This window comes from Numenius arquata, chromosome 7, assembly GCF_964106895.1.
Source record: "Numenius arquata chromosome 7, bNumArq3.hap1.1, whole genome shotgun sequence".
NCBI classification, from domain to species: Eukaryota; Metazoa; Chordata; class Aves; order Charadriiformes; family Scolopacidae; genus Numenius; species Numenius arquata.
The window spans coordinates 29,760,202-29,892,267 of NC_133582.1; the positions used below are offsets into that span (position 1 = coordinate 29,760,202).

Below are 132,066 nucleotides of genomic sequence, written 5' to 3' on the forward strand. Positions count from 1 at the left end.
TCCTTACTCAAAGAGGAAAGTAAAGGTATTACATATAACAGACTTAAAAGGAGTAAAGCAGTAATGCATTACAAATACAACCCAACCATGCTAGGCCTGGTCTCTTCTTATTCACAGGAATTACATATATATATATGTAAGTATGCACACATATATACATATATACACACTCACAAATTGAAAAGGGATGTTTGTATATTCCTTTAACTACAAACTTACCATAGCGGCTTCCACAGCTGCAAACACCTGTGTATCCTTAAACACCTGGAGAACTACTTTCAACAGACTTGTGAAACAGGAGTGAGCACAAACCAACCAACTCCTTCAACATTGGTAAGAGAGAAAAGTGCAATTAGATGAATTCTAAAGATTTTTCAGGTGTTTGGACCTGTTAACTGTAAAGCTATAATTGGCAATTTCTCATGATCTAAATGAAACTTTTTTCAGAGAACACTGGTATTATCCTTTCATATCACAGGTGGGAAAGCAAGGAAGTGTGCAAGTTAACCACAGCTACATACTAAGCCAATAACCAAGTCAAGAATAAAACTTCCTCCTTAACTTCCAGTTCCAAACTTTACATGTGAAAAATCAGAGATTACAATTTGGATGGAGCCTCCATCATTTTCTATTACCTTTAAATTCCAATACTAACAACAAAACTAACAGCATGGGCATCTGAGCCCCTGTTCCCTGCCCTTGGCCAGCTACTTGAATCATAGACCAAGACGTATAGTGGCATATTTTTATAAGCTTTCTCTCTTTGTTGGGCAGACTTTTGAACTGATTTGCAATTTTTGCCTCACAGCAAAATTACATGCCAGATTACAATTACATCAAGTAAGTGTGCTTTACTGAGTTTCCTTTAAGATTTAATAGAGTTTTTTTCTCATATCTATCTCAAAAATAACTATTATTTTTCAATTCTTCTATATGAATGTTTTGTTACCTGTCTATTCTAATACCATTCCTAAATCAAGCACATATATGTGACTTCACATTTGCTTATACACTGCATACATCAAACCACAGAGGATACGAAACTGCTTTGAAACTAAGAAATACCTGAATCCTTCCTTCTTAAGCCTGCAGACAACAGAACCAAAATAAAATTCACATTTCCAAAGCACACTTCTCAAAGCAAATGTTTCAGCAAAAGCAGTTTTCCAGACAAAAATTCAAGGTCCACCCAGAGCAAGAAGAGACAAATCCTAAAGCAAGGACTGCAACATAAATCTAAGATCCATCCAGCATACAGGGCCAGCTACAGTGTGCCTGGTGCAGGGGGTGGGCACATACCCAGGGCTGACCTCAAATTGGGCTCCTGGCTCCCTGGGCAGGGGTGTGGATGGAGGCTCCAGGTGAGGCTACTCAGCATCATTAAGAGCTATTAGTGCCTACAGAGCCCTGATACTGAGTTTGTGGAACCAACATCTGCAAGAATTCAGACTTCTCATTGTCTCTTTTTTAGGAGCTCAATGTAAAGATTTTATTATGTTTTTTCCAGAGAAGACAGATTTACGCCTAGAGCAGTGCAGGGACCCTACAAAGTATGTCTCTTTGCCTGCCTTAAAGCTCAAAGTGATCAACAGCCCTATCTGCTCTGAGAAATCCTAGCCTAGTAATTTACCCCAACAAAGAGAGGAATGAGAAATACAAAGTTCATACCATCATTCATCATTTGTACCCACCAAACAAATGAGAAAAAAAGATAACCTTTAAAAGTTATTCATACCTGAATGCTGAATTTGGTACTGTGGGAAATTCATACTTGATGTATGCCGGATGGTGGAGGGTTGGAATTTTCCAGCCATTTGTATACAATCCCATAGCCTCTATTAACCCCAATTCCATCCGATTCATGGAAATGATCTATCAGGAGCTAAGAGACATCAACACATTAAAAGTAAAATTTGACCTTTCAGGACATAAATAGAAATGTTTGATCCAGTATTGACAGCTTGCAGAAACTTACAGGAGATTCAAGGGTTTGGATGTTTTTTTCCCTTTGAGGGCTTCAGTGTGGTTCCAGATATCTCACTTCATAATACAAAGTTAACTAACTACAGCAGACTTATGGTGCCAGAGCTTCCACAGAGCACTTATAGTGGAAAAGTGCTTTTTATCTCCCTTTACCCCCCACCCAGCTTAGCAGTAACCTACTGGTCTGACTGCGTGACTTCTGGAGAGGTTTATCACCTCTGAGCAATCCCAGGCAACCCAATTAATGTGATTAATTTTTAGTCTTTTCCGGATTAGAACTCTTTCAATAATTCACCTTTATGAAGCAGAAAAGCATTGTTTTTAATGACCGGCAATTCGTGTTGCCTGCCATTTTAATTGCAGAATTTGTTTAAGACTCTTGCCTGTCAGCATCAAAGCTCAAGCCTTAGACCACCCCACCAGTATCAGGAGACTTACTTTAAAAAAACAGCAGAAAGGCTGCCTCAGGCAAGAGGACCTGTGTACCACTGCTCACCAGCAGTCCGCTATTTCTCTTCACATTAGTAATGTTTCAGGAAAAAAACAGTGCTGGAGCAATGCAAAGCAATGTAAGTAGAGCAAGGAGTTCTAAAGCACTGTTGCAACAACCCTTAAAATGATCAAAATTATCTCGGGGTGTGTGTGTGTGTGTGTGTTTAGAATAGCCCCAACGTATAAAAAGTGGCACTGGCTTTAGGGCCTGTTATTGGTATAGCTGAAGGTTCCCAATATTTATTCTTGTGTATCTCCTGCTGACTTGTCAGCCCTATCTACAGATTTTCCTATGGCTGGTACAAATGCAGCTGAGGAGGAGTTTCCATTGATAGGAGCAGATGGGCACACCTCCATCTGACTGAGGTTAAGACTTCCTGACTTAATCTCTTTAGGCAGATCTACACTAGAAGGGGCTGGAGGATGCCAAAGTCTCACTATTAAAAAATGCACGCCCTGAAGACAACAGGCAGTTGAAGTACTCTGGGGAGCACCGGTCTTTTTGACTTTCAAAGTGTACTTTGAAATTGCTCTTCCTTAGCAGGGGACAGAAGCAGGCTCCTTGCCTCCAAAAGGACTCCTTCACGCAATGTTTCACATCATCATGCCTGTGCTGTTCTCACTAAGTGGGCTGAAATAAATTTATACATGGTCTAGTTTTCTGTGGGCTTTAGCAAATGACCTCTTAAATCATCGGCCAAACAGAATAAAAACAAAAGCAAAAAATGTTCCTCTGCCCAGGAAACCAATGCAGAAAGCTCAGGAAAATCCACTTGCCCTGGCAGAGAATGTCCCTGTATAGTTGGAAGGGGGCAACTTTTCATCGTCTTCATTGTATTTGTCTTTGGCTAAAGGTTGTGTCATGTTCGACAGGGAGCTACAGACCTGGAATATGCAGCTAGTTCTAAAAGCAGCAAAAGGTAGATAATAGTAAGGTAGAAACCTCCAGTGGTAAGGTAATGTTTCAGGTACCGGGTAGAAAAGAATCTGATAATGATTTGAGAGAGGATTAGTGAGTCTGAAAGATACATGAGCCTTAAAATAACCTTCAAATATCCAAACCCCTCAAATATCCAATCTGTCATCCTTTTCTCTTCAAAATGAACTCCCTGCAGCAAAATTATGTAAATTAGGATACTGGGAATCTGTGAATTTTTTATATAGTTAAAAGTGTCTTTACAGGTGTGCTTCCTGGTGGCTAATGACAAAAAACTGGTTAATAAACAATTTCATTTGAAAAGGCCAGCTGGGCTTATATTAAATATTTCTTCTGGGAAAACTTTGAGTGTAAAATTTCAAGCTCATTTAAATAAAAGTTTGCTCAGAAGAACATTGTGGGAAAGGGCAGGCTGTCCATCAGGAGACCATCCTGCTACAGCCCCCAGCCCAGGAGTTAACGTACCAGTCTTGAAGGGCTTATCTCCTCTGCCTCCCTCTACAGTCACACGGACAGGAACTCCTCCAAAGGGTATCTCACAGCAGCTAAATTATGCTCTGGTTCACAAACAGCATTAAATCCACCATGCTGGCCTTTGTGCATTATATCACAGAATCACCTAGGTTGGAAGGGACCTTTTAAGATCATCTAGTCCAACCGATTAAACAAACAAACAAACAAAAACAAACAAACAAAAAAAAACCACACAAAACAAACAAACAAAAAAACCCCACCAACCATCAAACCCAACAAAAAAACCAAACAAAAAAACACACACAAAACACCACCCAACACTAATCCATATCCCTGAGCACCATGTCAACTCCTCTCTTGAATACCTCCAGGGATGGTGCCTCAACCACTTTCCTGGGCAGCCCATTCCAATGTCTGACAACCCTTTCAGTAAAGAAATATTTCCTAATATCTAACCTGAACCTCCCCTGGCGTAACTTGAAGCCATTGCCCCTTGTCCTATCATCTGTAACTTGGGAGAAGAGACCGACCCCCGCCTCTCTACAGCCTCCTTTCAGGTACTTGTAGAGAGCGATAAGGTCTCCCCTCAGTCTCCTCTTCCCCAGACTGAACAACCCCAGCTCCCTCAGCCTCTCTTCGTAAGACTTATTATATGCCATAGGATGATATTTTTCACAGTGAGCTCCTAGCAATTTACTTTGGTATCAGTAGTCAATAGCTCAAACGACCTCTGAGCACCCAAATCTTTTCCTAAAAATCTTCTGGAGATTGCATTCTAGCTGATTAATCCATGAAACCAAGAGATGCCAGTTTTGGCCGAACAGCCCATTCTGCCAGAGATAGTTCTGTGGCATTGTGCCTGTGTCATAGGCCCTGTTCAGTAGGGCTTTTAAGATTCTTACTGTTAACAGGGTTTAATTTCAAAAGGGGAATACCATTCCCTGTAAATTTTGTTCTCTACTAAGTATAAGCAATAACAGCCTTACAAAAGGTTGGGACTTAGCTTACATTTTATTCCTCAAGGGCTTGTAATTTTGGAACTGAGGGCTGCCCCTTCCCATACAGTTGTAGCCATGCCACAGTCTCCTATTGCCTCTAATTTATAGACATGGTTTCTAAATGCTCCATGAAATGCAGACCACCACTGTTTTGAACCGGGAGCTGCTAATTTGTTGTGATCCCAGTAAGCAAGGCACTCAGACTTTGTAAATTATCACCTAAAATGCCATTTGTTAGAGCTAACACTACAAAGAGGATAATACAGATAATCTTACCTCCCTTCAGACAGTGGGACTCCTGAGCTGTGCAGTATTGAACGGGTCACCAACCATGGCGCAGCACACCATGCAGATCCCATCCATAGAAAGGTTACCCCACTTCGGTCTTTTGAGCTAATCAGGATTTTCTGAAAAGAAAACAACTCTGTTCATCATTCCTATTATCAAAGAAAAAGGATGTTTACATGAGAAATTGTTGCTGCACTTAGTTAACGACAAGGACACACAGGTGGTATAACTGCCAGTACTGAGGGGAAGATGCCTGCAGGCTCCTTCATTACAATCAGCCAACTAAGATTATCTTGCAGCAGGGGATATGCACAGCACAACACCGGCATGAAAGTCAAGCTATACATGAGGCACAGGGCAGCACAGCACAGGTTTACACTTACACAGGTTAACTGGTTTGTGGGTCACTAACAGCTCCATGGGCAATGGTCTTCCCATCAGGATCACTGTGACTACCATCACCAGACCACTATTTGCCAGCACCAAATAGTAGGAGGTTCTATCTCACTGTGGGGCTTTTGTCACCCAGTGCCAAGGTATTTAACTCCATTTACACATTGCACCATGAAGGGAGATGCTCTGACGGCCCTTAGCTCTGGCAGACAAACCAGCATCTGTCCCCTTTTGACCCTAATCCAAATCACCTGTGCTCCCACAGAGCCCATGGGCAGGCTCGTGTGTTCCACCACACTCCCAGCCGCACACACAGCAGGCAGCCCTCGGGTCCCTGGGGGGCACAGCCATCATCCCAAAACACAGAAATGCACCTTCTGGGATGGATTTGCCTCATCTCCAACTAGTTTGGGGAGCATGGACATACCTTTCATCTTCTGTTAGAGCAGTCACTTCTACAGTGCTACTCTCAGACTTCAAAAATATTATGAGAAGGCAGCTGATTTGGCCCTGCAGTTTCAGCACCACATTGGAAGACCCACAAAACCTTTTTTAAAGTCAGAAATAAGGTGTGATAACAGCTTTTCATGACTCATCCTGACACCAGGATTGTGGCTTCATGCTCTCAGTAGCTTCAAATGAAACTGCCATTAGGCATTATTCTGTCAGGTTAGAATTCATTTCAAGTGTGTGCAGAAATAACCAGCAATATATATATAATACCTGCAATAAGGCTTTCACAGTATATTAATCCCTTTCTCAGATTGATACCGAACTCTGAGAGCCCTTTAAATCTCAAATAACTTGTGAGAATAAAAGAACTATTAACTTTTAATGAAGCACAAAAAAATGTCTCAGGCAGTAGAACGGGGCATGAGCTTTAAATACTTCATGTCTTGCTACAGAGAGAAGCTTGGAGTAGATGGGACCCATCTCTGCACGTGCCTAAGCAAGCCAGACCTCCGCAATTCACACCGCTTGTCGTAAAAGTGCTTCATAGTGACACGCTCTGGTCTGTATCTGCTTACGCTGAGATGGTAAAAATAAGGGAAAGGAGGTTGTCTTTTAGGTAAAAGTGGGATTACGGGGACTGCAGAGGGAAATTCTCAGAACCACTCTGCCTGCCACAGAAATACAGGGTAAAATGCCAAATGGCCAGTGACAAATGGCAATGGCAAAACCACCACAATATTCAAAAGGGGAAACATGAAGAAGCAGGATTCTGCCTGTGGCAAATGAAGAGAAACTAATCACAGAATCACGGAATTGTCAGAGTTGGAAGGGACCTCTAGAGATCATCTAGTCCAACCATTAACCTAACTCTGATAAAAACAAAAAAAAACCAAACAAAAACCAAACAAAAAAACCCACACACCCCACCACCCCACCCCCCATTACTAAACTATGTCTCTAAGCACTATGTCAACCTGTCTTTTGAAAACCTCCAGGGATGGTGCCTCAACCACTTCCCTGGGCAGCCCATTCCAGTGCTTAATAACCCTTTCAGTGTAAAAATGTTTCCTAATATCCAATCTGAACCTCCCCTGGCGCAACTTGAGGCCATTTCCTCTTGTCCTATTGCCTGTGACTTGGGAGATGAGACCTTTCAGGCAGTTGTAGAGAGTGATAAGGTCTCCCCTCAGCCTCCTTTTTCTCCAGGCTGAACAACCCCATCTCCCTCAGCCTCTCCTCATAAGACTTATCCTCCAGACCCCTCACCAGCTTCGTTGCCCTTCTCTGGACCCGCTTCAGCACCTCAATGTCTTTTTTGTGGTAAGGGGCCCAAAAGTGGACACAGCACTCAAGGTGGGGCCTCACCAGTGCTGAGTACAGGGGGACAATCACCTCCCGAGTCCTACTCACCACACTGTTCCTGATACAGGCCAGGATGCTGTTGGCCTTCTTGGCCACCTGGGCACACTGCTGGCTCATGTTCAGCCAACTGTTGACCAACACCCCCAAGTCCTTTTCTGCCAGGCAGCTCTCCAGCCACTCTGCCCCAAGCCTGTAGCGCTGCAGGGGGTTGTTTTGACCCAAGTACAGGACCTGCCACTTGGATTTCTTTCTAGTCAACCTAGCCAGCCTGCCTGCTCTCCCCTTCTTCCTCCCCTCACACTCACCCATCACACACCACCCTCCGCAATGGCCACCCCAACGACCGACTGTGGGTTTGCTCTTACCACCTTTAAATCCCCGCATGGCTCCTGGCCACACCCCCTCCCCGTCTGGTTCCCGCTGGGGCTCAGGCTGTGAGTGGGGGGGTCCCTGAGCTCAGAAACCCCCCTGTGCAGCGCGAAGAAGATGCTGAAGAGATGATAATACAAATCAAAGGGTTCTGTCAACAGAGAATAGAAATGGCAAAGGAAAGTGCTGACAATTTAGCTTAAATTTTTAGCCTGTAGCTGTAATGGCTGAGGGTTAAATTTTTTAAGAAATGCAGCATCCAACTTCTACTTAGACCTCCAAAGAAGCCAGCAGGTTTTCAGAAGGATATCTCTCCTACTGAGACACTTCAATTAAAAAGCTGCTTCATTTCCAAAAGCGTTCTGCAGCTCATAGCACCCACTGAAACGGAAGATGCACTAAGTGTGTCTTTGAGTAAGATCCAAAACAAACAAGACTGCCTCTGAAAAATCCAAAAGAGCAACAAGCCTGACTGAGATACAGGACATATTAAGCTCTTTTTAGATGTTTCTAAATTGAAAGGCTTTTGAATATGGGGTATGAGTAAATCAGTTCTTGAGGAAAAGGCCAAATGCAGACTTCAAATCTGGATCAGAGATATTAAAATGTGGAATTTAAGGCAGGACCACTAAAGTTCTATCTGGTGCAACTAAGAAACATTTAATAGTCTCATCCAGAAGACATTGGGCTCTTCATTACAAAAACTCTTCACCAACAAGCCAGGAAAGTATTTGTCATGAATTATTTGGGTATATGTAATGCAGCCCAGGAACAGCAGGATAGATCAGATGATAACCTTGAAATGTCTTTCCAAAATGTTGTTCTATATGAGCTATATATTATTTCATGTTAATTCTCTTAGAAAAGTGTTCGGAAATAAAGAAAAACCGTCTGCCTTCTGCAATTGTAAACCTTGCCTAGTAAGTATTCTTTTGTACAATGGGCACAATGGCAGAAGCAGAGAAAGATTTCCAGGTAAGATCTCCAGGTTTTGATTTTGAAAAGGCATTCCTAGAAATTCCAAGTAATTGCAGTAACATCTGTTAGAGGCCAATATCAAACCAGAACATTTCAAATGGCTAAACTGATCTTGATCTCCAACAGGCAAAAAGTTTCCAAGCACTGATCTTTGCTATTCCATATCTGGCATAGAATAGACAGAATTGCCAAAAAACCACATCACTGTAAATCTCTGGAAATGTGTCTTAGTCTAAAATTAAGCAGTCCCTAAGAGCTGACTGCGACTATTGTGACAGGGAAGAGTCTTAGCAGAGAAGAAAGGTGGTAAGTGAGTGGGGCAAAGGAGGCTGTCTCAGCGATCTTCTGCCCTGCTGCCATAGCGAGGATATACATTGCTGCCACTGCCCACAGCTGGCACATTAGCATCCACCGAGCTATAAGTGTGCCCAGGCAGGATTTGGGGAGAAAAGCACTTGACATTTGCCTTTCAGAGGTCTTCTGTGCAAGAGAAGGGTTTGTGGTAACAGGCATTTGCTCTAAGGAAGGCTGAGTTAAAAAAAAATCACAAAGCCTAACAAACACATCCAAAAGAAAAGGAAAAAAAAAAAAGTAATATTTAATAATTAAACAAAACATTGAATGTTTAAAGACTGAAATGCTTATTTTTTTGTGGTCATTCATGTCATTCTACTGTGGCATCAAAACTTGTGTACAGTCCCTGGGCTGGTCCCTGCTTCATGCACTGCCAGAAATACTGTCACTTTTGCATTAGGTAAGACAGGCTTCTCTAGTAAGGGTGATAAGTGCCAGTTGGGAACATAAGCTTCTTATCGCTATTTCTACATATTTCAGAGACTACCATTGATGGCAGGGGTGTGCTGCTCACAGAGAATTGCTATGCTAAGCTGAGCTGAGCAAAATAAACAGTTTTCTTGCACAATCGTGAAATGATGAACAAAGGTAAAGAAAACAGGAAATACACACTGGAAGAGAATTAAAAAGTAAAAATAAAGAGCCAAGTAAAAAGAAAGGAGATTCTATTCAGAAGAAAGTTGCTGATTGCCCCTGGGTCACCTTGCACATTGAGATCTGTGCAGTGCCTCTAAACCTTGTGTCATTTGGCTGTGAGATTTGCCTGAATGCCATTGCCCACAGAAACCTGTGCAGCTCTGAAAGGAAAAGACCTTTTGGATGAAAACACCACGTCTTCTGTTCCAACAGTGCCGACAACCATCTCTGCAGTGTCACTGTGGTTGCTGGCATCCTGCTCTGTTGCTCCTTCAGCTGCTTTGCCCTTTTTCCCAAGCCAAGAAGGGACACACTCAGTAAGGAAGCAGAAAAAGGTGGTAAGAGGAAAGTAACATGATGACATTAACATGATGACATTAACATGACGACATTATCCATTAATAAAATCAAACACCTCTCTGCTCCCTTCTTCCCAAGACCTTTCCACAGCCCAAGTCACCACCAGAACACCTGAGTATGGTGGGATTACTCCTGTGTGCACATTTTTGCCAAACTCCATCAAAAAGTAACTTTCCTCTAGTACCACAAGGCACGTTTTCATGCATTAGGAAAATATACCTAACTCTTTATGTAAGCAAGCCTAGTGTCCTCTCAAACATTAATGTCAGTGACAAACTCTTAGATTTAGTAAAGCCCCTGAGCTGAATGTCTGGTTGGAATCCTGAGCAGAAATACACATGGTTGTAACTCATGTGTGCTGTTACCTTTTGTTTGTTTTTCCAGAAAATCACAGGACATCTGATGTTTTTGTCACATTTCATCAACTGATTTGTATTAGCAACCTTTTTAAAACCCTAGCCATACTTTCCGCAAAGCTTATGTAAGTCCCCTAGGATTAATTACCTCGCTTAGAGTCCAATTTATTTAGCAATTAGGAAAAATTAGACAGTAACTAGTGAGTTTGCTGTTTTGAAATGAAAGGCCAGAGTACTTAGGTATGCTCCCAGTCTAAATGCTAGTTTTAGAAATTCATTATCTGAAAGTCTCTGAACAAGTACTTTACATTGCAATCTTTTTTGCATCATTTAGCCTCCAAATAATTTCTCTGTTCAAACTGTGAGCGTAGTAATGAAAAAAACAAGCCAACAGGAGGAATGTAAATTGTTTACATAATAGTTTTCATAATCAACTTTTCTTTCTCAGCCTGAACTCATCAAACTGGTACCAGGAAATGCACTGTGACACTGTGTAAAATGTTGTGACACCATTGGGGAAGTCACTGGAACCACCAATAAAAGCTATCAAGGAGAAACCTTGTCTTAAGCAGAAATCCGACACCAGAACCATGTGATAAAAAACATTCTAAAAAAAAAGAACAGGGACTTTGGCTCTACAAGCCTCCCAGAGCCCTGTTCCCATGAAGAGGAGACCTGTAGGCTGCAAAGCCCCTGGACTGGGCAGAGCTGGGACAACACAAGCCCCAGCTGTGCACAGACATATGTCTGCCTGTGCCATAGGGCAGCCTGGCTGGCCCAGGAAGCTGCTCTTTCAGCACATTTACACCAGAAGTCACAAGAAACTATGTTTTTTGAAGGCAGCCTTTTGGACTTCTTACACAGCGTCTGCAGCTGGGAAATCCTCCTGCATATACCCCATGGCTTTAGAGTCGCTATCACCACAGCCCGTTTGGCTCTAGACCCACCTTTTAACTTTCTCTCTGCCCATTTGGCTGTAAGGGTAGCTCTCGGGACCAGTGGTTTCACTGTCTATTCAACAATTTCTATTCAACAATTACAAAGCACTGCCTCGCACAGCACGTGCAAATCACATCATTTCACAATATTATGAGTATTTTCTGAGCAACAGCTCAACACAATACTTGGAGCACTGTACTTGGAACAACGGCTGTACAGAAACATGTACGTACCGAGCATGAACTGCAGATCTGGAGAGGCTGTAGCTATCAAAGCTCCAATGCCAACTTGCCTTGAGTCAATGGGGATAGACGGTTCTGCAGCAGCTGAGGTTTTGGCCTAAAGGAATATAAATATTTGGATATCATGTTGCTTGATTAACTCACTAGATAACGTGGGACAGCTGAACAGCCTTAAAGAGATCTTACATATTACTAATGTAAAGTTTGAAAGAGCTCCCTTTAGTGTACTTATTAGCTTTTCTTAAGGGACATTTAAGGTTTATGTGACCCATTTTAGGGATCTTTTAGATGTGATTCTGATGTACACTCTTAAGTTCACTTGCTTCTCCCTATACTTACCATATTTACATTTTTTTGTGACAGAATTCAACAAGTGGATTGTATCTGATTTTCCCTTAATGGCTTTTCACATATTACACTGACTTAAAAATAAAGCCAAGCAAAGTATGTGCTGTGAAATTCTTAATGTTGTCTGCTGGCTCCAGATTGTGGGGAGTCTCTGGCCTTCCATAGGTTTTCTGGAAGAAATGTCACATTAGTGGTTCTTTTACCGCAGACATATTTCACATTAACAGCTTTCTTTTCTTATCTCCTTCTTCTAAAGATAGACGTCCACTAACCCATGAAAGCCAAGTCTTGTGAGTGTGCATTGTAGACCACATATTTTAGGTTTTCTGCAAACCTTCTACACTCTTCATGACCTTCTATAGCCTCCTACAGTCTCATCTGCTGGGGACTAAGTAATGTGTCCCAACTACACATCTTGGAAAATGTTAGCTAACATGAATAAGACTGGAGATACAGAAGAGGACACAGGATCTGGTGTGCATTCCATTTCCTTCTGGAAAACTGGGAATCAGGAGAACTACTCCCTGGGGTGCGAGTGCTTCAGAGCAACAGGAAGGCAGCAACAGCAAAGGACGTCAAGCCCCTAAGGATTCACTGCCACTTTTCCACTCTGTGTAATTCCCTGAGAGAGCAAGGAAAGCTGTCAGGGTCCTCTGATTTACAGCTATTCAACATTTGACCCTCCTTCTGCCACAGCAGCAGTCATAAAGAAAATAGCTGGGGAGATCTCCACAGAGAAAGGTCCCTGGGAAAGCAGTTCACCCTCCTTCCTCCCCTCCTCTCCACTGAGAGGTTTTTATTTTCCTTCTGTGTCACATCAGGTCTAGGTAGCTGCTGCCCAGCACAGACAAAATTCAAAGAGCAAGTGCAGACCGGGTCTTTACACCTTCCATGCTCAGACTTGGTAACAAAGCCACCGCACTGATTCAATGCGTTCAGGGGGTTTACAGCAGGGCTGTGCTCTATTGTCTCCGTATTGCACTGCCTCTTTAAAATCAGAAATGCATGGACAGCTTCAAGGTGCCTCCCACTGAGAAAAGGCTTTAGATGCATGCATAGAGACAGCGGAGCCATCCTCCCCTGAGCTGCAGGGCAAACCTGCTTGGGAGAGAAATGATCATTCAGCGAAGTCCTCTGGCTGCTTTCAGTGATCCTTTCTCTGTTCCAGTGATAGCGGCGCATTTGCCAGGGAGAAACCTGGAGGCTATCCCCAGGGTGCCCGAGACCTCCAAGAAGACAAGAGCAACTGCAGGTACAGTTAGCTGATGGTGTTATGTCAGTTTGGGGATGGTTGGGTTGTCTTTATTTATTTTAAAGCTCTCTCTTGGCATTTTGCAGGAAAACCTGCCTGAAACAGATACCACACCTTGATCTGACCAACATACAGATTTTGCATCCAAGTATTTATTTAGTACTTCTCTTAAATGAATGTTCGCATTTCCATGCAGCTGTGGGGATCTCTTGTAAAGCAGTCAATTGTTTCAATTGTAATTTCATTTCAGGATTTAGCTTTCTGTTATTCTGTTGTTCTGCAACTCTCACTTTGAAAAGCAATATGCAGGCAGAAGTTTACAAGAGAGTTTCTCTCAGAAATTTATTAAGCGTTGGTACATCAGGGGCTGAGGCTGGTTCCAGGGAAAGAAGGGGACAACAGCTCCACTATGCAGACTGTTCTTTGTAGCCATAAGAGACATTTTTTAATAGCATTTGACACCCTGAAGCCCTACCGTCTCAAAGCAGAAAAACCAGTAATGCCCCCTCAGTCTCTTCTGGGCTGGGGTGGGACTGTCCTGACAGCTGGGAGTCTGTGGCAGATGTGGCATGGGAAGATGCAAGAAGGCAGCCCTATCAGCATTTTGATACAGACTAGAGACAAAATTAGGGAGTGGATTAGATTTGTTTCCTCAATGTGAAAAATAGATCAATTTTTAACATTTGGTAGAATTGGCAGTACAAAGAGGGGTGCCTGCTCCTCCCCGCCTTCAAAAATTCAAGGCACTTTGTCTTGCTTAAGGAAGGTTTCCCCTTTCACCTCAAGAGCCTGTTTGTGGAAGCACTCTCCCTGTGAACGGCAGGTTTGCCTTCACAGCAACGCCCTACAAGCTGGTTCATGGGACAAAATTTTATCTATGCAAATTGGCAGAGCTCCACTGGTTTGAGAGAAGCAATAATGGATTATGCTGGCTGAAAATTTGGTCCCCCTACTCAATTAATGGCTGCCAAAAAGGAAAGTGCTGGCTTCACTATTTTCTTGGGTCTTGGCAACTCTCAGTTAATTAAGAAATGTATTTCAAAGACAGGACCTCAGTTCTCCTTTCATTCTCACCTACCACATCGCTCTGACTGAGACATCTAGTATAAAGCAAAAACTTTGTCCAAAAGGCACATCAGATACTTTTCAGCAAATTGAGGTGTCATCTCATTTTAGTCTTTTTACCTTGCACGGGGACTGCAGCACCATGGGCTTGAAGGCTGGCAGAGGTTTAAACTGGACTTTACACTTCTCCTATATTGTCATTTCACTGTGTGCTGAAAACAAAATTTCGTCATTGGTAGATAAAATTTCTGGGTGTAACAACCAGTGTATTGTGCAACTCAAGGGATTTTATGATAACAGAAGCATCCTTTCACAGGGTATTTCTTCCCACTGTGCACAGCCAGCAATAAAGCTGTGGGGCAATAAGGTGGCTATTGCTTTCCCTCGAGCACAGAAAATTGCTGTAATTTCCTCTCAGGAAATGTTTTCCTCTTTTTGTTGTCACAGAAGGAGATAAATGAGGCTGTTGCTCGATAATCTCATGGGGACAAAGACAAGGTGACTATCTGCTCAGGAACTTTGGATGAGGTCTCTCACCTGCCACCGCCGTGCCCTGCCACCCTGGGTAATTCTACCACGAAACCAAGGGCCAGCCAAGCCACGCGTGTCAAAAGAAGACAGAGATGGCCACGGAGCAAGCTGAACATAACCCAAATGCTACCGTCAACCTCAACTTTGCTGCAATCTACAATCTCCACGATGGGGATTTAACCTCCTTGCGAAACTTCTCCTTCCCTTTCAATTTCAGTTACAGCGATTATGACCTGCCACTGGACAGTGAAGATGACATGACCAAAACCCGCACCTTCTTTGCAGCCAAGATTGTGATTGGGGTGGCCCTGGTTGGCATCATGCTGGTCTGTGGCATCGGCAACTTCATCTTCATTGCTGCTCTCGCCCGCTACAAGAAGCTGCGAAACCTCACCAACCTGCTGATCGCAAACCTGGCCATTTCAGACTTCATTGTGGCCATTGTGTGCTGCCCCTTCGAGATGGACTACTATGTGGTGCGGCAGCTGTCCTGGGAGCACGGCCATGTCCTCTGTGCCTCAGTCAACTACTTAAGGACTGTCTCCCTCTATGTTTCTACCAACGCTCTCCTGGCTATAGCTGTTGACAGGTAAGTGGGGTGCTATCACTGTACAAGGAGATGGCCAGAGCCTCTGGGGTTGGCTGTCCAGATTTCTACGTTTTTAACATGCTCAGCTGCTCTGTAGGAACTGATGTCAAGGTAGGTACTATGCAGACCTGGGTATCTTGTTTCATAGAAATCTAATCACATGAGGTCATGGCATTACCCGGGAGAAAACTCAGTGGGAATTTCTTGATTGAACATTTCAGGTGAAAAGAATTTTGATTTATTAAAATTGTTTCTTCTTTCATAAAAATATGCCCGATTCAAGCATAGAAGAGGATTTATGAAATAAGGGAAAGAAGAGAAAGAGAGAGACAAATCAGAAGACACCCAAAGATGAGGGTGTTCATCAGCACTATATAATCCTGATCCAAACCATACATCTCTAAGGAACCATCACTACTGGCCTACACAGATTTTCTGAGTCTAACCTTTCCTATAAACAGTGAAGTAAATACTCTTCAGCAATAGAAATAGTTGACTGGCGATACAGAATTTGACAGGATTTATGGCACTGTCCAGAAAGTGATATAATGCTAGATAAAAACCCAGTTTAGCAGAGATTTTCCTACAGCTTTTATGATGGGGTAAGCAGAACATAATGATATCCACCTGCAACACTACCTGCTTTATGCTGCAATCCTGAGGTATTTCTATGCCTGCTTCTCACTCCAGGAATTTTAACAATATCATTTAATTGTGTTCTTTCTTATGACTCCTGTTTTCTTAGCCTCGTGCACCTCGGACTCTGATGGACGCAAACGCTGAGGATCAGCTTCACGCTGACATAAGTCTGACACAACTGACTCACAGAAAGCCAGAAACCTGTTTCTGTAAACTCTTTACAGAAAGGCGATCACAAGTCATCTTTTATGTACAAACACATTGTACACCTCTGTCTACCCTCTGCATATACACACTGTATGATTCCCACACCCCCCTCCCTTTTTTTTTCCAATTTCTCTCTTGTGCCATTTTATATTCTAGTCTAATGTTGCATAGTTTTTGGTACCTGATGCAAAAGACAGCTCAGGAGCAGTTAACCCTTCTGATGGTTGTATAGATACAGCTTGTTCACAGCTGATTCAGCTGTTATTGACGTCAACAGAAGTCTGTGGAAAGACTCTGGGGAAGTTCAGAGATGTTTTGCCTGGTGTGGGAGAAAGGACAATCAGCTCCTATGCAACAAATCCTTAACAAGTGTCTAACAAAATAACCTTTGAACAGCAGCTGAGGACTCAGCGTTAAGCTTCTGAAAACTATCATGTATGCATTACCATTTTCTACTTATCTTTTTCAACATCTAAAAAATTTTCTTGGAAAGCTCTGCTAGTGCATCCCAGGATGATGAAGTAACATGGGTCATTGAGCCCTTATGCCTGCTAAGAAATCAGAAGATTTCTAGCATATCTTCCCATGCATCTTTAAAAACAATCCTAGAAATGATTAATCACTGAAGTTTGTTGTAAGAACACACTGTTTTGGTTTCACTGCATTTATTTTTTTTAAACGAGCTTTTGACGTGGTAAAGAGAGAGAAACCTCATTCATTTAACAATCAACCATTCCATATTGGTTATGTCATGTGGGTCATTGACTTTCATCTCTAAAAAGAACAGGCTCCTAAAAAAAGTCTTTCCATGCTTAGATCATTCAAAAGGGCTCACCTGTTTAGAGAGGGTAAGCCTGTCCCACAGGATTTCCCTCGGGTAGGGGTCGCTTTCATCTTCCTTGATGTCTATTCACATGAAATATAGGAATTTCAGATATTTAAGGCCATATTTACACTAGAAAATAATACAATGTGAAAGGAGAGGATCTTAAAAGCAAGAGTTTGTGCTAGGGTCCAATGTCCATGCTGTAAATATTTTGTGGGGTTTAGCTTTAGCTGGGTCCCCTGGACTGAATGACCATGGGCACTTGGTGTGTTTTAGGTACGCTTTTGGAGCACATCTTCCAGGGCATTTTCATCTGAACTCAGTTCATGTGCTCCAGGACCACTCCGCAGTAACAGCCCAAGTGCGGCAAGCAATGACAATCAGGAAATCTGCCACAAAAGCTCCCTCCTGACTCTCTTGTAGAGATTTACCCCATCCAGCCAAATGTTCTGCTGAGTAGATACGCATACTTATGAACGCATACACATACGTTTTCCCACAACCTTGTCTCCACAGAACCCAAGCTAAAAATACTCATTTATCAGCTCCACAATGAGGCTGAGTAATTCTGCTGTCCCTTGACATCTAGCCTGCACTATTAAGAGCGATGAACAATTCATCTGCTTCCAAGATCTGGCTGATGAAAAGCACCACTGACTTTCCATTTTATTTTAGAATGCATATATCCTGTGGATGCTATCTGTGGATAGAATATATACAGACAGAAAAGCCTCCGAATGAATGACAAATTCCACTTTTTGAAACAGTCCTTTCTGTTAAATACAATTGTACTGGGAGGTCTGAAGTGTTTCTGATAAAAATCTCCTTTTGGAAGAAATATCTTAATCTTTGTGGAACAGTGTACTCTAATGTAAGCTCTTCTTACATCTAGAGTGTCTTAAACCACACCCACACCCCCCCCCCCAAACTCCAACCAAACAAAAAATCCCGGATTGAATGCCATTTGGTCCTAGCCCCTTTGTAACTGAATCAAGGGTAATTGATGGATATTTTAAGTAATGTACTACCATTTCTCCACACTTCTTTGTGAAACACTGCAGTACACCTTGCAGCTTTACAGTCATAAGGAGTGCAAATATCTAACTCAAGTTTTATGGTTTGGCAAATTACTTAACACAGCACATTTAAGATTAATTAGCAATAGTCACTGCCAGCAGACGAAATAAAAATTTACATGGGCAGAAAATGGATACACAGTCCTTTGCTGGTGGCTTGAAAACATGCTCACCTGTAACCATTCACTAGCTTCAGCTCTTTGCACCCCATGGAATAACCAAGAAAATAACAAAACCAGTTATGTATATTTGAGAGATATATATACATACAATAATAATACCAGTTAAGTATATTTAAATAGTTCTCTGCCTAAAGAAAACATTTTTGTGTTTCTACATGTTTGGTTTTTTAACTGCACCTGACTGGGTGTATAGCACCGCATGTTTCAAACTCTCACCTGAACATGTGCTGTCCATCAAAGAATTTCCAGATGCTGTAGCATGGCACGTCCTGGATATGACATCACCTGTGCATTGTGCTAGGTCCTGCAAATGTATTTCTCAGTAATAGGAATATTACCTCTCTTTTTTCTCTTCCAGTCTTTCTATAACTCCCAGACACATGATCCGTGTTAAAAACTTTGTGATACAAATTACAACTTTTTCAGTTTGATCTTGTTAACAGGTGGGAGTTTAAGACTGAGGTCTTAAAACCACCTCCAGACCCCCTAACGTACGCTCAGATTTTCAGATTGCCATGTACCCACTGTCTTAACAAGCCCTTCAGCCACTCGCTCCAGAGTTTCTGCCTAGATTTAGGAACTCGGCTCTAGGCTGCTACTTCGGAAAATTTTCTGAGCTCTCCTCATAGACAAATTTGTCAGGCTCCCTTTTAAGAATGACAGCAATTTCCTTCTGCCTAATTCTGTCCACTTGTATTTTGAAGTGTGTTCTGACTCATAGTGTTTTCAGACTTCAATTTGAATGTATTTGTCTGTTCCAGGTATCTGGCCATTGTCCACCCACTGAAACCACGCATGAATTATCAAACTGCAACCTTCCTAATCGCCTTGGTCTGGATCGTCTCCATACTCGTAGCTATCCCATCTGCATACTTTGCTACTGAAACGGTGCTATTTATAGTGAAAAACCAGGAGAAAATTTTCTGTGGTCAAATTTGGCCCGTTGACCAGCAGATGTACTACAAATCATACTTCCTCTTCATCTTTGGCATTGAATTTGTTGCACCTGTGATTACAATGACCTTGTGTTATGCCAGGATCTCTCGGGAGCTCTGGTTTAAAACCGTACCAGGATTTCAGACAGAACAGATCAGAAAGAGGCTTCGATGCCGAAGAAAAACTGTTATGGTATTGATGTGCATCCTGACTGCCTATGTTCTCTGCTGGGCACCTTTGTATGGCTTCACAATTGTCCGTGACTTTTTCCCCACCATCTTTGTGAAAGAGAAGCATTATCTTACTGCTTTTTACATAGTTGAATGCATTGCTATGAGTAACAGCATGATAAACACCATGTGTTTTGTAACTGTAAAGAATAACACCATGAAGTATTTCAAGAAGATCATGTTGCTCAGATGGAGATCAACATACAATGGAAGCAAATCGAGCACAGATTTAGACCTGAGAACAAGTGCAATGCCAGTTACAGAGGAGGTAGACTGCATAAAACTGAAATGAATTTTCTGCAGTTCTAATCTCACATATTTTGGAGGGAGGCTAAAAAGGAAATAATGCCTCCTCAGAAGCTTTTCCCTTGTCTGTGGGAATTCCCACCACTGGTGAGAGTCCTTGAAAAGCAGCCTACTGTGCATTTCCACCAGAACTCTTTTCACTGGACTGATGTATAACCCCACAACTCAGACAGATGCTGTGCTCAGTTCACCCATCTGTAAATATGGGATGTAGACACTCATTTTTGAGTTGTTTAAAATTTAAGGTGAACAAAAAGGTCTATGAATGCATTAAAGCATATTACAATGATGGAAGAGTTGGTTGCTGATCCTAGCAATGATGTCGCTTTGTTTCTTCTTAAGATAACTCTCTTAACCCCTTTGAGCTTATCATTTGTACCTTCAAGCTACTTTGAGCTTATCATTTGTACCTTCAAGCTACTTGGTGTCCTTTTCCTTCTGCTTACAAGAGGAAGGATGACAAAAACGCCCATGTTGCTTCATGTCACTCTTTATCCTCTCAGTTTACCCCTCATAACGAAGCTCCTTGGAGTCTACAGACCACCAGCTTTCTATTGTCCAATGCGCAGCATGCTCTTATGAAAGGCACAGTCTCTACTGCCTCACAGTCTAGTGAAAACCTCAAGTCTTTTCCTGTGACACCTCATTTAAGAATATTTTATCAGCATTCCACTCTGTAGTTTTATGCAGTGTTACTCTGTTTATTATGTATTTGGAAATGGCACAGTTACATATTGAAGGGACCTGTTCCCTTCTCTCATCTCCTGGCACCCTATGGCCAGCTTCTGCTGCCTTGAGTCACTGAGCTCTTCATAGAATGAATCACGAAATCATAGAGGTGGGGAACAAGATCTCCAGACTGTCTAGTCCAACCCTCTGCTCAAGCAGGGTGAGCTAGAACAGGTTCCCCGGGACTGCGTCCAGTTGGGCTTTGACTGACTCCGGGGATGGAGACTCTACAGCCCCCCTGGACAACCTGTGCCAGTGTTCAACAGCCCTCAGAGTAAAAAAGTGTTTTCTTCTGTTCAGATGGAATTTCATGTGTTTCAATGTGTTTTTCGGTGGGACCCATATAAAAGAATAGCGTGTTAGTGAGAAAAAAAATCCACCTTGCTGAACCAGGCCTAGATATCAAATCTGTGCACATCTTCAAAATAATGTACAAGTAGGGCCAAAATAGCACAGACATCTTAAGACAACCTGTCCTTCTGCAAGCAATGGAGACGGACTCTAGGCTTCAGCAAGCCAGTCACTGCTTGACTTGAGTAGCTCATTGTCTGGTCAAACATGAAGCAACAACTTCAGATGAATTCTGCATTGCCTCCTCCAGTGCTGATTTTACTATTCTGATTTTGTGCAACATCAGGGCGGGTGGTTCTTAACTGATAATCGTGATAAAGCAGGTGACAGTAACAGTAATACCTACTCATTTAAACTACACATAAGATATCATAGACTTTTGTGTATTGAAATAGTCTTTTCTATTGTGATGACAAATGCTTCCTGTTTTAAAGTATGTAGTACTGCCTACTTTTGGAGTAAATGGCTTTTGTAAATAATTTGTCTATTCGTGAATTTAAAGTGAGCAGCAAATCTTGCCAATAAAACAATAAACATGGAGTCAATATCAGCATTGTGAATTATTTTTTATATTTTTCCGTTAGCCAGAATTTTCCTACCCAAGTGACTAATGTGAATTATCCCATTTCTGCTAAAGAAAACTACCAGGCTGATTAATTATATTTAATGGCAAAAGGATACTCAGATCCATTAAAGTGCTCAAAACCTCTCCTCATTAGCTGCTCTTAAAAAATAACATGTTGGAGAGGATCTCATAATTTGCTCTGTTAGGCAAAACAATTTCTGAAGTCATTCTTCAAAATTACGGTTTTGAATAGGGTAAGTACTAAATCCATTTGCTTCCCAGACTGCCAAAGAAATTTAAAGGACCAGAAAGTTGCAGTATTTCCTCATCACGAGGCTTAATCTTGTAATTTCTCCTTGGTTTCTCCATGGTTTCTTCTAAAACTAGGCACCCATATTTATCTCCTGAAACCTGTACTAGTTATTGGGGATTAGCCAGCAATACTACCTCATATTAGTGCCCTGGTACTCCTTCCATCTGTTTTTCCTAGACTTTTCTTGGTGCAACAAAGCCAAACAACTGACAGTTTTCCACACCTGGAAATCCACCTTAGGCTGTTATTTTAAAAAAAGCTCAACCGCCACCACGCAATACGGTACCAAGCAAAAACCGGGGAAAAAAACTGCTTTAAAATTCTGGAAATTACCTTGAGAACTACAAGAGAGCTCTTCTGGTCCGGCCTGCCCAGTGTTCTCAGCCACCACTGCATCCCTCTCCTGGTGGTAAAGCTCCTGTTGTGGATTTAGGGTTTGGGATCTGCAATGTTGCTATATTTTGACATTTTGAGGTCTTCCCAGCAGCAAAGCAGCGTTTCAGCCTCAACCAGTGGATAGGATAGGAGATAAAGCTGTGCTTCACCCTCAACTGCATTTGTTGTCAGCAGTATCCCCAGAAAGCGGGTGATTGCCACTGAGGAAGGGCGAGTGGTCCCCTGTTCACTGATCAGGGCAGCCAAGAGTCACACTGCCTTTAGCTTGTGTCTGCACCAACTCCAAACACCCCAAAGCTGGTCACAGGCTTCACTTTCAGGGACCAATGCCTGCTCCTAAACTGAGCTCCAGCAACCAGGGGCCCAGGGCAGCACAAGCCAAAGGGCCTTGCATGGGGACAGAAACCCCACGGAGCTTTTTTGTCCCCAGAGAATTCATTTCATCAAGGGAGTGACAGGGTATGGCCCCCTGCATCGACCAGGACCTGCCTGCCATCCATGACTGCACTTACAAGGAGAATTTAAAAGACTCTTAAAAAAGCTCCCTTTAAGTGCAGAAGTGTGCAGCAGGGACAGGCCCTGACCTGACTGGCTCCCTCAGGCAAGGGGAAGAAGGTACGCCACAGTCCAACCAGAGCAGCTGAGGGAGGGGTCCAGACCTCACAAGCCTCACACCTTACGTGAGTTGTGCAGGAAAAAAATAACAGGAAGGCTTTTTTTTTGTACCCATACAACTCGGGCTAGGGAGCATGGGTGCCAATAGGTGCTCCAGAGATGGGTGCTCCCTTGGCTCCCTGTCAGGTGAGGGTACCCTGCTGCCTTCTGCCCAGCCCCTCCTGCAGGAACACCTTCTCACTTACATTGAACGGCAACATTTAGTGAGGTAATTGAATATGGACTACACCTACCTGGAGCTCTGCAAGAGCCATGCTTCAACGGAGAAAGAAAAGCACAAGCTGGAAGAAAGGCAGCATCAGCCATGGAGGAGAAGCAGCCCCTTCCGGCACAAGCCTTACCCACTGGGAGGCAGGAAAAACTGCAGCAAGACCTCTGCAGCTGCCAGCTGCCCACCATTAGCTCCAGTGGCACAGCAGTGATAAGGACTTCACCATGCAGGAGCCGTGAGATGTGTCAAGGATGAGGAGGGGGTGTGAGTGTGGCATTCTCCTGAGAGCTGCTAGCAGGGTTTATATAACCATGCAGTGAATAAACCAGATGCCACCATGTCTCAGATGTGTCCTGCTCCAGTTTTTATTGCTGAAAGCAAAAATGTGGTGCTATCATGACAGATTCTTGCTCAGCTGTCCTCCTGTGGACCAGCTCCTAAAACCATAGGCTTGCTTCCTTCTGCAGCAGCTCCTCCAGGGATAACTGAAGGTAAAATCCAGTCTCTGCTCCTTCACATTGCCTCTCTGAAAAACATAAAAACAGGTGTAACTGGAAACTAAAATGGTGGCCCAAATGGATTAGAGAGGCTTAAGAGAAGAAAAAGCAGTTATTCCCAGCATGGACACTGGGAAAACAAAGTATGTGTTTTAATAAAGCAATAGCAGGAAAAGAAATTCCAATCATTGTCCCTCTACCAAACGAGGATCACCTGTAAGAACCAAGGCCAGAGTGGGTCACAACAGCCAGGACATGAATTTTCCCCGAGGACTGACTCAGACCTAAATGTGCTCCTTCCTCTTTCAGTCTGGCAGCCTTTCCTGTGCCAACAGCACCCTCCAGCTGCTGCCTCTGCACCACAGTATCACATGCCTACTGCACAGCCCTGAAAACTCTGCCAGGTCAGCCACCTTGGTGACAGGGCCATGCAGATATTCCCAGGATTCCCATGCCTCCCACAAGCAAAAACAGATGCTTCAGATTTCAGCACTCAGGCAGCTAGGCACCTACTCAACACTCTAGTGTCTGCATTCTCCCTCACTCCCTGTGTCAGCAGGGCTGTGACCCTCGCTGGGTGCTTGGGCTACCCCTTTCCAAACACTCAATATCATCTGTGCTGAAAAAAACCCACACCTTGAGCAGAAGGAAGCAGAACTGAGACAAGATAGACACTACCCCCTCAGACTTACCAGAGATCCTGTTCTCTCTTACACTGCTCTGTTAGGATTCTGTTCTACAGACTCTACCCTAACACATTGTCAGGAAAAGCCCCAAACCACTGCTGAGACAGGGAACACTGCAGCTTCCAAAGGGACCTTCCTAATACCATCCAGAACAAGAGAACAAGGGAAAAAATCTGATATAAAACCACCAAATCCTGAACAGTAAGTACCAACACCAAGCACAACGTTGCTCAAAGCACAAAGTCATCGCCCTCAAAACCAGGACTGGGTAAAAATGACAGAAAAGAAGACACAAAGATGGTAACGTACCCCAGAAAAAGACATCCCCGAGCTCAAAAGACCATCGAGGAATATAAAACCCCATGGGAGTTCATTCATCTGCTCATCTGCTGGTTCTAGGAGAAAAAATGTGGAAGGAAACATAAGGAAAGCATGCATCACAGGAAGTGCATTGAGGCATAGCAATAATATCTGGGCGTGTAGCACTCTGAAAAATCACAGAATCACAGAATCACAAAATCTTCTTGGTTGGAAGGGTCCTTTGAGATCATCGAGTCCAACCACAAAAAAACCCAAACAAACAAACAAAAAAACACCCACCAAACACCAAAAACAAAACAAAAACCACACAAAACACACCCACAACCACACACCACACCCACCCACAAACAGACACAAACTAACAATCTCGGGCACTAGAGCATGCCCTGAAGTGCCATGTCTACACGTTTCTTAAATACCTCCAGGGATGGCGACTCCACCACCTCCCTGGGCAGGCTGTTCCAGTGCCTGACCACTCTCTCAGTAAAGTCATTCTTCCTAATATCTAATCTAAACCTCCCCTGCTGAAACTTTACACCATTTCCTCTGGTCCTGTCATTATTCAGGAGAAGAAGCCAACACCCACCTCTCTACACCCTCCTTTCAGGTAGTTGTAGAGGGCAATGAGGTCCCCCCTCAGCCTCCTCTTCTCCAAACTAAACATGCCCAGATGCCAAATGCTAATGCACTCCAAAAAAGCAAGGAGGTGGAAAGCTCCAAAAATTACATGTGTTAAAGTGCTCCAGCCAGCAGGGCACTGAAGGGCTACTGCCGGGCCATGCGTTGAAGCACTCCAATAAAAGCCAGGTGAAGCGGTCCAAAACAGCCAGGCGGTGAAGCACTGCTCCAGGACAGCGCCATTAAGCACTCCAATACACGAGGCATTGTACAATCAAGAAAAAAGCCATGGGGTACAACACCCCAAAAGAGGTATAGGGCTCCAAAAAAGTCAAGCAATGAGGTGCTACCAAAAACACATGTGCTGAAAAACTCCTCCAGGAACATGTGGTTATGCAAACAAAAAAAATGCCAGGAGAGGAAGAAACGAAAAGACTAAGAGAGTGAATAAAGCCCTAAAAAAGGGCAGGGAAGGATTTCTTCGGGGGGGGCATGATGAATGCCTCCAAGAAGAGCTGAGCAACAAGGACGATGACATCCTCCAGGGTGGTGCAGAGAAGGACGCTTTATTGCGCTGGGTATATTACCATAAGTACAAGAAAGACCATACCGTACCATATGCAAGACATACAATACTAGAAACACCACACCATACAAGCCATACCACACCTCAGAAGGCAGACAAGGCCAATACTACACTAAGGCCTCCTCCGGGGCACTCCAGTGAGGGCTCCTCCAGGGCCAACACCATGAAGGGCTCCTCCAGGATGCCACACAGCCCATGGGCTCCTCACACCGATGGGCTCCTCCAGCACGGCACCAGGACAGGCTCCTCCAGGGCACTGCAGCCAAGGGATCCTTGGGGGAGACGCAGCAAAGGGCCTCCAGGGCAGCAATACAAAGGGCTCCTCCGGGGCAACGCAAGCAGTGGCTCCTCCGGCACCGTGCCGTGAAGGCCTCCTCCGGGACGCCACCGCAAAAGGCTCCTCGGAAGCGCCGCCGGCAAAAGGGACGTCACCGCAACAGGCTCCTCTGGGCTGGCCCCACCGGGGGATCCTCCGCAACGCTGCAACCATGGGCTCGGCCGGGGCAGCACAAGGAAGAAAAGAGACAGTATAAGCCACACAAGGAAGACACACCAGGCAACACAAGCAACAGGCTATGATACAAGCAAGACCGTACATACCATACAAAGCAAAAAGAAACACCACACCATAGACTACCAAAACTACATACAATTGAACTAGCGCAACATAGACAATACATACAGTAAATACCAGACCGTGTCACACAAGACACGCAACGCAATATAAAAAAGACCACACAATACTACAGAATACACAGAAGACCTACCGGAGAGAAAACACATACAACCCAAGGAATACAATACGTACCATACGTACCATTCACAGCGCACATCCTCCAGGGCGATGCCATCATGGGCTCCTCCAGGACGCCATGATGATGACAGGCACCTCTGCTGCAGAGCAGTGATGGGCTCCTGCGGCATGCTGCATCCATCAGCTCCTAGCGGGCAGCACTATGATGGGCTGCTCCGGCGTGGCACGGGGATGGACTCCTCCCAGAAGGCACGGAGATGGGCTCCTCCAGGGCAGCGCGCTGACGGGCTCATTGGGCTTGGCACTGTGAAGCACTCCTCTGCAGCGCCGCAGCAAAGGCCTCCTCTGGGGCGCCGTGCTGAAAGGCTCCTCCATGGCGCAGCGATGAAGGGCTCCTCCAGCGCAGCGTGACCACGGCTCCTCTAGCGGAGAGGCACAAAGGGGTCCTCCGGCGTGGCGTGCTGATGGGCTGCTCCAACGAAACACGACAGTGGGATCCTCCGCGGCGCTACGGTGAAGGCGAAGGGCTCCACCACGGCACAGCAAGGATGGGCTCCCCTCCAGGGAATCACAGAGAAGGGCTCCTCTGGGGCATGGTGGTCAAGGGCTCCTCTGGCGCAGCCCAGCAAAGGGCCTCCAGGGCTGCAAAACACTGGGCTCCTCTGGGGCAGCACAACTAGTGGATCCTCCGGCACGGCGCCATGAAGGGCTCCTCTGGGACGTCACTGCAGAGGACTCCTCGCAGGCGGCACTGGCAAACGGATGGCACAGCAAAGGCCTCCTCTGGGGCGCTGCAGCTAAAGGCTCCTCGGGGATGGCCCCACCGGGGGCTCCTCCGCCCCGCAGCAGCCATCGGCTCCACTGGGGCAGCACAACAAAGAAAAGAGATGGCAGAAGCCACACAAGGAAGACACACCACACAATACAGGCAGTAGACTACAACACAAGCAAGACCGTACAAACTAGACTATACAGACCAGGCACAGGAAAAATAAACGCCGTAACAGAGGTGACATACGCTACATACAATTGAACTAGTAGGACATATAAGATACCTACAATAAATATGGTACCACGTCACGCAACACATATAAAACAATATACAAAATACCATCCAAGACTATAGATTACACACAAGACCTACACGAGACAAAACACAAACAACACAGCCGATACAATACAGGCCATGCCTACAATTCACAGTACAACACAAGCTCCAGGCAATACAAAACACAAGACGTATAAACGATACATACAACACAAGAAAGACCAGACCACACAATAAAACAGAACACAGGCAAGGCAATACAAAATACAAGACATACAAAACGATACAGAGAATACAACACAGACCTTACGCGCGATACACGCCACGCTGCAGAGGGCAATACCTACAAGAGAACAAAGAACACACTAGAACATACAATAAAACACCACACAGAGAATACGGACAATACTGGGCCGTCCAAAATACAGTCCCTGCCATGCATACCAAACAACACAGACAATACCCAAATACAATACCAAATACAGTACATTACAAAACACAGTCAAGACTTACAATAAAATACACCACCATCAAATACAGACAGTACAATACATAAGATACAAAATACATTACAAGACATACAACAGAATACAACACACTACCAAATACACTGCAACACCAAGTAGACTACAAGAGAGACCACACAAGAATACAACACAGACAATACCATACAACACAGACAACATCATGCAATAGGAGACGTACAAGACCTACAAGACAAAAAGAAACACAAGACAGAACGGGCCACACGTAACATGCAATACAGCAAGGACGAGACATAAAATGCACTACAAAATACACTGCAATTCACATCCTACTTAACAAGACAGAACACATGTAAAACAAGACCTACAAGAAATACAGCACAGACAAGGCAATGCGGGGCAAAATACCACACAAAATACAGTCCAAGCCACACAAGACAACACAAGACAGGTCAGACAATAGTACACAAGACAGACGATACAATCTAGAAAACAAACTCCATACCATACACCATAGTCGCTGCACATAGTACACAAACACAGTACATCACAATACAACAGATACATCGGAGTAAATACAATACATACAATGTAAGACATGCAAAAAATACAAGACCATACATTGCGGAAAACAGAATACATACAAGACAAAACAGAATACAGACAAACAACGTGACGCATATGATAAAAACAATACGATAGATACAACAGAATACGAACCAGAAGGGAAGACATACCATATCACACAACAACTACCATACCCTTCAATAAAATACATAAAAGACTATCACGACCATACAATACATACCTTATCCTCATATACATACCGTAAATAAAGCACAATACGTACAAGGCAAGACATAAAAGACAATAAATACCACCCTGTACTACCTAACACATCTGATACGATACAAATAACAGATTAAATACCCTACCATACAGCAAAAAACAACAGAAACTATGCACACAAAAAATACAAGACAAAACACAAGATAGACAACACAATAGATACCCCACAACACATAACAAATTATACAACACAAAGTATCGTAGAAGCAAGAACTCCTCCCAGGAGGCACCACAATGGGCTCCTACTCTTGATCCACCGCCATGAAGGGCTCCTCTGGCCTTGGATGGCGATGGGCTCCTCCGGAGTTGGACGGCGATGGGCTCCTCCGGCGAGGCGTGCTGAGGGGCTTCTCCAGCCAGGCGCGATGATGGCGTCCTCAAGCGTGGCCTGAAGAGGGGCTCCAAGAAGACCTGGGCGGCGCCATCAACAGCTCCTCCGGAGCGGCACCACGAGGGATCCTCCAGGGCGGCACAAGGAATAACAAATACAAGAGAAATAACACAAGCAAGACAGACCATACAATACATACCATCTAGACAATAAGAGAAACACCATAGCATCAACTACATACAACTGAACTAAAAGAATACACAGAATACAGACATAGTACCCTAAGTACAAGAAAGACCATACCGTACCATATGCAAGACATACAATACTAGAAACACCACACCATACAAGCCATACCACACCTCAGAAGGCAGACAAGGCCAATACTACACTAAGGCCTCCTCCGGGGCGCTCCAGTGAGGGCTCCTCCAGGGCCAACACCATGAAGGGCTCCTCCTGGGCTTTGTAGTGAAGCTCTCCTTCATGTCGCTGTTACAACGGGCTCCTCTTGTCTGGCACTGTGAAAGGTGCGATGAATGACTCCAAGGAAACCTGGGTGGTGTGATGAAGAACTCTGCTGGGGCAGCATTATGATGGGCTCCTTCGGTTTCGCAATTTGAAGGGCTCCTATCGGGGCAACATGACCATGGGCACCTCTGGGGTGGCGCAATGAAGGACTCCTTTGGCCTGGTGTGGTGAAGGGCTCCTCCAGTGTAGTGCGGTGAAGGCCTCCTCCAAGGTGGCAAGACGAGGGGCTCCTCTGTGATATGGGCTGCTCTGCAGCAGTGCCACCATGGGTTCCCCCAGGGTCGTGCAACCATGGAGTCCTGCAGGATGGTGCAACAGTGGGCTCCTCTGGTGCAGCAAATGGTCCTCCAGGGCATCACAGTGAAGGGCACCTTTGGTGTGGAATGGTGAAGGGCTTCACTGCGGTAGAGCAATGTATATCTCTTGGTCTCTTTCTACAGAAGACAGAGATCCACACAGCAGGGCACAGAAATGATCCAATCTACAAAATACAGACAGCGCTGAAAACAGGATTTTGCTTACCTCTGTGCACAGCACATACACAGGAGGCCGTTCTCCCCAGAGACACCCTCCTCCTCCCCCACCTTAGGGCCGTGCCACCCTGGCATTTCCACAGCCCGCACCTCATGCCCCGGACGTTGCCTCCAACGAAACCCGCATTGGCCTGGACTGCTGAGAGCTGACCGGCAGAGCTCCCTGCAAAAGTTAAGCTTTCACCTTTCCAACAACAAATCTGAGTCATCAGACACTGACACAGGCAACAAAATTACTCAAAAATCCCACTAATCTGCAGGTTTTCCCTCAGCTCCTTGCAGATCTGGATCTTCACAGTTTCAACAGCTCTGGAAAGCTCCCACATCCTGCTATTTCCAGATTTTGATATTTCTCACCACAGGTATATCCCTTGGCAGCGCCCGGTGTAGAAGAGCCCTGAAGAAAACCTCTGAGCAAACCCTGGCTGTGCGAGGGGCTGCACAAAGGGCATGGCCCTTCCATGGGGCTGAATTGCAGGGGGTGAGTTTACCTCAGTTTGGCCAGTGGTTACTACAGCCACAGGGAAGTGTGGCCAGCCGGGCTTCAGCCAAACTGGGAAAGAATGGACAACAAAGGGGAAATCGTGGATATTCTTTTGAGGGCACAACCATCACTTCTGTTGAATCTTGCTAAAACCAAGGCTATTGTACCTGGAAGAGCTGGGAGGGGGGACTTAAAACTTCCAGCCTCCTGAGAGAGAGGCAGGTCTCGCTCCATGGCAGAGGCATTTAGGGCATCAGCATCCCTGCGGGGACACGTGAATGAGAAAAAACACAAGAAATGCTGCAGGAACCATGAAAACAAATGCCCCTGCATAACACCATGAGGCTGGGGTCTGAGAAGGAAAGTATGTCTGTGGTCTGAGAAGGTGCACCAGCCTCACTGACCCTGCACTGTTCCACCATGTCCCCAGAGCAACCAGGTTTGTCACGACAGGACCATGAGGAATTAAAAGAAAGAGCAAAGGAAAATTAAATTAAATGGAAAATTCATTTTCCACTGACTCCAGTGCTCAGCCTCACACCTATTGGAACCTCAGGCTCCAAACACCCACTGGGACAACCACGCTCCACAGCCTGAGCCACACTTCCGGCCTGGGGCCGCCCTCACGCCAGGGCGGGGCCGGGGCGGAGGCCCCGCACCCCTGGGCCGCCGGACCGCCGCCGCTGCTCCCCGGCGGAAAGCGGCTCTCTCCCCTCGCCACTACCTGGCGACGAGGTGTCCGCTTCCTCGGGAACACCCTTCTCCTCCTCCTCCTCCTCCTTCTCCTCAGGGCGGCGCCGCTCCCGGCAGCTCCCCAGCCCGCGCCTCGCGCCCCGACCGTTGCCTCCAACGGTCACCGCGCCGGCCTGGACTGCCGAGAGCTGACCGACAGAGCTCCCCGCCGGGCAGGGCCCGCCCGCCCTGAAGCTACGGCGGAAGCCGGGAGTCAAAGCGGCGCCCGATGTAGAGCCCGCCCCAGGGGAAAAGCCGGGCCGGGCAGGGCTGGGAGGGCGAGCTCAGGGCAGACCAGCCCTGCCCAGCCCCGGCGGCCCCTCATCTCAGCCCCGGCCTCACCTCATTTGAAGCCCCACCTGTGGAAAGCCCCAGCCCCGCACTACAGACCTGCTCCGGCCTCCCCAAACCGGGGCAGGGCAGGCGGAGGCTCCCCTGCTACCCACCCAACCTCTCCCTGCCACAGCACAGTGCTGTCCCCCTGGCCAGTGCCTTGGCACCCGTCGCTAGGCGACAGCAGCCCCAGCTGGGCGCCGGGCCTCCTGCACCTCCTGGCCCATCCCAGCACTGCAGCACCGCCGCGCCAGGCCCGTTCCCACACAGACCCAACATGGGGGGAGTTGAGTGGGCTTGGGGCTGCAAGGAGGGCTGTGGCTGTGCACAGCTGCGTGCAGGAGTGGCAAGGCCCAGTCACCGCCTGCTCCCAACAACAAGAAAGGAATACAAGCCAGTCAAAAACACGGCGGGGGGGGTCGTACAGGCCACCGCTGGCCTCCTCACCAGTGGAGACAGACACAAAGAGGGCAGCACTGCAGAGAAAGGGCATTTGGCCGAGCCCTGCAACGCCCTCCCATGTCAGTAGCAACAACGTTCATGTTGACTCCCCTCAGCAAAAACATCAGGGAATAAACCTGGTAAAACACCATAGCTGAGCATACAGAAATCTCCCATTCCCTTGTCCCGGCACAACTTTGGTTCAGCACAGGCAAAATACCTCTTGTGGGAACCACAAGGACAGCATCTCGGGGATGCATTACTTATTAGACCATTACTTATTATTAACCAGTTAAAGTGTGAGAGGTAAAAAACCCCACATTCAGAATCCATCTGTTAATCTCTAAAACACCCCAGTTATGTAAATTATCTTTCTTGAGCTCTTTGAGACCTGCTGATTACAAATGCAATGCAAAAGTTAAGCTTTCAACTTTCTAACAAAAAGTCCGAGTCATCAAACACTGACACAGGCAAAAAAATTACTCAAAAATCCCACTAATCTGCAGGTTTTCCCTCAGCTTCTTGCAGATCTGGATCTTCACAGTTTCAACAGCTCTGGTAAGCTCCCACATTCTGCTATTTCCAGATTTTGATCTTTCTCACCACAGGTATATCCCATGGCAGCGCCCGGTGTAGAAGAGCCCTGAAGAAAACCTCTGAGCAAACCCTGGCTGTGCGAGGGGCTGCACAAAGAGCATGACCTTTCCACAGGGCTGAATTGAAGGGGGTGACTTTACCTCAGTTTGGCCATGGAAAATTCATTTTCCACTGACTCCAGTGCTCAGCCTCACACCTATTGGAACCTCAGGCTCCAAACACCCACTGGGACAACCACGCTCCACAGCAGCCTGGGGCCGCCCTCACGGCACGGCCGGGCGGAAGCTCCGCACCCCTGGGCCGCCCGACCGCCGCCGCCGCTCCCCGGAGGACAGCGGCTCTCTCCCTTCGCCACTACCTGGCGACGAGGTGTCCGCTTCCCCGGGAACACCCTCCTCCTCCTCCTTCATCTCCTCAGGGCGGCGCCTTCCTCATCTCCCGTCAGCTCCCCAGCCGGCGCCTCGCGCCCCGACCGTTACCTCCAACGGTCACCGCGCCTCGCGCTGCGGAGTGCGTGCACCACCGGCGGGGCGGGCGCGGGGCGGGCGCGGGAGGAGGAGCCCTAGGGGAAAACAGGAATGAGGGAAAACACACCAAAACCTGCAGGAACCACGAAAAGGAATGCTCCTACGGAACGCCCCCAAATGCTTCGGCTTGAGGAAGGTTACAGTCACAGGAATCATCAGACGCTGTAGAAAAACATGGGAGATTCTTTCCCTATGAAATACCTTCAGCAAACAGTAAGCCAACGGCCAGCAGAAGCCCACGTTCTCCACATTCAGAACAGTTGCCCACTGTGAACATCGGTATTTTTGATATCTACAACTTTTGAGAGAAGCAGCGAACCACAGTTGACAAGAGATGACCCTGTGTCCAAAAGCAGCCCCACTGCCCCTTTGCAGTGACGGCCATTTTATTTTAAGCAGAGAACACTTTGCCACCCAACCGAAAAGCTCGAGTGTAGTTGGATGTCTGTTTTCAACCATGATCGGGCAACATTCACAGGGCAGCCCGAGGCACACCGTGCTCCCCCTGATGAATTTCAGCATCGTGTCCATAAAAGCACGCAATTGACACGGCTCCAATCACCTGTCCTGAAACACTGGAACTTTTTACCTTTCTTTCCGGGAAGCTCAGGGAAGCTGTGAAACACAGCGAAGGCAAGATCTTCCAACGAAGTCTTCAGAAATGAGAGACGCAGTTACACCATTTTCCCACAGTATGTTACAAGTTTTATTGTGCAAAAATACAGTCATCAAGACTTCAGCTTTATTGTGAACTTAACACAATTCCAGTGATGTACAGGCGTGGAAAGAACTACTACTGTAATTATAAAAAATACACCATAATTTTCGAGGCAAGCAAGTGGTTAACTACATTGAGATACTCCTCTCAAGTGATTTAGGCAACCTGTAACTACTGTACATCAAAAAAATCAAAGAAATGACACCTAAAAGGAAAGCCAGTATCCGACTAATGAAGTTTAAGACTGCACTAACTCAAAAGAAAATTAAAAATTGGTTTAGACAGATTCCCCAGCGATGTCCAAGAATTAGTCTGCGATACTGCAAGTGTGAAGTGTAACTCTTCTGCTGTCAACACAGTATTTATTGTGTTTCAGCAAAACAAAAGGCTTTCCTAATGCCAGTATTTCTTTCAAGGAATAGGAATGCCTTTCAAGCATAGGAAGATGAAACACTAACAACCTTTAAAATTGTATTTCAAACTATGAGACACCAATCGTGTTGCAAAAGAAATACATGACAAAACAAAACAAAACAAAAAACATCCAGAGCTCAGTCCTCTGGCTCCATCACTTAACAAAAAAACCCCACCAAAATAACACATATGGACAAGAGAGGCATTGCTGAATCCCCTTGCCCCCATTAAAATCTTCCTGTAGTGCCTACATGACTGAGGAAAACAGGTTTCCAAGCAATTCCTGTCCTTGCGCATCCATGTTTTAACACAATCAGATTGGATGTTCATAATGTTGTTCCATGCAGCTACTTTTTGGTCTTAACAAATCTACGTGCTTCTTGCAAAAGAGTTTCAACATCTTCGCTATCCTTCTCTTCTGAACTTGGTTCCCAGTCAGAGTCTTCATCAGTAGGTTCGCACTCCTCTTCCTCATCATCTATAAAGCTGTCGTTAAGGTCATATTCATTTGGTTCATCATTGTTGGCACTACCTTTCTCCACAGCCCTTTTTCCTGTAGGGACAAAATGTCATATATTCATGAATCATAAATACAGAACTAGAGAGACCTTTCAGAGACCATCTAGTTAGTCCCTTCCCTCAAGAGGGGAAAGAATCACTTAAAGCACTCTACCCAATGCTGACAATTTGGGTTTGATTTTCAAGATTCACGAGAAGCTGTGCCATCTCTCTCTGACCCCTACTGCAGCACTTACCAGCCTGACCGCTTACAAAGTTTTCCTTACTGGCTTTTCTTCCAGCACTTGGAAGACAGAGTGTGTCCTCAGCAAGTTTGCTGATGATACCAAACTGGGAGGGCTGGCCGACACTCCAGAGGGCTGTGCCGCCATCCAGCATGACCTGGACAGGCTGGAACTGGGCAGAGAAGAACCTAATGAGGTTCAACAAGGGCAAATGTAGGGTCCTGCACCTGGGGAGGAAGAACCCCAGGCACCAATAGAGGTTAGGGATGGATCTTCTGGAAAGCACTTCTGAGGAGAAGGATCTGGGAGTCCTGGTGGATAGCAAACTTTCCATGAGCCAGCAATGTGCCCTTGTCGCCAAGGGGGCCAATGGGATCCTGGGCTGCATAGGGAAGAGTGTGGCCAGTAGGTCCAGGGGGGTCATTCTCCCCCTCTACTCTGCACTGGTGAGGCCACCACTGGAATACTGCATCCACTTCTGGGCTCCCCAGCTCAAGAGAGACAGGGAACTACTGGAGAGAGTCCAACGCAGGGCAACTAAGATGATTAAGGGATTAGAGCACCTCCCTTACGAGGAAAGGCTCAAAGAGCTGGGGCTCTTCAGCCTGGAGAAGAGAAGGCTGAGGGGAGACCTTATCTATGTTTACAAGTACCTAAAGGGTGGGTTGAAGGATGATGGAGCTGGACTCTTTTCAGTGGTTTCCAGCGATAGGACAAGGGGCAACGGGGCACAAGCTGGAACATGGGAAGTTCCATTTAAATATGAGGAGAAACTTCTTTCCGGTGAGGGTGCCAGAGCCCTGGAACAGGCTGCCCAGGGAGGTGGTGGAGTCCCCTTCTCTGGAGATTTTCAAGACCCACCCTGATGCAGTCCCGAGTGATGTGCTCTGGGCAATCCTGCTTTAGCAGAGGAATTGGACTAGATGATCTCTAGAGGTCCCTTCCAACTCTGGCAATTCTGTGATTCCGTGACAGTATCAGCCCTCTTCTGAGAATGTCTTCTGATATCAGAAGAAAACAGTTTCAGGTAATGTCTCCTGATAACTCTCCTTTCCCTAAGGGGGCACACACAATTTTCCTTGTCATCTTCCTGCTACTTCCGTACCTAAACAATGTATCTATCTTGCCATTTAGCCTCTAGCTACTGCCAGGTGGCTATTGTGACCCTCGATTTTCTGCCTTCATCCACAGATACTTACTTCAGACTATTTCATACTCATACCCTTGGGAATCTGACACTGCTTTTAATTTCCATTCACTTCTTTCCCAAGCTTCAGGTGAAGCCTCCACTCACCTCCTACATTCTCAACTTGGACTGTCCCGGTTTGAAGTAAAACCGAACCAATTTTCTGTTCTGTAACTTTACATCCTAGCTAGGCCTCCTCTAACTCTCTGAAATTAATGGCATATTGTGGAGAAAACTGCTCGTTCTCAGAGTGATAAGACCAATGTTTGTGCTCCATGCCAAGGAATGGTATGCAGGGAGGCCCTTGCTTATACTTATTGCTATAACAACCAAGGTCAGGCAATTTCGTTATTTGCCCCCTTAGAGGGTCGGAAACGGAAAAAACGTAGAGGGGTCACGTCGGTGGGGAGGAGTGGACAGGACAGGTGACCCAAACCTGACCAACTAGGGTATTCCATCCCATCTGCCCCATGCTCAGTATAAAGGCTGAGGGATCAAAGGGTCAGCCCTTCCTGCGATGGCCGACGTCCAGAGAGGACTCTGTCTGTTCATCTGCCTTTGATCCCGATCCGTGTGTTCCTGACTCCAGAGCTGGAATCCAGTTCCCATTCGTCACTGAGTCCAGTCTGGGACTTCCCCAGTGCCTGCCGGTGATGTAACTGACATCCTGGGAGCTTGATACGGTTTTGTATATATTGTATCTATTTCATTATTTTCTTCTTTATTTTTATTTTAATATTAATTTTTCATTAAAGTAGTTTAGTTCATTCTAAACTTCTGAATCTCCTTCTCTCTTTCTCCTCCTCTCTCCTCTTTTAGGGGGGGGGAAGGGGGGGGAAGGGCCATCTGCCGGTCCGGTTTTGGTAAATTCAGCCAAAACCACGACAGATTCTATTGGCGCCCAACGTGGGGCACGACGGCTGTGGTCTGTTAAGATTGCCTGAATAGTTTGAATTCCAGTTTGCTTTCACCATGTTGTACCTACAGGATATGGTATATGATATTTTTAGAGACTTTTGTATGAAGTTGATTGATTTAGTGGTGCTTAACTGGTTGGACATATTGACTTGTTGTATTGAGGTAGGTTTATATTTGTTCTGTGTTTGGATGCGATGGTATAGGCGTGCTATGTTGGTGTGGGCTGGTGCTCAGGTGTATAATCTGAGATTTGCATTTGGTAGGGTATCTTCATGTTTCGGGCATCGCATAATAGATTCTGCCGCTAATTACACTTTTGATTTTGCCTGGGGAAAGTTTACTTTGCCTGTTCATGATTATTTAAAAATGTTACCAATTGAACTAAGGGGTGGAAAACCTACGGGCTGGACAGAGAATGATTGTTATGATTGTCTCTGTCATGTGGGCCTGATTTTGATACTTATGACACTGAATGTGCTGCAGGCGTTAGATCTTATTAGACTTGAGGAGTATCAGAATGAGCATTGTGTGACAGGCAACCTTGCTACTCAAACAACAGAGACACAAACAGTTGCTTCCCCAGCCCCCGCGACAATGGTAGCAGGAACACAAACAGTTGCCCCTCCAGCCCCAGCGAGAGTCACAGCAGGGACGCAAACAGTTACTTCCCCAGCCCCGGTGACAGTCACAGCAGGGACGCAAACAGTTACTTCTCCAGCCCCAGCGACAGTCACAGCAGGGACGCAGACAGTTGCTGCCCCAGCGAGAGTCTCAGTGCAGACACAAACAGAACCAGCCCAAGCCCCAGCCCCGGCCCCGGCCCAAGCCAAGCCAGCGGCACCGGCCAAGGCCACGCCGACACCGGCCCCAGCGGCAGCGGTCGCCCCCCCACCGGCTCCGGCACCGGCTTCGGCACAAGCCGCGCCCCGGCCCGTCCCGGCCCCGGTCACTCCGCAGCCGGCGGTAAAAGTGGCTCCGCCGCCCGCACCCCCCGCATCTCCATCGCCAGCCCCTCCCCCGCCCGCAGCTGCACCGGCCGCTCCGGCCCCGACAGCCAGCGCTGCCACTGCTCCAGCTCCCAAACCGAGCACTGCCGCTCCCCCAGCGCCAGCAGAACCGGCACAAGTTGCTCCGGTGACCAGGAAGCAGAAAAAGAGGTCGGCTCCGTCCCCTGCCCCTTACGACAAGGACATGCCCAAGCTAGAGAGCTCGGGAGAGGGTTCTTCTGATGAAGATGCAGGACAGGGTCCGTCTGGTGTAGATAAAGGAAAGCACCCTCTTACAACACAGTCAACAGCCCCTTCTCAGGCAGATAGGGGAGAGGGTCCTTCTCAGCCAGCCTCAATACAGGATGATGCCTCAGATGTAGATGTAATTATTAACTCTTTGTCCTTAAAGGATTTGCGAAATCTAAGGAAGGATTTTACTCGTCATGATGGGGAGCCCCTTCTCTCTTGGTTGCTCCGATGCTGGGACAGTGGAGCTAATTCCATAGACTTAGATGGTAGAGAAGCCAGCCAGCTGGGAAATCTGGCCAAAGAGGGAGGTATTGATAAAGCGATTGGGAATAAGGCAGAGGTTCTCAGTCTCTGGAGGCGACTGTTATCAGCTGTAAAGAGCAGATATCCCTTTAAGGATGATATCCAAAGCCGTCCAAGGCAATGGACCAGCATGGAGAAAGGTATTACATACCTGAGAGAACTGGCTATTCGAGAAGTGATTTATGGTGATTGGCAAGTGACTATAAATCCTGATGAAATGCCATGTCAACGACCTTTGTTGAAAAAGTTTGTGCAGAGTGCACCATCAGTGTATTCCCACACTTTGTCAACAATGGTCTGGGGAGCATCTGATACTGATACACCAACTGTAAATGAGGTTGCTGATAGGGTGCGACAGTATGAAGATAGTCTCTCTCGTCCCATCGGTGTTGCAGCAATAGAAAACCTGACTAAGAAAGTAGCTGAACAAACTGAGAAGATGGCTGAACAAAATAAAACACAGACTGAGGCCATAGAGAATATGAATAAGACACAAACTGAAACAATGGAGAATATAGCTAAGACACAGAATGAGACAATAGAGAAAATGACCAAGGCAATAGTTGAGCAAAACGACACAATTTTTCACAAACTGCTTGAAAAACTTGCTGAGATTGGGAGAGAATCTTACTCTTCTCCAGCTCAGGCTCAAGTTGCAGCTCAGGCTCAAGCTCCTGCTCAGATCCAAGTTGCAGCTCAGACTGAGGTGCCTGCTCAGACCCAAGCTGCAGTTAAGAGCAGAGTTGCAGCCATTAAGAAAAAACGCCCTCCTATGAGACCAACCAAAGGGAAACAGGACTCATTCCGAGGTTTCCTGTGGCTTTGCCTCTGCAATAATGGAGAGGACATGAGGAGACGGGATAAAAAACCTACTTCAGCCCTGCAGGCACAAGTGCTTGAGTTGCAAGGTAAAGCAAACAGAAGAAAGGATGGTTACATGAATATGGCTGCTCCAGTTCAGAATATGCACTGCCCCTGTCCAGACAGGAACTCACCTTGCAATTGGAGATGCTGTCCTCAGCATTAGGGTTGCCCTGCCTCCAGCCAGGAGGAGGAGAGGGATAACCGAGTTTATTGGACTGTGTGGATTCGATGGCCTGGCACATTAGAGCCACGAAAGTATAGAGCCCTGGTGGACACTGGTGCACAGTGTACCCTAATGCCATCGAATCATAGAGGGACAGAATCAGTCACTATTGCAGGAGTGACAGGAGGATCTCAAGAACTGACTGTACTGGAGGCCGAAGTGAGCTTGAATAAGAATAAATGGGAAAAGCATCCTATTGTGACTGGCCCAGATGCTCCGTGCATCCTTGGCATAGACTACCTCAAGAGAGGGTATTTCAAAGACCCGAAAGGGTATCGGTGGGCTTTTGGTATAGCAGCTGTAGAGACTGAGGGTGTTACACAGCTGTCTACCTTACCTGGCCTTTCAGATGACCCTTCTGTGGTAGGATTGCTGAAGGTTGAAGAACAGCAGGTACCACTTGCTACTTCCACGGTGCATCGACGACAGTATCGCACTAACCGTGATTCTTTGATTCCCATTCAGAACCTGATTCGTCGGCTGGAGACTCAAGGAGTGATCAGCAAGACTCGCTCACCCTTTAACAGCCCGATATGGCCAGTGCGCAAGTCTGATGGTGACTGGCGTCTAACAGTAGACTATCGTGGCCTGAATGAAGTCACACCACCACTGAGTGCTGCTGTGCCAGACATGCTAGAACTGCAATATGAACTAGAGTCGAAGGCAGCCAAGTGGTATGCTACAATTGACATTGCTAATGCCTTTTTCTCTATACCTTTAGCAGCAGAGTGCAGGCCACAGTTTGCTTTCACCTGGAGGGGTGTCCAGTATACCTGGAATCGACTGCCCCAGGGGTGGAAACACAGCCCTACTATTTGCCATGGACTGATCCAGACTGCACTGGAGAAGGGTGGAGCTCCAGAACACCTGCAATACATTGATGACATCATTGTGTGGGGTAATACAGCAAAAGAAGTTTTCAAGAAAGGTAAGAAAGTAATTGAGATTCTTCTGAAAGCAGGTTTTGCTGTGAAAAGAGGTAAGGTCAAGGGACCTGCACGAAACATCCAGTTCTTGGGAATTAAATGGCAAGATGGTCGTCGCCAGATCCCAATGGAGGTGACTAACAAAATAACAGCTATGTCCCCACCTACTAACAAAAAGGAAACACAAGCCTTCTTAGGCGTTGTGGGTTTCTGGAGAATGCATATTCCAGGTTATAGTCAGATTGTGAAACCTCTCTATGAAGTGACTCGAAAGAAAAATGAGTTTGTGTGGGGTCCTGAGCAACGGCAAGCCTTCGAACAAATTAAACAGGAGATTGTGCATGCAGTAGCACTTGGACCAGTCCGAAGAGGACAGGACATTAAAAATGTGCTGTATACTGCAGCTGGAGATAATGGCCCTACCTGGAGCCTATGGCAGAAAGGACCAGGGGAGACTCGAGGTCGACCCCTGGGATTTTGGAGTCGAGGCTATAAAGGCTCTGAGGCCAACTATACTCCAACTGAGAAAGAAATCTTGGCAGCGTATGAAGGAGTTAGAGCTGCTTCAGAAGTAATTGGTACTGAAGTACAGCTCCTCCTGGCGCCTCGATTGCCAGTGTTAGGTTGGATGTTCAAAGGTAAAGTTCCTTCTACTCATCACGCCACCGATGCTACCTGGAGTAAGTGGATTGCCTTAATCACACAGCGAGCTCGAATAGGAAATCCAAATCGTCCAGGAATTCTAGAAGTGATCACAAACTGGCCCGAAGGCGGAGATTTCACAATGCCACCAGAGGAGGTGGTAACACGTGCTGAGGAAGCCCCGCCATATAATGAACTCTCAGATAATGAGAAACAGTATGTTTTGTTCACTGATGGATCTTGTCGTATTGTAGGAAAGCATCGAAGATGGAAAGCTGCTGTATGGAGTCCTACACGACGAGTTGCAGAAGCTACTGAAGGAGAAGGTGAATCAAGTCAATTTGCAGAGGTAAAAGCTATCCAGCTGGCCCTAGACATTGCTGAGCGAGAAAAGTGGCCAATACTCTATCTTTATACAGACTCATGGATGGTGGCAAATGCTCTGTGGGGATGGTTAAAACAATGGAAGCAGAGCAACTGGCAGCGCAAGGGTAAACCCGTTTGGGCTGCTGAATTATGGCAAGATATTGCTGACCGGCTAGAGAAACTAGTCGTGAAAGTACGCCATGTAGATACCCACGTACCTATGAGTCGAGCCACTGAGGAACATCGAAACAATCAGCAAGTGGACAGAGCAGCTAAGATTTTCCAGACAGATTTAGACTGGGAACATAAAGGTGAATTGTTCTTAGCTCGATGGGCCCATGACACTTCAGATCATCAAGGAAGAGATGCAACGTACAAATGGGCTCGTGACCGAGGGGTGAATTTAACCATGGACGCTATTGCGCAGGTTATCCACGACTGTGAAACATGCGCCGAAATCAAGCAAGCTAAAAGGTTAAAACCTTTGTGGCATGGAGGTCGGTGGTTGAAATACAAGTATGGGGAGGCTTGGCAAATCGACTATATCACACTCCCTCAAACCCGCCAGGGTAAGCGTTACGTGCTTACAATGGTGGAAGGAAGCACCGGATGGTTGGAAACCTATGCTGTGCCCCATGCCACTGCCCGGAATACCATCCTGGGCCTTGAAAAGCAAGTCTTGTGGCGACATGGTACTCCAGAAAGAATTGAATCTGACAATGGAACTCATTTCAAAAACAATCTTATAAGTAGCTGGGCAAAAGAACATGGTATTGAGTGGATATATCATATTCCCTATCATGCACCCGCTTCTGGAAAAATTGAACGATACAATGGATTGTTAAAAACTACCCTAAAAGCGATGGGTGGTGGATCCTTTAAAAATTGGGACAAGCATTTAGCTCAAGCTACTTGGTTAGTTAATACCAGGGGATCCATCAATCGAGGTGGTCCTCCTCAATCAGACCTTTTACATATTGTAGAAGGGGATAAAGTCCCTGTGGTGCATGAAAGGAATATACTAGGGAAAACTGTATGGGTTTTTCCTGCCTCGGGCAAAGGCAAACCCATTCGTGGGACTGTTTTTGCTCAAGGACCTGGATGTACTTGGTGGGTGATGCTGAAGAATGGAGAAGTTCAATGTGTACCTCAAGGGAATTTGACCCTGGGTGAGAATACTTAATTCCGAGTATGATGTTAGTTGTTTACAATACTAACAGTGTTCTGTAAGTGTTTTTCAGGATGAAACCTAGCCGGATTGATCAAGTGGCGTCTAGTAAAACTTCTCTGAGATGGACATGTTACCCATGGGCACGAACCACAATGAATTTCACACTGTCTTTCCTACCCCGAGAACCTGATCTGCTGTGAAATGGACTTAAGCTTTTGTATATAGAGATAAATTATAACTGAGTGATTTACATATATCTATCTATATATGTATGTATGTATAGATTTTAGAGATGATAGTAGTTGTAATTTAAGCATGATGCAAATGGTATGGAATAAGGGGTGGAACCTAATGCTGAGGACAAGCAAAATGTCTTTTATATATCCAATTGGAAAATTCAACACCTAGAAGCTAAGAATGTCCTTATGGAAAGGATGGTGGGCTTTGCCCTGGGAAGTAGTGACTCTGCAAAGGATTTGGGGGTATCACTGGTAGATAAAATCTACCCCTATTAAATATCACTTCCATTCACTTCTTTCCCAAGCTTCAGGTGAAGCCTCCACTCACCTCCTACATTCTCAACTTGGACCCACGCTGGACAGTCTGTGCTTCCTTTCTGAACGTGACTTAAGGAAACAACAAAGGCCGAACACGTCTTTCCTGAGCTTAGGGCAGCCTACCTGTTTCCCCAGTTCAGTCTATTCTAATAATCGCGCTGCTTTCCTATCTGTTCTCCATCCATCGTCTTCACAACTTACATTTTGTGATCAAACTGCCTTCTGCCTTCATGGTATTTCACAATACTCTGTATCATCAGGAATCAAAGACTCAGAAATCTCTGTTTACAAGAAATGGATGCTGTTCACAGCATGTTCCTAAACTTTTGTAGACAGCTTGTTTTGCAGTATTAATTGTTTGACTATGTTGGCACATTTAAACCAAGTCCCAGGGGAAGGATAAATCTGCTATTTGAAAAAGGCTTATCTATCTGACTTGGTAGAGTCTACAAAAAGCTGCTGCAATGGCAGCATTGTCTGCTCCTTTTCTTTATTGGTAGCTGTGAACCTTTAAAAACTTTATTTCCACTGCTTCATGATTTCAGCAGATGTGCTACAAGCCTGCACTACCTCCCTTTTTCTTACATGTCCACAATTCCTAGCTAGCCACAGTCTGTTAATATTCCCATCAAGTGTTCTGCCCTTAAGTCATACCTCTGAGTAAAACCATACTCGTCCCTCTTCTTCAAAGCCTCCAATTTCTGCATTCTTATTTCATCTAGAGATAACCTGCCAATGATCTCATACAGACCATTTATCTGTTGAGCACTTCTTACCATCTTTCATATGAAACTATCAACATGTATTTTTTTTCTCAGCTACAGATCCCAGTCCAAATCATCGTTTATATTAACCAGAAGCACTTCTTAGCAAATTTTTGCAGCCTCAGGTCAGAGCTCCAGGCACTCAAGCTATGCGTGTGGTGAACTAACGAGAACACCCAATACCTTATGTAGTCAGATCACATCTTCTATCAGTTACATTCTTCTACCAGAGGGAACGTTACTATTCCAGAATTATCTTATGGTCTGATTAAGATTTTGCACTCTATAGCAACTCTCTGCCAAGGTTTTCAAAAGCATTACAGCATTAGGCAAGTTATTCAACAATACATAATTTTATGGGTGAATTGTGCTACAGAAGCACTGAATGACCTCCTCAGCCACATGTGACACAGCCAATAATATAACTGAGAAATATCCTATGGCCAGCAATCTGTATTCTCTGAAGGATCGACTGTGCACCCCCTAGCAAAAAAACCTGAAAATGCCAACAGTGAATTTCAGCTGTAATCCACTATTCTGAAGCTTGCTAGTTTATTGTTTACCAGACTTCAGAGGAAATCGATCACGCCCATGTTTACCCATACCAGCAGAATCTCTTGTAAGAATCACAGACTATGGTCCTGCACAATGAATTATGTCTTGGAGGGGAGAATTCAAAACAAAAAGGCTAAATACAAGAATAAAATCCCTCTTCTCTGAATAAGCTTATTAGAGTAACAAGCCCAAGACCTCCTTAGCAAAGAAAAGCTCTTCTCCACTTTCACAGCTCTGTGGGTGGTATTTTACAACCGAAGTAGGAATTCTGGCAAAATACCGATTACTTCCATATTTTTCCTACAAATGTACAAGGAGCATACTATGGTTTTCCTCCCCGTACATCAACGCTTTTAGATTTCAGCACTGAAGGATGCACTTCCTTCCACGTCTTCCCACTCCACCACTTTCTGCTACAGTTTAACTCAGCCCCGCAGCCCCTAAAGCTGCTCATTAAGCACAATCCTGCCTTTTCCCTAGTAATGTATTTATAAAGATGACCTTGAAACTTTCTCTGAAAGCATCTGCTCCACATGGGGAGAAAAAGATTGCTGTCCAGGCTGATCACCTTTTTCAAAGAGTTATATTTGGAAGTGAGCTGATTAGCTGCCCAGAAAACCTACAAAGAAGCATGTAGGAGAATCCTGCATAGTCCATAGCCACAGCAGGTAGCATCTTGGGTAGCAACAACATAGTGAGGTTGTTCAGTAGTGACAATTTAATGACAGCATAACTCTAACTTTTTTTTTTTTTTTTTTTTTTTTATAATCTTCCTCCCTTACAAATATTCCCCCAGCAATTAGCCTTAGATTATTTCTGAGAACATAGACCTCATTCTCTACAAGCAATCTGCAATCCCTCCGGTAGCAATTAGACTACAAATGTGAAAAACTAAACACATCAAATGTCGTGTAGATAGCACCCATCTTGTCTTGGCTGGTGGAGTTTAAATACACTTGTCTGGAAATTAATCCTGCCGTGCTTAACAGTACAGTTGTGCCAAACGGCAGGAAATAAAGGTTAATGGAGCCCTGATGGACTGTGTGACTGACCCTGCACGGCTCAGTACCGCTGCCTCAGACCTGAGCTTGCTGAGCCCAACCTTTTACAAGCTTTGCCCTCAAGAGAGCTAAGCAAGCCTGTCAACAAGACATTGGGAAAAAAAACAACAAAAAAAAAAACCCAAAAACCCCCAAAAAACAAACAAAAAAGAAATAAAACAAATCAGCAAATATGAACAGCACCTTAATTAATGAATTCCCTTCTTTTTCCTGTGCACGGAATATCAATTCTTCCCTGGTTCTTTCTTAGTAAGAGGAGTTGAAATTGATACGCTGAATTTCACTTCTGTGTTAAAGTTATATGTTTACAAGAAAAGCACTTTTCCACCCGTAGTCAGGCTTGGCTGACCTCATGCCATGAGCTGTACACACAGGATCTACCACTCGGGTAAGGAAGGTATTCTTATGACAGCACAGCTATGGTTTAAAATCTTCAAGATTTAGACGTAGAGTAAGGAGGACTTCAGATAGGCACACAATTCAGCTTGCTTCATGATAAAATCTTAACGCCTCACTGTTCTTACAATGCTGCTAACAACTCTCACCACACTGTAATACTCATTTCGACAAGGGAGCAGTGACCAGGATGGGGCTGGTACTTGCATCGTGGGATGCGGCAAAACAAGAGAGGTAAGAAATATGCCTCAGAACACGCTAGTGCACAGATACAACCATATCCAGCATTCAGTGATAGCCAAAGTGCACACATACATGACAAGGAAATGGGATGGGAAAGACATTTCTCAGCAGAAAGTATAAAAGCAACCTCTTGCATCCACCCACAACAGAAATGGAGGCCAAAACACTTTGCCTAGAACACCAACTATACCTATTTGCACTTTTTACTTCTTTTCTCTAGAAAGTAGACCTCTCTATTTTGAGGATTTCTGTAGGAGATCATCTTGGTGATCTCAAGAAAGACAAGCCAGTTCCCGCTTTCACTTGAGATGCAGCAGTTCCACATCCTCATGCTTTGCTCAGGCCAGTGAAAGTGAAGACAGCATATCATCAGATTTTCAGACGTCTCTTTAAAGGTCACTTTTAAATTATTTTAGAAATAATAGGCAGCTTCACACATGGAAGCTGAGACGCAAAAGAAGCCTGGAAACAGACCTAAAGGATATTTAAAACTGGAGCCTATGCACCTGCAACGTGTAAGATAACATTGTTGGCAGCAGCAAAGCAAGCTGGGTGTAACACTGGTAAATGGAGGGTATTCATAGAGACTATTACAATTTCTACTATCAAGAGAGACTACAGCTTCCCTGTGCTACTACGTAATCCTCACTGACGACTAGAAATTAAACTAAGAAGGATAAATATGTGGCTTAAAGTGAAAGCTGCCCCCAACTCAAAGGCATTAACCTTTCTCTACACTGTAGTCCTAATAAGCTAGTATCTTACCTGAAACATCAATACCTCATAGAAAGTATTAGAAAAACTCATCAGCACACGCACAGATAGCACTTGAAAGTTATTTAAAGGTCAATGCAATGCAGAAGGAATACATCAGTGTTTCAAGAGCAATCAATCTTTACAGGGCAACCTCAACTAGCTGTGGATGAAATATTGGATTCCTTTCATTCTACTATGACCCCTGTGCAAGGAAGGATGAATCGATTTAGCCACATGTGTCCCTCCTTAAAATATATGCTTGCTTTCTTGTCTGCTTCCAGGGAAGTACAGGTATGCCAGCCCAGGAAAGCCTTACACAAATCCAATCTCAGCACTATTACTTGTGATAAAGCAAACAGGGTTTTACTAAAATAGCGACTACTTTCTCCTCAGGTAAGTATTATCAAGCATCTCCAACATTATTAAATGCCCCAAAACCAAAGCAGATCAGTTGCATCCCATGCTGATGTGCCCATTCATAACAGTAGAACATGCTCACCGTTTTTGGAAGTTCGTTGTCGGGTTCCTCTTTGAGTTACTAAAGAAAGGAACGTTGTTAGTCAGGACAGAGTACAACATAGCAGAAGGGTAATTCATAGAGGTTGCTACAATAGGAGACCTATTAAAATAAATGGTGCAATGGTTCTGCTGTAGTTACAAGTACAAAACCAAATCTGCTCCCCCCAAAAAACCCTCTTTTTTTTCGTATTGAACAATTCTTGAGAGAACACCCAGATGAACTGTTCTTACTATTATGAACCATGCCATCTGCAGACAAACGTCACCAATACTGGTTGGATGTTTTAGGTAGGAAATTAGAGTACTTCAAAACAGTTAAATATTTTATACTATTGTTGCCATAAATGCTATTTCTCCTTAATAATGTCATAATCCTGATTCTTTAAAGTAAAATACATTATAATTACATTTCCATAACTGTTGTGCTCTGAAGTATTGTTTATTGCATTGGGATTTCAAGTCGAAAAAATCTCCAAGTCCAATAATCAAGAAAAAAGCACAAGAAATGCAAAGTATCTCTTTGAATTCTTTAAGAACAGACAAAATGTAAACAGTACATTCCCATGTGTTCTTCAACAAGTCTAGTTACTGGAATATAAAAGACTAGAAAATTTTAGAATAGAAACTCAGATTCAGTTTTAATTATATTCCCCCCAAACCTCAAGAGAACATACACACAAAATTTTGTTCTCTCAGTATTAAAATCACTGGTCCAAAGCCAAATTTAAAATAAAATTAAAAAAAAATAAAAAAAGGTGACATATGCTTGCAGTGTTTGTTTTAGAGCATCACAAGACTTTAAAATCATATGTTACCTGAGGATTTCCTAGCAAAAGAAAAATAAGAATGAAAAGTAAGTATGAAATCTTAAGATATAAATCTATACAGTTAAAACATAAAATATTTCTGTGTACATATTTTGCTATGGGGATGGGAGAAAAGCTACAGAAATAATTTACTGCAGTACCCATTCAATGTGTTGAGAAACACTTCAGTAACACCTAAATGTATTCCCTGTTTTCATTGTAATGCTCGAGCTCTGAATGGAAGAAGTAGAATACAGAGATCCAGTAATATCACACTATACCATGCTTCATTTTCAATAAAACACGTTAAACCCATTAAAATAGCCACTGGCCACACAGCAGTTTTGTCAGCATGTGAGATACAAAGCATACAAACTATGTCGATTGTGTCTGACCCAGGTCATCTCACTTTAGTTGAAAAACATAAGAAAAAGGGAGCGGAAGTTTGCAGTGGCCAAGCACAGTAGCCTTCCTTGTCACAGACAAGGGCAAGACCTCAAGCTTAGGAAACCCAAGGGTGCAGGGCAATACAAAGTAAGCTGCAAACGTGTTTTTCACTTACAGCAGTTGAAAGCATTTTAGTCCAAATTTTTGGTATCTATTACTGGGTTTGGGAGCTTCACCCTCACAAAGTTTGAGCTACATCGAACAACTTGGCTTACCTGGAGGCGCACTGTGCTTATATTCTAGCTTATGCTGTGGATTCTTCCTGCAAAGAAGAAAACAGTAAAAGCTTGATTTGCCACCTTGTCCCACACTTAACAAGCCCAGAACTCCTTGGCATTTTATGGATAATTTCCATTCCTTTTTTTAAAAAAAAAAAATATAATTCTATGACCAGTGCCTTACTGCAGTCTCTCAGCTTATAGAATGTAGGCTTGAAAAAAATCAGGTTAAATAAGAGTTCCTCTTGCTTCAGCATTAAAAAAAATAGATGGCTGATCAAAAGCAAGAGATGAAACTCTGGAAAGTTGTATGGTAAGATGCATTTGTTCAGCATAATCATAATATAGTATTTACTCTCACTAAAAATGAAACCAGAATGTAACTTCTGGTGCATTAAGTACAATGCACACAGAATGCATTACAGATCTGAGATATCCAGGCACAGCTTCCATATTCTGAAACATAAGGCTACAAATTAAATACTTTGGAAAAACTAAAGAATTTTGGAAGAAGTGCTTGTCTCGAAGATCTTGGGGAGAGGCCACAGAAGGATTCTTCAGAGATTAGTCACTTCTGCAATATGAAAATTCAGTTTACAAGTTTGAGTGTCTTCTATAAAAAAAAACCAGCATCAAATCAACAAAAGAAAATTTTAAGTAAGCTTCCTCTTCGATCTGCAGTACGTGGTCCCTTCATTCAGGCTGTGATCCAGGTCATTAACACACTGATTGATCTCCTCCCCCAGCTATCCATTGCCGCTCTAATGTTTTAACTTGGTCTGACTTACATTATGCTAACCTGTGTTGTAGGAGGCTTTTCTCAGGGCTGCATGTTAAAATAGTTTCAACTTGACTTACTTTTGTGCAGAAAATTTTTTAAAAATTCGAACTTTGGAAGAAAACCAGTTCAGTTGTCCTAATTTTTGCTTCTGAAAATAAGCAACAATTACAGCCCACTATTTAAGAATGACATACCATGTGACATTGCTTGACACTTGAGATGACTTTCTGCAACTGCAGAAGTTTGCGTATATTTTACAGAATACCCTTGCTGTGAAGACTGCCTTGTAAAAGCAGTTGCTTATTTATGTTTTCTTATTCTTCAAAGAACAGAGTAATGCAGTCAGTCCTCAGTAGAAAAATCTTATTTTTCTGTCAAATAACTGGAGACAAATTCACAGGCTTCAAGCTGATTTATAATTCTACAGCTACTGCCATCCCAAAGTACATTATGTGTGCATGAGACAGAAGTGATAGTTATCTGAATAAAAAATGAAAATACAGTTTCCTATTAAATACACTGTACTGGAACAAAAATAAGTGCCTATTTCAGTGTTTTACTACTATCGTCAGCAGCAGACCATTTGATCCCAACTCAAGGCATAGCATTTAGATCATTTAATTATGTTCCCTTCTAGTAATAGCCAACAGATAAAGACAACAAAAATAACAAGAATTGCACCTGTTGCTTTGTTGAAAGAATTACCACTGCTTCATGGTGCCTGCTTTCCTCTACCCCCCCCAAAATGAAACACAGATTAAGAAATAACCAACTAATACAGTACAGAGATTGTGTAATCTGGAAGGAGAGATGGTTTTGGTTTTGAATAAAGTATCCATTGTACTCCTGAAAAGTACATTGGCAACTTCGTTACCGATTTCTCAATTTTATGTTTTTCAGAAGAGAAGCATTTTTTCTGCATGAGCTGAATATAAGATGGCGCTGTCTTAAAAGCCACCCTCATTTTGTTACATTTCTTAGAGAACATGCTCTTGAGGATCATCACACTTTCTGGGAGAGAGAGGAGAAAATGTTTCTGCTCAGGCAAACCTCTACTAAGGGCAGCTGTTAGTTTCAATACGCCCCCACAGAAGTGGTATTGCCTCAAAATACATCCTTTTGTCCATTGTGTCAATTACAGAGCAGTCATTAAACTCCGCTAAATAGAAATGTAAAAGCTAGACACTGAGAAACAAAATGGAGTAAAACAATCTGTTGAAGAAAATCAACAGTGCCTAAAAGAAACTGAAGTCCATAAACTGGATTTTATTGCTGTTACCTAAATTATGCTTTCTAACAAGCCGAATACTGATTAAAATAGTTTCTGCACAAGAAAAGCCATTTTGTACAATGTTTCTACCTGTAACAAGCCGTTCCATATGGACATTCAGGCCGGTTATCATTGTTATCCTGAGTTATGATCTCCGTTTCATGATAGTCATCGTCATTGGGGTGACTGAACTGCTGAAAGTGAATGGGATTCTTCCTGCAAAAGACAAATATATATCGAAAACTGACTGTTCCATTTAAACACGAGAAGTGGAGATAAGAAAGGTGTTACTTAATCAGTGACAACTCGTTTTTCTGTGGTTACATAAAAAAGAGCTTTTAATGTTTAACTTCATGCAGAATGATAGACCTACTTCATGATAACAGAAGAAAAGCTTTGTCTGCGCAGGCTGCAAAGGAGGTTAAAACAGGAATTTTCCTATTTGCCATCAGCTTTAAATTTCAGACCTCCAACACGTATACAATCTACTGATGTAGTCTTACAGCATGAATCTTACTCGGTGGACAACTTGCTCAGGTACGACTCCGTCTGGAGTACTGAAGTGCGACAGAAACTTCTACTTCAAGTCTTAGCACGAGTTGGAAAGGCCAACACATGGCAGCTGAACAACTGCAGTACTAAAGACTTCCCGCAACCTCGGGTTATCGCATACTAGCTTCGGGCAACCTGTCTCAACTGTTATTTCTGGTCAGTATGCTAGCTGCTGCTCACTTCGATACTTCAAATGCCAGCGTATTATTCCAGGTGGAGCAGTCTATTGGACTTAGTTACGTTGACTAAGCTGTCGAGTTTGGTTGGCTGCCACGACATTTGATTTGAAATATGGAATTGCAACGATGACATGAAGTTGTACCATAAGACGTAACAGTTCTGCATGTAGTTGACTCACAGCAGCGCCAGCGATGAGAGCACATTACCAGCATCCACGACTTTTTGCTCTACAACACTTCCACAGTTGAATCCAAGGTGAGCAAGTAGTGAACACAAACATACGCATCACTGAAAGAACATTTCTACTGCTTCTAGGCAGTAGGTTTGGATACACACCATACAAGACAAGACAGCTATAACAATACTACTCAGAGAAGAGTTTGCGTTACAAAACTTCTGTAAGCGATGTTAAAAAGAACACAGAAAAACAGGTTGACTTCAGGAGAAATGCGATTGGCAGATCAAAACATACTACAAAAATTATGTCAGAGTGAACATACTGGTAGCAAAAGCAAATCTACTTTTTCCCTATGATTTCAAGACACTTTTTTCCATGCATAATATTTAAAAGCATGGAATGTGAGATATTTTAATACTTTCCAAAATACATCCACAAAATACTTCAGTGATTTACCACACTAATTCCCAGAGTACATAATCTTCAATGTGTTTGTGCAAATTATAGAAGTGAACTGTTTGCCTCAAGCAAGAGGAATGACAACTCCAAACTACAGAGCAATTACTGCTTTTATTTACACTTGTTAGAGCTGTATTTAGAAACACAAAGCCAGAAACACAACAGCTTCCTCATTGATCACAGGTATTCTCTCCTTTAGATTCACAAATACCCTTTATGAACTTTATAGGGAACACCCAATATTTATTTCAGCATTTCACCTACTACCGTAAGAAAAAAAAAGCTTCTCTTACAGCTTTTGCAAAATGATTACTTAAGCACTGTGAGCTCTACAAGCCATTCAGGCCTCCTTTGAGAGATTCAAAAATTATTAGATATTTAGTATTAATACTTCAAATCTCCATTTGCCTGGTATCTTTTACTCAGGAAGCTCCACAAGCGAGCTACAGATAAAGTCTTCAATGAGCTACTTAGCAAAGACCCAGTATTCCTTGGATCTATTTACATAGGTGACAAACTTCTTGTCCTGGTCTTTTCTATTAATTTCTGCTAATTGTAGGGCAAATAAATTGTTTCACTAGGTATTATTGCAAAATTGCATTTACCAGTCATTTACTCCACCACAAGCTCTCAGAAAACGTCACTTACATTGAGTTCAGGCTGGCTGCCTACTTATTTTCCCATTTAAAAATAAATGGGATGAAACCAAGTCATTTCAGATGCTGCTTTGTTTTCTAAACGCATGAAGCTAGCTTATTAGCAATATAAGCAAGAATTTTGAGTCATTAGAACACAATTCATCTTCTCAAAGGGATACAGAAGCAACTAATGTTCTGTGAAATCATTTTTATATTTCTTCCTACAATAAGATACACGTAGCATCACAGTCACCGAGGAAAGAAGGCCTAATGGCTGTAATTTAGCTAACCTATTGTATTTTAGAAGATATCCATTTCCTTTCAAAAATTTACTTTGAAACCTGCTTGGACAACACCAAACAGCCCTCATTGGAGGAGGGGGGGGGGCGCAGGGAAGCAGAAAAAAGAAAAAGAAAGTAGTATGGGAGGAAGCGGGAAAAGAAACAAAGGAGTCTTAATGTACGCTCCCTACCACAAGGCTTCGGGATTCTTCGGGCCAGTGAACTATCCTCCTCAAATTATACATTTCCTGTGAAGCATCTTAAAGATGTCCTACTTCAGATGCTCATGACCGACAGAAATACATTTTATCTTTCCTTTACCTGGAAAATTTGTACGTATCCCACTTCTACATGTTGTGCAATGACATCCAGCAAAATAAATAGAAGCAGAGAAATGCATAGCTTCTATTAAGCAAACATTTTCCCTTCTCGCAAAAATCTGAAGCTTCTTTTATTAAGGGTTTGGTTTGTCTGAGGTTTTTTGGGTTTTGCTTTGTTTTTTTTAGACCCAAAAGATTTGAGTTGCAAGAGCACGGTATCTATCACACTACAAGTGGCACTCCAAAGTTAATTAGTTTCACAACAAAACCTCACTGCACAGGAATATGTTATTTATTTCATCAAAACAAAATCTTTAAGCTTTACTCACACAAAAACCAGCCAATTAAAAACCTATTTTAAGAATAAAGTTTTATGGGAGATTTGTCTTCTCATAAATATACTCACACAGTTACTGTAACTTTATTTTCACAGAAGCTCTGAGTTTGTGTATTCACGCTTAATGATGCAGAAAATAACACAAAAAAAAAATTATGCAGATAAAACTGATAAAGTTCTTCAGAATCGGTGCAGTTGACTCAAGCAGAAGTTGAGTATTGTTCAGTGAAATATTTAAGACAGTATTTTATCTGTGCAGCTACCAAAACCAACTTAAAAGCTTTTTCTAATGCAAGTTTAACTGATTAGGTCAGAATCCCTGGCTCTCCATAATCACACGCAGAAAACCCCGGCCATTTCAAGGGCTCATTTTCTCAGCTACTAAAGAAACTAGTAGTGAAGATGTAATGAATTGTCAGCAGTAGTTATAAAGCCACAGAATTCAAGCTTGAAGTTACGCCACAACTACACTTCAGACGTTTCTAAGTTGTAAGTCTGATAAGACAGGACTCAGAAAAGATGCAGGTCTTCAGCCACCAGATTTACAAGCTTAAGGAGAAAGAAAAAATACTCATTTTCATAATCAAACAAAGAGCAAACTATTTTAAAGAATGCACACACAACTCCAAAGGCTGGTTGAGTGTGCCCTGCTTTGACAGCTACCGGAAGATCTACACACGCCCAACGTGGACAAAAATTGTGGGTTATAGAGATGAGAGTTCAGGTCTACTTGGGTTTGGATTTATTTTTATTTTTCATTCCCTGTTCTTCTAAGTTCAGAATAACAAGCAGCAGACAAGAAAATGAACACAAGACAGGATTCAAAGAGTAAGTCCCTTGACAACAAATACAGTCAGATATAACATACACAGAGCACTTTGCCTCCTGGTGGTAACAGCAGTTTCTTCCAATTTGGTAAAGCTTCAGGCTACCTCAGAAAGAGAATCTGACACTGAAAGGCAATGACAAGAAGAATCCCTGGAGCGAAAGGTGTGCATCAAGCTTGGTTCTTTCAAAAGCAGTGTTTTCAAATTCATAAATCAAGAAACTGAACTACGGGTTACAAAATTATTTCCTAAATGTTTAAGATACGTGTTAGAGAAATCTACTAAAATTAACAGAACTAGCATTTAATCTTTTCAACTTGTACTGTTTTACAAGGCATCCATCAAAGGTGCCAAAGTCATATCCAGAAGACAAGCTCTTAATAAGAGCTTACAAAACGAAGACTAGAACTCTCAAGAGCATTTAGTTATTTGGTAAATTACATTTTATGAATAAGAAACCTCACCTAGAAAAAACTTTAAGGAAATGTTCCAGTTACCAAAGCAGTACTCACTTTAGACTCCTACAGCATATCTTGTTGGAAGACACCTTTCGTAAGGATAAAGTAATGAAGGAAAGGGAAACCCAACCCATTGTACTAAAAAAAAAAAAGCACTCAAAGCAGCTCCTCTTCCTTAGCAACTCTAAAAACTAGTTTTTGCTCAAGGAAAACACTACACAATGAAAAACTGAAAACATTATCAACGTGTTCCTTCAAAGCACCCATTCACATCACACTTACATACATGGTCTGTTAAAAATATGAGTAACTGCAATGACTTGCTTTAATCTAACATAGCTATCCCATTGATGCAGAAAAACTAGTTGGTGGTCTTGTATTAAAAGCAAATACTAAGACAGACTACAAAGCGTATTTCTTTTGCTGTTTAGTCTCATGACATTTCTGGCAGATCAAAGCTCATGTTTTTGATACTTCATATTTACAAACTTCTTCAACAGAAGGTTTTGTTATGTGTTTTTCCAGAGCATTCTTTTTGCTTAAAAAGCAACACTTCCCAAAAGTATTGCTTCCAAAAGTTTTATAATAAAGACCCAAGAACAAATGTACACATACAGACTCCTATTCCATATTAACTGTAGCTAAAATTTGCCTTCCTAAACATTAGGAATCCTTCAGCATGTTAGAGCATTAAATTAGCTTAGCCCCCATACAGGGGAAAACCTGTCTTAACGAAGTTAAAAGTAGATGTAGCAAACTAGAGACTGCGTTTGTACTACTGGATGAGCTAAACTGCCTTAATAAAACATGTTTTCACCATATTCATTAAGGGCAAAATTTGAGATATGTGAAAAAAAGCTACATGAAAGCTGGAAAACCACTGTGTTTGTCAACATAACAGCTTTACATGTTTGATTTACACACTGAACATAAACAAGAATCCGTTTGCTTGTGCTTGTTTGTTTTCTAAATAACCTCACTGTTTTTCCTATTGTTCATGCCCCTTGGGGGATAAAAATAAGATGGCACTCAGCACTGGCATTTTGGAACTTTGCTGGAACATTTGTATCGCACGTAACATTTGTACCACAGATCTTTCACCGTGAAGTGAGAGGATATGAGTAGGAGAAAAAAGGAAAAAAAAAAAAAAAGTTTGTTCTTCACTTGAAGTATTACCAAAGACACTGACCAGACAAGGGTTAACACGGAGCTTGTAAGTATGCCTTGTTCTGGGTTTTAGGGAGGGACTGAGAGCATCACCAAAAAAAAAAACCAACAGGCAGACTGTCCAATTTATAATGAAAGTACTTCTTGATCATTCAGGGATGACAAATACTAAGTATTTCAAATATTCAGATCACAAAGCATGCAATAACTTCAATAAATACAATCATCTTTCATTAAAGTTTCATCTGCTAATAAAACAAGTCTACAGGGTCTATGTTGTACATTTCAACCATTTACACCTCTTCTCCCTGCTGGTACAAGTACTGTACACACAGGGTTTTTTAATTTCTTTTCTTTTTAAAATGGACTTTTGTTTCTTATTTCCTACAACACTTCATCTCTTAATTTGCTGGAGTGCTTCATCCCTTGTTTGGGTTATATTAGCAGTTAGCAAGACATCCTGGCTCCTCCTTTTATACTTTTAAAATTCCTGTTATGCCACTTGTTTCTCATCAGTCCCCTGCTTACCAAAAGATTTTTTTCAAATCAAAGCTCGTAACAACTTTACTGTTTTCTCTTCCATAGCTAATACATTAATTCTTAATAATAAGCTATCTTAAGCTAGTTTTAATTTTGCTTTACCTGTAACAGCCTGTTCCATACATGCAAGGTGTCCTCTTACGCTTGATCTGTTTGGAGCTTTCTGAAGCATCTGCACTTCTGGTTGAATCAGAAATCTCAGTCTCGCAATCCAGATTTGCATCAGGCTCAAGAATCCCTTCCTGGGCACCAAAATTTTGGGAAGTCCTGCCCCAGTGAGCTTGTTGACTTGTAGAACCAGTAATCTGCTCTTTGTTTTCTGTTTCCTCAATTACATTTGTTTTACTGGAGAACTGACCTATTCTTTTAGAACATTTACTATGCAGCTGCCTATCATTTTTTTCCAGAGAACTTCCAGGTTTTTTTGTTCCAGTCTTGCCATTTCCTTCCATGTTTCTCATGGTACTCTCAAGGGGAAATCCAGATGTATTCTGTGGAATAAGGTTACATTTTGAAGGACCTGAAAATTTACACTCTTCAGAATTAAAAGCTTTAAGGTCAAACTCTGCCTCATCTCATCATTCCAGTTTTCAAAAATCAGAGAATCATAGAACAGCCCAGGTTGTAAGGGACCTCAACAGATCATCTGGTCCAGCTTTTAAAACCTTCTACTCCACTTTCCAAACTGAAGTTAGCTGCAACATGCAGCTGCTGAATAAAATGCCCAAGAACACAGACACACACACAATTTAAAGAAAAACTTATGCTAGAGCTTCTGTCCTCAGCTTCACTTCCCTCCCAACACAGACAAGCTCCTCTCTCACCACCTCAGTTTCTTCATAGTCCAAAGACTTTAGCTTAAATTAACTTTCAATTAAACGTACTGCTCCTGAAAAATGAATAGGGGTTATACACGTGAAGATACATGTATAGATATGTGTAGAACAGACTCTAGAAGAACGTACATTCCTATATAAAGATCAATTTTACCCCCTTAAGTACCAAGGTATATGGGATATATATATTTATCTATATATGGGAATTCATGATATACACCTTGAGCTTAATCCCACCCCAATACATCTTAAACGCTTCAGCTCGTAACTCTAAATCATAGTAGAGTTTGTCAGTAGATACCATCAGGCAACGATATCACTTTTGACAAACACTGCGTTTTAAATTTTGGAACATACATACACTTAAAATAAGAGATGTGTGCTTCAGAAAAAGAACGAGATACATAACCAAGACAGCAACATTGTCCCGACAACCAAGACGTCACCTGGAATCATATCTATACTGAAGACTGAAGTACTTTGATACACTACAGAACTACCTGAAGGTCTCTGCTCTCTACTGTTCATTATCTAGGTTCCCCTCCAGTAAATTTATACTTTGTTTGCAAGGATGTGTTTGGCAGAGCTTGAAAATCAGCTGGTGGTTTCCTATTTGATTTTGTTGCTTTCAATGCAAGTCTCACAAAATGTTAACCAAAACCAGAGACAATTACATCTGAGCAGCAACGTGATTAAGAAAGGGCAAAGTCAGCATTAACATCAAATCACCCTGAGAGCAGCATATTTACTAAGTCAACTTGGAGACAAAGATGACTCTTTTATCGAGACTCCCAAAATCAGGCTCAGCAAACAACTGCAGCTCAGGAAATTAGTCCTTCTTTCACAAAAGGAGAACTAAATTACTCTAATTTGCCACTCCCACTTGTGACTTCTATACTACATGCTCCAATCCATTGCCTATATTGTATATAATAAGACTAAACACTTTCACATTTATTATGACGATTAGTTAAAAAATAGGCTGCAATCAAGGAGACCAGAGCCAAGTGCACTATTGGCACTAGTTATAACGTGTATGTGACCTCACTGCCATCTGGTGGCTGCTGGCACTTAGAAGAATTAATATTCTTTTTACTTCCCACCCAACAGCAGATTTTCTCAATCGCCTTAAATATGACAGCAGGAGCATGATTTTGGTTTTGATATCAAAATTTCAATCTTTTAGAGCTCTCTCTGATTTGCTTGCATTAACCCATTATTTTTTTCTGCAAAGTTCTGAAGGCAATTTCTTACACTAGGCTTAAAAATGATTTATGAAATTATTAGGAGAAAATAAGTAAGCTTTCATACTTACAAACTGCAAAATGAAATAATTCATTATGTAGTCACTCACCTTATAATTTGACAAAGAGAAAACAGCACTGCAGCCGGTATTAACGTACCCAGCCAATACAAAGCTCACCACTCGGAACGCTTTTTGGGATTAAAAACTACCACTATGATTAAGATTACCCTTAAGATTTAATTAAAAAACAAAACCAATCCCTAATTGTTTTCAGTGTCAAAACCAATGAAGCATAACAAATAATAGTGTTTTATCAGGTCCTTTAACAGATCCAGGCAGTTCTAAAGCTGGAGATTAGAAACACCTTCCCAGGTTGTTCACTTAAAGTCAGTGAAAGCCTCACTTTGCTCTCACCACCATATGTTCTGTCTTTGATAATGATCATTCTCTGTTCATGATTAGCAGGGTGCTATCAGTAAGGATTTAACTGCCGATAAATGCAGCTGTACTTTAAAGACACACAGACACGTTGACCAGCTGGACTGAAGTGCCTGTTCACTCACTGCCACAGATTACTTCTTTTCTTTCCTTTTTTTGGACTTGGATTTTGAGATAGTGGCATAAGCACACTCCCTGCTATCTTTCTTCAAGACATAGCAGTTGCTAAGCCACATACCATAATTTTCTGACCATAAAATTTCACCAACTAGAATGGCACTAGATGGGGCAAAGTCCAGCGTCACGTTAGATGAGTGTCATACCATCACCTACCCCCAAAGGGTTCTTGGAAAAAGGAACCACACACCAAGTCACTCCTAGGACCAGTACTTTGGTCCACGTCTTCCAGCCTCTTGCTGTAAAGCTGAAAGTCTGGTATTTCTCTAGAACATTTGGGGCTTAAATTCCAGATCCCAAGAATATCCAAGAGAGAAAACCAAGTCTGTGAAGGCCTCCAGGTCCTTGCTATAGAGCTGTCCAATGAACTGGCATTTCAAAACAACTCTTAAAACAACAAATCACAAGCAGAACACATAGTTATGTTGTAACACAACCTTCAACGTGACATTGCCAACTACATTCTCATTTTTTGAAATACCATGGTTCTGCCCTGAGCCAAAAAATTACCTGAGATGAAGGGACGTGGATGGAAAGACAGCTCCTTTTCCCTTGATCTTGCTCTTCACCTTCAAAATCCTCTGTAGTTTCTTCAGAAGCTGATCTTTTCTTCTGCTGCATGTTTACTTCTGATTTTAATGATTCCACATTACTTTCTCCCCTTCCTTGGCCTTTTTTCATTCTACCACCTTAAAAGAAAAATCAAAGGGTAGTTTTGGAATACATCTTTTATAGTGAAATCCTGACCACATGAGAAATTTAAAAGCTACATCAAAACAGAACACTGGGCAAAAAGCACGAGAAAAATCAGCAGTTGTGCATGTGCTGTTTCAACAAGATATTTTTCACTTCCCGCTTTTAGGAGTAAAAAGTATGTTTTAGAATGAAACAGATGCTTGAGGGGGAAATTTGAAGGAATACAATAAGTATGTGGCAAAGAATACTCTATCAGTATGACTGACAGTTTCATTTACACAGTAGGAGCTGATCAAGTAAACCAAACGTCCAAGGATGACTATTACCACAGACCTTTCATGTAAGTATCACTTCAGACTACCAGTTTATAGACACAAACATCAATTAATTAGGACATGGCAAAATCAGGGTATGTCCACTTGCCTAGTCAACCACACCACGGTCGATTACTTCATCAGCCAGTAACTGACAGAAAGACAGCAAATGTTGTGCCCCTCTTTGGAAAGCTTTACATCCCAGAAAATTGTTAAGTGCTCTGTACTAAAGTAGTATTTTCTGGATTATAGCTGGGAGACAGCTAAGGCCATTGTGCCAGTTTTGCTATAGCTCCATCTGCTGCGAAACACATTCAGAAGGAAGATACTCGATGCCATTTTGTAAGACTTTAAAAAACTCTCCTCCTTCAAAAACTACAGACATGACAGAGACATCTGTAGGAAACAAGGAATTTTTCCAAACGTTAATGTCTAACTCCAAAACAACAAATTGGTGTTCCCTTTCCAATAAGAAGACATACAGAAGAGAAACGAAAGGGCAGCCTTTTCATTTTATTACCTTTCCCTCCAATAGCACCCTAAAAAGATCCAAACCATTTCACAATTTTAAGGAAACATTTCAGATCTGCAGAAGAGATTGGTTGTTTTAGTAAAGCAGCCCATTCTAAGCTGGAATCCTCTCCTCACGTAATGAATTTTTAAACAGCTCCAATAGTGTTCGCACGTATCCCTGGCTCCCTCAAGGTCAGGCCTTCAACAGCACACACATACCCCTTGCCCACACAGCTCCAAATCTCTGCACCTACGTGACCAAAACATTCAGTCTTTGAAACAAACATTATATAGACATATATAAAAAACACTATAGTACTTGCGGAGAAAAAAAAAAAAGGCAGCAAAAAAACCCACTCAACCCCCAAAAAACCCCAGACCACCAAACATAAGAAAACAATCAGACTACTATAGGACTCAACACAGCCAGTGGCAGTCCTCTGGTACATGCAAGTTTTTACACCCGAGGGAACAAGCCAGCAGGGAACAGCCTAGATTTGGAAAGAAAAAAAATAAAAGTAAAGTTTCTTTTGCTTCTTACAATTTTCTGAAAATTAGCTTTTGAGGGAAGGAATAGGCAGGGTAGCCAATGGCACATGACAGAGGTGTCTAAAGCCAGAATCGCCCAGGTCAATCCATCCAGACACATGCAATTACTACAGGAGATAAGACACAATTGGTCAGACACTACATGAAATACTGCACCCCCACTTGGGCGTCAAGCACCAAATTTTTCCATTACACCATCTCGGCAGAAATAGCAGGTGGAAACAGAGGCATGAAAGAATAGCTGTTGGACACAGAGAAGCAGACACACCCCCGCCAGCCACAGTTCATACACTTAGACTGACTAACGAAGGCAATTCAGCAGTTAGCACCTAAACCACCTCACACCTCACCACGGAACGGCAAGAGGCCAGGGCCTGCTGTCTTCAGCAGAGAGAAACACAGAAACACAGAAGGAGCGTTGTTCACATGCTTAGTCATTTTTCCATCTCGCATTTCTTTAGTCCTTCAGTTCCACTGATAAAAGTCTCTGATGAGCAATAAATACCTTGTGGTAAGTTTGTCAGAGAAGGTCTAATGGCAGTTTTAGAACTCTTTACAAGCTCCCAGGATGAAAGCCAGACACGCTAGAAAATTTTCTTGGGGTTGTGCCAATGCAGCACCCTTGTGTCTCCCGTCGATAGGACTAAACACAGTATTCTGTCGCTGCTACTGCTGATACACAGCGGTCAAAGCTTATCGTACATTCAGCAATTCCTTTTTGCAGGAAGGGCAAGAGGGAATGCCTCATACTGGTGAGAAACTACTATAATGAGATGAACTGCTCCTCCTGGGAAGCAACTTGGGACGAAATGACCAAGTCCGATTCAGTCACAGTTAAAAATAAACTAACACACACCACCACCCAAAAAACCCCACCTTTAAAACTAGAAGAACCTACATTTAGAAGGGCAGGGCAATACATCAGTAACTTAAAGGTGGAGAAGGCTTAAAGGCACAGAAACTACCTAGAATTTACATTCTAAACAAAACAGGTGAGTTTAGAGGAACAGGCTGCAGAACGTCAGATGCTCAGCTGTCCAAAGAGAGTGTATTTACCAGGCATAAAAAAAGAACAGAAAGAAAGTCAACTGATCAGAAAGAGCTCTGTCACACCCGTAGGACTGATGACGAAGGAGATAACAGAAGTCAGTCTCTGTCAGCCTCCAGGCACAGAACACGGAAAGAGAAGTAACAAATTAATACCTTCTACCACCACCATTACAATTTAAGAAAATGGTATCGAAGCACATGAATGTATATTGGTATGCAAATATACTACATTGCAAACCTACCTCCTTTCATTACAGGCTCAGAAATCCTCTGCACCAGGAGATCTCTTTCCAGCATCCAAGACGGAAGCACTCTCTTTCTTTGAACACATTTTGACTGTTTGTCTTTGTTATCATCACAAAGAGGAACCTGAAATGACATTTACTGATCAGCACCTTTTTCCAGATACAAAAGAGGGAGGAAAAACTAGTAACAAGTTTGTACACAGTTATGTCCTTCAAAAACAGCCTGGATAACTAACGACTTTTTGGATGGTGCCCACTGCCTCATTTATTTATTTATAGTTCCTACACACTCAGAAAAACAAAGTCTATAGAAACCTTCATGTAGGTAAAAAACCCAAACAACTCCCTAGACCTGTAGAATAAATATCTAAAAGGCTACAGACTGAAAGTTTCATAGAAGAGCTATATCAACACCTTGCTATAGAGTTTCAACACAGAAGAGAAAGAGGAGGTTTAACAAAAAAATGCCTATTTGTCAAAAAAAACCCGGAAAAGTCCTGCTAGCATTCTCTCAATTCCTTTCTCCAGAAAGGAACCACACTCTAAACAAATTAAATACACCAAAATCATGTTCAGTACCTACTTATGTACTAAAAGTAATATTATCAGTATGAATCTCTACTTACTGAAAGGAAAGTATCCATCCCAGGAATCTCAGCTACAGTAAAGACTGACGTTTTATTTGTTGTACATAGCTATCTACTGTACAATGACGTTGACCAATGTCTCCCTTTTAGCACTATATCGCTGAATACACAACAGAAGACCTAAGAAAAATCCCACCAGCTCCATATACACATCCAGACTGTCTGAAAGCCATTTTCACTCAGCAACGTTCAAAAAAAAAAAATAGCCAAAAATTTTTGCTTCGAAAACCCTATTTTGCTGGACAAGATGCTAGGGAAAAACAGGAGAGTTATTTATCTGTGGGTTTGTATGGATCTTGACAACACAACTCCATCAAAACTGTATGATTCAAATTAAATGGGCTGCTAGTACACTATAAACAGATAATAATTATAGGCAGCACAAGGCATCTACAGTCCGGTTGCACGCTCTCCAGATACAAATTTCAGAGGCTTTTAGGCTGGTCAGGAAGAGAGTGATTCATTACCCTAGGCCTTCACAGGTACTTACAGCATGGTTACTGACACAGACCAGAACTGGACTTTGTTCTGTAGTACCGAACTCAGCTACCCTATTGTTAGTTTAAAATATTCCTGTATCACAGAATTGTCAGAGTTGGAAGGGACCTCTAGAGATCATCTACTCCAACTCCCCTGCTAAAGCAGGATTGCCCAGAGCACATCACTCAGGACTGCATCAGGGCGGGTCTTGAAAATCTCCAGAGAAGGGGACTGCACCACCTCCCTGGGCAGCCTGTTCCAGGGCTCTGGCACCCTCACCGGAAAGAAGTTCTTCCTCATATTTGAATGGAACTTCCCATGTTCCAGCTTGTGCCCCGTTGCCCCTCGTCCTATCGCTGGAAACCACTGAAAAGAGTCCAGCTCCATCATCCTTCAACCCACCCTTTAGGTACTTGTAAACATAGATAAGGTCTCCCCTCAGCCTTCTCTTCTCCAGGCTGAAGAGCCCCAGCTCTTTGAGCCTTTCCTCGTAAGGGAGGTGCTCTAATCCCTTAATCATCTTAGTTGCCCTACGTTGGACTCTCTCCAGTAGTTCCCTGTCTCTCTTGAGCTGGGGAGCCCAGAAGTGGATGCAGTATTCCAGTGGTGGCCTCACCAGTGCAGAGTAGAGGGGGAGAATGACCTCCCTCGACCTACTGGCCACACTCATTCCCTAGGCAGCCCAGGATCCCATTGGCTGTCTTGGCAACAAGGGCACATTGCTGGTTCATGGATAGTTTGCTATCCACCAGGACTCCCAGATCCTTCTCCTCAGAAGTGCTTTCCAGAAGATCCATCCCTAACCTCTATTGGTGCCTGGGGTTCTTCCTCCCCAGGTGCAGGACCCTACATTTGCCCTTCTTGAACCAACAATAGCAATTTTTGTATATTCCAGAGAACCAATTACTGCAGCATAATTATCATAAACATAAATACGCAACAGAAATATATTTATATACTTGTATAGCATACAATCCCAAATCAATAAAACAACCAATATTTCGGGCAAGCAGCTTTGTAAGAATTTACTTCGGGGGGGGGGGAAGGGGAAGTAATGAAAAAAGATTTAGAAAACACAACACCTTTACTTCATTTTCAACACATGCTTACAAACACTAAATTTAACTTAGCACCCACCAGATGTCTGGAAGCAGCGTCATTTTTTCTCATTTTTGCAGCTCCCTGTATCTCACGGTCGGAACATGCAGCTTCTATTACCGATGGACTACACAACATCTCAACAGGATGAACAGTTGGTGCTTCTTCTGCATCAGCCTCCTAATTTTTTTCCTGAGAAAGCAAATTAATTTCTAGCTAGTCAAACTCATTATGAACAGAAACATGTACTTTCCACGTAAACACACAACTTGGTCTGAAGGTTTGCCATTAATACACTTCCAAATTGAATGTAACATACTATTACATCAACTCACAGAGGAAATAAACACGCCTTCCCTCCCATCTTACACTGAAAGTATTTTGAACCAAAGATTTTCCAATCGCTGCAGACCCCTACTCTACCTTGCTTTGTTTTTTTAAGTACATAATTTATACATGGCACTACCACATCAAAACTTTGACAAAGCTGAAATTACAGCTTAGAAGTTGCTTTACTGTAAATCAGGGCAACTTCTCAAAATTTTATCCTGTACTGATAGTTAGGTATCAACCTTAAGATAGTTTCCCAGATCAGATGACCAAGGAATCCAGCACTTAGAATCATAGAATGGTTTGGGTTGGAAGGGACCTTAAAGATCAGCTAGTTCCATGGCAGGGACACATCCCACCAGACCAGGTTGCTCAAAGCCCCATCCAGCCTGGCCTTGAACACCTCCAGGGATGGGGCAGCCACAGCTTCTCTGGGCAACCTGGGCCAGGGTCTCACCACCCTCACAGCAAAGAATTTCTTCCTGAGATCTCATCTAAATCTCCCCTCTTCCAATTTAAAACCATTACCCCTTGTCCTATGGCTCCCCTCCCTGATCAAAAGTCCCGCCTCATCTCTCCTGGAGCCCCTTCAGGGGCTGGAAGGGGCTCTAAGGTCTCCCTGGAGCCTTCTCTTCTCTAGGCTGAACACCCCCAACTCTCTCAGCCTGTCCTCACAGGCAGAGGTGATCCAGCCCTCAGAGCATCTTTGTGGCCTCCAGTCCATGTCCTTCCCGTGCTGAGGACTCCAGACCTGGACAAAATACTCCAGGTGGGATCTCACCAGAGCAGAGGGGCAGAATCACCTCCCTCGCCCTGCTGGCCAGACTGCTTTTGAAGCAGCCCAGCTGGCAAGTTCTCACCAAAAGCTACAAGCCTGCAAGCTCGGAGGTGACACCACGTCCTCAAGGCGCTGGTTTTAAACGCCTCCGCTCGCAGCCACCGCGGCCGAAACGCCCCCCAGTCACGAAGGCGCACGGAAACTGCCATTGCTTTTCCTTCACCGCTTCGCCCTTCCATTAGTCGATCAGTCATTAGTCAAAATTAGGAGAATTAGGCATCCGCTGTAGTAGCACGGCTCGGCGGTCACTGCCCCCCCCCCCCGCTTCCGCGACACCGCGGGGCAGGCACAAGCTGACCGCAGAACCACCGGAGGCCGAGCCCGGCACCCCCAGCCCCTTCCCGAGAGACCCGCACCGGGGGAGGAGGCCGCACCGGGCCCCTCGCTCCGCTTTTCCTGAGGGACGGCGCCGGCCTTACCTCAGGCGCGGCCGCCGCCGCCGGAGCTGGCGGTCGCCGCCTGATGACGCAACTCTTACGTTGCTCGCCGCCGGCCCGAAAAGCCAAAAGATTGGCCTTTAAAAAACAAAACAAAACAAAACAAAAAAACCACCGACACCCCGTCGCGGCCGGGAGGCGAGGAGATGCCGGCCGGCGGAGAAGCCGCCCCAGGCGCGGCTGGCCGCGGCCGCCCGGAGCCGCAGAGGCCGCGGTGAGGAGGGGGGGGGAGGCAGGGATGGAGGGGGCCGGGCTTCCCCCCGCCGGCCGGGAGAGGGGGGAACGAGGAGGAGGAGGAGGAGACGACCCGGGCGACTTCGTGGCTGTCCTCCCCCCGGAGGTCAGCTGTCGGATTTTCGGCGACCTGGACGTGGAGAGCTTGTGTCAGGCGGCCGCGACGTGCAAGGGCTGGCACCGCGTCATCGAGGGCAACGAGCGCTTGTGGAGGCACCACTGCCTGAGCGTGAGGGCCGTCTGCCGGCGGGAGATCGACGGCGACCGCGGGAACGGCTATTCCTGGAAGGTAAAAAGGTTTCAGGTCAGGGCGGATGCCGTGCCCCCAGCCTGGGGGCGGCTGCTGGGGTTGGCAGTGGGGAATTGGGTAAGGAAATGCCGTCGGCGCACCTCGCCTAGCCCAGGCCAACGGGACAACCCCCGTGGTGGCCCGGTGGTGCGCCCCGACAGCCGGACCGTTACCGCAAACCGGCAGGTAAAACTTTCTAAGGCTCAATTTAATTTAAGTCTAGAAAGCCAGCATTCCTGTATTGCGGCGCCGGGCGCACAGGGGCTCGCTCCTCCTACTGTGCACACCGAATGCTGTTGTCGAATTAAATTCATACACAACAGGTGTACACATTCAATGTAATTCCAAGAAAACATCAGCATATTCATCACATTTCTGAGAATTCATTTACATATTATAATAACCTTTTGGGCATACGTAGTTGTGCCTTCTGGTGGTCCTCGAGTGAGGGTCGTTTCTTCCTCAGTCTTCATCTTCTTCACCTGTCCTTTGACTCACTTCTCATGTTGGCAAAACATTCTAACTGCTTAATTGCTCATTAAAACTAATGATTTCCCTGCTACCACCTGTTTCATAGAATAATAGAATGAGCCAGGCCAGAAGGGACCTCCAAAGGTCATCTAGTCCGACCTCCCCGCAGTCAGCAGGGACACCCCCAACTAGACCAGGTTGCCCAGGGCCTCGTCGAGCCTCACCTTGAATATCTCCAGGGAAGGGGCCTCAACCACTTCCCTGGGCAACCTGCTCCAGTGTTCCACCACCCTCACAGTAAAGAACTTGTTCCTAAACAAGTTCCTTGTTTGTCAGACAACGTCCATATTTATTGCATCCCTGTTTTCGGTCACCATGTTCTCAGGGCCACATACATCCTCTCTTACCTTACTAAGTCCTTGAAACCATTTGGGATGGTTACTAAAATAGCTACATTTCTTCTCTAAAAGAAGATTCTTTACAGTTTAACCATTTATAAACTACATAAAATCTGCCTTAGGTATCAGGACATCTGGCTAAACACACAGGGAGAGGTGACGGCAAGGCTGTCCCCTTCCCTACCCAGGTCCGTCTTGGCACACCCTGCTTCATCCTCATCTTCATCGTGCCAAAGTCTGCACAGCCCTGACGTGGAAGAAAGCCCACATCACAGTAGACAGGGGTCAGGGGGTGGAGAAAGAAGGCAACATGCCCCCGCTAGGCAACGTGTGATCTCTGGTTGTATGTCATGGGAGTAGCTCTGCTGGCGAGGAATCGCCTCCCCGGAATTCATCCAGGGTAGCTGTCTCAGTATGCCTTGAGCGATGTGTATCCAGGAGAAAAAAGAAAAAAAAAAAAAAGTGAGGTAAGAGAAGAGAAAATAAACAGGAGCGCTGAGAAGCTGTTTTAAAACTCTCTCCACACACGTTCCCAGTTACAGGTGCTCTGAGGAGTCAGGAGCTGAGCGTGCTGGAAGATTGGTCACTGCCGAGTCCAGCCTGAAAGCTGAGGTAGACTGGGATAGGAGTGGTTTCACAGTTACTGCTCTGGACCAGGTAGAGGATGATCCCCATCTGGTGTGGGGATCTGGTGTGTTTAGAGAGCAGGGGTGCAGTGAAAAAGAGAAGCAGCAGCAAAAAAAACCCACACACCAGTTCTGGGCTCTCACGTTTCAGCAAAGTTGTTTCAGTACAAGGTAAAGCCTCAAGAAGGTAGTGGTTGCCCTTCCAATGTACAGATTGTACTACTCTTGCACAGGAATTTCTAGAGCTTCCTGCACTGATTCTCTATTTTACCTGTATTTCAGAGAGGGGATTTGAAGTAGAAGCAAACACACACCAAGTCAGCATTTTCTTGCACTAAAAGGTTGGCTGAAGAGAAGAATCCAGGCAGCCTGCAGTAAGAGCCCAAACGAGAGTTAAAGGTCACAAATAACCTAAAGAGAAAGTGAAAAGCACCTCTTTTAAGGAGTAAGGAGGAAAATTAATTCCTGGTTTAGGGTTTTCATCTTGACCCTCAAAGAACTGAGGCAAGAAGCAATTTTCCACTCAACTTTTCTAAGTTGGAAGTAGACCAAGGTCTGCTTCTTGGCAGCAGCGCACCTTCCTGGGCTTAGCGTCTAGGTATCCAAAGACACGCTACAAATCCCTTTTCTAGCATTACTCTTCCAGTGCAAAACTTACTGGTACTGAATGCAACTTAAATCAGTTCATTTCCAAGATCCAAGCTGTCTGTTTTTCCACCAGATCACCTTACTGAGAAACTACTGGAAAAGCAAAGTGAAGCAAGAATGGCTGAGCGGGAAATACAGCAATGTTCCTTCACAAAACAGCTTGCCAGAGAAAAGCATGTATCCGATGGACGTTGACACATGGGGAGAAATCCTGGAAGCAGAACTTGAGAGATGAGAAACCAGTGCTGGTTCTTGCAACTCAAGAACCTTTTATCAACAACTCACAGACTGCCAAACTGTAAATATTTTGCCGTGCAAAATCAGTTGTGTTTGCAAACATAGGACGAAAGCTTCTCAAAACCCCCTGTCATGTCTACCTTTTTTTTTTTTTTTTTAAATTTGCACTTTATCTGATTAATTTTCTGGAAAATTCTAAATAATACTAAATCTTCAGTTGTAATTTTATATTTATAAATTTAATGTTCTGCTGTATTGTCAAAAAGATATTGATTGTACTTTCAATTTGCACTTTTTATTTTGGAAGACATTACTTTTAAGAAAAAAAAAAAAAAAAGTGTGTTTGACTTGCAGTGTATCATATCAGCAGCACAACATGAGAGCCCACAAAGGAAGGCTGGGAAAAGGGACAAAATCCAGACATCAGGAAGAAAAGAGGACAAGGCAGCCACCTCAGGATCAGCTGGACATCCCCACTGCCCAGCTCAAGGGGCAGAGTCCTCACAAGGATCTTCTCTGAAGCTGCACCCACAGAGGTGTTAGCGCTCGGTAGCGCTGCATTTCCACTGCCTGGCTGTGGGATTTCGGGATTAGGACTCAGATCCCGGCACCAGGCAGGACTGAGGCAGCCTCTCTGCCATTAGCTATGCATTTTAGTCATGTGCATGATGAGGAGTAGAGCAAAATTTACTACTTTAAACAAAGTAACTCTGATAACCATGCAAGGTAACAACTTCATATATTTTTGTAGTCAGGCTAAAACACATTTAGAAACTCCGTTTTTTCCTACATGATGATCTCCCATCATACAGACCCTGCTTTACCAGCACCAGTTTTGGGGACTGACTTTACAAACTGCTGCTAGTAAAAGAGGAGACGCCTGTCATATTACTCAAAAATTACCAAAAAATAAATTTATTACAATTCTGTCTGAATGTCACCTTTCCCGACTTACTACTTTGCACTAAAGAGTATAAAGTAAGTGGGAAAAGGTCCCTATTGCTTGACGTATTCCTACAAAATCCAGTCACCAATCTGGGACCCATTTTCTATAGGAAGGCTTCTGCCATGCTTACGATGCTTAGCTACTATGAAGAGATTGCAAATCAACTACTGCGGACTTTGGCAGAGGACTTTGTGGCAAGATAAGGACAGAAGTGTCCTGTCTTGAACGTGATGTTCAATGGCACTATATCAGGCTCCTGTTAGATACAGAGTTTACTTAAATGAGGTCCAGCCCTTACCTTTAACTGGGGGGCCCAGTAACACTAGATGGAGCAGTAGGGCAGCTTTGCTCTGTAATACACACCATGGTCCTTTCAGCTGAGACCCAGTAGCTTGTTTTGTTTCATGATGCTGGTGGTTAAACAATCCATTAGTTTAAACTTGCTTCACAACTTACGCATTTTTATTTTCTCACAATTATTTAACCATTGCAGAATACCTGGTGAAAATACCTAGTATTTTTTACTCCTCTTTATTGCAAGTGTCTGGGCTCACAGGTTGGTTGTTGTAGGTCCCTGTACCTACAGGCCAAGGAAGAAACACAACAGCCAGGTGAAACTGGTAGTTCTAAAATACTTCCAAGAACAGTAGGTTCCCTGATCCCTTTTCTAGTTTGGAGCATTCAACAGATTTTATTAAAACTGATCCACTTCCCTCAGCCTCCTACACTTTACCGATTAGAGCAGGTTTTCAGGTCATAAGCACCAGTACCTTTTCTAAATCATGAATAGCATATCTAATTGAGACAGCTTTCTCATCAACAACACACCTAGTTAGCTCAAATAAAAAAAAAGCAAACCAAGCACAACAGGTTTTCCACTGAAGGTGCTGCTCACAGTATGTTTTACCCTGTCTTTAAGAGAGCTGGAAGTGGGAAAAAAAGGCATAGAAATTAATAATGAAGAAAATACTACTACACATTCTCCTCACCTCAGGAGGGCCCAATTTATTAATCATAAGACAGGAAAAGTGCACATTAATGGATCTAGTCCCTCACCCTTCTCCTCGCCCAGCCTCCTCCTGTTACCTCCAGCCTCTGTAACTCCCAGACATTTATCCCACCTTCCTGCTCCTTTCCTGCCCCTCTGCTGTCAGTTCTCATATATTTGTCTCGGGATACAGTTTTAAAATAGAATAATTATTCTGGCATAAATCCTGACACAGAGCTGTTTCACTGTAGCTTTTCCCCATTCTCGTAGGAGCGTAGGAATCACCAGTACCTGTCATGTCTCTGCCTCTGTCCAGGTCAGGTGGCTGTGACTCTTCAAACACACCGGGAGTTAAACACTCAGCTCTGCAATTAGACAAGGCCTGGATCTTTAAACCAGGAGCAGCAATGCTGGAAATTTCTCATTAAAATCCTCACTGAAAGAAAAAAACCAAGTATTTAAGTACAAGTTCTCATGAAAACAAAGCTTGTTTCCCCCTGGAGATTTTCTTACATCAGTTCTGGTCTTCTGTTCCCCCACACTCTGCCCCTGCACCACCTCCTCAACCTTTCACCTCCATTGCAGGCTGGATGTTCTCTCTTCCCTTCAAAGACACCCTAGCAGCATCCATCGCTCCGAACAGCGGCACTTCCTACACCACCTGGTTTGGGCTCATCTCTTTCCTCTCCTACCTGCAAGCACCGAAATGGCGGTGACGGGAAGACCGCCCTGGTCCCTAAATTAGCACTAATGCATAGATATCCTTCCCCAGAGAGCATCCTCAGCAGCTGAGGTCACACACGTAAACCCCACCTCCCAGCCCAGGACAGGCATCAGTGATCCTCTCACCTAGGTGGCTGGTGAAACCCTTTTTTTTTTTTTTCACTTCAGTGCCCAGCTCTCTTACCCCTAAGTTTTTGAGGAAGTGGAAAGTCCTAGTTTAGCAAACCCCACCGACCTTCCCGCTGCATTCACACGCTGCTTCTGCCCTCCTGCTCGGAAGGTGTCAGCTGCAGAAAGGTGCCTGAGGCGCCCATCGCCCTGGCATCCCGTCAGCCACACAGCCTTCCTGCCTTTCCCTTTCCTGCCCACCCAGCTTTCTTCAGGCGGAGGGAGGCCTTTGGAGAGGAGCTTGTGGGGTGCAGAGCAAATAGCACATCCTCCGCCCACACACCTCAGCTATGCAGCAGGGACTCAAACCAGCCAGGTTTCTGGGAGGGAGAAAAATAAAACACAACAGTTTCCCTGCTGCACAAAATGTCCTGAGCTGCTGCACACAGCTGGACATCAAAATGCCCGGCACTGAAGCTCAACCTCAGGTCCCCCCTAAGGTCAGTATTTTATTTCTACATTTCCAAACCCGCCAGCAGCGTTAGAACCTTCCTTGCGACTACTCAGCATGGCAGTGCTCCATTTCTGATGGGAGGAGCTGACAGGGTGGCTTTGCTTCACCGCGGTGCAGGATGTGGCTTCCACCCGTTGCCATCACCAGTCAGACTAAATGAAAAAGAAAGCAGAAGATGTTTTAATCACTGCAGACTTTTCTTCATTAGACCGCTCAAATTTAAAATTTTTTCCTTTTTTTTTTTGCAAGAGGAATATTTCTCCTGATAGACAGGCACTACCATTTCATGTCTGGAAGGTCCCAAGTGATAGAGCTATTCCAGCTGAAGACAAAACAGTTGGGCTCAGGACTGGGATCAGCTGCTTCAGCCCACCAGTGCTGACAAAAGGGTGATAAAGGCACACAGACTGGAGGATTTGGGGGGTGGTAGTGTTATTTTATCTCCAAATGAACTTGGGTAGAGGCATATCAGATTCCCAAGAGCATCCTGACACTTTGTGGCTGGTTTTCAGCTTGTTCAGAAAAGTCTGTATCCGAAACTGCGGAAGAAGTCACCTGCTGCATTTAACACTGCGAGTCAGCAGCAGCTTCTGATCAGCACAACACTGCTAAGAATTGGGGGTTTGTGGTGTGTTTTGTTGGTTTGTTGTTTTTTTTTTTCAGGCCCCAGTGCTAAGGGCTAAACCCACTTCTAGTATTCTGGTAAACAAAAAAAAAACAAAACCCAAGCTTCAACTGTGGGCAGAAGGAGGAGAAGGAGAGAGGTGATGCACAGCAAACTCAGAGGTCCCAGGGGACCTACCAAGACGAAACCCAAGAGGACAATTCTATGTACCAGCAGAGTTTCCCCCGCAACCCCCTCTACCTCCTGAGGATCGTCCTGTCCAACACTGCCACCCATGTCCAGCAACTGTGGATTTACAAAGCAAGGAGGGAGTAAAAAAAATTTAAAAAAAAAAACCAGCCTGAAAAAGCATGAAGATCAAGTACAACATTAAATTTTTTTTTTTATTCCCATTTAAAAAAATATTGTTAGAACAGCACATGCACAGTCATTAAAAATCTTAACCGGCAAAGGAGCTGCCACTTGCCAATACTGGTGTGTCAACTGCACGGCCTGGTCTCTTGCTGAGATGCCAGAGATTGGAAGCTCCACACAAAGACTTCTCCTGGTGCCGCAGGACACCAATAGCCATAAGATAACGTACTAGTCACAGCACTAAATATGGCTTTTAAACATCTCAGTGATCTCAGAACACCAATTACAAAAGACCACAAGATACTATCAGCTACCTGTTGGGAGGATTCAACATGAAGGCTGAACTGAAGGTATAAGCTGAGCAAGTTCAGAACAGAGGGAAAACTTCAAACAAACAAACCAGCTGCCCTAAGCCTTTAATCCTAACGTGAGAGGAAGAGTTGAGAAAGGCAAAATATTTTTTGCAGCAGCAGTATCTTACAGCTAATAAATGAAGTATGACAATACCCCGTAAGAACTTTATTCATGTGTTCAACTGAGGGAATGTTTTCAATAACTTCCACTATTTTTCCATCCCAACGCTAAAGAACAAGAGTACTGTACAAGTTTAGGTAGAAAATCCTAACACCTAGGTTTTGCATTTGACAGCATAGCCAATAACAGAAATGTGCCTCAAGTTTCATCTAGTGTGGCTAACTAAACTAATCAGCTTTCCTAATGCACCTTTATTCTTGAACATCACTAGTCTGTATACAATTTTATCACTAAATTATACTGCTCTAACATGCAGCTCTTATCAACACAGGTACTTAGAGATAATAAAGCTGGGGGCTCTGGAAATGCTTAAACAGGGAGACAATAATGGCACTCGATACCCATGAAGTAACCAAACATCTACATACAGCACGTAGGCATGAGATTAGTGGAAGTTTCTGCTGTTCTAGAGGAGTGACTAAAGACCACGTGGTATGTTGTAGCACATCTAAAATGCTACTTGGCGTTTATGCTTATGTACCTGAGTTCCATTCTACGATGCCTAAAAAGCAGAGCCACAAGCTCTTTTTATAGATTAGGAAGTTTAGGTCAAACAGCTTTAAGAAGGAGGCGGCAGGGTTGGGGGAAGAGGAGAAAGAGGAAATTGAAGCTGTAACTTGGGGAAAAAAAGCCTTAAGTAAAAATATCAAGCTAAAAAAACCCACCAACCTTATTGTACCACTTATGTACCAGAATGATGAAATATTTCCTTTTATTAATCAGAAAACTACACAGAAGCGTTAAACATCTGATAGAAACAACTCTTCCTATGATTCAAAAATATCTCACACGTGCATGTTGATGTCGTTACTGTACTTTTACCATCACACACGAAGGAGTCACGCAGCAACTTAAGCCTTCAAAAGCAGGACACCTACACACACACATCGCAGAAGCACTGAAGGACCAAAGAGATAATTTCTTGTTTTTCTTTTGATATACTTTAATGCTTTTCAGACTTTGCCTTATGATGGGGAAGCAGGTACGTGAAAAGACTGATTATCCATTGATTTGTATCATTTATACTCTATCAGCCTGCAATATGTTGTTCTTGTATATTTGATAAAGGCAATACTCTGAAGAAGAAAGTTCTCAATGCCCTTTTAATACCTGGGCTTGAGGATGGGGGAAGATTGGGGTGTCTAGTTTGGATTTTTTAGGTTGTTTCTTTTTTAAAATTAAACTAGTCGATCCCCAGTTGTTCCTCCTCTCCCTTGACCAGTTTGGTTTATTAATATGCAAAATTTTGGTGAAAGACATACTGAAGACAAGTTTTAAAAATATACTAACATAATTTCCCCCCCTTTCAACTGCTAGAAGCAAATATCCATCAGTTTCATCAGCATTTGCCTTCGATTCCTTTCCTCACTCATTCTCAGTCATCTTCTAGTGGGATGGAGAAAGACAGGGAAACATGTTGCTCTCTCAAAAAAAGGCAAAGTCAATGCAGGGAAGACGAAGAGTTTTCCTCCATCACACTCACAATGGAAGTCCAATGAAGCAGGAAAAACGGCACTTTCCTCACCTTTCATACACAGTTTTACTCTCCCTTCAACCAAACTGAAAGGTAAAAAAAATTAAGCAGCCTACAAGAACCAGAAACAAAGTGCGAAAAGCCACAGTTTTGATTCTAAAAGCAAAGCAGGAAGTCCTATGTTCTAATCCAGTACAAAAAAAAATAAAATACTCCTTTTGAAGCCAAATGAGAAGCTCTATTTCAAGAAGTCTCACGAGTAACAGCAAAAGAAGAACCTTGTTTTCAGTCAGAGAATTTTCAAAGGTATTTTTTGTTTGCTTGGCTTGCAGATCACCAACCCGCTATTTTAAGAGGCGAAACAGTTCCTAAAATACCTTTGAGAGGTCCCGAAGCAACCACATTCTAATTATTCTTCATGCAGCAGATTCATACTTCAACTATATCATCATCCTACGCAACAAAAACAACTCACAGACACAGATGGCGGCTCCCTGCCACGTTCATTTTGCAGATCGACCAGGACTATGTCTCGTTTGAACACTGAAGCTACTTCCACAGAGCTGGCAAAAGACACTCTACTCCTTCAAGGCTCCAATCCGGCAGCTGCTGAAGGCAGGTGGGAGTCTTGCAAAGGCTCCATGCTCTGCTACAAGGCTCCCTTGGGCAGCTGGAACACATGCTGTTGGCAGGCAAAGAGAGGCTGGGGGTGTTCAGCCTGGAGAAGAGAAGGCTCCGGGGAGACCTCATAGCAGCCTTCCAATATCTGAAGGGAGCCTACAGGAGAGCCGGAGAGGGACTCTTTTTCAGGAAGTGTAGTGACAGGACAAGGGGGAATGGTTTTAAATTGGAAGAGGGGAGATTTAGATGAGATCTCAGGAAGAAATTCTTTGCTGTGAGGGTGGTGAGACCCTGGCCCAGGTTGCCCAGGGAAGTTGTGGCTGCCCCATCCCTGGAAGTGTTTAAGGCCAGGCTGGATGGGGCTTTGAGCAACCTGCTCTAGTGGAGGTGTCCCTGCCCATGGCAGGGGGTTTGGAACTTGATGATCTTTAAGATCCCTTCCAACTCTAACCATTCTATGATTCTATGATCTGGAAAGGCACCAGGCTCCACTGGTCAGGACACTGATCCTGCCTCCGCCCTTTGCTTTTTAAGTTGTCTTAGTGCTCCTCAATGCCACACAAGCAACACAGAAAGATATGAGATAGATACAAACCGTGCTCCTGAGAAGCTGAGAAAAGGTTAGAAAGTGAAAGAATCCTTACTCCCCATCAACATGGGTCACAAGGAGCACAAGTGAGGTTTCCATCTTGTGTCCTGACGTTAAAGGGCAAATGTCTGATGCTTTACACATCAAGAACTGCTCAGCTCACAGGAGAAATAATATCACTATGCAATTACTTAATTGTATAATCTGAAAGCAATCTTTCAAACCAGAGGCTGTGAGAACAGCCTTGCATTTTTTTTCAAAAATAACCTCTTGCATGCTGTGGCATATCCTTAACATGTAAGGGCATGTATATTCCACTTCCATTTACTTTAGGACCAACTCAACATAGTATATTTACTTAAAAATTATCCAAGTAGGTAGGCTGAAGAACTTAGCACTATTTATTACATGGCACACGTGGTTTTCACAGCCTGCCAAAGCTATCAAACCCCAAAATGCCTCCAAAAGGTGGCTGGTGAGAAGGGAAGAGGAGAGCACACACTAGCCAGCGGGAAACCCAAACGGGAGTGAGAAATTTGAAGCCCAGCTTCAAGTCTTCTGTTGCACACAGAAGTTTATACTGAGCACGATCAAACCTTGATGTACCAACCAGAAGACCACAGTTCACAAGCGAAAACACATGCACTTTTTAATTAAAGAGACGAACTGAAGGCACCCACAGAAATACCGACTACCAATAACCAGCGGAGGACTGTTAGCCACTCATTTTGGTTTTTTAAAGTTCCTGCTATAGTCCCCCACAGTTTTAAACCGTATAAACAGAAAAAAGCCCCAATGAAAAAAACAGCCAAAAAAACCAAACCAAAACTCAAAAAAAACCCCACCCTGGTGCAACATTTCTGGTGCTCACCAAAAAAGATAACAAGGGAAGTTTTCAGGATTTTTAGTTTTAGCGCTACCCAAGTCTGAACTCAGAACAAATAGAGACACATTACAAACAATAAAAAGCTCTTATCCAGAGCCCTGTGAAGCAAATTGTTTAAACTTAAAATGCCTTCTAAATATTCGAAACCAAATTAGGGGGTGAAAAGGGGGGAAATAATTAGTATCTATCATTTGTAATGAAGTGAAATCTAAGACAAAGACAGGAGTATTACTGCAATGATGAATTATCTGAAATATTGTACTAACAAATACAAATAAAAACTCTAAAAGAGGAATTTGCCAGTACACACTAGATCATACTCAGAGGCCTTAACTAGTTTTTTCCTCTTTATGAAAGAACTTCAGTTAAAGATTCCTCAAGAAAGTGTTCCGTTACTAAAAACACGTTATCAGTAGCCCTTTAACACTGCTAACTATTCTTTCAAATAAAAAGCAAAGACAACACAGTGCAAAGAACACCACCAAAATAACTCCATTTAGCAACAAAAGAATACTAACCTTACCCTTCAGAAGGAAGCTGCAGTGTAGGGAAAGTAAACAGCTCTTCGAAACCACTCCTAGAAACACGTTAAGACCTAACAACCTCCATATGCAGTGTTTATTGGATTGTAACAAGCAGCAACACCCGTGGCGGAAAGCTTGTAAGGCTGTTGTAGTCCTCATGGATGTTGTTTTTTCGGGATGTGTATGGTTTGGTTTGTCGTGTTCTCTTTTACACCATGGAAGAAAGAGCTCCGTGGCCAGAGGAGTGTTTTTATGGATACATGGTTAATAAATGCTCCTGAAAACCTGATTGTAGTAAGCACGCAGTCAGCATTCCAGGGGAGGGGAAAACTGCTCAGTCTAAGACGAGGCAAGTCAAACATCAGCCTAAGAGGATCTTTATAGTAGATTATATCATACAAGTCTTACAGTAATTGAAGATTATAAATACAGTCCTTATCCACAATGGTTTATTTTGCTGTCCTTTAGTCTATGAAAAAAGACTAATTCATGTTATAAGTAAAAAAGGAACTGATGTTGATATACTAACTGCTGAGTACATAGAAGTAGTGTGATTTAAATAGTTAGAAGGTGAAAACAGATGGAGGAAGCATGGCCCGTGAAGGTCTGCTCTTCTGTTTTTCAATTAGTTGTTCCTTGTAATGGGCCTGCTCCCTCTTCTCTTGTGCTAGCATTTAGTAAACATGCCTTTTGCCTTCCATGCCTTCTGAGTGTGGCCTCATAATCTATAGTAGATCTCGTAGTTGCTTTTTAATAGATCTTGTCCAAGGGAATTCAGCATTATCTCGAGAAATTGTAGTGATATAAAACTAACCTTCTTTCTTTTCCCATATACAGTCATCTATTACAGAAGTCCTTACCACCTTGTCTCAACTCCAGTAGCTCCTTAGCAACTCTCCTGACTCTGTTCAAGGGTTGTGACAATCATCATCATCTCATGCACAATTCCTAAAGTCAGACTGCTGGTGGCATTCAGGAACCTACTTTGATTTTCAAAAGCACTGCCATGAATTAGGAAACCAAATGTCTTTGAAAATGAGCCCCATAATAACCCTGGTCTCCAATTCATCCCTTGCGAAGAGTTCATCAGAGAGGTCTGTGAAATGTATTGTTTTTCTTGTCAGGCCTTGACTGAAAATGGACTAGAGCACATTCACCCTGGAACATAGAGCTAATTATTGATGTCCAGAAATGCACGAGAACCTGACCTAAAAGGAAGAACAGTTTGGAGTCACTCCCAGTACCAGTCTCAGGCAAATGAAAGCATTTATAGCAGGAAATGTGGGTAGGGTGGCATCAGACGTACTTCCAAGACTTCCAATCTTCCCTTTTCCACCAAGAAGCAGACACACCTACAAACCCTTGGGAATCTATCTTCACAAGAACTACCTGTGAGGTTAGAGACCCTGTTGATAGAGTCTGGTACAAATATAGCTCTTCCACAAATACAATGACTAGCATCACCTACCAGAGAAAATACCGTTCATAGGTGGGCAGCTGTACCCTTGACTGGGTGTGGGGAGAAATGACACGGTCAAAGACTGGTGAAACTTTTCAGTTTTATTAAAAATTGGCAGTTGCATCCCTCCCTTGCTAAGCTTGGCAAGTTTCTGTTGTTTGGTTGTGTGGGTTTGTTGTGTTGGTTTTTTTTTTTTTCCTATTTTCCTGTGCCATAGGATATTTTGGGGTTAGTGAGCTCTGAAAGCAAAAATAAGCAGCAACCACAAAGCAATTATCGAGAAAGCAGGCTGTGCAAAGAGGGTATCTTTTTGCCATGAGTCTTCCTTCCTCAGAACGACAGACCAGGCTTCAGCAGCCCTGTCAGCTTGCGTGAGATGCAGGAAATGCCTGCCAGAAGCTGATTTTCTCTGGATGACTTAAATGGCCAGGAAGATGAGGGTTTGCCAGCCTGCTGCCCCGCAAGGCTGTGTTCTCTTTGTGGTAAGCAACACCAGCACAAAAGACTGCTCATCAGCTCAGATACAAGCATAATTAAGGCTCATCAGCTCAGATACAAGCATAATTAAGCAGAATTGAAGAGAAGATTTAGCTCCAGATTTCTTCTTAGATGGAAAAGGATAAGTAAAGGTATCTTAAGGATAAGGTATCTTACTAGATCTACAGAGTTTTAAAAGTTTTGAAGTTTACTTGCACTCAGAAACATCAGTCTGCATCAGGAATGGTCTACATGCAGAATCTGACACGAACTTGACTTTCAACTCCTGCTTAAAGTTTAAGACTTAGAAGTTTGATACAGACAGTCAGACAAAAATACAAAGATTGATCAGGTAAACTGACCCTGTAAAATAATAATGTTTATTTCAGTTACAGCAAGCATAACGTTTCATTTATATTACTAAGGCACAGAACCAAGGACTGAATATTTTGCTGGAGTTTAAAAAAGAAAAACCTAAATGAAACCACTTCAATCAGTAGTTTAAATAAGTAACCCATGAATCCCTCACCATCTCCTGTGAGATTCTTAATTCAAATACAGGTCAAATCAGCAGTACGTGATACCCTAGCGACTGTTTTGGAGACCTAAATGAAGGGAAACAATGTCCTATTGGACAGTGAAGCAGATTCTTGTGGAGAAATTTAGCAAAGTCAAAACCAGGTGATAAAGAAGTTGAACTGAAATTGCTTCGTGTTTGAAATACAGTGGAAAGAGACTTTTCCTCATACCGCTGTCATTGAGTTTTACTAGCTTTCCACATGGTGTTTCCCTATCTGCCTGCACTCTTCCCTTCCTTAACACTGAAGGATAATAAAGGAGTGGATCAGGCTTCCAAGTGAGTTGATTTCTTTCCTTAAATCTATGGCATTACTTGTATAGGTGAACAAGCAGTAGAAAAATCTGGTGAAGGAGAAAGTGTGAAGTTTGTCTTGGGAAGACTTTGAAATATCTGAATACATTGAAAAACAACACAGGCTGAACAGTAGGTGACTTAGTTGAGTTCCTCACAGTCAGTGACATGATTGTCCCCTGTTAATGGTGAAATACTTACTATCAGCTGTGGCAGCTGGGAAAGATATTAGGTACAGCCTTCCCAAGGTAGACTGATTACTCTAAAAAGCACACACTAGTATGGCATGTTCTATGCTATAATTTAGTAAAATATTATCACAACACAAGTGGAAAAATATTAGTTTGTTAGTGCCCACTACAGAGTTGAAACTTGCTCCCCACCCTCACCCCCAGCCCACAAGCCTTAGGATGCCTTTCTGGATGATATTGCTTTCTCTTGGTGAAATGCTAAAATTCCCGTTTTGTTTTGAGTAACTAATTTCAGCTGTCTGTCTTCTTGCTGGCAGATCTTCATCTTCATTTTCCAGTCCTAGAAACTGCCTGAATTGCTCTGATCCACTCTGTACGCTCTGCGGATGAGGCTGCTTGCAAGTAATAGTGGATTTCATTTGCTGTGATGATCTCAAAGAGGATGTTGTCAACATCGTACTTCTTGGCTACAGAGAAGAAATAAGTCAGTCAGCTATGAGTGAATAAAGTATTGTATTTACAATGTTTCTTCCTTTACACACTGTAAGGGGACGTCTTTCCTTTCTACAGCAGTGCCTGATCAGGCCTTCACAAACAGATTGCAAGGTGGGGTCCATGAGACAGGTCTCTCTCTTGGAGAAACAACCCATGAATTCCACACATTTCACCTTCAAGAGTCTCTGGTTAATTGACCTCCAATCATGGAAGGATCTGCAATCCTGCAGACAGGTCAAATTCCCCAAACTCTCCTGTGCCTTGCCAGCTACAAGAACAAGACGTTTAAGTTCATGTCACATCCAGAATCTCTGGTTCTTTCCATATCTGCCAGCACAGCCCACACAGGTACTGAGATGCCAGACTTCCTTGCTGCGTATGACAGTCTGCCCCTCCAGTGGAGGGGAGAATGCACGCAATGAGTGTTTCCTGTTCCTTGCAGCAATGCTTAACCATTGTTGTCCCCACAAACTAGTTCTGGGAGGGAACAGAATGAGAACAGTAATAGTCTGTTGGCCTAACCATTTCTAATGTAAAGCTTCCATCCCAAATCCATCAACTAAAAAGAGCAAACTCAGCTTCCTTTTGCCCAAGGCTACTTATCCTAACATAGGGATGGTGTTACCCTTTTGACAAATCTTCTCTAAACAACTGAGAAAACACAAGATTCCCTGTTGCTACCTTTACCACAGTATCCTTCTCCAGTAATTAAGACAGCAATAGAGAGACTAGTTACTAGAAGAATTACTGAATCATTGCACATAGATTGCTTTTGAGTAAAAACCACTTGTGATTTCAAGGCAGATTGAAAGAATGTACCCAAAACTTATTACACAGCTTATTCAATATGGTTCCTTACAGTCTGGCATATCTTCAACTGCTGACACCACGCTGCCTCTCAAGTGAATTGCTCCTAGGGGTTCTTCTCCCTGGTGAGGACATGAAATCCAAATGAAATGCAACGCTTCTGAAACTGTTCACATGTTAATATCTGCCTACAGCTCCAGAATGGAAACACAAACACTTGCTGACTTAGTATGTCACCTGGGAAACCAGGGGATCCTCAGTCTGTGGGTGACATGGAGGGTGGGGGGTGTGGTAGGGGGAAGACCTGCAAATAAATAGGAAGTCTCTTTCGGGCTTTGGAATTCAGGATCTGCAGAGTATTTAGCATGTCCTGAAAAAAGGTACAAGGAGAATATAAGCCTTGTGCTAACTGTAACTTTTCTTTTGATGTCACAGTGAATAGAAAAAAAAGATTAGTTAGAAAAAGAGTAGATCCTAGAAGTATTCTTACCAAGCAGCAAGAGCAGCTATACCCTTATTTACAAGTTGGTCTCTTGTGCACTTGAGGACTGTGACAGTCAAAGAATGGGTGAAGATGCCTTTTGATGCCTAAGTTTCAAAGAAGCAGTCTCTATAAGCTGACACACCTCAGCCCTTTGGGAGGGGATGCCAGGAGCAGGAAAGGCAAGCTGGGAACAGGGAGGTCAGAAACTCCTCAGTGTTGATTCTCCAGTGTGTTTAGGCTGCCTCTGCCAAGGGGGACAGGCACAGCATAGAGAACCTGTAACCCATAATGGCTCTGCTCCTGCAGCAATGCAGGATAAAATAAACCCTGTGGGCTGAATCTACCCGAATGCCAGCTTTTGGGGGGCAGGTTTTGTCCGTGGCAATGCTCCTTCCTTTCTGAGGGCAGGGTTTGGCCCGTTAGAATTACACAAGAAATGGAATGCCATGTCTCAGCCTGACACAGAAAATATCTCAGTTATAAACTGCAAAATGACTGTATTGCGTTCATTTGCACTTATGACCTAGTTCATTTTAATCAAGTGAGAGCACATAGTAATTCTGATTAATCACAGATAAAGGTGAGAGCACAGTTCAGCATCACTTGGTGGTAACCCCCACCTGCCACTTGCCACCCCGTCTTGGCAGCCCCAGAAACCATCCTTCGCTCTGCTTTTCCAGAGGATAGCTAAGCCTTGTGAGCACAAACAGCCCCGCTGTCCTGCTTCCTCTTCCCTATCACACATTCCTATGCAAATACTCCACTAAGATATTTCTACAAGGCATTTGCTCTAAAACAAACAGGAAAATAAATCAAATGTCTCTTACTCCAGCGGGATCATAGTAGTGAAGATATGCAGGGTCATCTCTTAAAACAAACTTTCTCACTTTCCAGTTCTTCCTCCGATGTCCCTAGGAAAAATTCCAAAACAGGAATGTTGTGAACTGCTTTGCCTGCAAGTACTTACAGTCAGCTTACCCACACATGAGAGAACAGGCAAATACAAAAGCGAAAAACTGAATATTTTGGACAGGAAGTACTCATTGGTGTAGGACTTGAACCTGGGCTTTTCTGCATCCCACTGTTTTGCACAACAACTGGGCTATCACATTGGTATCACAATGGCTTCCCCCCTAAAGGGGGCCTACAGGAGAGATGGGGAGGGACTCTTGATCAGGAAGTGGAGCAATAGGACGAGGAGTAATGGTTTTAAACTGAAAGAGGGAAAGTTTAGATTAGATATTAGGAAGAAATTCTTTCCTGTGAGGGTGGTGAGACACTGGCTCAGGTTGCCCACAGAAGCTGTGGCTGCCCCATCCCTGGAGGTGTTCAAGGCCAGGCTGGATGGGGCTTTGAGCAACCTGATCTGGTGGGAGGTGTCCCTGCCCAGGGCAGGGGGGTTGGTACTCGATGATCTTTAAGGTCCCTTCCAACTCAAACCATTCTATCATTCTATTTTTTGTACAAAGCAGAACAGCTTTGACATGGGAGATTCCCCTAAACACGTCTCTCAGTCTGGTAGCTATGACACTCACATGAGGTCTGTGAGAACTGGGCTTAAATGCTTGCCAGAAAGCATGGCTGCGAAGTGCCTTGCAGGAAGGTACCTTGAACTATTGGCAACAACGAGCTAAAGGTGGTTCTTTCCCTACACAGAAAACAACAACAAAAAAGGCTTATCTGGCTGAAGAACCCTGGAAAGGGTTCCTAGCTGAGAAGCTCCAGCAGAAATAACACCACATTCCAATATGCACGTAGATGTCTCATTGTCCGTTTTCAAGACTGAAATGATGGGTGAGGAAAATCTAGGTCTGCCAAAAGCATTTTCAGCAGAAGCAGTGACACTTCCAAGCAATGATGTACAGCTCACTGACGATGACCCAGTCCAGCCTAATACTACTGGAAGACTGTCATGAATCACTTCCTTTCAGCATTTCAAAATACTCGTTTCTCAATCAGCTATGCTGTTTGCAAGAAGCTCTTACTAATTAGGCAGATGTGAACGTGACAGTGTAAAAGTTAGCAGAAAGATGTGTATCTAATCTCTTCTATTGCTTTTGAGTAGTCTGGCTGAGAAAGAGAAGTACAAGCAAGCACCACAAAAAAGTTCTTAGGCTCCCGAGGAATATTTTAACAGTAGAGGTTCAGACTTTCTTAACAGAGCAGATGGTCAAACACCAGAACAGGCTTCCTAGAGAGGTGATTGATAGAAAGTAAGGATTTTACCATGATGTTCACCATATTGCTTAAAATTCTGCTGGAAAGGAGGGTATACAGTTATCTTTCATCTTACAAATGGGACAGGATCAAACATTAGTGCCTGAAAGGACTCCTTTGCTCAGGTATGCTGAAAAAGCCTGTGAAAACTGGCAACTGAATCCAGCTGTGTGTCCAGAGGGACTCCAGATTGGCAGCCTTCTTACCCAAGTTCAGTTCTGCACCGTACCAATGACTTGTCACATCTCCTGCTTTAGCACTCCTTCCTAATTAAAACTATAAGCTGTCTTATTTCATAGTAAGAGCAATAAAACTTGCAATGTTGGGCAAAAAGCCCCACTGCCGTGCTACAGCAAGCGCTCTTTGTGCAAAGGCATGAGGGACAGAGATGAAACCTGTCAAGTGTGGAGATGGCATAGGCTAGTTTCTCTCTTCTCTAAAGCTTTTAGGTGTAAAAGAGTAATCTTGTATCCACGCAACATCATCCCAATGACAGGATGGAACACGCACAATACTAACCTGTTTCAGCAAACATCCTTGTTTGACTACTATGCCTCTGAACTCTTCTTTCAGGACCACATCATCATCACTAGAATTTCCCTCGCAGAAAAACCCACTGTCTGGCTGCATGATCACAAGAGAAAATCCAGAAGTTACACAACTGCTGCATGTTTAAATACACATACAAATGCGACTTCTCTCCACCCTGTTTTTGGCACCCAAAAAAATCAACCCTTTTACTGGAAAAATCTCCCAGTGAAGTTGAGGAGGTGTCCAAGTTACCATGGAAGCATCTCAGTGTGAGACAGGACTACACCAATGCATCTCAGGGCATCTGAAGACAGCTGGAGCATCTGTGTATATGTCAGTGCCTCTGTTCTCCCTGATTCTTGGGATCACATTTCCTCCATAATGGACAGGCTGCCTTGATCTCATGAGGTTTTTAAATGCACACAGACAGCAGCTCATATGAACAGCACAGCCAATAAACTCCGGGCTGTCCATCCCTGCACCCAACACACCCTTTCTCTTCCTCCACCCGTTAGAACCATCTAGAATTTAGGAATAAAAATGCTTCATCTAGGCTGTCTTCTCCAACAACAAGAACTGCCCTTAGTTTTTGAAATTTGCCATTTTCTATAGCTGTGATGTTGTGATGTGTGCACTGAGCACAGGCTGTCTCAGGATCCATGCATCACATCCATTCCACACCGGATAAATTATGATGCTACTTACTGAAACCTTACACTGTTCAAATGATGTAAATGTAGGGAACCATTTTATGGCTTAGAGTAAACATCTGTGCTGCCTACTTGTATGACAGCAAGTCAGACACTCATCTACTGCGACCTCCTCACACCACATTGGTATTGAGTCAAACTAGAAACAAGCTGAAAGCAAGCAGAGCACACACGGGCTGCTTGGAGAAGTGTCCCAGGTAGCCAGGAACTGTGACGGCCACAAGGCTGCCTTCTCCAGCAGTGTCTCTGCTTCCATTGCCGCACAGGTAAACTCTCCCTACCAGGGACACATTCTAGGAAAACAAATGAATGGGAGATTCATTTTGCTGAAGTCGAGTGATTCTATGTGTTAAACATAAACACGAATTGTAGTATTTAAGCATTTTACTTGACAGAAGGTATACTTTTTTATTAGCACAAGTTCCTAAGCGAAACATCTTTAAAACAGTATTTGACTGTGATTATGATATTGCAAGTTCTTCAAATCAATCTAAAGAGTATGAAGCAATAAATTGAAAAGGTTGGGTAAGCTACCCAGGGCAAGTGTTACTGGGGGATATTACAAACTTTGGCTTCTCTGCTCACAGGCAAGTTGTGTGTGTGTGTGTGTGTGTGTGTGTGTGTGTGTGCGTGTGTGTGTGTGTGTGCACGCGCACACACTGAGTCAGATTTGATAACTCTGCACAAAAATGGGTTTGTAGCTTGTGCCACTCTGAGAAGCCCCATGATAATGAATTACTCTTCCCTTCCACTGAGTCATCAGGGGAACTGATGGCTAAATTCTGGTCTCTGGTGAAAACACCAGGAACAAAGTCTAAGTTAAATAGAACCCAGCTTGATCTCAGCATTCAGTTCACACTTAGAAGGGTGCCAGAAGAAAAATGTTCTGCCCACAAATATTAAAGTGAGCCAGTTCATTCTGAGTACCATGTAGAGAAAGACAATTAACATGGATCTCTCCATTTCTGTACAATCTTTCCTCCAGGACTTAAGAAACCCAACAAGAAGCCTGAGAAAAGCAGAGCATCAGCAAGTCTGAGACAGTAAAAAAAAAAAAACCCACCCCAAAACCAGAATACAACACTCACAAAGTAATAGTAGGCATCACTGAGATCTAAGAAGGGGGTGTCTGACAGCCCCTCAGCAGCAGCTTTGGATGTATCTCCTGCAGGCTGTAGGTAGCCTTCATTAAGGAGGGAAGAGGCAAGCATCAGACCTTCTTTTCGATTTCGGATGGAGTTGCTAGACACCAGCCAGTCAATCACAGAGGTGCCTGGTTACAAAGGAACAAATACAATTAGCCACAAACCAAGACAGACACAAATAAGCCTAAAAATACACAGGCAACAACCCTACTCCATCTATTCAGCAATATCCTGAAAAATGTTTTTAGTGACAACAAAGAAAGCTCATCTGGAAAGGTGCTTAGGTCATCCAGGTACAGCAGATCTGATTGATGGCAGGGGCCAGTGCAACTGTTGAACACTGTACCTGAGGGAGAAGAGAGCTGGGATGCAGGGCTGAGCTGGGAAGCCTTGGGGACAGGGAAAGTACAAAGGACAACTAGGCCTGGAGAAGGCAGTCTTCCAGGCTGCTATGTTACTGACACAGTGCTGTTGGAACGGGGAGACTTTGGACTCTAGCACCCACAGATTTGACTTGGAGCAGAACAGGAATGGCAATGTGTCACAGTTTGTTGATGAAAAAATTCAGAAAGGAATAATTCTTCTGGAGTTAAGTGTTTCAGCAAATTTCTACAAAGGTCTACATCAATCTTTCTGGCGCTGGTTAAATTTCTTCCTCCTCTCTTGCTTACCATGGCCATAACTGAACACTTTCAAGCTTCGTCCTTTGAGGACCTCCTGTGTTGGTCAAGAAAACATATGCCAGGTTTTCTTTTCAAACTTCCCTGTGCTCTACAGAGCTCAGAGTTGTTTTATCTATCTTTAGCCTCTCAGCCCTGTGCTACCTTTATTGTATGGAAAAGAGGGACAAGAGGACCTTACCTGTAAAGCAGTGATTGAACACTTTTTTATCTTTTTCCAGCTTCAACTCCTTTATTCCCTTTTCAGGATCTTTCATTGAGAGGTACAAAGCACTGCGCGTAAAAAGAACCACAGGAACTGTTAGCAAATAAAAAGCTTTCACCAGTTCATACAATAAGATCATTGTCATTCATGGGCTCTTCATGTTTTGCTGGCATATTGATCTCTGCAGAGCTGAGTTTAATCTCCTGATAAATTTATGTTGCAAAGCCTGGAGGCCTCACTACGTCACTGTCACAGCTGCAGGAGCAGAGTGGGGAGCGTAGAGATGACTCACCACAACCCCATATGTTGAGAATGGAAGAACTTGTGGTGACTGTAGTGTGAAGAGAGGAACACCCATTGCTGAGGCACCTTCACAGGGCCCCACAGCCTCAGTGCCAACAGGGGAGCTTGCTGCTTTGCTACATTCCCCCAAAGGTCCTTGGCTGAGCAGAAAACCTGTCGCTGTGACATCTCCAAAGCCTGCATGCTCTCGGAGGCCCTAAATAACCTCAGTGACCCCGGTCTGACTTCCTTTCTCCCACCCACTTTTCACTTGCTTAGAACTCTTAATTCCTTGAAACTCTGGAATGACAAGAGGGACAAATATTAAATGTCACAGGATAAGTTCTTTGGCCTGTTAGTCAGGGTGATCCTCTGCTGAAGCCTGCGAAGTCAGATTTAGCTGGATCTTGGCCCTGTGCAGTTTTACTGTCCTCCAAGGAGTACTGCAGGCTCATGTGTATCTTGGTATTTATTTACTGATCACAGGCAAAAAATAAGTTGTCCTTAATTTTTTTAAGTACTGACAAACAGATGGCTTCCTATCTGTGCCCTTTATCTCTTCTTCTCCCTTTGCCAGTTCCAAGTTCTCTGGCAGGCACCACTCTCCCCTCACAAAAACTAGGCTAACATCAGCGTTTCTCTGGAGAGCAAACAAAAAGTTTAAAATATTTTTGCAATAAATTACATATTGTATAAAAATGCCTCTCCTGGAAGAATTACACTTTGGCTGGGGTCTCCTTTTGCGCTGCAGTGTGCTCAGAGATCTCCTTATCAGCAAAATCCTTTGATAAACAAGCATGTTTTGTTATTAAAAATGATCTTCCCAGTTCTGATTGCTAGCTCATTTCTGCCACATTGTGTGCTCTGAAACTGTTAGTCGTGCAGAAAGGACTCCGAGGAAAACCAGAGAGGTAGCATGGACAGACGTGCTCATAGCTCTTCCAGACTGAGGTTACGTATCTGGCACACTGCCTGAGGATGGAAGTGAACGGGGGAGCAGAGCTATGAGAACAAACCTCAGGTTGATTGTTTCAGGCAGTCTGATAGACTTTCTTGTGGATTTTCTGGCAAACCTTTGGCCTCCATCTATGCAACGAATTGCTTTCTTTATATCGCGGACCCAGGCATCTCTCTCCTCCAGGTAGGCAGCTTGAAAAAAGTGGTCCTGCTGCTTGGCTGCAGTGAGCTTGAAGACAAACTGGAATGACAAATGATGTTTTTTTAAAAGTTACTTTGTGTAGCCAGTTGGGCATGATTAATCTAGTACCACCACGACATACAGCCTACCTCTGCCTAAGGGACTATGGAAAGTGCCTTACAGCCACAGTTAAACTGAAAAAACACTGAAGAAAAACATGAACGGGCAGTGCAGGTACCTCACTCCTTTTGTTATTTCCCTGTGAGCGATCCTGACGTTGTCAGTACAGCCAAGGTGAGCGTTGAACATCCCAGCAGAAGTTAAAACCAGCAGCTCTATCAGTGCTGCTGATGTTTAACTTTTGCTGGGAAGTTCAACACAGCTGAAAGGCTGAAGTGCCCGGACCCTGCAGGCTTACAGTGGGTGTAAACGTCTTAATGCTTAGAGGTGTTGTCAGTCTGAAGGAGGGGAAAAAAAAAAAAAACCTCACATCGTGTTGCTGGGCTTCTGATTCACAAGGGGAGAAAAGGTCACGGTCACATTGGAGAGCAGCTGAACACATTTGTAGCCTGGCAAACCTTGAAGGGCTTGGTATGGAGATGACACATCCAACCCTTGGCTATACCTTATGACCATTACCTATCTAAACACACGAGCAACAATGGAAAGACTATATTTCCCTAAAATTAGAAGAGCTCTTTTGAAGGTAGTTCTAAGAATTAAAAAATAACACCAACCTGAAAAAAAAACCAAAACAAACAACCAACATAAAGTTGACACTGTTTGATCTCATTTTCACCCAGTAACCTTTTGGATGGAAAATCTGGATCTAATTACTCAGGCAAGAGGGTTTCCACTTCCTCTAAAATATAGTTCCCCGTAAGGGGAACTGTAATTTGTTCCCTAGTTGCATTAGAATAAATACAACAGGTTCTGACACAGCAGGCATCTAAAAATGACAGGCTAATCAGCAAGTAAACTGCACGGCTTTATGAGGGCAAGTAAAGCAGAGACAATCATCAAAGGGCAGAGAGCAGTGAATCTACAGCAATGAAATCAAAACACTGAATGAGTCTACTGAAGCCCGCATTTGTAAATGGCACATTTCTGAATGTCTCCAATACACATCTTCCAGGCTGTCAATGGGAAGAATTCTGACACCCTGCAATTGCGCAGAAGCCCCACTGACTTTCAAGGAAGACAGATTTCAAATTTACAAAGCAGTGGGTCCTCAGAAATACATTTCAGACAGAAAAGTAACTATTTCTTATCTGACACTGTTCATATTTCCATCAACACACACCTTTTCTATTATTCAGTGAAGAGCCACTTCCTGAAAATCAACGTACGGTGCATGCGAAAAGCAGACAGCTCTCTCCAAATCTCAGTATCCACGAGTCACGCTAACACACCAGATTAACAGAATGAAATAGCAAAGCATTAAAGCAAGCTTTTACCAAAGGAAAAATCAGCACTCAAAGTGGAAAAGCAGAGAAGCAATGCTAATGAAATGCTAGTGAAATGCTAAAGAGGAGTTTTCATTTCCAGTACCCAGAGGAGACTTGGAAAGCTTTTAGAAAGCTAGGCCACAAAACTTGACATTCAAGCATCCTCCGAAATTGGTGAAGAGGTTGAGTCTCCAATCCTAGAAGCGACCAAGACTTCCTCAGATGTTGTGTATCAATTTGTGCTTTTGAGAAAATTAGACCATTAGACTAAATTAAACACCAACATTTTAAATATAGTCAGATCAATTTGCCCTAACTTAAAATGAGCAACCATATGTGATCATGTTATCCACAGGAAAGCCATGGGGAAAACAGAGAAAGCACAAGCATAGCAGAATTAACATCACATTAAGCAATGATCAAACTTCACATCAGGAACAACTCACAGTGGTAAATGCACTTTGAAATAAAAATCTCAAAATATACACTTGCAGCCCCTTCTGAACAGGCTATATCTGTTTAACAAATCCAGGATTGCTTCCTTTCCTCTCAGCACCTGCTTTTTGCAATTGATTTAGTAAACAAAGTCTATTGGTGATGTGCCCTGAGGTTTCAAGGTAGGCCCTGATGCAGACACACAGGCCAATTCAAAAAGCTGAAATCTAACCAGATGGATATAAAAGTCTGCTCGTGGCTCAATAGTCCCTGCTCCAAACTGGGCCCAAGTGAGTGAGACTGGACTTAAAACTGGCCTAATGAGAATTATCCCACTTCTCACCCTACAGAACTCCTGTCTTAAAAATACACTTTCATTTCTAGCCATGTAAAATAAATGGATGCAAATCACTGAGAACCAGAATAATTCCCATAAGAGGAAGAACTGTATGTTTTGACACCTAACTGGTGAGAAGGCAGGATAGAGTACAGAGGCTTCGGATTCAGCAGTAAAGTTGTAAGACACGAAAATCAAGATACTACATTTTCAAGGAATACACGTAGAAATTTAGGTTTAATCATATTGGGCAGTAACTACTTGTAAGAACAATCCCGGTGATGGTGTTGCTCATATGAATGAGCATGCTGCAATTTTGACTATTTGAACAGTGCAAATTTTAGAGAAAATACGCCTCCAGGGCAGTTGGGCTAGGGACTTGCAGAACAGTCTCACCAACTCAACAAGGAGGATCTCCTCCAGCACCTGCTGAAGTCGTTTTTTTCGCTTCCACCGACTTCAGCAAACTCCGCATCAGATCTTACTTATGAAAAGGTGTTTTGGGTGCCTCAACCCCTGGGTCTGAGATCCTTCTTTTTTTTTCTCTATTCTCCCTCAGAAAAGGCCCCAGCAACTAAAATGAAAAAGAATGTAAAACTTGCTGTCTAAACTAATAATGTAAAATGAAGCATAATGTAAAGCTTGACCCTCAAAGACTTCATCACCCTTCGATACAGATGTAGTGCATCTTCTGCAAACTGGTACATCCCCACGCAACCCTTTGGGCAGGTGATGATCTCTCTCACTCTGCCTTCAGCAGACAGCGGGTACTTCAGACCTCTCTGCCTGTTTTATAGAATGCACATACGCTAGTAAATTATCTTTTTGTTATTGTTAAATGTGTTACTGACATTTCCAAGCAACTACTATAGACCAATACAGGTGCCAGTGTCTCTGGGGGAGTTTAAAAAAACCAACCAAACAAAACATAGAATCACAGAATGGTTTGGGTTCGAAGGGACCTTAAAGATCATCAAGTTCCAACCCCCCTGCCCTGGGCAGGGACACCTCCCACTAGACCAGGTTGCTCAAAGCCCCGTCCAAGCTGGCCTTGAACACCTCCTTGAACACTGGTGCCAGTGTCTCTGTGGGAGTTTAAACCAAACAAAACATAGAATCGCAGAATGGTTCAGGTTGGAAGGGACCTTAAAGATCATCGAGTTCCAACCCCCCTGCCATGGGCAGGGACACCTCCCACCAGACCAGGTTGCTCAACCAGGTCCAACCTGGCCTTGAACACCTCCAGGGACGGGGCAGCCACAGCTTCTCTGGGCAACCTGGGCCAGGGTCTCACCACCCTCACAGCAAAGAATTTCTTCCTGAGATCTCATCTAAATCTCCCCTCTTTCAGTTTAAAACCATTACCGCTCATCCTATCACTACAACCCCTGATAAAGAGTCCCTCCCCAGCTTTCCTGTAGGCTCCTTTAGGTACTGGAAGGGGCTACAGGGTCTCCCTGGAGCCTTCTCTTCTCCAGGCTGAACAATCCCAAACAAAACCACTTGGAAAAGAATGCTTTATGAGAATAACTTAATTTCTACCATTATAATGTAAGATCTGTGATACGCTTGAACAGAGTACCCTTCTCCCCATGCATTATACTTCATGTACAGAGTGAGGAGCGCTGTGCTGAGGCTTGTTAATTACATTACATAGAAACATGGCTTCAAATCAGCAGAATTACAACCAAATGTGTGCAGATATACTTAACTTCTGTTCCTTTCTTTGGTTATTTAATGTTCCTGCTCTGTGCTCTACTCCCCACATGTAATTACGCTTCACTTTTATTATTCATAGTTGACAGAAGATGTAAAGCCGTGCTGCTGTAACATGGGGCTCCCAGCCAGCACCTGGGCACCGCAGTGCCACACAGCCACGCTGGTTGAAGCAGGTGGTCTGATCAGAAGGCGCAGGGGCTAAGCAGTCGGGTTGGCCCAGCCATGTCCCAGGGTGGCTCAGGCAGGAGCTGTTAGCATTAAGGAAGAGTGAATGGCCTTGACCAGCAGTCAGTCTCAAACCCTTCTGAACCAGTTGGACAATCATCCTTGCCAGCTCAGGAATCAAAAACATCTATGGGGTGGGAATGCATGACCATGCAATTCATGCAATTCTCCTTCCAGGCATGACAATACAGTCTCCTGTGGACAACTCCTAGTACCTAGAAAGAGCTAGGAAGAGCAGGGAGCTCTTGATGATCCTGCTCTGGGTGGGATTTCCAAGGTAACAGTCCTCTAAAACCTCCTGTTCCCAGGAGAAGCAGCCATCTACAACTTCCTTGACTCAGCACAGGATTAACAGCAATCTTTATTCTCTGCCCCATCCTTTTATTGTACTGCCTCAAAGAGAGCTTTTAAGTTCAGAGCCCCTATTTGTTAAGAGATGTGATTTTAACAAGAATCCATAAGAATCAACTTTTTTTTTCTCCATACAAATATGGTGTCTGCACAAAGAAGAAAAAAATAAAATTGAAAGAAAGAAGAAAGAAAAGAAGAAAGGAAGGGAAAAGGAAAGCCAGCAGGTCCAAACCTGACACCAGGGACCCTGCCACCACTTGCCACAAAACTAAGGGCAGGTGTAATTCTCCTCACTTTACTCACATGAGAAAGTGAAGCTTGCCCTCTCATGCACTCTCTCATGCTTTCTCTAACACTCTCAGAGGCTTCTATCTTTAGTCAGGCATCCTTATAGTAAATGTCTTTGAACTGTAACTGGATAGTCTTCCAGATTCTGGGGGACCCCTTTGTCAGAGGAATTCCTCGGAGTATAATGCCTATTTGATGAAATTAAGAGTTGCTGAAATAACAAGTGACTTGGTAAATATATGATTCTTTGCTCACACCAGAGATCCTGTTTTGCCAATAACTATTTTTCAGGAACCCTGTAACAAAATATGTATGCTTGCACATTTATCTTCCTGTATCTTATTTTCTGTCAAATAAGACTCTGAATTTGTGAATATAGCGATCTGTGTATTTCACTGGGAATTGAGACCTCAGTCTGTGCACTTGCTACCCTCGACCTTAGAGATCCCAAACATGCAGGCAACAGTTGAACTACTTCAAATCAGTTTTGGATTTTGCCCACTCTCTCCGAGTATAGATATGCCTCTTAGTCACTTGCAAAAGCTCAACAACTAACAATGCAATGTGCGATTAATACAGATTGTATGAACATGAAGGTTTGGAATTACAGCATTACTTGGGTATTTCTGTCACAGCATTTACCTCCTTCCTGTCTAAGCAAGTCAATTATTGCTCTTTGACAATAAATATATGCTTCCACTGCTCATGAAACAATTTCCCACATCTTTATTCCACAGCAGCTAGATTTATATTTAATACAGGTGTTGTGCCATTCAGCTGCTAGGTGTCCTCACAGCAATATAATTTGGCTCTGCTCTCTGATAGACTCAGATTTCGAAAAAAAAAAAAAAAAAAAAAGAAAAAAAAAAATCACTCTCTGAATTGCTCCTCTTGAAGTATCCTGAATTTTTCCTGAGGAGTCACACCTTTCAAACACTACACAAAGTCCAAGCCTGCTTGGGACCTTCTAAAACAAGAGAGAATAGCCACTAGGATAAGTGTAAGGAATTTGTAACCGCCACTCTTGTGCTCCTTCAGTGCCTCCAGGAATATAAGTATACTGTCAATTATTGTTATAAAAAAAAGTACTTACCATTCTTTTGCCGAAATCTTGGCATGGGCTGTTAATAGAGCTTCCTTTTAGTGGGATCATCCCTTTGGGGCTGTTGTCAGCCTTCCGCTTGTAGAATTCAATTCCATCATCTAAGAGCACGACCCACATCGGCTTCCAGGTATTAAACATGCTGCCCTGCATCAACAAACCACTGTGTATATTATGTTCAATAAATAATTTTTCAGATGATATCCACTGAAGATGTGACCTTCTAGGGAGTGTCTGGCTGACACTAAAATAACTATAGTTAGTGTCTCAAGGGGAACATACCACAACCGCACCCATCTTACTATGCAGTTAAAAAACACTGTTATTCTTCCGACCACCATTAATTTCCCCTTGTAGTCACTGAACCTTTAAGTTTTTCCAAAATCACATTGCCTGCCCCACCAGGTGTTTCTTTTCAGTATCAGTCCCAACCACTGTCTTCAAGATGACACAGTGGTAATATTACAAATAATCCTCAAAATTTCTTGATGTGAACTGGCACATTAGGACTGCCTCTTTAACTTGGGCATCCTGTGCTGTATTTAGGACTTGATCCTACAATGCAGTAAGTCGTTGAAGCTTGGCTGTCTGATAGGAAAGCATACATCTGAGAGGATTTCTGGACAAGTAAGAGCAAACTGTAAGAGTAATTAATAGTTTAAAGGCCTGAGGTTGTAGATCTCCAGCTGCTGTGGTGAGGAATTGAGGTGCTTCATTTCATCTTTTAAAGCTTTTACTTCCCATTCCAGAAACACAGCTGTTAGATGCAAGACACACAGAGATAAAGACATGGCCAGATCCTACATACAGTGAAACACACAGCAAAATTCTCAGGGACTCAGAGAGGAATGACCTGTTTGTGCACCTGTGTTGTGCACAATTAACTCCTAGAATTACTAAGACTGTTGTACTCTAGCTAGATGATCTCTCTGGTCCTGTCTGCAACCAGCTTCAAAAGGGGTCATTAATCCCAGATACCCAAATGACTTACTGGGTTCAGCCAAATGAGCGTTCAGATATGCCGAATACCAACAGTTCCTCTGAAGAGTTAACAAAGCACAACCAACATTTGTGGGCCCCAAATCAGAAGCCGTCCTTCAAAAACATTAGCTTCCCCTGCTCTTTCTGTTACAAAGAGAGACCTACATTGATAAACACCCCCCCCTACAACTCCATCCACAGCATCCCTGTCCTCTTCAGGCCACGGTGGCCGAGCTGGGCTAAAGGTGCAGACAGAACCAAGGCAGCCACTGTTGTGCTGTGCAAATGGCTTGGTTTGATTTGTTACACCCAAGACTGGGCAGTGTTAGTTATATTTGCATTTTGTATTCCTGCAGAAGTGAACGGGACAGAAACACGGTGAGTCTTTTTTCTTTTTTTTTCCTACTCCCCAAATGAACCCTTTGTCTGTCATATCTTTTTCGGTTCCCCTACCTTTCAAGAAAGGCCTTTTGCACTCGGAATCGGACCTTATGTTCGATTACAGGGTGGGGAAGGAAAACTGTCAGCCGAGATCTTACGAAGAGCAGGACCTGCAGCCCTCACTGGAAGCAGAAGGCGCCCCACAAACGAATGCTACCTTCCAAAGGGAAGTCACTGCCCTCGGCGTTCTCTGGAAACCCCGCTAAACAGGGAACTACAAAAAAGAGTCTCATTTGGGTACCACATATGGGTTGACTGCTGTTTTTTTGTTTTTGTTCTTTTTTTAAATAAGCCACAAGAATTCACCATTTTTGAGAGCCCAAATTGACCCACGGGGTGATTTTCTTCTAAGAAATCAATTAAGATGACGAGCCAAGGCAAGAGTTGTTGCAATTTCCTTTTGTTTGTGCGTTTACCACAGGTTAAGGCACTTCTGCTCATAAACAGACAAGACCTCTAATTCCTGAAGACCAGACTCTGACAATGGAAGCCACTGCGGAGCAGAGTTAGACAAGCAGTCTCAGATCCATACCATCAGCAAACCCAAACACGGTCACACTGTTCTCCCTTAAAACATGTCATGAAAGACAAGCAAGCAGGATGCTGGATTTGATTTTCCTGGACTAAAAATCAAATTGTCACACCTACTCCAAAGACTGCAGATACAGACAGGTGTTCCTGGAATTGCTCTCTGAAATCATTAGCCACTTCAGAAACACATGCAACTTCCCTCTGGTAGAACAACGTATTTTTTTAACATCTGCAGCACTACGAGATTAGAAAATTAGCTGTTTCTTATGCTCAGATGACGAAACAAGGTCCCCAAAATATAAAAACAGATGTTTAGGTTGACCTAAATCAGCACTGAAGTCTGAACCCACATTTACGGGAGGCCACATTGTTCCAGCTAAAGCACTGAATCCCAAGCACAGCACTGTTCCCCAGTACCATATAAATATCAAGAGGAGAAAGTCAGTGATATATGGCCTTCACTCCCTGCAAAGAGAGCTGTGGCTGCAGGCATGACTCCTTTGGGAGGTCAAATTCTTGGTTTCACTTTACAGGCATAAGTGAGAGGAGGAGAGCATGTAATTAGCAGGTAAGGTTAATCAGGAGCATGCTCATCCTAGCTGGAAGCTCTGGTGGTGGAATTCACAGCAGCCTCACTGATATATCAAACAGCTGGTACCAGTCTGATCTGTATCTTCTGCTCCTTTTGCCCTCCAGCCCTTCCTCTAGCACACTGCTGCTCCTCACCACCAGCACAAGCTCACTTCTGCAAGGACAGAGCCACTTATGAGTCTGGCTGTTCTAGGAAATTGGCACGACTTCCACTTCCCTGTTGCCATTGCAACAGCACCCAGCAGCAACAACAGAGAAACTTTTTGGGGACCCATGGCCCCACACACTGTCTCTAGGCCAAGGTGATCTGACCTCTTTAATCTCGTTGTACTTCCTTGATGTTTAACTCGGTGATTAAGCGCTGTCGAGTAGGCTGTGGCCATTCCAAGCTGTTACCTGTTTTGCCAAGCTTCCACTAAGGGCATTAGGTTACTTCATAAAAATACAAATCTTTTGATCCAAAGGTACATCTGAGATATGTGCAAAATGCCTTATGTAGTATTCTGACAAGATCTAACTGCTAGCAAGTACCTCTGTAATCACTAACACCACGTTGTTTTACCGCTCAAGGAATTCTGTTCACTTGTCAGGAAAAAATGATTCTTTTTTAATAACTGAAACCCAAGTGTGTTTCTCCACACCTCCCCAACCTGTTCGGAGCTAGCTTCCTCCTCCACTCAATCTAAAACTGCCCACTTACCTTCTTAACTAAGTAGCCCTCCCTTATACGCATCGGTTCTCGCTCCATGTTCTCAGGCAATCCTGCTCGCGGGTCTATCAGCACTGGCAGCAAAGTTCCTCTGGCAGCAAAGTCTGTAGGCTGGCGTTTCTACAGCACAGCTGTGTCACTTTCACAAGTTCCTCTGCCTGCTAATCACATGAAAACAAGCCCATTTCCTCTTACAGAGCGAGATAGGGAAATGCAGAAGCACGTGTGTATTTATAGTTTGACAGAACAGGCAGCAGCCTGACAAAACGCTCAACTGTATCAAACGCGGCCAGCCTTGATGACAGAGTCCTGGGAGACTAAATAAGCATTTTAGTGCCCAGTCCCAAGAAATAAGGCCCACTCTGCAAATACATGAGCTTTAGCAAAACAACAAACAGGGTGGCATACTGTGTTGCTGCTTGGTGCACGCCAAAAGGATCTCGGAGACAGGTTTCCAACTCACCGGTTCTGTCACTGTGTCACTTCATCCCATCCTCAAAGTCCAAGTCCCAGTGGGTGGGCACATGGGGTCTGGCAGTGAGCAGGAGGGCCCTTGCTTGGTAATGAGGATGCGCCCTCTGCTGATACAAGAAATTTTTTTATCAGACTTGATCAGCTTTTGGAGTTTGATGTTGAGGCCCCCCAAAGAGGTCAGCTGTCAGATAGGCACAAATGGATTAAACCAGCACATGACAAAGCACCACAGAATGCCACTTTCTGTGAGCATCTTTTACTTGCTGCAGAGCTCATTTGGCTGTATTTGGTAAAAGATAAGACAAAATAATAATTTTCCAAAAGTTGATATATACCGGAGTCACAACCCCTCTTCCCCATACAGAAGGCAATAAGGAGGCTACTGCATTGCCAAGAACGAAGTTTTCTCCCATGCACAAGACTCCAAATCACTTTTACAGCTGAGCACATTCAGATAAGGACAAAGCCCAGGGTCTGTCACCTCTGCCACTTCTAAAGATCCCAAAACAGGGATTTTTTTCTGCAGAAATTCGTGCTCTCCATTTGACTCTGTCTCAGCCTTTACTCAGAAGTACAGAGAAGTCTGCCAAGGTCTGTGATAGAGGACCAGAAGATTAGAATAGCCCTCAGAGGTTTTCTTTACCCATTCCTCACTGATGTCTAATTTAGGGTTCTCCCACAGATGAGACTCCAATCTTTCCTTGGTTACCTGTATTAGTGCTTCACTATCCCAACTGCTGAACGTTTCTCCTCACTGTCTGAACTGAAATTTTCTTTTCCAGACCTTTCTCAACTAGCTGCTGTTCAAATGATCCCTCCAGTCTCATCTCCAGGCAGAGCACCTGTGTGTACCAGTAATCTCAGGCTGTACACTTTGCAGTGCATTCCGCTCAAAGCATACCTTTTTGTGATGCTTTTATACATTTTTAGGTTGCTCAGATTTTGCTTCTAGAACCTACAGAGTCTCAGTACGTTGTTCCTTTGCTCATGTAAATCACACTATTGTGAGGGATCAGATTGCTATTAAAAGCCCTGGTTGCTGACCAAGCCAATCATCCATCAGGCAGTTTGCAAATCAAAGATTGAATACATGCTTTCCAGTTCTCTGGCTGTCAAGTGTACTTGACATTCAGCCAACAGATTCTAAAATTATTAGAGATAGAAATTCACACATAGCTAATATATGCTCTTGCTCTTTGGAAATTGAGCTAAAGTTAAAATTCATCACTAAAAAGTGATCAGAAACCTTCATGGTCACATTTACAGCAGAGAATCTGCCTCCCCGTCCCAGGGCCTGGAATGAATTGAAGATGCATTCCAGAGCTGAGATGATCTAACTGAATTTCATAGAATCATAGAATCACAGAATGGTTCAGGTTGGAAGGGACCTTAAAGATCATCGAGTTCCAAGCCCCCTGCCATGGGCAGGGACACCTCCCACCAGACCAGGTTGCTCAAAGCCCCATCGAACCTGGCCTTGAACACCTCCAGGGATGGGGCAGCCACAGCTTCTCTGGGCAACCTGGGCCAGGGTCTCACCACCCTCACAGGAAAGAATTTCTTCCTGAGATCTCGTCTAAACCTCCCCTCTTTCAGTTTAAAACTGTTACCGCTCGTCCTATCACTACAATCCCTGATAAAGAGTCCCTCCCCAGACTAAAGCTGCTCATTAAGCACAATTCTGCCTTTTCCCTAGTACCATATTTATAAAGATGACCTTGATACTTTCTCCAAAAGTATTTGCTCCGCATGGAGAGAAAAAGCTTGCTGACCACCTTTTTCAAAGAGTTATCCCTTGTCCTATAATTTCGGAGTTACATTTCTGTGAAGGCTCCCTTCACTTCTCATAAGCCTTAAAATGATGCTTGATGGACACAGGAGATTGTAGACTCCTTCTGCATAATGTCTTTTTTGATCAGTAATTCCTTTTGCTTTAAGGAGGTGAATTATTTCCTTCTCTTCCCTTTCATTCCAGTGCTTCCGCCTTTGGGACAAGGTACACCTTTTTTTTGCTCTGACTGGATAACCGAAAAATACAGGTCATGGACAATGATAACTCAAATTAAGTACCTTTCACTGTATGGCTGGAAGCCAAACTATCCCTTTATTAGTTCCCTGGAGGCCATAGTGCTATAGAACCTGGGGCAAGCATTAGAGACGAAGAACTGTCTCTACCTTGCTGCCTCTCAGACCTGAGGAAAGGAAACCCCTTCCCCGGCTGGAAGGGCTTATGGGGAACAAAGACAAAAGAATCTGCCAGCATTTTCTTCCCTGCAGGCAGCCTTTCCACAGGTTTTCCTCTCAGCAGCCCATCTCCTGCTGGTTCAGTGTTTGTGCTGAGTCAGGATGACAGGGCCCTGCACAATGAATTGGTGATATGAAATGTCCAGGGACAGATCCTCTTCAATAGAGCACCTATATGACCTTATACTAAAAAGTGGTTTAACGTGAACAGAAAAGGATGCTGACTTCACAATTTAGCAAAAGCTCAGTTACTCATTTACCTTCATGAAAAGCCCTTGGAGGCATGAAATGCAATGCTAGATACAGTGGCACCAAGCCAATGACTCCAGAATTTACCATTAGCTACTTAAGCAACTCAGTGTCAAAGCATAAAATTACCTCCATCCAGTATTAGCTGGAAGCAACTATGTTTATAATGCTTCTTTTCTCTGTATTCTTTCTATTTTATCTTCAAAATTCAGCTATTCCTTTTGCCCTTATACCTTACGTGTCTGCAACGATCCTTTTCTGTTAACACTGAGGCTTGATTTCATTTATCGAGTATCACCTCAGGGGAATCAGCACTTCATCTTTCCCCAGGACTTTCATCAGAAATGTCCTGATCAACCTAATTGTTCACATGAAGCAAAATGGTCCTTAACCATACAGGTGCCACAGCAGGAGTGAGGGACAGCCTGGACTGCTGACACACGTCTGTCTCTGTGCAGTTATTCCCAAAGAGCGGCACTGGGCATAAGAGAGAGGAAAAGCTGCATTTCTTCTAGGTCTCCACAGAGGGGAGGATAGAACTTTGTCTGGCAGAAAGTAACCTGCACTGTGGAAACCTGCTATAACTTACCCTGTTCTCCGAATTTCTGCCGAAGTAGGTAAAAATGCATTATGCTGGATTAGCAACGTATACCAGTATCTTGGCTCGGTTTACTGGCGAGTGATCTGCTCCTGTACGGGAAATCTTGCTGCTGTATTTCCTCAGAAAAATCTGGTTTCTTTCTGCTGCTTGAGGGTCTGCTCCTGCAAGCATTAAAAAAAAAAAAAAAAAAAAAAAAAAGTGATTAACCACATCTATCTGAGCAAGGGATCTAGCTGAGACTGGTGGGCATTTATGCTGAAAATGAGCCGTATCTTTGCAAATAAGTGTCAGCTGCAAGAAAGAGAGGCGGTTTCTCAGCTTGTTACATCAGCTTCATTGCCCTCTCTACTAGCTCTTGCACAGCCTTTCTTCAAACATGTTTGCTGCGTTGTAAATGCCATAAGCCCACTCCATCTGTAACAGAGCATGTGAATTCTCCATAAATATGCATCTCTCCAGCAAATCAAGCTGCATTTCCAGGGGAAATTAAATTAAATGCTATATGTTCAAAGTGATTGTCTGCATGGAAAAAATAACATACAGATGTGGTTTGCAAAAGTGATAAGGACTCAGTCCGGCTTACGGTTCAGTAAAACCCTTTCTCACTTCTGCGCAGAGGTCTCAAAAGAATTACAGTATTACATGGAGAGCTGACAGGTGTGAGTCTCAGCACAATTCACTCCATATGGAATCACATATACGGCTATTTTTAGTGAATGAGAGATTGTGGCTTTGCATCCTATTCTCGACAAGAAACCCAAAACCGCAACGTTTCCAAATTTAGCACTGTGTTAAGAAAGTAATTGAAGACCGGCAAGCACGAAAAGTCTATTACAGGTATTGTCCACATTACCTTGGAACCTAAATACTGTGGGTTGGCTGTCATAAATAAACCACCTTAGTTCTGACCTCAAGGCCTGCACAAATGGCATCACTGAAGAGCTTATGCAGTTGACATATACCATGCTGTCCTGGGTTGAGAGACACAGGACTAACTTTTCTTCTAATGCTGGGGAAAATTACACTTTTAGAAGACTCTAGTGTCTGAATTTGTGAAAATATTTATTTTATAGCCAGCCAGGCTCTGTGGGATTCAAGGTTAGTGTTTTCGAGCCTGGCCAGGTGCAGGGACAAGGAGGAGCAAGGCCTGGGCATTTGACCCAGGCTGGCCAACAGGAGTATTTCATACCATGAACGTCACATCCAATATAAATTAGAAAAGTTTGCTGCGTAGCGGGCTCTCTCCCTGATGGCGGCGGTCCGAACAACTCCTTGCCCCGGTGCCGGAGCCCTGAGGCCTTCCCTTCCTCCTGAAGCCATTGCGCTCGCAGTGTCTGATACTTGCTGTCCCTGCTGGGAGTGCACAGCTTCTGCTGATATAGATGGCTGAATATAATTTCTGTATATCTTATATCAGTATTGGGATTAATACTGGTTCTTTAGTATTATTGTTAATTATTTAGTCTTAGTCTATTAAATCTATTTATACTTCAACCCTTGTGTTTCTTTGTGTTCCCCGATTCCCCTTTCCGGGTGGGGAGGGGTCATCGGGTGATAGAATAATTGTCTAACGACAATAGATTGTTATGGGCTCTCTCAAACCATAACACATGCACAGAGAGATCACATGAAGTGGATGCAGTCAAGAGACCAAACGGATTTCTCCAGAACGTTTTCTAGACAAATTGGACCAGCACAAAGCATAGGCCATGGCTTAGCTGCATACTAGCTCTGACTTTTCATCCAACCTCACCTGTGACGTACTCACCTCGCCCCTACAGCATCTCCCCATCAGTGTAACCTGCAGGCGATGGAGCTGCAGCAGGGATGGCCTAGGCAGGGGAGAGAGGTCTTGGAGGTTGAAGCTGCGGTGTGAGAAGACTTCCCTAGTTCTGGGAAGAAAAAGAGATATGCGAATAGCTGAGCGTGCTGGCTGCAGCTCACTTGAGGGAACTCACCACTCCCTTCAAAAGCACTAAGGGGTTTGCCAGGGCACAGGGGAGTGCTGCAAAGATCCTGCTCTAAAGGAAGGGAAAGGAATTAGCTGGGAAGCCTCAGATGCCAGGGGAAGAAAAGGTAGATTTGAAGGACTGGAAAAAAAAAAAAAAACCACAACAAAAAAAAGCAGTTTTCCACTTTACAAAGACATTAAAGATTCCAACCCCTCAAATGTAGGTGTAGAGAATGGAAGAATGGCCACAGATTTATTGCTTTGTTCCTGGAAGTAAATTACTGCTGTGGCTTAGGAGAAATAGGACCTTGTCCTAAGTCTATGATGATCTATTTAGCTTCACATCTTGTAAAGGTCAGCATATTTGCTCTGTACTCCTGGCAAAACCACACTGCCTCCTTCGTCCTGCAGGTATTTTGCTCCCTGCAGAATATAAACCAATTAATATCAGGTAACCATGCAGCAGCCTAGGGGCTACAACCCACAGAAAATCCCCATGGGGATTGGAAGGGCATGAGTTTCTCTAATCAGGGCCCATCCCACCACCCTCAGTGAGCGAGCAGCCCACCACATCAGGCACCTCCATGGGGATGGGCTGAAGTCAAACCAGGTAGTCAGCCTGCAGGTCAGGATCAACACCACCCCTGGCTGGATACACCTGTGGCAGAGCTGGAGACCAGCACTCCTAAGCATAACTCAGGAAGAGAGTGAAGGCTCGGGGCTAAGCTGAAATAGAACCCATGGGCAGAGGTGTGGGTGGAGGCCCCAGGTGAGGCTGGTCAGGGCCATTAAGGTGGGCAGCAACAAAACTAACCTCCCCGAAAGGCTTAGCAAAGGCTACGCCTCCCCTGATCTACACTGATTAAGAGCATGTGGTAGGATCAGATAAGTAGATGCACTACCAGCATGTGAAGTTATCAGATCAATACAAAGAAAGGCAATGCCTATGTTGAAAATTGCTTCTTTGTAAATGTTCTACTCCCACCGTGTTTCACTTTCATGCGGTAAAACAGTTACTCAGCCTATATATCCATGATCCACAATATGATGCTTTTTTAGTCCCCCCTCATGTTTGCCACTTTATGTCACAGTGGTCTGGAATAAAGTCACAGCCTGTGCCGTGTCCAGAGAAAGATGATCATTCAGGCAGAAATAATAAGGGGAAAAAAAAACTCGTTATAGATCTGACCTCTCGTGTACTTGGGAAACTAATTGTAATCAATGTCTTCAGCTACACACAATTTACTACAACATGATATGTCTGGCCCATGAGGCGAGTAAAACTGATCCCTGGCAATGGCCATTATTCTTCACACACCACTTTAAGTGATACTATCGGATTCCTCATGTGTAAGGCCTCTGATTTCGTACTGAATTACATTTAAAATCCCAGAAGTGGGGATTGCTGCAAGCAAAACTTTCAACAAGCCACAAAGTGCAGCAGTTTCAGCAGAATATAAGGAAAAATGAGAATTCTCTTGCAATGAGCAAACAAGATAGGGAGAAATGCACATGTGGTCTTCTTTTGTGGAGCCACGCGGTTATGAGATACATGTCTATATACAGCAGCTGCTTCCTCATCTGAAGCCCTGTACATACCACCTGATTGTCTCATAACTTCAAGATATTTTCAAGACCATTCATTGTTGACCTCAACAAGGGTTGGAGAGATTCATTGTACCTACTTTTGGTGTCTGTTTTTGAGGACCTTTAAAGTCATTGATGATCTTTGCAACAAATTGAGGTCAGTATATGATTCATGGTCAATAGTTGGTCCCCACAATGGCATGAGTAGCTCCTGCAACTTACTACTTTATTAGCTGCAACTACTCTTTGATTAGGTGCCCTTTGGCAACATAAGAGTCTTGGATGACTCACCAAGCCCAAAAGATTCTTCTCATACATTAATGTTGATAGTGTCACTACCTCATCATACATAGGTGTCGTGGTTTCGGCTGAATTTACCAAAACCAGACCGACAGATGGCCCTTCCCCTCCTTCTCCCCCCCCCCAAAAAAGAGGAGAGAGGAGGAGAAAGAGATAAGGAGATTCAGAAGTTTAGAATGAACTTAACTACTTTAATGAAGAATTAATATTAAAATAAAAATAAAGAAGAAAATAATGAAATAGATATAATATATACAAAACCCTATCAAGCTCCCAGGATGCCAGTCACATCACCAGCAGGCACTGGGGAAGTCCCAGACTGGACTCAGCGACGAATGGGAACTGGATTCCAGGTCTGGAGTCAGGAACACACGGATCAGGATCAAAGGCAGATGAACAGACAGAGTCCTCTCTGGACACTGGCCATCGCAGGAAGAGGGCTGACCCTTTGATCCCTCAGCTTTTATACCGAGCATGGGGCAGATGGGATGGAATACCCCAGTTGGTCAGGTTTGGGTCACCTCTCCTGTCCACTCCTCCCCACAGGTGTGACCCCTCTATGTTTTTTCCGTTTCCGACCCCCTAAGGGGGCAAATAACAAAACTGGCTGACCTTGGTTGTTATAGCAGTAAGTATAAGCAAGGGCCTCTCTGCATACCATTCCTTGGCAAGGAGCACAAACATCGGTCTTATCACTCTGAGAACGAGCAGTTTTCTCCACAATATGCCATTAATTTCAGAGAGTTAGAAGAGGCCTAGCTAGGATGTAAAGTTACAGAACAGAAAAATGGTTCGGTTTTACTTCAAACCAGGACAATAGGGAATTGTTTTATTTTTTTTTAATGGCATTTGTTTCCCTCTTGACTGTTCAGTGGGAGAAGCAATGACTGCATTGCATAACACCTTCCCTATAGGGGAAACAACTTCCCTATAGGGGAGCCCCTGCTGCCAGGGACTGCTATCGAAGGTGGGATGTTACTTAAAAAACTAATCATATACACAGTTCTGAGATGCAGGGATCATGTCCTGCCTTTATCTTTGTGGAAACCTTGCTGGCTGGACACATTATGAAGCCTATTCTTAGCTGGGTACCTAATCAAGGCAAATAAAGTAGGATTTTTTTTTATTTTTTTTTTTCAGAGGTTGAATTTTCAGCAGAATGTATTCTTTTGCTTAATGTTCACAATTCACTAATTAACTTGTGTGCACAAAGAAATGCAGCTGAGTAATGCTCTATCTTCCATTTGGTTTAGCAATCCTACATTTTACTGCCATGTGTACATCCCAGCTTTAGAAAAACAAAGAAAAGGTCAGGTCCAATGCAGGATGTAGCTGTGAAATTCTCCTAACAAAATCATGAACTCTGCCATTATGTCCAATCACAAAAAAATACATATTTGTGGCCCAGGTCCTGCGTCAGCCATAAGAATGTTGCAATTTTAACAGCAAACAAGAACAAACTCAAAAGAATGGAAAGAACCCTGCTCCTGGGTTAAAAGCAAGCTCTAACTGTTAGACTGGGATGAGACCTGCGGAGAGTTTAATTATGGTGCAATTTCTAGGTTCAAAGATCTTTCTCCCAGAAGAAATAGTATCACTCATAGGTAAATAGTAGTATTAGGCTTAAAGAAATGAGATTCTGATCTGATACTGCAATTACAGTAATGTGTTTGGTCTTCTCTATTAAATAAGATTGTGACAAGGTGATAAAAAAAAATAAAATCTAAGCAGAAAACCTGAACCAAATATTGATGTTGACATTTGACCTCATGGTGCAAGAAACTGACCCTCAGCCTAAGCACAGTGGCTCACAAAAACCTTTCACTGTACAAGGAGGAGGAGCACAAACCCACGTCTTTGCTCTCCACCCTCCCCTGGGGAGGCTCCTGAGAGCCACTATGCAGATGCTTCAGCCCATCCCAGACAGCTCAATAAGCCAGTGGGAGCCAGCTTCCCATGGTGAGGGGATCAGCAGGATGATTTGTTCAACATATTCATCAATGACAGAGTGGGGACAGACAGGGGACAGAGGGTACCCTCAGCAAGTTTGCTGATGGCACAAAACTGGGAGGAGTGGCTGACACACTAGAAGGTTGTGCTGCCATTCAGCGAGACCTGGACAGGCTGGAGAGCTGGGTGGAGAGGAACCTAATGAAGTTCAACGAGGACAAGTGTAGGGTCCTGCACCTAGGGAAGAATAACCCCATGCACCAGTACCAGGTTGACCTGGTAGAAAGCAGCTCTGCAGAGAGGGATCTGGGAATCCTGGTGGACAACAAGTTGACCATGAGCCAGCAAAGTGCCCTTGTGGCCAAGAAGGCCAATGGACTCCTGGGGTGCATTAAAATAAGTGTGGCCAGCAGGTCAAGGGAGGTCATCCTGCCCCTCTACTCTGCCCTGGTGAGATGACATCTGGAGTAGTGTGTCCAGTTCTGAGCCTCCCAGTTCAAGAAGGACAGGGAACTACTGGAAAGAGACCAGCAGAGGCCTACGAAGATGATCAAGGGAATGGAGCACCTCTCTTATGAGGAAAGGCTGAGAGACCTGGGTCTGTTTAGCCTGGAGAAGAGAAGACTGAGAGGGATTTTATCAATGCTTATAAATATCTAAAAGCTAGGTGTCAAGAGAATGGGGCCAGACTCTTTTCAGTGGTGCCCAGCAACAGGACAAGAGGCAAGGGGCACAAACTGAAAGAACAGGAAATTTCCTCTGAACATGAGGAAAAACTTCTTTACTTTCAGGGTGGCAGAGCACTGGAACAGGCTGCCCAGAGAGGCTGTGGAGTCTCCTTCTCTGGAGATATTCCAAACGCACCTGGACATGTTCCTGTGCAACCTGCTCTGGGTGACCCTGCTCTGGCAGGGGGGTTGGACTAGATGACCTCCAGAAGTCCCTCCCAACCCCTGCCATTGATTCTGTGATTTGGAGGGGCACCCCTCCGGCGAGACCCCCGGCCGCGCTGCCCGCCGGCGGGGGGATCCCCGCGGGGCCCTCCCCGCCCGCGCCGCTGTCCGCCCCGGTGGTGCTGAACGGCGGCGGCGCCCGCCCGGCACGGCTCGGCTCTCCCGTGCTCCCTCCGGGAGGAACGACGGGATTAAGGCTGCGGTAATCGGGGCCGGATTAACTCCCTGGAAACCGGCTGCAATCTGAGCAGCTGCAAATGTCCCCCAACCCGGGGGGAAGGGGCGGGGGGTTGCGCATCCGCCGCCCAGATGCCGCGCCGCGATTAAGGGGGAGGGAAAAAACAAATATATCATCCGCTGCTTTTGGGAAGGGCTAGGCTGGCCGGGATCCGGCAGCCCCTCCTCTTCCTCCTCCCTCCTCCTCTTCCTCTCCCTCGCAGCCTCGCTCTCCTCTCCTCGCCAGCCGCCTTCAGCGGAGGGGGCGAGACGAGCGCAGAGCCCGCAGCTCCCCCCCCCGCCCCCCGCGACAAGAGATGGGCGACATCCCCGGCCTCGTGAAAATCAGCGTCTCCCTCAAAATCCAGCCCAACGACGGGGCGGTGTATTTCAAGGTGGACGGGCAACGCTTCGGCCAGAACCGCACCATCAAGCTGCTCACCGGGGCCAAGTACAAGATCGAGGTGTCCCTCCGGCCCGGTACCGTCCAGGCCACGTAAGTGCAGCCTCCCTGCCCGGGGCGGCTCCCCCGTTCCTCCCTTCCCTCCCCTGCCGCTTTATTTTTAGAGGTTTAATATTTTTTCCTGGCAGGCTGACAGCACGGGGTTTCCGCGATTTCTCTCTCCCCACCCTTTTGCTTTGGTGGCCCGGTTTCTAGGTCCCTGGCCAGCTGTTCCCACTGCTTTGACCAGCTGGCTCGGGAGAGAAGCAGCGTTTTGGAGTTGCTTCCTTCCCTCTCCCTCCCCACCTCCTCCCTGAGCTCTTCCAAGCCCAGCTCCTTTTCTCCCTCCTTCCCCACGATTTGCCCTGGAGACAGAGGGAAGAGGCCCTTCTGGCCCTGCATGTCAGGGATGCACCATGCCCAAGCCTTGCAGCAGCAAAGCAGAGACGGGGACCAGGGAGGATGCAGGTGAGGAATCAACCCTGGTGAAAGGGATTCAACTAACCCATCCCCAGCTACTGGAGATCAGACATCACTACCACCACCACCTCCTCCTTTCCTTTCCACACCTTCCCTGGGTGACTGCAGAGCCCTGACATTTTTCAGGAGCCCCAGTGAGTCAGCAGCACCTGCAGGTCTGCTAAAATCCCTGAAGCATCCCCCAAGCACAGAGGCTGCCAGGCTGCAAGCCCACGTGCTGGCTCCAAGCTGCTAGGGAAGGAGGCATGTGAGGCTGCTAAAAGGCTGGATCCCATCTCCCTGCAGGACAATGGGCATCGGGGGCGTCAATGTCCCGCTGGAGGAGAAATCGAGGGACGCACAGGTGGCCTCTTACACAGGGATCTACGACACAGAAGGGGTGCCCCACACCAAGAGCGGGGAGAGACAGCCCATCCAGGTCAACATGCAGGTATGTGGTTCTCTGCAGCGCGGGAGCCTGGCATGGGAAGACAAGGGAGAGCAGCAGGGAGGTGACTCTCAGAGAGAGGTGTGGAGGTGAACTACTCCAGGGCAGAAGTCTGATCACAGCTGCTTGCCCTTCTCTTTGCCATGCATCAGTACGACAGCTGGTCAGAGCATAGCTGGAAAACACAAGCCCTGCTTCCCAAGGGGAAGCCAAGAGAGCAGCAAGGGCCAAGAAGTAGTAAGGGGATTTCTAGAGATCTGCAAAGCCCTTTGGGGTGCTGCAGCAGAAAGAAATGTGAGCTGAACCTCTCACCTCTTCTTCAGGACATCTCTTCTACAGACTTCAGGCAACTCCCACCAAGGTCCCTGGCTAGGAATCAAATCCCAAGCCCCGGGCATACAGGGAGCCCCTTTTTGCCTACCAACACTGCCAGGGTTTTTGGAGCACAGCATGTCCCCTTCCACTCTCTCCTTCCACCTGTCATCTGCAGGATGCCTAAGGACTTTCCAGAGGCTGAAATCATGCCTGAGAATACACACACTCCACCCCACCAGCTGTCTTCCCCCTTTCCCCACATGCTGCCATTATCGTATTATCTCTGCATCTGCAAACCTAAGTTCTTATTCAAGCGGCTCCTCACCCCAACCCTAAGGAGAAGCTCCAAGGCCCAGAATCAATATATGCCATGACCCTAAAGTGAGGTGACAAAAGCTCCATCCCATAAGGCAGCAGAGCTGACAGAAGACAGGAAGAGCAGCAGGCAGATTTCCACAGCACTCTTTGGGTGGCACACTCGGGGTGCAGAGGAAGATTTGTTTTGTTCAAGCTTTGGTTTGGTTCGTTGGGGTTTTTTTTCCCCTCTCCTGATTACAGTTGTGAGGGATTCCCGCTGTTTATTCTATGCCTCCTGTACCAAAAAGGGGAAGCAAGGCAGTAAGCCATCTTCAGCTGAACCTCTCTTAAGGGTCTGTTCCGATTTATACAAGTTTAGGACCTTGCCAAACCCACCGGATTTCAGCTTTTTCTCACATTTGCTCACTGCACGCGAGACTTCATCTTTGTTTTTATCTTCAATATATTTTTTTTTCCTGGAATCATAATTTAGCATGACAATCCCATTCTGAATAAAAACTGCAGCATCCCCATTTGACATTTTTGTCCACATTAATCACTTTTCTATACAGTCAGCTCCTTTTAACACCCAGGAAAACCAAACACCCAGTAGGACTTCTCGACCAGCAGAACAGGGTTGCTAGATGCCACTGCTGACTGCAGTTATAGTTCACAATGGCCTTATACCAGGAGGTGAAAGGACAGTGCTCCAAGAAACCAGCTGCTTTGACTAAGACACCCCTATTTTGATAGCCACCTTTACCCTTAAGTGTAGCACTGATGTGAACTCTTTCTCTAAGTTTAAACTTTTCTTATGGAGAAAACCAAGTCAAATAAAAAATTAAGTAATTCCTAGAAATGCAAGGAGGGTCTGATTTTCAGGTACAAGCTGGGATGGTTTGTTGCAGCATCAGAATGAGTAGCCACAATATTTGTCCAAACAGTTGCTTTTACACATCAAATCCTGGGATATTAACCATGAAGTTAACAGGATTTTCAAGCACTAAGCAGATCCTCAAACCCTTTTAGGATTTGATCTTGGTAGATGGGTTCTTAAGTACAGACTTAGATGTCCACAATTGATACTTTTAAGTATTAAATATAGGTAACTCACCAGGGATTTACATGTTGAACTCATCATTTAGCTGCTTAGCTAGACAGAGCCCTAACAGATTTAGGGAACCAGCCTCAGATACCCCAGTCTGAAAATTGCTTCTGATACCTACTTCCTGAATCTTGGAAACTGGGGTAATTGCATACAGCTTTAAATTTTCCTACTTCCTTCAACTATGAGGAACTTTTGCTTCCACTTCCTTTTCTAGAACAGGCGGGATCCTGATGCATCCTAGGGAGATAAGGACGCTATTTAAGGCATAAAATCTGAACTCACATTAGAAATAGATTGTGAAGTCAGTCCTGCAGTTAAAAACTGGTCTGATACAGCCACTCTAATGCCTGAAAGACAGAAGGACCATAAAGGTCCATAAGAATTTGTTTCCCATCTGCTTTAAAACTTTAAGCAATTAATTTTTTGTGCTCCTACTTTAACTGGCTAGTAGACATCTGACCTGTTACAGTCATAGTTTATACATGTAAAACAACAATCCTGTTTCTGAACTTCAGAATCTGAGGATGTGTTTCCGTTACCTGAATGCTCAATTATGTGCGCTTTTTATCTAGAAACTGCTAAACTGTCTAGCAAATGGTGTAAACTAAGTTAGAAACTTCTCTTTGGGTCACATTTTATTCTTGGTCAGACTAGACTAAGATTGAGCAAAGCAAGCTAGACCTCTATTCCCAAGTAATAAATAGCCATCAAATCATCCCAGCATGCAAATTCACAGGGAGTGATTAAATAACTATTCACTCCTATAGCACTGGATGACAGGGAGTAGCAGACAGGGAAACAGGCTGCAAAGAGCAGGGCCATTCCTCCTCCCTGGAGAAGCCCTTTCCAGGCCCAGCGGAGGAGCCAGGATTCAGCTGCAGGAGCCACAGGAATTCTGTGGAGCTCTGAGGATGCAGAATCCTCATTACACCACAGAGCTGCTGCAGCTGCTAAGTACTGGGCTGGGGGGCGCACATGGTCATAGAAAAGCTCTGCAATTAATTCTTTCCTTCTTGAAATCCACAGCAGCCAAACTACTCAGGGTAGCTCAGCAAACTGGGTCACTGCAATAAGACAGAATTTGTTTTCTTCCTCTAGCTTTTTGAAATTCAGATCCTCCATACATTAATGAAATGAAATGCTGCTCTTGTATCGTACCTTCTACAAATGCTGCTAGAAATGCCTTCTCTTCTTCAGTTTCCAGACTGAGGGTGGCTGATGCTCCTCTCTGACAATTTCTCTGTGTGGATCGTGCACAGTAATAACCAACGTGCTTAATCTTTACTATCTTGCATTACGAGTGTATCAGGATTACTATCAGAGAGGTCTAATAAAAAACCCCTTAATTAAAACTGTAGTTGCTGGGAGGGATAAATAGCCTGTACATCTGATTCTCTCTTTGTCAAAGGAATTAGCAGAAATATTTCAGCTACTCCTTTAAGGTAACATTTGGAACTGGAGCCAAATAAAAACCTTCCACTAAGAGCACACAGCAACTCCTGCTGTTGTCAAGGCTAAATTTAAGTTACCACAGTGGGCAGACGGAAGGTTTAAAGCAACGTCCATTATGCAGGAGCAGCTTACAAACTGCATCTTGAATTAAAAATAAATAAATAGACGTCCCTCTGTGAAAACTGGATACAGAAGGCTCTGCTTGCAACTCAGGAAGAGTCACTGTGTAAAAAGGCTTTCGTACTGACTTTGCAAGTGTGATTATAATAGGCAGATGATCAAAGGTCAGTTCGCAGGCACATGATGGGCATGGAAAACAGTCAAGTGAAGAAGCCGTCATTAGAGTGAGTGATGGAAATATTTAAAAGGAAAAAATGTTGAAGAACAGAGTGTCATTTAGTAGCACTGAATCCACTAACAACATAACACAATCAACAAACCGTACTACTGGGACCAACAATGCATATAGGCATCACATCCACACTTTAGACTCTCTACAAGGTCTCAAGGTGCAGGAACTCACATTTTACATCACCATCAGAACTGAAGTCATGATCTATCCTTGTAAGCCTCATTCATATGGCTTTTCTGATATTACAAGGTTATCTAGCAATGGCTCCACAAAAAGTTAGAGATTTTATTTTACAGAATTTAGTATAGCCACAGTCCTATTCGCTTCAAACTTGCAAGTACAATCAGACAACGTGCAGCAAACATCTCACTACTCCTTCACTGTACTAGACCCTAATCTGCTAACATGTGCTGATTATCTCCTTCCTACCTCTCTTACTCATACCTAAGTTTGAAAGCTGCACTACCACAGTACCACTAACAATTACAGAAATGCACAAAGGAGAACTTCTTTCGCTTAAGTTTCATGTAAAAGGCGGAACAGAGTCCCAGGCAAGGAGTAAGTGGTCTAACAGCAGCATGTCTCAACCAAGACACTGCGAACACAAGGCTACAAAATATAGCGACGTTAAAGATTTCAGATTGAGCAAAAGGAGGAATCTTCCCAGTAGTCGCTGCAGCCTCTAGGTGTGGTATAAAGGTGAAGTGATGGCCTGTATCACTACAGATCACTGCTACATGATACATATATACATGAGATCATCATGCCAGCTATTGCTGTGTCATCTTAAGAATTATAGCTTTGAATCTTGCTGTTAGTAACATTTATCCATATGGGAACTTGAATATTTTTACTCCCTTGCCTTTTCCAAGCATAAGCGCAAGAAGACAATACACGGAGAATCTGATCCTTCATGTTGTATGTACACCTAAGCACACAAGACTTTACATGACTGCTAGAGCAGGCTTTACTTATGTTTTATTGACTTGATGAACAATAACCCTTCAGCTGTTCTACGTTCTACAGTTTCGTAAGAGTGTTGTTTCTCATTAAGAGAAAGAAACCAACAGAATAATCAGCTCACTAACACTGATATTCCCTCTTCCTCGCAGTTTAACGACATTGGTGTTTTTGAAACAGTCTGGCAAGTCAAATTCTACAACTACCACAAGCGGGATCATTGCCAATGGGGCAACAGTTTTGGCAGTATTGAGTATGAATGCAAACCAAATGAAACACGCAGTCTTATGTGGATCAATAAAGAGTCCTTCCACTGAAGAGATGTGAAACCAATACTGCTGGACAATCTCCCTAAAGAAAAATCTACCTTTTTAAACCAGCAAGGAGCCTTAACAAAGGCATACTGTAACGTTGCTTTGTTCTGTAAGTTTCCAACAACTATGTTGTATATACAGGTGGTGCCACTAAAATCTTTGCCTATTACTGTATTTTGAGTTTACCATGGCATCTGCAACATTCTTTATCTGTCACCCTGAGAATACAGAAAAGTTCATGGTAAAGAATATTTGATAGCTGGGTAGAGTTGTACTATCTTAATATTGTCATAAGTATCTGGATTATTCCCCACTAAATGGTTCTACTAGACCTAACAACTTTTGTGAAGTGTTTTGCTTTATTGCTTAGAATTTGGATGCAACAGGACATTGGTGATTTCTGTATTTATATTTGTGTTTGCTCCTAAATCAGTGTGCTCCTTCAAGCATTTTGTTGTACATGTCATCCCAGTGGAAAGCAAAAAGTGCAAATTATGGATATTTCTAGGTTTAGCTAAATGGCAGCTACTGCACTGTGGATATTGTGCTTTCATACCGGAAGATTTGGAAACTCATTCTCCCTTTTGTTAAGTGCTGTAAGATATTCTGTGAAGTTTGCTAATTTACCAAATCTCTCAAAATAAGATTCTTTGTTGTTAAGTTTCCCAGTCTCTGAAATAGCTTTAGGAAACGGTATAAAACACACTAACCTGAATGCAGGAAAAGCAATAAATCAGTTGTGGTATGAAAGACATCTTACAACATGGCTAATATCTATTTTAAGATCATATAGTATTCTTGAAAGATATAGCAGCCATACTTAGTTCCGTTCTTAGAGTAAGAGTTCTGACAGTAATCTCCATTTTTGTTTTGATGACACATTACTCAAATCAGTGAAATCCTACAAATCAACTTCTTCAAGCCTGATCACTGTATTATACCCAAATCAACAGGATTTCTGACCAATAAACACTCAGCAGCGTGAAGAGTGCAGATCCCAATGCACTCTTTCAAATAAAGATAAGCATATAAGCATTTGCATGGTTATGAGTAAAGGTGCTACATAAACACTAGATCAGTGTTTAACACACACAGACAACAAAAACCAAACATGCTTTCTTTCAGTAAATAAAGCAGGGAAAAAACTACACTGTCCCATCCCCACCTTGGGCTGAAGGAAGCTGTCAGTTGTTGCATATCCATTATTCCCTTTGTGAATAATTTGTAAATTGTGTATGTAAATGGTAACCATGATTTTTGATCTTTGTAATAAAGGACTTAAACAATTTCTTCTCTAGTATGACCATCTAAATGAGTTGAAAATACTGTGGTTTTAGAAAGTCAGACAGCAGAGGGTATGTAGCCAGTGCTTTCCAGTCCAAAGTACCTCATGTTCTTTACTACTCAAAGCTAATGTTTCTAGGAAATACAGATCCAATGTGCTAGAGTGCAGACAGTTAATGTGATAACGCTCAACACAATTTATTTACAAAATTTAACTACGTTTTGTTACACTAACATAGTGTGGAAAGTAGAGATGTAGGACAGAAGCAAAATACCATCGAATTTTCTTCCATCGAATTATTAATCAAAAAGCCTGACCGTTTGCAGATTTCCACATACAAAAGAGCCTGACAGTAGCACGAATGTAAGACCCCACTGAACAGATGAGCCAGCTGTATCTCCATTCTGAGGCAGTATTACACAGCAGAAGTTCACTGCAATGAAACTCTGGAAATAATCCTCTGGGTTAACTTCTCTCCTAGGCTCTTGCTAGACTACAGAAAAAATGCTTCAAAATTAAAAAACTGAACTAAGCAAATTCAAATGAAACCTGTATTTCAGACAGAAGTGTTATTGCCACCGCTTTAGGAGAAATTTTCAGATAACCAGGCCTCAATGATACCAGACTTCCAGGTGTCAATAAATTCCATCTCTGCACTGCTAGAACATGATTTTCTTCCCCAACAATTGGCATACTTTGGTTTATTTTGTTTGACCATACAAACCAGAATCACATCAGCAAGAAATATGCAGGATTCATAAATTAACAGAGAAACTTGTGTCCTAGTAAAATTAAAATGTGTAAGACGCCTTCACTTCTATGTTCAGCTTCTATAAAATCCTTGACCCGTGATGTCCAAGCCCTCCAGCATTTAAGAATTGTTATAATGAATAAATCCAGCCCATCCTGGCACAGGAGGGCTATTATTCTCAGCCAGCTGGAAGCACACCTTTCCCAAGGAAAATACTCATGTTCATATTAATGCCAAATAGGGGAGCAATTTTCTCATGTCCTAGCAAGCCCTGTAGTAACTCAGCTGAAATTCAGTTCAGACGGTGGTGAAGAAAGAGCCCACAGATGGAATGAGCTACTTTTAAAAGGAAGGAGAGAAGAGCCAGACCAACTGTGTCGCCACATCCCGATACAGAGCACTGCTGCCCGGGACCATAGCACCCCTTCCACAAACAGTGGCAGTGATAAAAAGGGTGAGGGCTGGTTAACAATTTCCCATGGGGAAGGTGTAAACAGCATTTATCAGCTGTTATATCCTTCTCCCCTAGATGAGGTTTAAGCATACAGAAATGTGGCTTGATGGCCTTGCATTATTTCTAATTAGAAGATTATTCACAAGGTGTTAAGTATCCGTACCACCACGGATGACAGTGCTGATGCTCTCTATGTGTAAAGCGAAATAGTCCCATGGGCTTACCCTTGCCCAACAAGTGCTTTGCTAACACAGCAAACATTTGCTGCTCGTAAAGGAGACCCAAGAGTTCTCCTGAAGTTCTCTATAAGTAATGTTTTTAATTTCTTTCATCCAGGACAGCTCTGGTAAATATTCATAAGGCTTGAGTCACTAACAAACTGTTGCTGTGACAGTTTTATGCATTATTCAATCAGCAGAATCTAATCTCCAGACAAGTTTGTTCTTTACACAGCTTTTTCTAATCAGTATTTCCATTTTGGGGCAGAACTCCAAAATTCAGAACAGAACACAATACACTAACCTTAAATATATATTTATTTCTATCCATTACAATGTCAGAAAATGCTGACAATGTGTCAATCCAGCTGAAACCACGAAGAGCTCATATATGAAGGTTTTATATATGACAGACTTCAAGACATTTCTCATGAAGTGTCCAGTTTTCATTTTCTAAATAAATATACCAAATTTTTCAGAGTCACTTTTTCATCTGTATTTAGGTAACAGCACTTTCAGACTGCTGAGTAAAAGGATCCAAAAGCAAGTTATTAGTCACGATTATTACAGTTGTGATCCTTCACAGGGCTTGCATTAGATCATTAGAGTTTGCACAAGGCTTTGTGTTTAGAACAACTACTACGGGCTTTGGTATCTCCTACCTCTGACTGTATCTGAAAAAGAAATAACACTGCTGAAGTCTCCATGCCTTACTAACACAAGTAAGGGAGGTTTCACTGGCTTCAGCTGAGGCTCTGACCATTGCTTTGCAGATGCAGGGTGACCCTCAGTGATTCCAGACTAGCAGAGTATCAGGAAACCTCGTTTATTACATTCCTCCTATAAAAGATGCGAACAGAACTTCTATACAACAAAGCTGTAAATTTTGCAATACAAGGCTTTGACGTGCCATTTAGTTAACAGCACCTGCCTCACTTGCTATGTAAAATATTGACGCATGTGCTATGTTGAACAGTTCTATTCCTCTAGAGTCTCCGTGTAAAGCTTTGATTAAATAAGGACATGGCACACTGTAAATGCTAACCTCTTTTTGAGATCTGAAACAAGTGCTGTGGCTTTCAGGATCCAAAGCATTGAGCATCACCTTAATAGCTGTGTCAACCCTGTACCTGTACAGTGGTACAATGAGTCCTACAACATTCATGTTTTCCCTTAGCTCTACAAAGCTCACAAGCCTATGACTGGAAAGTCCCCTCCATGCAGCTAATCCAGATCTTTGGCAAGGAGAAAGCGGCACTCCTGCCCACAGGCCTTCCCTGCTGCACGCTTGGCAGCTTTCACCAGCATTCCTTGGACTGCTTCCTTTCCCCCTCTCCCTAAGACCAGGATTTAAGGCTTCAAACCCCTGTGAGCCCTGGCTTTCAGCCTTCAGGCTGCATCAACCCAGGAAGAGCCAAACCAGTCCTCTCTGCATTGTTTTCTCTGTCCCTACTTCAAAGTTGCTGAATATTTCTCTTGTCAATCGACACAGCTTAGTTTGGTGCACTCAGGAACAATAATCCCATGCCTGACCTTATACATCACATAGAACATGAGCTCTCACGGCAAGTGCAGGGCAGCCAAGGGATCAGGGCCAGCCAGCATGGATTTATGAAAGGGAGGTCCTGCTTAACCAACTTGATCTCTTTCTATGACCATGTGACCTGCCTTCTCGATGCAGGGAAGGCTGTGGATGTTGTCTACCTGGACTTTGGTAAGGCCTTTGACACCATCCCCCACAGCGTCCTCCTGGAGAAGCTGGCGAATCATGGCATAGACAAGTGTACTCTTCACTGGGTAAAAAACTAGCTGGATAGCCATGCCCAGAGAGTTGTAATTAATGAGGTGAAATCCAGTTGGTGGCCAGTCACCAGTGGTGTCCCTCAGGGCTCAGTTTTGGGGCCAGTCTTATTTAATATCTTTATTGATGATCTGGATAAGGGGATTGAGTGCACCCTCAGCAAGTTTGCAGATGACACCAAACTGGGTGGGAGTGCTGATCTGCTTGAGGGTCGGCAGGCTCTACAGAGGGACCTGGACAGGTTGGATCAAGAGGCCAAGGCCAATGAGATGAGGTTTAATAAGGCCAAGTGCCAGGTCCTGCATTTTGGTCACAACAACCCCAGGCAACACTACAGGCTTGGGGAAGAGTGGCTGGAGAGCTGCCCAGCAGAAAAGGACCTGGGGGTGTTGGTGGACAGTCAGCTTAAAAATGGTCTGAAGTTGTGGCAGGGGAGGTTTAGATTAGATATCAGGAAGAATTACTTTACTAAGAGAGTGGTCAGGCACTGGAACAGCCTGCCCAGGGAGGTGGTAGAGTCACCATCCCTGGAGGTATTTAAGAAACGTGTATACATGGCACTTCAGGGCATGCTCTAGTGCCCGAGATTGTTGGTGTGTGTCTGTTTGTGGGTGGGATGTGGTTGTGGGCATTTGTTTTGGTTTGGTTTTGGTATTCTGGGATTTTTTGGGTGTGTTTTTTTTGTTTGTTTGTTTTTTGTTGGTTGGACTCCATGATCTCAAAGGTCCCATCCAACCAAAAATATTCTGTGATTCTGTAACCTTCTCTGCCTCTTCCTGCAGAAGAAATTCACAGGGATTCCAAGTGTGGCTTAACTATAAATAAGAAAGTGACCAGCTAAATAAAGAAGTGAAGCTGGACTATAGAAAGCACTGCTGATGGTCAGTGGTGGAGGTCCTGCAGCATCTACCATTACAGCACTGGAGAACTCAGACAACTACATAGATTGTTTCCACAGTGCTCTAACGCTCACTGAACCTCTCTGTATAATAAGATATACACAAGTGAAGAATCATAAGCTCACAAAGAGTTCTCCCACTGCAATCATTGGAGTTTGTAATCTTTTGACCTGCAGCGAGTTTTACCACTCAGCTATGAGTACACAGATACAAACAGATCTCCATTGGAGACAAGGCTTAGAAGCAATGACAGCTTTTCTCTCTCAATTTTGATGCCAAAAATCTTAAATTAAAAAAAAAAAGATCATGACAACGCATCTGCATTGACCAAGTGTAAGGCTTTGATACTCTATTTTTCCTCATTTAGACAAACTTGCATCTCAATGCTGCCATATACAAGTGCTTCACATGCTATTTGTTTCCCTCCCCCAGGGGACAGACGGTCCTACTCCCTTTACCCCAGACAGCAGGGAAGAACAGCCTGGTATCCCATCTGGTAACCTCTGCAGCCTTCAAACAATCCTGAGAGGAGCAATGATAAACTATCAGTTGATGATGAAGGCAGCACAGGCAAGAACCATATGACTGTGCTGGAGGTAAGGTGGACCTTCCACCCATCCTCAGCGTGGTAACCGCAAGGTTAGCTGCCACCCTGCTGTTACGGGAGTGACTGTGATAACATCATCGGTAATATCTACATTAAGCTACCGCGTATGTGCTACAGTGGCCAAATGTTCTCAGAATCTTGGACTGAGTCATTATGAGTTTAACATGAACCCCAGAGGACTCTGTCTGAGGAGAAATGGCAGTAACATGCAATAATATCACAACATATACCATCTTCTGACTATGATGGCACCCTGCCTCTCAACCCAAGTTGCTATGCCAACAGATTCACCTAAGGTACTTCCACATTTCAGACTTACTGTACAGAACAAACCCCGGCCAATTCTATGTATAGAATATATAGCCTGAAGTTGTTGGGCTTTTTCTTTTTTGGTTTTTAATTAACTGTATGATTTTTACTTCTGGCTTCGAGAGACATCTCTGCCCAGATACTACACTACAGGCAAACTGAGCAAATGCAAGAAATACCAGTGTGTGAAAACACAACTCCAGTCATCCACGTTCTGTATGGAAACTATATGGCTGCATTCCACAGATTTAAAAGCATTTAAAAAAATAAATAATACGGCTTTGCATCTTTCAGTTCTGTCACAGACTGAACCTGTTCAAGAGACTTGCAACATTTTGTCTTATCAGAACAAGGCAATAGTCATATATAAATGTGCTGATCATCTAATTTTCAAACACACAACGCTTACACTGAGCTCTGCTACCCTTGAGGTGGATGGTAAAGAAATCAAGAAAAGGTGCCAAATGTACTCCCGGTACAAAGTTCCACCAAAATCTATGGAGTTAACACAAGGGACAAATTTGCCCCACTATGCTAAAATGTGGATTAACTGCCCTTGCTTAAAACAGAACTAAGAATTTAGACCTAACCATTTTAATACAAATTAAATAAAACTCACTGAGGAAATACTTCCAGGGAGGTTGTTTTAAATACAGTGAAAAGATTTCCTCTACAGATCACTTTTCCTATCTTCGAAAAATATTTCTTTTTATCTAGAGATCACAAACTAACATTTTGTGCTTGCATACAGGTACATAATGAGCTAGTAGAGCTGGAAAACTTATTTCAAGGGGGTTTTGTTTTTAAAATAAAACCAGCTATCAATTCTTACTTCCTTCTGCTTCAGCCCTGTAATGCCAGCAGCAGCCCTCAATCACAAACACGCACGCAATGCTGCCACATACTCAGCTCCAGGACTGAGATATGATCCAAACAGCACAGGAAAGGGAAATAATTAGGCACCTTTTCAGTCCTCCTATAGCCTTTATTCTTGGAGAACCACGACTACGACAGGTAAGTACCTGGTTTTTTCCATACATTCCATTCTACAAATCCATGAGTGATCTCCCCTTATCTGATATACCAGCTTCTGTCCACATATCTAAAGGGAAACAGTGGAGGGGCACAAGCTTGGAGTCATGGTACTATGGAAATGGCGAGAGAAACAGGAGAATCTTGGAGCGTATTCAGAAACGCAGAGCTTTTGACCCACAGGCAGTGAGGAAAGTCACTTAGAGTCTTCATGTGAAAATATAACAATACCAGAGAACCCCCCGAAAATTCTTTTGTTAGTCTCCACCTCAGTCACCTCTAATACTCCCTTCCAGGTTCTGCTAGAAAGACTGTTCCTAACCTCAAAAATCTCTTACAGAACTTCCCACAGTTTTTATTGGTAAGTAGCTTTACATTCTTGGCTCACTAAGCTCCACGTCAGTAACTTCCCACAGATTTTATTCTGATCTCAAAACTTTTCAGATCTCAGTAGGGCATTCTCCAGGCAGACAGTAGGTGCTAGTGAATAATGTCATAGCTCACCCACCATCCCCTAATGTCCCATCTCACCTTTCATCCATGATGGAGAGACAGAAAAGGCTTCCTCTTCTCTCACCATTTGCTATTCAATCTATTTCTCATTTGCCTTGAAGGCTCTGCAGTAAGTAACTATTTACAAAACTTGTAAGGTCCACAGTCATTCAATAACTTTTAATGCAATAATCCAAGTGGGTGGGGGAAGCAGCACTATATTCCTTATTATGGGATGGGCAGGGAAGCCCTTCTACCTCCTATGCAGAGGGCATACCAACTGAGTACATCAATATCCTGTGGAGCAGCACCCCTCAGAGATACTAGGAATTACTGAAAGCAGAAGCTGGCACAGCTTGGAGAGGCAGGGCTCACTGCTCTGATTTTGTGCCACTTTCTACTCTGGTTCACGTAGTGCTACTGCAGTCTTTGAGCTGGATTCCCCTGAGGCACAGCTACAATAAAAAAGAACAAGCGGCTAAGGAAATCAGGGAGTAGTTCTTAGTTCGGCCCTGCCTGAATCCAAATTCAACACCAAGATAAAATGTGGACATGCAGCTGCCTCCTTCCTCTGACTTCTGCATCCCACTTTCCCCAAAGAAATGACCTTGGTGAACTGTCTGAGTGTAAATGAAGACTAAGGGACTTGCTCTGTTCTTATGCGGAAATCTGAATAGAACACAGCGTTAACCCGTATCACACCATGGCCAGGGTGGCCTCTTAGCAACTGTCTCACTCATATTTATTCTAAATTCCAAAATATTCTAAATTCTAAAATACCAAAATGTAGACATTAACCATGGTGCCACCACAGCCTTCTTACCTGCTATGTTGCCACTGATCCTCTAGAAGAGCAGACTATGAAGAGGATAACCTTATACTGCAAGAAGAGGCACAGATTCTCCCCGGTTAGCACACACTACCTGTTTTTACTTTGCTGGCTCCAAAGAAAAGACAGATCTAAACTGTTTAGCAATCTACCTTTTGACAAGTACTTCATGCAAGCTGCTGTGAGAAAACAAGAAACTGGAATCCTAATATCCAAAGTGATTATTCCTGCAGAAGGCATCAGTTCTACATTGTTCTCCCTACAGAAAGGAGTGTCTTCTCTGTGAAGACAGTGTAAGGTAGCCCAGGAAAACTCAAATTTCACCGTCCCTGTTCCCATTTGCTTGTTCTAAAGACTGTATTAATTTTCTTTTTATTTTTAAGATTCTTCATTTCTTCCTGCTACGAATCTTGATGTAAGCTAATAATTTGTGTAGAACAATGCAATTCCTTAAATACCCACCTAGATTTCTCTTGTACAGCACATCTGGTAAAACAGCCAGCTCTTACTTTCTGGAGAGAAAGTTGACAAGAACTCACATACTCATATGTGTGTTCATACACACAAGCACATGCAAAGAAGTGTTTAATATGTTGAACATAGCCCCAATTTTAAAATTTACAAATAAAAAGGGCCAAAACCCAAGTTAACAGCAAATTCAAGTGTCAAATGCAGTAAATCTTTCTCCTTTATGTGCTCATTACAAGTGTCATGCAAACACCTTACATTCCAAGAGGTTCAAGACTGTTTTAATCCACGCTTTATTTGATACTGGAGAATTTCAATTGAGGAGAAAAAAAAAAGGTAGAATCAATCTCTCTCAATGGAGAGCTGGCAAGGAAGAACCTCATGAGGTTCAACAGGGAAAAGTGTAGGGTCCTGCACCTGGGGAAGAAGAATGTTAGGCACCAATACAGGTTAGGTGTGGACCTGCTGGAGTCAAGTTCTGAAGAGAAAGATCTGGGGGTCCTGGTAGACAGCAAAATGACAATGAGCAAGCAGTGTGCTCTTGTGGCCAGGAAGGCCAATGGAATCCTAGGCTGCATAGGGAAGAGTGTGGCTAGTAGGTCGAGGGAAGTCATTCGCCCCCTCTACTCTGCGCTGGTGAGGCCACAACTGGAATACTGCATCCAGTTCTGGGCTCCCCAATTCAAGAGGGACAGGGAACTACTGGAAAGAGTCCAGTGAAGGGCAATGAGGATGATTCAAGGATTGAAGCATCTCCTTTACGAAGAAAGGCTGAGAGAGCTGGGACTCTTTAGTCTGGAGAAGAGAAGGCTGAGGGGAGACCTTATTAATGCTTATAAGTATCTCAAGGGTGGGTTGAAGGAGGAGGGGGCCAGACTCTTTTCAGTGATTCCCAGTGACAGGACGAGGGGCAACGGGCACAAGTTGGAACATAGGAGGTTCCACTCAAATATGAGAAGAAACTTCTTTCCGGTGAGGATGCCAGAGCCCTGGAACAGGCTGCCCAGGGTGGTTGTGGAGTCCCTTTCTTTGGAGATTTTCAAGACCTGCCTGGATGCAGTCCTGAGTAACATGCTCTGGGCAATCCTGCTTCGGCAGGGGAGTTGGACTAGATGATCTTTATGATCCCTTCCAACTCTAAAAATTCAGTGAAATTTTAGTCTATCTCCTTCTTACTTTCGGGCTTTTATTAAAAAGTCAGAGAAATGAAAGATTAATTAAGGTAACGGTCCTTAGGATGCTGTGAAAAAGTAGTCTGGCTCTATCATATCTCAGATCAGTTATGAGTTACCTGCTGTGTAGCCCCTTTGATGCAGAATTCCTGGAGGAGGACAAGGCTTTAGTAGAATCTGCATCAGGTAATCCAAAGCAGGGCTTTAAATTATTGCAAAAACACCAGAACATTTCTCTGCAATTTTCTTTCATCCATGGTCTACGTCTACAAATTTTCAAACAAGACTTCATTTAAAGTGAGCAGGTACAAATTATTAGTCATTACCAACAAGAATAAATTCCCAGTATGCTTTCTCCTCTGTATTTTTATCATCATTTCAATTCTCACAGCTCCAGTAAAAGGAAATTAACTGCTGAGGTTTCTTCCAGCTCACAGTTGCTTCACCGCAATCACTGTGAACACTAAAACATAGCAAAAACTTTTACTTTACTTTTGTTCGTGGTAGTATATCACAATGAAATGTAGAACTTATGGAGTCTAATTTCCTGCCCATTTCCTGTGGATTCTCTGGTGCTTTAATATTACAGTTCAACTCATATTGCAGCCCTTCCATCATTACAGACAATAATTTCAACCAGTGTGCTCTGTTCAGATACCTAATTTCATGAAACTTGAAGCAACTCAGTATGAGATCTCAGCCTCTCCTTTGAATTTCGATGAAAACCACTTAACATTGTGGGCCAGAGGGGTGCAGAGGAGGAAGAAAAGCAGGACAAAATGTGCTCAACACAAGCTTGTTTCTTAAGAAACCAGACTAGAATTGCCAGAGGGGGAAAAAAGCAGCAATCAAAAATACTCCAGGCAATCACTAGATGGTGCTACTAAGAGGAAACACGCACCATGAAGGAACTTTAAAAACCCAGGAGCCATCTGTAAGCTGTAAACCACATGGAAAAGACACCCCATCCCAATTGTAACTGTGTAGGCCACTTCTCCTCCCACGCAAACACACTACAATCTTGCAGAACCCAGTGCAAGTACTTATTCGCAGAAGGGACTCCTCTTTTCTATCGCTGAGTTTCTTTTAATTCAAATTGGCACCTGAAGAGCAGCAGCCCAAAGTGCTCTGTGGTCCAGAAGGAGATCAGAGACAGAGACCCAGGGAGCTCACACAGTTCTGAACCTCCCTAACAGGCCCCTTCCGTCAGCACCCCCCAGTACCCCGACTTTAGCCCTTGTTGCAGGCAGCCTCATGAGAAGTTTCTGCTTTCTGACAAGTTCAGGAGCTTGCATTTCTTGACATGGGCAATCACAAGGACTATTCATCCAAGCTATAGCACCTTCGCAGTTCTTATAAATGAGGATACTACTTCCTTAATAGAACAACTATTCCCCACTTCAAAGACAACTCCAAACTGTATTAAAATGAGCAGGTACATCATAAATTTCTAAAGACAGAACCAAATCTCACTTCACTGTTACGTATCACAAAGAATGTGCTAAATCACATGCTTCTATAGCCAAAGTTATGTCCATGTTGCCATGTGCCACAAGCTAGAACCCAGCTAGCTCTGAACAAGGCCATAATTTAGCCTTTTGCCAGCCAACAGGATCCCAATACCCAGTCTCAACACGGCATTTTTTCTGCAGTGGGTCAGCACACTCTGTGCTGTCTCAGCCCTCTACCCTGCAATGAATCCAAGCTGGTAAATTTAAATCTCCACTGTAATGCTAAATGATCTGTCTCTCCCTACCCGCTCCAAAGTGCTTCATTCTCAGGGGAATAACATTAGCATTTATGGAAGTAAATGCCTCAGGGTTTTGCTAATGTGCAAATGAGATAGAGCCTTCCACCTTCAGATCACAAGCATGAATCCTATTCAGCTAAAAGGTAAAAATACTGTTTGTAGCAGAAATTTGGTATCAAGATGAGTTCTAATTCCAGCTCCTCCATCACAAATTCATCTTTATGCTTCCTGTGCAGTTGTTATTTTCCAAGTAAACCAGGGCTTTGAGCTCAGCAGAGCCTTCAACCAAGGACTCCCAATTGCAGCAAGATCTAAAATAATTTTGATACAGATCGTCTGGATATACAGAAGAGATTATCACACTTAAGAAAGGGAAAAATAAAAAGCATTTTAAAAAAGTAATAGATGTTCTATGAACCAGAATTCACAGAAGTGCCCAAAATAATGATGTTTTTCAGCAAAGAGCTACAGAAAATGAAATCTATATATATATATAAGCTGCTTTAGCCCCCTTTATTAACACTAAAAATTCCACTGTGGCCACGTTTGTTATTTAAACTATCCAGTTTTGCTTACACACAACAAGCCACTATAGCTGATATACATTTTTAGAAACAAGTCATAAAAAAATCTGAAGAACTTTTTTTGGGAAAAAATAACAGGGAACAGGGTTTTGAATGTCAGCATCTGCAAACCACTACTGGGCTTGCGTCCTTTTTTCCTACTAATTTAAATTCACACCACTATGCCCTAGTGTTCCTCCCAGTCACTGCAGAAGTTCCTCTCCTCCACAGGAGGGAGCTTTTCTCTTGCAAAGATGACAATCTCTTTCGCAGTTCTCATTTTGGAAATGTGTAGGAGCTCTAAACAGTTCTGGAGTGCCCCACGCCTGACAGCTTCCACACAGGATTTGCACAGAAGGTTCAAAAAATGAAGAAAAAAAAAAAGTCCAGGAAACGAAAGATCAAGCATTTACAAGCTAAACCATTCTTGGACCCTTGTGTTATATCACCCTATTATTCCTCCTCACTCCATTCCCCCTCCCGTGCAATTACTTATATAGCAGAAAAGCACGAGAATGTCAAGTCCAACACTGGTTATGTCCAGACATACCTGAGATATAAACTTCACTCCTGTGCCTGAAGGTATCAGCTATCCAGACAGTACTAGAAGAGGAACAAATAGATCATAGGAATTCAAAGAACGTAACATCTTGAGAAGAAATCTGGCCTAAAAGCTGAAAGAAAGAACTGAATACGAATTTGAAAATGTATTTTAAAGGACAAAAATGAAAGCAATCCTCTCTCTGGACAACCATTTATTAATTCATCACATGACAGTTAGCTTTTACTAGGATTAACCCAAGATGGCTGCTTTTTCTAGAAAAACAGCTCACTTCCATCGTTCACAATTCTGTGCCACACTTGATCTGCAGCCCTGAACTGCAGTTTCCTTCAGGGTAGCACTGTGCTATCATCAGGTTTCACAGCTGCTACTTTCACTACTGTTTCCTTAGCAAAAGAAAAAAAAAAAAAAATCACAAAATGCAGAGGTGACAAGCCAAGTGGGAGCAATGCTTAAGCTGCACTGTTCTCACCATCTAATAACTTGAGGATTTCATATTCCCTGTTGTCTAAGTTCTAGTCCAACGGGTATATCCTCCTCCTGATGAGTATAGTTAATTCCTACCATCAACAGTGGGAATAAGACATACACAGAGGGGACAATGAGCCCTTGAGGCCTGTTGTAGTAGTAATTTCAAAATATCAGGGTAAACATATTTTGCATGAGATAGGTAATAAGCCTGGGCACCGGTTTCTGTGTTTAAGAATGCGTTACATGTTTGCACGCTCAGAGCACTAGAGATACCCTACTCACCTAGTTTCCAGCTTTGTTTGAGTTTCAAGAAACAGTTCTGCCATGGATAACTAATTGCTCTATATACAGATCTATACACACAGATCTAATCACAAATCAAAGCTCTGTGGAGCAAAATAGGGTAGAAAGGATTAGTCGAAATACATCTTCTGCTCCACAGGTCTGACATTCTTGATTTATGACTAGCCACATATAAAATAGCAAGTGCTGCTCAGAACTCTTTCCTCCTATTAAAGTCATAACTTCAAAAATATTACAAGTCTTCCCTGTCTTCAATACTTGCTATTACTTCAAAGCCAACTATGGTATAAGCATGCGGGCTGTGTTTTGGCTTACACATAATCAACACTAGTAAAGATATTCAGCTGCAAGCCATGCTCAGCTAAACAGAAGGCTAAATGTTAAGTTGGAAAAGCCAGCTCTAGTGTGATAACTTAGTGGTGTTAAATTTTCTTTAATCAAAGCCCTATCTAACATTTTAGAAAAAAAAAACAAACAACCAAAACATCCAAACAATCTGCAGACCACATCAGATCACACTCTATGCTCAGAGAAGTTTCTCAGAACAAAACTTTTCCTGTTTACAAGTAATTAACCCTGCAAAATTATCGTGTTGTATGGTAAGTGTAAATTGCTAAAAAAATATTAATAATGAAACAAAACAGAGCAGACAACATAGTTTGAGAAAAGACCGCAAGTCCCAATACAAGCAAAGGCAACCAGAGAGCCTTGTTTATATAACACTTAATAAGTCCCCAGGGGAAAAGGGACAGCTGTGTAAAGTTGCCTCGGTTATCCCTTTTGGGTTGGTTTTTTTTTTTTTCCATCATAATTACATCTGTTACTGATGTTTCATAAAATGAAGTGTCCAGAGAGTCCCCTGAAAGCTCAGTGTGAATACTGATAAAGCTTGAACTTATAAAGCAGATAAAAGCATCCTCAGTGATAGATTTTGGAAGGTAGCCAAGATCATCTTGAGAGTTTACATCTCCTCATGTTGAGTAAAAAATCTTTACTGAGGAACACTGCATTTTCAGCACTCATTTGACTTATTTTCAGTACAAGGACTTAAAGTGAACTTGACATCAAGTTTCCCAGTAGGACTTGTAGCTTACAAAGACAGCATGTCAATATTTACACTCATTCCATGATTCCTGTTCTATTTCTTTAAGTAGGGGTGTTGTTTGTTTTTTGGGGTTGGCTTTTTTTTTCCTACATTTGAAAAGAAATTATGGACTTTTTAAAGAGCCTGAAAAGCATCACTTCCTTACAACTTGAAACTGCAACTAAGAAACACAAAACACTGGACTAGATTTTACCCTAAAGGCAAAGGACAGAGTACAAGGTAGGTAATTCGAATTCAAGCCTGGGAAACAAGAGTTACTGTAGTTCCAATGATCACTCTTACAAACTGATCCAGAATGTTTTAACCAAAGCTAGATAGGTAGACATATAACTTGAATTTCAAACTTGCTAAGCATTTTTCTGCTTTACTTGATTTGA

The 132,066-nt window shown here is 43.6% G+C and overlaps 5 protein-coding genes across 6 annotated transcripts; 3 read left to right on the forward strand and 2 right to left on the reverse strand.

Annotated features, from left to right (window-relative positions):
* Positions 1–14,899: 14,899 nt before the first annotated feature.
* On the forward strand, positions 14,900–19,787 carry PROKR1 (prokineticin receptor 1). The gene is made up of 2 exons (XM_074150974.1): positions 14,900–15,399; positions 19,091–19,787. Exons 1-2 carry the CDS (start codon positions 14,903–14,905, stop codon positions 19,785–19,787), a joined length of 1,194 nt encoding a protein of 397 aa, XP_074007075.1. The 5' UTR covers positions 14,900–14,902.
* A 14,290-nt stretch (positions 19,788–34,077) lies between these two features.
* On the reverse strand, positions 34,078–67,511 carry APLF (aprataxin and PNKP like factor). Of its 2 annotated transcripts, none has more exons than XM_074150553.1 (9): positions 67,290–67,511; positions 65,742–65,894; positions 63,475–63,601; positions 60,621–60,799; positions 57,516–57,904; positions 51,567–51,692; positions 49,423–49,469; positions 47,935–47,973; positions 34,078–35,076 (listed from the first exon to the last, which is right to left on the reverse strand). In XM_074150553.1, exons 2-9 carry the CDS (start codon positions 65,838–65,840, stop codon positions 34,871–34,873), a joined length of 1,212 nt encoding a protein of 403 aa, XP_074006654.1. In that variant the 5' UTR covers positions 65,841–65,894; positions 67,290–67,511; the 3' UTR covers positions 34,078–34,870. The 2 variants fall into 2 exon arrangements, with proteins under 2 accessions (XP_074006654.1, XP_074006653.1); XM_074150552.1 differs by having other exon boundaries at positions 67,227–67,308.
* Positions 67,512–67,545: 34 nt separating this feature from the next.
* FBXO48 (F-box protein 48) lies at positions 67,546–71,084 on the forward strand. The gene is made up of 2 exons (XM_074150839.1): positions 67,546–67,830; positions 70,047–71,084. Exons 1-2 carry the CDS (start codon positions 67,546–67,548, stop codon positions 70,206–70,208), a joined length of 447 nt encoding a protein of 148 aa, XP_074006940.1. The 3' UTR covers positions 70,209–71,084.
* Positions 71,085–80,636: 9,552 nt separating this feature from the next.
* PLEK (pleckstrin) lies at positions 80,637–103,675 on the reverse strand. Its single transcript, XM_074150273.1, has 11 exons — positions 103,503–103,675; positions 100,410–100,524; positions 99,938–100,107; positions 96,685–96,840; positions 90,667–90,848; positions 89,345–89,436; positions 88,427–88,611; positions 86,617–86,721; positions 84,708–84,791; positions 83,449–83,518; positions 80,637–82,561 (listed from the first exon to the last, which is right to left on the reverse strand). Exons 3-11 carry the CDS (start codon positions 99,983–99,985, stop codon positions 82,422–82,424), a joined length of 1,062 nt encoding a protein of 353 aa, XP_074006374.1. The 5' UTR covers positions 99,986–100,107; positions 100,410–100,524; positions 103,503–103,675; the 3' UTR covers positions 80,637–82,421.
* A 7,113-nt stretch (positions 103,676–110,788) lies between these two features.
* CNRIP1 (cannabinoid receptor interacting protein 1) lies at positions 110,789–116,621 on the forward strand. The gene is made up of 3 exons (XM_074150953.1): positions 110,789–110,967; positions 111,679–111,823; positions 116,457–116,621. Exons 1-3 carry the CDS (start codon positions 110,789–110,791, stop codon positions 116,619–116,621), a joined length of 489 nt encoding a protein of 162 aa, XP_074007054.1.
* Positions 116,622–132,066: the final 15,445 nt, after the last annotated feature.

Excerpts from the sequence above, each read along its gene's own strand:
- PROKR1 (XM_074150974.1), top strand. The coding sequence starts at position 14,903 with ATGGCCACGGAGCAAGCTGAACATAACCCAAATGCTACCGTCAACCTC. Across the intron at positions 15,400-19,090 it reads CTGGCTATAGCTGTTGACAG|GTATCTGGCCATTGTCCACC; the intron begins GTAAGTGGGGTG and ends TGTCTGTTCCAG.
- APLF (XM_074150553.1), bottom strand. The coding sequence starts at position 65,840 with ATGTTGTGTAGTCCATCGGTAATAGAAGCTGCATGTTCCGACCGTGAG. Across the intron at positions 60,800-63,474 it reads TGAGCCTGTAATGAAAGGAG|GTGGTAGAATGAAAAAAGGC; the intron begins GTAGGTTTGCAA and ends TTTTCTTTTAAG. Across the intron at positions 51,693-57,515 it reads TATGGAACAGGCTGTTACAG|GAAGAATCCCATTCACTTTC; the intron begins GTAAAGCAAAAT and ends TGTCTTTTGCAG.
- FBXO48 (XM_074150839.1), top strand. The coding sequence starts at position 67,546 with ATGGAGGGGGCCGGGCTTCCCCCCGCCGGCCGGGAGAGGGGGGAACGA. Across the intron at positions 67,831-70,046 it reads GGAACGGCTATTCCTGGAAG|ATCACCTTACTGAGAAACTA; the intron begins GTAAAAAGGTTT and ends TTTTTCCACCAG.
- PLEK (XM_074150273.1), bottom strand. The coding sequence starts at position 99,985 with ATGGAGCGAGAACCGATGCGTATAAGGGAGGGCTACTTAGTTAAGAAG. Across the intron at positions 86,722-88,426 it reads GTGATGCCTACTATTACTTT|CCAGACAGTGGGTTTTTCTG; the intron begins GTGAGTGTTGTA and ends GTGATCATGCAG. Across the intron at positions 83,519-84,707 it reads ACTACTATGATCCCGCTGGA|GGAGAAGAACCCCTAGGAGC; the intron begins GTAAGAGACATT and ends TGTCCTCACCAG.
- CNRIP1 (XM_074150953.1), top strand. The coding sequence starts at position 110,789 with ATGGGCGACATCCCCGGCCTCGTGAAAATCAGCGTCTCCCTCAAAATC. Across the intron at positions 110,968-111,678 it reads CCCGGTACCGTCCAGGCCAC|GACAATGGGCATCGGGGGCG; the intron begins GTAAGTGCAGCC and ends ATCTCCCTGCAG. Across the intron at positions 111,824-116,456 it reads CCATCCAGGTCAACATGCAG|TTTAACGACATTGGTGTTTT; the intron begins GTATGTGGTTCT and ends TCTTCCTCGCAG.